The following is a 138,051-nucleotide window of genomic DNA, read 5'->3' on the forward strand; positions in this document are numbered from 1 at the left end:
GCGAGGCAGTGCTCAGGTGGCGTCCGTTTGGGCGATCCTCTGCGATCATGTCTGAGCTGTGTGCTGGAATCAGGGAAACCCGAATCCTCTTCTTTGATCGGGGTAAAAAACCTGCACTGGTTACCCGAGTTGTAACCCTGTGTGTGTCCTTCTGTGCGAGTGGACTAATGCAGCCTGATCACTCGTGTTTGTTCAGACGACTTCCTGAGAATCTGGTTGTGGAGTTCTCTGGAACAGATTTTATGAGACTGTTTGGGATCGTTTCCAAATTCCAAAGAAGACGTCAAAGAACCAGTTTCATAACTGAACATGAGATATTTGTCTGTTTATGTAACACGTCTTACTGTGGGACGTCTAAATTTAGACGTCTCGTGTAAACAAAACAGTTTGTCTGTATTCCAGGTGTGGCACAACAACAGCCTGAGACATGGGGTGGGGCAGAAAAGGAAAGCTTGACAGCCACAGTCACAACAGGATACATCAGCTTGTCCCGATTCTGAGGGAACAGAGAGGGAACAGAGGGAACGTCGGCTAACGTGGGAACGTCGGCCCACTTTAAAGATGGACGTGGTTTCCTGCAACGCTCCTCAGCATCTACAGACTTCAGAGAAGACTGACAGAAACGAGCCGTTCACTTTTCTGTTTATTGATCTTTGAAACATCACATAAGTACACATTTGTTTGGACTTTCTGTGTCCTCCAATCAGACACTGTCTGGAAAAAGGAAGCAGTGAATCACGCTGAAAGAGTCGGAGGGTTTGCTGCCATCAGGTGGCCACACTGAGGAACTACAGCTGCACATTCAAATCAAACTTTATACACAATTACACAAAAACATCACAGTCATCATAAAAGCATCTGTCAGAGCGTGCAACCACGGTCATCAGAGCGTCACAGCCAGAGCAACGACCCGCCTCCACAGTTACACACACAACAGGAAGTGTGTCGCACAGTCAGACATTTGTGTTTATAACATTTACAACATGCACAAAGTTTAAAAACACGTTCACGCTGCAGGCATGTGACTTTTGGAAGAAGGCGGAGCCAAACCAGCCCGGTCAGGTTCCAGTTAAAGTCTTTAACCAGTGAACAGCACCACCCTCAGGCAGGGAGGAGCACAGCGGGAACATCACTGATGCCTGGGTCAGAACTACAGCCAAACCTTTGACCCCGAGTGCAGCACATGCAGGATAAAGGAAAGAAATGTCACAACTCGAAGAGAAGCGAGAGAAAGCTCCCTCTACCATTACTCTGAAAACACATCCACTCTAGCCCACCCCACGAGTGGACGCTCTCCATGCCACTCAGCACAGACGCAATGAGGACTCAGTGAAGACTCTGAACCCGGCATACACGGGCTCAGTGAATTTGGTCTTGAAGGTGTGGAGGTGGGTCAGAGTGTCAGAGGAGACCTTGAGGAAGGACAGAGTGCCAGCATGACAGTCCACGTACACTGCTGCCCTACTAGAGTCGGACAGGGAGGATGAGGAGTAGGAGCGCGAGGAGAGTGCCGTTTCTTTGCCGTCGTGCCAGACGGCGTATGTATCGGAGCAGTACAGACTCCACGACTGGTTGTTCCACCCGAACAGGGTCTCGTTGCTGTCTCCTTTCCTTCTGATCCCTCTGTAACTCACCGCTATGTAAACCTCGCCGGTCCACTCCACCTCCCAGTACCCGCGACCCACCAGCCCATCTCTGCACAGCAGCTGAGCCCGGTCGAATCTGTCGGGATGATCGGGATACCGCTGAGGCTCCGACAGATACTCCACTTTCTTGGTATGGTGGGACAGTTTGAGTTTCCTGTTCACCGTGTTCATGTCGATGGTGAGCTGACAGCAATCTGATGAGAGAACAAACACAATCCAGCTACAGTCAGTCATCCAGGCCTCGGCGGTCTCAGGAGCCGAACCAAGACCACCGGACTTCTCCGAGTTTGTCCAGACGTTTCATCCGAGAGGCTGCTTCAGTTCTAAAGCCAGAAGGTGGACTACACTGACCTGGACCACTGCTCCAAAAGGTCAAAGGCCACTCCCTGAGGATGCCAGTGTTCACATTTCATCACATCTGTGTCCACTTTGGACAGAGGGCGTGGCTTACGACACAGACTGTGCACGACCTACAGTCCAGCCTGAGGTCAGGTGATCTCAGTATGGCAGGGTCACATTGCTTCGCCTTAGCTCATGAGATGAGTCACCATTGAGGGACACTCCCACCGGCGTTTAAATACCGTTTGGTCCAAGAACTGAAGCAGCTCCTCGGATGAGGCGTCTTCGAGAAACTTAAAGAAGTCCCGTCTGTCCAAGCTCGGCAGAATGAGTGATGGGACCGTGCGCTGTTTGAATCACATTAAAAACACACTTACACTTCTTCAGCTCTGACCTCACCCATCGGACTCCAGCAGGCTCCGCCCTGAAAGCAGGAGGGGGTCAGCATGCACACTTGGACATCACATGGCTGTCATACTGTTATAGACAGGCGTGATGGAGCGGGGCTCTCTGTGCTAGCTAGACTGATTCTTGGGTTTCCTACAGTGACAGGCTGTTCCTTCAACATGCAGAGATCTACAGCCATGGAGGGGAATGTGAGGCTTAAAATAAAGAAGCAGAGAGGAGAGGCTTTCCGCTCTCCTCTTTCAGTCCTCCTCCTCCTACCTGAGAGCGTCCGGTCTCCCGCGTGGATCCTCAGGTCGTGTAGGCACCTGCACGTTTCCTGTAAGTACATCCGGGGTCAAAATGATAGGTTTACACTTTTCACAGCACCTCAGAAAAAAATTCAATTCAATGTTATTTATATAGCGCCAAATCACAACAAAAGTCGCCTCAAGGCGCTTCATAGATACAGAGAAAAACCCAACAATCATATGACCCCCTATGAGCAGCACTTTGGCGACAGAGGGAAGGAAAAACTCCCTTTTAACAGGAAGAAACCTCCGGCAGAACCAGGTTCAGGGAGGGGCGGGGCCATCTGCTGTGATTGGTTGGGGTGAGAGAAGAAACAAACACGAGAAGGAACTCTGTGTCTGTCCTCATGCAGCACATCACAGACTGAAATCAGTCCGAGCGCTGAAGCTGCATTTATATGAACACAGGTTTATAATCCAGGTGTCACAGTCTCACACACAACCTCGTGTTTCTGCACTCACCTGGAAGCAGGTAGAAGGGCTTCGTCAGGGTGTGTAATTGCACGCTTGGCATCAGCTGCTGCATGCCTGGCACACGGAAGCACTGCATGACCTGTGGGTCAGAAATATCACACTGTGACCACGCATCAGCTCCACGAACAGGAGGACCAGAACGTGTCTCTGAGCCAGCACCATGACATCACAGGCCCAGGGAGGCCGAGGGAGGACGAGGGAGGGCGAGGGAGACCCAAGGAGGCCCAGGGAGGACAAGGGAGGACGAGGGAGGACGAGGGAGACCCAAGGAGGCCCAGGGAGGACGAGGGAGGACGAGGGAGGACGAGGGAGGGCGAGGGAGACCCAAGGAGGCCCAGGGAGGACGAGGGAGGGCGAGGGAGACCCAAGGAGGCCCAGGGAAGACAAGGGAGGACGAGGGAGGCCCAGGGAGGACGAGGGAGGACGAAGGAGGGAGAATGAGGGAGGACGAGGGAAGATGAGGGAGGGAGATCCAAGGAGGCCCAGGGAGGACGAGGGAGACCCAAGGAGGCCCAGGGAGGACAAGGGAGGACGAGGGAGAACGAGGGAGGACAAGGGGAGACCCAAGGAGGCCCAGGGAGGACGAGGGAGGGCGAGGGAGACCCAAGGAGGCCCACGGAAGACAAGGGAGGACGAGGGAGGCCCAGGGAGGACGAGGGAGGGAGATCCAAGGAGGCCCAGGGAGAACGAGGGAGAACGAGGGAGGGAGGACGAGAGAGGCCCAGGGAGGACGAGGGAGGATGAGGGAGGACGAGGGAGGGAGAACGAGGGAGGACGAGGGAGACCCAAGGAGGCCCACGGAGGACGAGGGAGGATGAGGGAGGACAAGGGAGACCCAAGGAGGCCCAGGGAGGACGAGGGAGGACGAGGGAGACCCAAGGAGGCCCAGGGAGGACGAGGGAGGACGAGGGAGGACGAGGGAGGGCGAGGGAGACCCAAGGAGGCCCAGGGAGGACGAGGGAGGACGAGGGAGGGCGAGGGAGACCCAAGGAGGCCCAGGGAAGACAAGGGAGGACGAGGGAGGCCCAGGGAGGACGAGGGAGGACGAAGGAGGGAGAATGAGGGAGGACGAGGGAAGATGAGGGAGGGAGATCCAAGGAGGCCCAGGGAGGACGAGGGAGACCCAAGGAGGCCCAGGGAGGACGAGGGAGGACGAGGGAGGACGAGGGAAGATGAGGGAGGGAGATCCAAGGAGGCCCAGGGAGGACAAGGGAGGACGAGGGAGGACGAGGGAGACCCAAGGAGGCCCAGGGAGGACGAGGGAGGACGAGGGAGGGCGAGGGAGGCTCAAGGAGGCCCAGGGAGGACGAGGGAGGACGAGGCAGGACGAGGGAAGATGAGGGAGGGAGATCCAAGGAGGCCCAGGGAGGACAAGGGAGGACAAGGGAGGACGAGGGAGGACGAGGGAGACCCAAGGAGGCCCAGGGAGGACGAGGGAGGACGAGGGAGGGCGAGGGAGACCCAAGGAGGCCCAGGGAGGACGAGGGAGGACGAGGGAGGGCGAGGGAGACCCAAGGAGGCCCAGGGAAGACAAGGGAGGACGAGGGAGGCCCAGGGAGGACGAGGGAGGACGAGGGAGGGAGAATGAGGGAGGACGAGGGAAGATGAGGGAGGGAGATCCAAGGAGGCCCAGGGAGGACGAGGGAGACCCAAGGAGGCCCAGGGAGGACAAGGGAGGACAAGGGAGAACGAGGGAGGACAAGGGGAGACCCAAGGAGGCCCAGGGAGGACGAGGGAGGGAGATCCAAGGAGGCCCAGGGAGAACGAGGGAGAACGAGGGAGGGAGGACGAGAGAGGCCCAGGGAGGACGAGGGAGGACGAGGGAGGGAGAACGAGGGAGGACGAGGGAGACCCAAGGAGGCCCAGGGAGGACGAGGGAGGATGAGAGAGGACAAGGGAGACCCAAGGAGGCCCAGGGAGGACGAGGGAGGACGAGGGAGACCCAAGGAGGCCCAGGGAGGACGAGGGAGGGAGAACGAGGGAGGACGAGGGAGACCCAAGGAGGCCGAGGGAGACCCAAGGAGGCCCAGGGAGAATGAGGGAGGGAGAACGAGGGAGGACGAGGGAAGATGAGGGAGGACGAGGGAGGACGATGGAAGATTAGGGAGGGAGATCCAAGGAGGCCCAGGGAGGACGAGGGAGGACGAGGGAGAACGAGGGAGGACGAGGGAGGGAGAACGAGGGAGGACGAGGGAGGGAGAACGAGGGAGGACGAGGGAAGATGAGGGAGGGAGATCCAAGGAGGCCCAGGGAGGACGAGGGAGGACGAGGGAGACCCAAGGAGGCCCAGGGAGGACGAGGGAGGACGAGGGAGGACGAGGGAAGATGAGGGAGGGAGATCCAAGGAGGCCCAGGGAGGACAAGGGAGGACGAGGGAGGACGAGGGAGGACGAGGGAGACCCAAGGAGGCCCAGGGAGGACGAGGGAGGACGAGGGAGGGCGAGGGAGACCCAAGGAGGCCCAGGGAGGACGAGGGAGGACGAGGGAGGGCGAGGGAGACCCAAGGAGGCCCAGGGAAGACAAGGGAGGACGAGGGAGGCCCAGGGAGGACGAGGGAGGACGAGGGAGGGAGAATGAGGGAGGATGAGGGAAGATGAGGGAGGGAGATCCAAGGAGGCCCAGGGAGGACGAGGGAGACCCAAGGAGGCCCAGGGAGGACAAGGGAGGACGAGGGAGAACGAGGGAGGACAAGGGGAGACCCAAGGAGGCCCAGGGAGGACGAGGGAGGACGAGGGAGGACGAGGGAGGGAGAACGAGGGAGGACGAGGGAGACCCAAGGAGGCCCAGGGAGGACGAGGGAGGATGAGGGAGGACAAGGGAGGCCCAGGGAGGACGAGGGAGGACGAGGGAGACCCAAGGAGGCCGAGGGAGACCCAAGGAGGCCCAGGGAGGATGAGGGAGGACAAGGGAGGACGAGGGAGGGAGGCTCAGGGAGGGAGACTGAGGGAGGCGTCACTCTTCAGTTTGAAAACGAGTATTTGTAGAAGCTTCAATGCTCCAGGTTCTGTAACAGGATGGGCTCTTTGGCTCTTTTTCCCCGACACGTTTCCTCCATTTATGGAGTAAAAGGCCAAATGGGCGGGGCTTTGAGCACCACCTGTGGTCACCTGTCTGGTTCTCAGACCTTCGTCGTGTTTTCAAAGAGTTCAGAATATTCTTAAACGTACTTTTTTGAAGAGTTCATCGATGGGATCCTGGACGCACCGACTGCTGAACACCTCAGCGATACTTTGGATGAAGAAGGAGCCGTACGCCGGGTGTTTGTATGCAGCTATGTCTGCAAACACAAACAGGTGTGAACAGCTGTGTGTGACAGTGATCAGTACTGGATGCTGCAGGACTCACGAGGCGCGCTGCAATGAAGAGTGATGAAATCCTTTTCTGTGTGCAGCCGAGCAGCTTCATTTACTGATCGAGCTTTCATGTTATCTGTGGGCACAGGCGGTCTTCCAGGTACGAGCACTGAAACAGACAACGCTTAGTGAAACGCCATGTTCACAGCAGCCGCCAGCAGCGCGCGAGCGGAGACTCACCTCCTCTGGACGCCTGAATGATGACGATCTTCGGTTTGTCCTTCAGCACGGGACAGTTTCTAGAGTTTAAGCGCTCATAAATTCGGTCAATTTCTATCCTGTGATTGCCCGTTCCACAGATAGTTCCCATGCCTCCGTGGGACATGACAACAACAAACACGCTGTCTGTGAGGGGCAGTGTCGGACGTCTGCTAAACCTTTTCAGAGCTTCGTCCATTTTCTGTAAGAGCAAAAAGTCAGACGTCAGTCGTTGGGTCGCTGTGGAAAAGCAGTGCAAGCCTCAGTGAAGGAAAGTTACCTGTGCAGGTAGGTTCCGATGTCTATCCACCTCGTATCCCAGAGTGTGGAGCAGGTTGACCACGGCCTGCTCATCTTTGTCAGCCCCGTGTCTGGTTAATGCCGGATTGTAAAAATGCATGTTGTTGATCAGCAGGGCGACACGCTTTGTCCGTCGGGGCACATTTGTAGCCTGGATGTTTCTGGTCATGTTGTCGGTGCTCATCGCCATCGCTGCCCTGCGAGAAGATCAGAGGGCAGAATCGGCTCAGTGGATCCGTCATGAACAGCTGCTGAATGAGCAGCGCTGCTCAACACGCTGCTCAACACGCTGCTCAACACGCTGCTCAACACGCTGCTCAACACGCTGCTCAACGCTGTCATCCATCACAGACGCCACAGTGATGCAGTGCACAACATTACCACATTATAAATAATATTATTGTTACTGTGTAAAGGAGGCAGAAGTAAAAACGTCCACATGTACACACGATCAGCACCGAGCTACAGGCTTTGTTCACTGCTCGCTTTCTTTGCTTGCATCAAACTTTGGATATTTTTTCTCTATGAAATAAACATGTTAGTGTAATGACAGCTGTAGTGTTGTAGGTTCAGCCTTGTTAGTCCTGTCTGTAAATGAAAGTTCTGCCACAGAGATGATCTCAGGTGAAAGTAGCTCCGCCTCCCGGGTCTGAACGGCAGGTTCATTCAGCCTGATGCGCTTTCAGCCTGCACGTGTGCGATTACACTGTAGAGTAATCACTTAAATCCTCATTCAGAGTGTGTTACTATAAAATGTGATTCACTGTGAGAGTAGTATGACATATAAACTACAATATACAGCATCATTTTTAACTTAAGGAGTAAGTTGCAGCCACAGTAAAATTTAATTCCTTGAACTGAATGGAACCTCATATATTAATAAATGTATTTGTTTATTCAAACAATGTGAAACATTATTACAGCCCACTTTGTATCAAACAGCCAGTCTCACTCTTACCAAAAAGAATATTCAAGTATACTTTAAAAACTAGAAAACAAGCAAGTATACCTTTAGTTTACTTTGTATGTATTTTCTTCCTTTTTTAGACCAAATTACATTTAAGCATCAGCATCTTTTACCTTTTGAACAGAGTAAGTGGGGCAAATCATTAATTTAAAAAATGAAATTGTGCAAACCGTGAGTGAAAAGGGTCAATAGTTAATAAACCTCAACTCTCAAAACACTTTCTCACCTGTTCACTATATGATTCTGGTGCTTGAACTATGGGAGCAGTTCTTTATAAATGAAGCCTTCTGATAGTTAGAACTGATATCTGATATCTGGGGAATGAAGAGATTTGTTACATGTGAAAAATATGTTTCAATTGCATTTTAATTACTGTTTTTCAATCAGAAGTAACTCCAGTGTAAACTAAAAAGTAAATTAATAGTATACTTGTAAGGTTAGTATTGTGATAGTCGAGTATATTTTAATTATACTCTTGTAGACATTATGACATTATGCTAGTACATTTATGGTGAGCAAAAAGTACATCTCAAAGTTAATTTCAAGAATACTGTTATGTACTAAAACGGGGGCCAATAAAGTCCCCAGAAGCATTATTAGTATATGTACTAGGTTGGGAAATATAATTGAAGTATACTTATTTTTGTATGGCCAGCAACAAAAACTAATGGCTACATTTAGAGTAATGTTTAAACATGACTTCATTTAGCAGGATGTTGCTTTTTTCTCTTCTTATTCTTTCTTATACTGACCTTCATTTGTTTTGTATAAGGTGGTAATTTTTAAGACACCTCTGCCTAACGAGTGAACTGACCTAATAATATGCTCTGGTCGTCATTTTACACAAGGTGTCACATCCATGAAACCTACACCACTAACCAGCATCAGTCCTACAACTTCACTCTCAGAATTAATAAATTCTGGGACATCAGAAACTGTATTTTTAGCGGTGCATTTTGCTGCAGGCCAGACTGCTATTAAATGCTCTCCTAAAGCAATAATTCCTTTGTAGCACCACTGCGTCTTGGTTCAGGAGAGATGTCCTGATATACGTGATAATGTAACACGGGTGTTTATGTTTGTTCGTGTTTAGCGCGTTGGGTTGTGTTTTTAAAGCTTTGTAACGCGACAGGTGCGATAGCCGACACCACACCTTCACCTGACGTACAACGTGACGTATGACGCACACGTCGGGTATTCACTTTCAAAACAACAATGAGGATAGAAAATATTGCTCGAGGTGGTTAATGCTCCTTTCGCTGGTTGCCAACCACCATTAAATAACAACAAGAAGAAAATATTGATCTGCTTCTCTTAGTTTTGCACGTTTAAGCTGCAATTCAGACTCAAACAAAGCTGCAAAGCAGGAGAACAACATGGCCATCAACTATTCTGTGCCACAGATTCAGTTCGCTGCAGCACAGAGTGATGATGAGACCGTTAACATGTGCAACTTAGAAGTAGTCAGAGATAACTGGATGTTCAATCGGGTTAAATGCAAGGTTGATCGGATTATATCTGAAGATCATATGCTATTCGTGATAACTCTGCTAGACTCCAAATTGCTGCTCGTCCATGCGGGAGTATCTCAAAATTAAATGAAACCACTTAACACTATTTCCCTAAAACGGACTGACATGGGACACATTAAAGTTGGATCGGAACCTGCTAATCAGTCTGAAGGTAAGTGTTTTTTTCACTTATTCGAGAGAAGTCCGAAATGCGCTCTTAGTACTGTTTGTTTTGACTTTTAAGCTACCAGGATATTTTCATTTAAAGACAAAATGTCAATATCTCTGAATGTGGAGACTCAAAAGACTGGTTAGGTAATAGTTGCCGATGGATTTATGAGACTTGATAGAAACTTGGACGTTTGCAACAGGTGAATCGGTGAACTACCGAGGTTGCGCCCAAATGCTTAAAGCTGTTAGCTGGTCAGTGTTTTCAGGTGTGCTTGTACTACCTGTACGGTGCGGAGTGCTGACTAAGTCATGTTAAACCCATTAAAGCGTCGAGCTCAAATATCTTTTCATTTTTGTGCACTGTTCTCTTGTTGGCACACATTTTCTCTTTATTGAAGCCTTTTGTGAATAATTTTGATCATGTAAAAACTGGGAATTGGTCCCTATTGACAATACTCTTATTTTTTGCATATGTCATTTAGGAAAGGTAATTGGTCACTGAACTTTCTGCAACTGTGTGTATTTCTAAATTTTGTGGCTTCAGTGCACACAAATTTATATTGTTCAGTTTGCATGTTAAAAGCCACAAACATTAGCTCACTATAGGCTTTCCTGTGGAACTGAGAACTGCCCTGCCACTTTCAGGACATTTTCTGCCTTCATTCACATGCCTAGGAACAAGAAGGGAGACCACTGAGGAGGAGTTTTATAAGTTCACTGGTGACCTCGGCTGTCAAGTTCGTGGATGTGGGTATGCTGCATAAAACACGGTGAGTTACTGGTTAATATATTGCAGTTTATTGCCTTGCAGCGGGCTTACAGTGACATACCGTGAATAAACGGTAGTATACCAATTTATTAATCACAGTATGACGTTACTTTGTTGACGTAATTTACAACATAACGTCACTGTCGCCAGTGAGATACCGTAAAAAAGGCTACGGTGCGTTACCATAGTGCTACCACACCAGCAAACACGGTGTCATCCTGCAGAACGGTGAGCTACCGTAACACAGCGACGCCAGTATGTTACCGTGAAGTGGCGATGAAAAGTCAGTGCTGCACACTCACACGCATGCGCTCTTTTTCATCGCAGGGTCAAACGCACACATGTGATCACGTGATCATGGCGCTGCATCCTTCAGAGGCATTTCCACATGTTACCCGAGCGATGTCCCCATGAACTAGGGTGACTGTTGTGATATTTTGATACCATGATAGCATTTACAGGATATTGTTTTATAGTGATATCATACATGAAACTGTTACTCAATAAGGCCCATTTACTAGTTGTTTTTCTCTTTCTCTGTGACCCAAGAATTAATGTGTAAGACTCACAGGCTGGTACCCCAAGGTCGAAAATACCACAGAGACGAGACCACTTCCTTACTCCCATCCTCCCTTTTTCTTTATCTCTTAGAAAAAGGCTCGTTAAAGGCCAGGTGGTTTGGTTCAGAATTCACTAATGAAAGAACTCTGTATTCTATGTCTAGGAGTGTATTTCGCTGGGATGATCATAAATTGTAGCTGAACTGATGAACTACACACAGGATACTTCTCTGCTCACAAGGCAGGAAGACGTTTCCTTATTTGGTCTGTACCGGTTTGAACTGGGAAAGCTGACACACGAACCTTTTTTTCCTCTATATAAGCTGTTATGTACTAAATAAACCTTTGAGTCGATTGGGAAGGCAACCTAAAGCAGTCTCTGTTTTCTTGTTCTCCCAAGCTGCTCCCGAGCTCGTACTAACACGCTGAATGGCATACCTGAGTGTTACTTTAAATAATTAGGAATCTTAGAAGGAAAGGACAGAACTCTGCTTATCGCTCGTGCCTTGGAGGGAAACCGGGATGGACATTTTTTTCCTTCAGTGACCAACCGTCCTCTTTTTTGCACTCGCTGACTATATGACACTTTTTATTTCGCCATTCATTAACCGCACAGAGAAGGAATGTTTCAATATGTTAAAGTTTTCTTTAAGCCAGCAGTATTATTAAAGTTCTTCAGGACTGGGCCAAGTGTTTTCTTTATTGGAAATCAATGGTCACCCTACCATAACCAGCTCCACGGCGCCGTCGCGGTACAGCAAGATGGCGCCACGAGACGACTCGCTTACGTTTCAGCTGCCGACGTGTTTGAAGCCAGCAGCACACACATGTGACCTGACATCTGCTTCTCACCTTGATATATGATCTTTACTGGAGAGGCCAAAGGAGCCCTCTCAGGCTGGGTGGGAGAAAACACGCCGGGGGTGGGCACCGCTGCCCGCCGCCTCCCAGCAGACACGCCAGTGGTATGAGTTCAAAACTCTACATGTTATCGAGCTATTGCATTCACAGGTTCCTTTTAGCTGACACACCCGTGCTGTTCTCGAAGCTGTCGTTCTCGACTGCGCCCGGTCTGTCCGCCCGCGGGGCACAGCGGTACCCCATCAGGTGTTGACGGCTGCTAACGGCGGCTGGAAGCTTTGTGACTCTGACGCTGGAACTTTTTTGCTGGTTGGACTTTTGTTGGATCACAGAAATAGTGGAAGAAGATGAAAGTTTCCAGAAATGAAGGTAAATGTTAGGAAAGAAACGACTGCAGTTTAAAGCTGAGAAAATACCAAATCTATCAAATCACGTCGCCTCGAGTCTTCAAGGAACCTTTCCAGGATTAACATTTGATAGGACGCTCCTGAAGCGTCGCTCAGCAGTCAGAGTCCGAGCTGAGGATCACTCAGAAACCTCGGACACGGCTGGAAGCTGTCAACGACACAAAGCAACACAAAGCAGAAGGGAGACTTACAGCAGGGAGTCCCGTCCTCCTCCGATGAACGCTTCAGTCTGCCGAGAGCTGCAAACAGCTCCTGCGTGGCGCCGTCGGCTTTTATATCCCCGCAGATTCTCCGTGCCAGGTTTTGTTCCAGATGACTTCCTTGGAAACTCGTTATTCAGTTCTCTGGAAGAGCTTTTGAAAGATTGTTTGGGACATTTCCAAATTCTCAAGAAAGCGGTCCAAGAGCCAGTTTCATATTTGAATATCTGATATTTCCCTGTTTTTCAGTGCAGGTCACTTTTCTGTGTGTGGTGTCCAATCACAGCTGAGGCTGCTCAGTGCTGGCTCACCTGGAACACAGGTACACTGTTGCAGCTGCATCTACACTTGATCATGCATCACGCAGTGCTGCTCCCTGAGGCCCTTTGATTGTGTGATAGAAACAGTTTACCTGTATTCCAGGTGTGCCACAACAAGCAGCCTGAGGCTCCGGGTGGGACAGAAAGTGAACGTTTCACAGCAACAGCCCGAGGCTGCGGACTCGCACCGACAACCTATTTCTGTCCTGTCTTTGCCTTCGTGTTGTCGGTGAGAGGCCGCATACAGCCCCACCTCTGCCCATGTGAACAAGCCTCGTCTGTAACTGTCGGCACGATGGAGCTTTGTGAAAAAGAGAAACTGTGAGCAGGGAGCTGTGCAGGAGCATGCCCACGCTGGCATCGACCACAGAAACGCCCACACCGAGCAGCGCCTGAAACAGCGAGGCCTCGGGTGCAGCAGCCTGTGCATGAACATCAACAATCACACACAGGCCTTAAATCACTTCACAGTCCGTCCCACAAGATCATAAAACACTTGATTTATAACACATCAAACAGGCTTTATCAGCTGCAGACAACATCCCATAACACAGCCCAGGATCACAGCAGGGTGGAACAGACACAAACAGCAGGCAGACATGATGCATGTAGAGCTGGAAGTCTCTTCTTGCTTAGCAGAAACGGTTACGTATGTACGATTATGGAACGATGTGAAATGCATTGCTGACTGCACGTGCAGTACAACCTTTACTGTAGCTGATACGTATGATAGATCATTACTCGAACATCAAGTTAGAAACTTAAAATGAAAAAGAATGAATTGCATGAATGAAACGTTCCTGTGAGCGAGTGGTCCCAGCCTTCATTCAGGTATGAAGCAGTCCAAACAGAAGTGTTCAAACCCTGTGGATGCTCTCCACTCGTCCCAGGTGTGCCCACTTGCTTTTGCACAGCCCTCTGTCTCTGTGTTTGCTGTGATTCGTCACAGTAACTGTCCCGGGTTTGTTTGTGTGAGCAGTCTGTCGCTGCTGTTTCTTTGTTACAGATTTGTTTATACTTTGTTCTTTCTTTCAGTCTTCATGAGGGTCAGGTGTGAGGAGAGGCCTCATTTCAAAGTGCTGCTGATGTCAGACGTGACATCAAGAGGAGGGGTTTCTTCTACCACAGACATCCTTCCTTTTGTTTGTTTCAAGGTCTCTTTTTTCATAAATAGAGCCGTTTGTGTAAATGTGTGAGGAGGTTTTTGCCATTTTCAGTCATCTGTGTAGAGGTTTAGGTCCCTCAGCTTGCCGGACTAATTGAAGTGAGATTAATTGGCCCTGTGTACAGTCAGTCTCTGCCAGAGTCAGGTGAGAGAGCAGAGGTGAGCTGTGTCACCAAATCCTTTTGAGTTTTGTTACCTTGGGTGGAAGTTTTGTTGAGTTTCACGTATGATAGGGTCCACTGTAAACCTGAAATGTCTGCTTCCCTACCGCCCTCCTGGACGCTGAGTCTGACCACTTCACACCCACACAGACGGTCGGCAGCCAGCGTAGCGGCTGATGACAGGAGTTACTGAGCTCCTCTGTTTGAGCGAGTCAGCGGTGTGACTGCAGAGTTTTGGACGCTCTGCAGACGAGCCGGCCGCCTGCTGTAGACATCGAACACAGACCAGAAGACAAAGGCACGCACTGATGATGCTCTTCATCTGAAACCCACAAACACACTCGCAGATAAGCTCTCATCCACGTCACAGCACCTCACCCACTGAGATAAATCCACAGTTTTGTCTCTGACGTTAAACACCACCACAGTCCGGTCACATTACATGTTTCAGCCAGGCCCTCGTAGCTGACTGAATCATATTCCTTTACTAAAAATGGCAGAAGATCATGTGACACATTACCTGTGTGACTCAGCGCTGCCACCATTAAAAGGATGAGTGCTGGTTTTCACTGGTCTCTAATAAAGCGTCTCTACTAGACTCCAAAAGCCAAACCACAGCCGAGGTGTCCGAGCACCACACCTGTATCGGTGCCTGTCTGAAAGTGGGCGGTGACTGGCTGCACAGGTGAAAGTGCTGAAATGCAGCTGAGGTTTCAGAGTGTGAGGGACCCGAGGAGGGAGCGCTGCCTCTCTCACGGCCGATCGCCACAAAAGCTGCTCGAAACTCATCCTTCGGTGTGTGGGCGGAGCCACTGAAGAAAAGCATCACTGTGCTCGTGTTCAGTGGAGACCGTCAGCACTGATGGATGACTGTTCGCTGCTCGCTGTGTCAGACCCGTCCTGCAGGTAAATGCTGCATCAGCTGGAAGGACCGATGAGTTCAAAGAGGCTCTGCGATCGATGACGGCGTGAGATCGTCACGATGACGCTGAAACTTAATCAGAGAGAACGCCGCGAAGCCGCCTGGAGCTGTCGTTAGGGCAGCAGCACTGAAGCAACATCGTTGATCAGAGATCATTGATCAGTGGCTGCTCATCAGTTTCCATGACAACTTGCACATAGGTGATAAAATTGATGGATGACAAAAATGTGAAAATATTCAGTCACTGGAAATCCTGTAACCCACCTGTCGCTGCTTCGTCCCTGCACATCGACAAAGTAAAACAACTTTGTTTTTCTGCTGTGTAGTTTTGTTTCTGAGGTTTGCCACACATGGCAAGCTCCACACCTCACCACCAGGCGATTCACTTTACTTTGCAGTCACTACTTTATTATACTCATTGTTCAATATTGTTTCTTTATTAAAGTTGTTTTTCCATCACACCTTCCAGTGTTTATATGGCGAGCACACATATTAACGAAGTCTACACCGCCACGTCCTTAAAATGCAGGGAGACGAAGGACGCGTTTGAGGGCCGCATTTCGAGCTTTGAATTGGGACAGCCTTCGTCGCGTCGCTGTGACGTAATCGGCCTTAAAATGCGGCCTTTAAGGCTGCAGACCCTGAATCGGGACACAGCCTCTGTTAGCAGCATAAACTCAGCCACTTACAACATTTCCAAACACCTTCCCACCATCCCAGCACCCACCGTGGGGAAAACACTGCATCAACTCCACCAACCTCACTGACAAGATCCAGATGAAACCATAGCGCTCTCTGATGTGGTCTCTCTCTTATAATAATAACAATTCAGATAAGAGGTAAACCAGGCGAGTGCTGTGACATTGATGCCAATAGATGCTGCTGCAAGGTCAAGGATGAGCATGGAGATGAGTCCAGAGTCAGCTGCAAGCAGAAGATCATTGGGGACTTTTACCTGAGCTGTTCCTGTGAGAAGAACGGGAGCCAGAGTGAAACTGTTCGTTAGTTATTTCCAGTGAGGTGTCCATGAACCTGTGCAGCCACCATCTTTTAAAGAATTTTGGCCATGAAGGCAGATTTGAAACTGGCCTGAAATGATTTAGATTGGAGGGTCTGAACCATTCTTTACCTGTACGGGAGTTATTGTTGAGTTTTAAGAGAAGATGGAACAGAACCAGAGATAAGAGACGAGTGTCCGATGTTAGCGATCAGCTCGCGTGATTAGGTAGAGGATCAACAGGGGGTCCACGACTCTCTTGGGGACCCTCCCACAGGGTTAAATCTGGGACTCTCTACCAGTCGCTCTTAGAACTGAAGAAGTTTCTCGGATGAAACGTCTTTAAGAAACTTAAAGAAGTCCAGACGCTTTTCTTTCTGAGCTCCTTAGACTATGACTAACATTCCTCTGTCGTTAAAATCCACAAAGACGCCGTCCACATCCACAAGACAACAGCGTGGACACTTTCCCCAAACTGAATGTCCACAGAAGCACGAGCGGCTCCACAGCAAGGCCTCATTAACCCTTCTCAGGTGAGACAGCATGGGCCACTGGTCGATCCAGCATGGAGGTCTGCTTACTGTCGCCTTCACCCAGAATGTACGATCAAAAGTTTAAGACCACCAAAAATCATATTTTGCATGTTTGGATCTTAACGAAGTTCCAAGTCGAGCTTCAACCTGCAACAAGAAGAAATGGGAGTGAGACAAAACACCTTTGAACCTTGTTTTTGGAACCTCGCAAAGATCCAACCATGCAAATATGGTTTTTGGTGATTTTTCAGGTGGTCGTGAACTTCTGATGGGGACTGTATTTGCAGACCCTTTGCAGTCTGTCCCAAGTCTGAATGAGCAAACATGCAGCCTGCTGTTGAAAGGGACTGTGCCGTGGGTACTGGCACGTCTCACCTGGACTCTCAGTGTCTCTGGTCCATGCAGCAAGCATCGCAGCACCACTGTTTCCTCCACCTCAGTCATTTTATCAGATGAGCTGCAGCAAAGACTGATTATTGAAGCTTGAGTTCACACACCAAAGAACAGACTGGACAGAGATGCAGGAGCTCATGTTGCAACCTGTTTTTGCTCTTTCACCTCAGTATTTTTAATTTCTCCCTCACAATTGAAATCACACATTTCTATCTTGTTCTTACACCAGTGCTGACGGAGCCCTACCGCACACCGCGGAGGTGGAGCACACTGGGTCCACCAAAATAAAGCTGCACCTCCAGGTGTAGGTGCTCTCTCTCCCTCTCTGCAGGGCTGACTGGAGGACAAGAGACGGTTGCCATGGTGAAGTGGGAAGAGTGGTCTTCATATGGCCACAGGGGGCGGAGATGAGCCGAGACCCAGTTTGACCCAGTTAACCAATCACATTAAGATTGCTTACAGCCTGGGGGTGGCGCTCTTCGTCCCTGCTGAGCTGAGGAACAGACACTCCAACCTTTAACAGCTTAATAGGTTTAACAGAAGATCGTGTCTTCTCTCATGAAAGAACCAACAAACTGGTGCCGACAAAGACCATCGACTGGATAAAGAGAACCAAGGCGGCCCAAATGGAAAGGCAGGAACCATTTGGTGTTGTTAACGCTTCAGTTTGGTTAAAAATCCCGTCACGAGCGACCGATCGGCGGCTGTCAGAGAATTGTTAACAGTCGGAGTAATTAAAAAAGGAAATAGTTGTTTTGTGACGTCACCTTTGTGTTGGTGTGAAAGTCCAATCGAGGAATTGATTTTCCCATTCAGACAGACTGGGATTACCCACAATGCACCTCTGTGATATTCTGCATATTCATAGTTGAGCTGTTGGTATATATTCGCACTGTGTGGCTGTTATTGCTGCCGTGGAGCGACGGCGAGCACACAGGGCTGTAAATGTGACTTCTGTTTGAACACATTCGGCTCGTCGCACTTCAGTGAACTACCGCCAGCTCGTGGTAGGCCTGAGCTAAAGGACGATCTGGCTCCATCCGGTGGAAGAAAGTGATACTGCACCCCGGGAGACGCAGGTACTCATAATAGATAACAGAAGGAATAAATAAAAAACAAGAATATAATTTGGGTATAGGATAAAAAAAGAACATCAATTAATTGATTAACATAAAGACTGAAGTAATAATAAAGTATAAACAAAGTATTGATCCGCTCTCGCCCAGCAGGCTTCAAGCTCGTGTCCTCTACCAGAGGCCTGGGAGCCTGAGGGTCCTGCAGTATCTCAGCTGTTCCTAGGACTGCGCTCTTCTGGACAGAGATCTCCGATGTTGTTCCTGCGATCTGCTGGAGCCACTCACCTGGCTCAGGAGTCACCACACTGGGACCATTGCTACCTTCACCCTCCAGCTCTTCTCTGAGCACTTGGTTCTTCTGCAGCTTCTCATATTCCTTCTTCCTGATGTTGGTATCACTACAGCCGTCTTCCTCTGCTTCTCCACCACCACTACGTCCGGCTGGTTAGCCATCACCAGCTTGTCTGTCTGTATCTGGAAGTCCCACAGGATCTTAGCTAACTACCACCCGGGGGGCGTCTCCATCCCTGCACCTGTGGTCTTGCCCGGTCTGACAGACCCCAGCTTCGTGGATCTTGAGCTCAGAGCTGCCATGATTACTGCCTCTGTCAGTGTTTCTCTTAAACAGCTCAGCTGTCTGATGGAGGTGCATGCTGTTACTGAAACAGTGAAGCCCTCTGTTTGTCACAGATCAAATTTCAATCAGATTATAATGCATTACCTTTACTGTTGTGATTTGGTAACATGACTGTTTATGTGCCGGAGGGTGGACAGCCTCACGCCAGCTCATTAGCGGCCGTGTCATTCAGCGTTCATGAACCACTTGCTTTTGAAAATGCGTGAAAATATGAAATGTGTAAGTCTGATAAAAATCTTTTTAAGCTCCGATGTTTCTGAAAAATGATGTCAAATGTTTTTTCATGATGTTGAAAGGCTGGAGTGGTATGTTAACGAGGTCATATTTTCCCTCGTGGATGTTCTTCCTGGCTGATTTGATTGGTAATCGTTCATGTTTGTTTACTCGGACACATGGGATCAAACTCTGTTAATGAATTTATGCTTTACGATGTATGGAGCGGTCCTTGGTGGCAGAACTTCCACCACCACCATCATCATCATCACCCGGTTGCAAAACAGACAGACGCACACATGGAGGTCAAAGTAGACGGGCAGCTGGAGCCAATCAGGAGCTTCACGCTCATCAGCATCAGCCTGGACCTCGACACAGGTGACGGCCCGACAGCGATGTGTGACCAGTAAAATGGTAAATGGCCTGTATTTGTATAGCGCTTTACTTACTTTACAGTACTAGTCACACACAGTGTGTGTGTGTGTGTGTGTGCACAGACGAACCTCTGCTGACAGGAAGTCATGGCTGCTATCAGGAAGCTGTCAGACTATAATCTCCATGACTGTGACAGCACGGTGGTGGAGTGGGCGGAGCTAGTGTCTGGATTCCTGCATCAGGATTGGTCTCTTTGGAAGCACCAACTATGGAACCTTCACGTCATCCAGCAGCAGCCCTGAAAAATGGCCACCATCTTGGATTTTCATGTGGCTAATCAGACAAAAGTAAAGCATGTCAAAGGTTCACGCCGCTGCTCGTGTCACGTGTCGCACGATTCTGTTTGACGCGATCTCCTCCAAGATCGCGCTGTGCGAGTGCGCCCCCTATTGGTCATGTCCCAGACCTCCTCACATCAGCTCTGGTCGTTGGGTCCAGCACAGAGAAGGTCGTGGCACTGACATCCGCCTACAACAAACAGCCAATGAGATGAGTCCAAAACCTGCAAGTCATAATGTTAGCGCTGCCGTAATCACCTGAACTCATCATCACACCTGCTCATACCAATGCCCTGTGTCCTTCAAAGCAGTGCATGCTGGGATGCAGAGAGACATTGAGACTAAACACTTGTGACATGTGACATCACTTCCTGCTGATTAATGCCTGCCCTTTCTAACAGGAAGTGTTCTGCTCCAGTCTGCAGCTGTACGTGCTGAATGAGACAGTCCTGGGCGTGGTCAGAGGCAGGAAGTGGACCGATGTGGTTCAGGAGGCTTACCAGGACTTCCTGGGTCACATGACGCACCTGTCCAACCTCAGGTGCAACCCCACCGACCCCGAGGACCACCTGGGTTCGGCCTGCTATTGTGAGGTGCTTCCTGCATCGCTGTGACTCCTCCCCTTCAGAGCTTTCAGCTCCACCTGGATCAGTTCCAGCTGCAGGTGTCTGACCTGGACTGGTGGCTGGTGTCTGTGCTTAGCCAGGCCCCGGAGGACTGCGGGGAGCCGCTGTCCGCGGTAAAGGACTGCTCCAGTCTGATCCAGTTCAGTCCAGTCTGATCTGGTTCAGTCAGATGATGCTGACTGCTGGTGACCTTTGGATGAACTCTGCATTTGTCCTGGCCGCTGGACTCGGCAGGTAACAGCTGTGTCCTGTTCAGGTGTGCTGACTCAGGTGAGTCCCGGCTGGTCCAGCAGAGGTCTGAGGAGCTCATGGACCTTCTGTAGGACTTCAGAGACACCGTGAGGTCAGAGTGGAGCTGTGAGCTGGATTCAGGTGCCAAATTCATCCTCGCTGAGCTCGAGCTCGGCTGCAGCCTCAAGGTGAGTCAGACACAGAGCACGCACACCTGTCTGCTGGCCTCTGACTGGCTGGTACTGAAGCTGGGGTCTGAGGTCAGGTGTACCGGGGGGACCTCTCACCTCACCTGTGTGTACATGTGCAGGCGGTGCTGAGGTAACTGAGATAAAAGAGCAGAGACAGACATCAAGCTCCGCCCGCTCAACTCACAGAGCTCCAAAGCTCTGAAGCTGCAGGTGTAGGGGGGAAGTTCAAGTGACATGTGACTTGGTCCAATTTCAGGTGGTGCTTGGCATTCTGCAGGCGGAGCTTCCTCTGATCCAGGACCAGCTGAACCGCCTGAACCCGACCCTGTCAGAGCTGGAGAGGAACACCTGGAGCATCACAGGTGACATATATCACATGATATCATAGGCACAAAAACATGGTGGAGCGGGTCCATTATTACACCTGTGTGTGTGTCCAGGTGTGCAGCTGCAGGTTGAGCTGGTGTTGGACCTCCACTCTAGTGTGATGGAGGCCAGAGACAACATGGAAGCCATCGCACACCTCACACAGGTAAGCTTCAACCCTCAGCCTAGACTCTGCCATCATTTCACCTGTACTCAGGTGTGTGTCTTTACAGGGGTGGGCGGAGCTTCACTTGCTGTAGCGCTCACGTGACTCACTGTTGGAGGGCAGAGCTTCAAAGGAGACCTGCAGACGCATCGAAGAGGAGGGACAAGAGCTGCTCAGGTTAACTCAGGTAACACAGCACCTGTAGGAGGTGCTTTAGGTCCAGCTTCTGAAGCACCTTTGTTACCTGTCCCCAGGTGAACAGGAGTCTGTACAGAGCAGACCAAGTGCTTGGACTATGTCAACGGCTGCGTGCAGGACGGGCTGTTCCAGCTGCTGCACTGAGCGCTGCGCTTCCTGTCTGACGGCACAAACCCACAGGTAGACTCACCTGGTGGCACTGGGGCTACATTGTTTGAAGTCAGTCTGCAGCTACAGGAAACAGGAAGTGTATTTGAAGGGTCAGGGGGCGGCGGCCTGTCACACCTCATGAGCACCATCATCAGCGATGTTTACGTCGCAGCAAGTCTGCCGCTCAGGATATCTGTGAGTTGCAATGGCAACTACCAGGTGACCTGATATCGCTCTTGCATGCACACCTGTTCTCTCACTCATCTCTCCCTTTCATCCGGCTCACCCGTACGTGCCTCTGCAGGTGTCTCTGCGGCAAAATCCAGAGTGTGTCTCTGTGCTGGAACAGGAGTTGATCGTGTGACACAGGTGAAAGAAGAGGCGGAGCTTCTGAGGGTGGGGCTCAACACATATTCTCAGCTATGGTGGAGCGACAGAAGGTTGGTGTTTCAGGAGTTCCTTACATACGGCTGACAGCTGTGACTCCGCCCACCCTGAAGGACTTCCAGAGAGAGGCAAAGGCTCACCTGTCCAGACCTGTTCATTGGCCAGCTGTACAGCCGTGCGTGTCTGTTTCAGGTCGAGGCACTGGACAGACTCAGCATACAGGTGAGTCACCTGGAGACTCTCTGCTGTCCTTCATCCGCTCACAGGAAGTGAACCCGATTCATTATGAAGCGCCACGTCACACTCGGCGTCCAGTGATGTCACTGACAAACACCTGTGGCAGGTGTGACTGAAGCAGAACACGCCCACTAACAGACTAGTCGGCCTGTCAAACCTTTCAAAGTAAAAGCCTGGTCTGTGTGTTTGGTGGCAGTCTGCAGCAGGCAGCTGAGCGAAGGTTCCTCGTCTTCCTCGCCCCTCCCCCACACAGAGACCGTCCTGCTACAGCCCAACATCTGGCTGCACAGCTGGAGGTGAGCTTGTTTGTATCCATCACGTAAACAATCTACAGAAAGTCATTCAGGAAAAGAAGAAAGAGCCTCCATCAGCTCGTATTGATCGGGTGACATCACTGTTATTGATATCTGATTAGTTATCCTGTAAACTGTAGAGGTCATGTGATCAGCTGTATCCATGGCGTGTTTGTGTGTTTCAGTGTTGATGCCCACACTTGGCCTTCCAGAACTCCACCTGCAGACCTCCTGCCTGCTTACCTGTGCAGGTGTTTGATGTCAAAATATCAAACAAATGATCAAAATAAAAGCCCCGTGATCATCTGTGTGCGGGTCGGTGACGAAGGTAAATGTTGAAGCTCGGGCTGAACAGGCGCTGGTCAGGTACGATCTCACCTGTGTGTGCAGTGCACAGGTGAGCGAGCGCAAGCATAGATTTGAACTCTGACCTCTGAAGCTGTGGCACCAGTGTCGGGGTCACAGCCGCAGCTGTTTCACAGATAGGAGAGTGTGATAAGGAGAAAGTTCAGGCCACTGAATAACTCGTTTGGACCAGAGTACCAGGATCATCATCTTTGATGTTTATTTTTGAGGTCCCGTTCAGGCTGTGGACGTCTGTGGCTTTCAAACCTCCATCTTTACCATCTTTGATCAAGCAGCCGTTTTTCATGCAATGAGGCTGAAGCGTTTGTCTGGAATGGCAGCATGTCAGGAAGATACATCTGGATAAACTTTCCATATTTGTTGGATAAATTCTGCCCACCATGGATCGATCTCTTTGAAGCCATGAGTTCAGTTTGTTCTCCACGTCAACGACTGATTTTGTTTTTGGTCCTTTGTGAGATTCCCAAATATCTCATTTTGGAGTTAACAGGAATGTTACAAACATCTGTTTCTGCTGCATCAGGTACAGCAAGGACTTCACATTCTCTAACGTTTAATGTTAAACCAGATGATATAATAGTAATGTTAATAGTACTAATGACAATAGTAGTAGTGCAGATGCCTGAGACAGCAATTTTTCAATAGTTAGTGGATCTTGGAGTTTATCTTTTAAAATATTGCTGTGTCATCCGTTGACTTATCATAATATCTGTGGCTAAAACATTAAATGTTTTTATGTCATTGAACTTTTGAAGATGAATCGCCAACATCTTGGTGACCAATATGAATCCATATGGAGAGATTCCAACATTAGCTTTAAAGCTAGGGTTGGTACCATCGGGTACAACGACACAACTGCTAATAATGTGGTACAAACACAAATCACGTTTCTGAATTTAACTCCAAAAGTGTTCAAGGACTTTATCAAGGCTGAGTCGAAGGCTTTGTAACAATCCATTGTCTTTATCAGCTTCCTGTATCCAGCACTGCTCTGTCACTGTGAACCGATCCTCCTGTGAAGAGACCTGACTGCGTTTCTGAAACGAGACATGACAGAGCTATCTAAAGACGAGCAGTGAAGACATTCGGAGTTTCTTAGTCTCCTCGTTGGGCTTTGGAATTGAGGCGATAAGTCCGGGTCTCATTGTGGGCAGCAGCGTGGAAGTCTGAAACATTCTTACCGATACTCGATGTAAAAGGCCGTCGATGTGTTCCCAGAAACGTTTGTAGAAATCTCCTGTGAGGCCGTCCAGCCTGGGCTCTGTTAGAAGGACGTCCAATCGCTGCATCAGCTTCTGTGGTGGTTATTTGATCTTCACACGTGTCTCTGAAGTCTACTGTAGGAACACGAAGGAATCAGTCGAGAATCTCGAGCTGCGCAGGTGGCGTTGCTACACCACCAACCATCAGCTGTTTGAACCTGTGCACAGGACCACATTGTTCTCCTCCTCTTAACTCCAGACCCGAGATCTGTAACTCATCTAGTTTCATACTGTCTGTCATTGTGAGTGGGCTCGGGTTTATTACAACAATCGTTTATATTTTAGAAACGTGCGTCTTCACTTCTGTTATTTCTTCACTTACTGATCTCTGATTGAAGTTTTTGACAGTAAATTCAAACTGGAGCTGAATTTCTAATATTTGCTTGTAGGTTTGATAATGACCTGATAACCTGATGGTCAGTCTTCCTGCTCCTAACTTTGGGCCACACTGTGCACCTCTCCGTCTTCTTCGACATGTTGTATTTGAGGAGTTCGTGCCGCTGATGTGACGTCGGCGACTTTGACAGTTTTGAGGTTTCGCCGTTGTCTCCTCGTGACTTTGGTTCAAGTCGTCAGGATCTGGATTTACAGAGCCGTGACCTGTGAACATGTCAAAGCAGCAGCTCCGACCAATCACATTATAGAAAAGGTCTGAGGTCGTCACATGACTTCTTTCATTCTGAGCATTTTGTATCCAACTTTATTTTGTAACATTACACACTTCCTGCTACACAGAGGGTCAAAGGTCAAACATAAGAGCCCATATAATAATCTTCACCCTGGAAATGGACTCCATTATCAGCTGATCCTGGATGGTTAGAGACTGCTTAGCAACCACCTGTCGCTAAGGAAAAATCTGTATTCCCCAACGCTGACCGCCCAGCCAATCAGGTGATGCCAACCAGCCATGTGACTGCAGCAGCTCCACCCTCAGAATCACCTGTATAGGTGTGACACACACACTCAGACACCACGGGATAAATTAAAGGTTTAATAGATTTTCTCCAAAAGCTGAAACTTTCTCTCTCTCACACACACACACACACACACACACACACACACACACACACACACACACACACACACACACACACACACACACACACACACACACACACACACACACACACACACACACACACACAGGTGTGTCTGTGCCTCCCACAGAAATCAAAGAGGCACACTGATGATGAAGATAAACGTGTGATCTAATGATAAGAGTCTCTGTCCTCACGACGTCTCCATGGCAACAGAAACAAACACTAACTGCAGGTAGCGTCTCATACCCCCAGCCGGCCCATGGGAGGCTAGCGACGGTAGACGCCAAAGGCCACCAGGCTGAGGAGGATGGTGACCCCGACCAGCGAGGCGGTGGCGGGGGCGGTGAAGAACTGGCGGTACTGGATCTGACAGTACCACAGCACGGACAGCATGAGCACGAGCAGTGGGACCATCAGGCTGCCCACGTTCAGCGCCACGCGCACCTGGTCTCCCGCCCGCTGGCCCCCCGCCGCCCCCCGCGCCGCGTGCTGCGAGATGTGGCAATGCAGCACGCAGTTATGAGCGAGGTTCAGCGAGGCGAGTGTCTGCGCGTCGTCTTGCAGCAGCTGGCCCTGATAGATGAGACGCACCTGATGCTCCTGCCCCGCAAAGTAGGTCCTGCAGGGTCAGAGGTCAGAGGTCAGCAAACGGGTCCAAAAGCACAGCCAGGAGGAGGAGCTTCAGGTTTACCGAAACTCCTCTACTATGCAGTATTACATGCAGTACTCGTACCTCTTGATGTACCCGACGGTGTCCTGCGGTTGGACCTGCGCCATCCTCTCCGTGTCGTTGAGGAACTTGAGTCTGACCACCATATTCCGCTGAGACGCTGCGCCCTCCCCGTCTCCTCCTCTGCGCCTCACCCCGTCCCCTCCCACCTGTCCATCCTCTAGTGTGGGGGGAGCCTCTGTCAGGAAGCTGTTGTTCACAGAGGAGGAAGGTGAGGACGAGGACATGGAGAACGTGGAGGTTGAGGATGGTGGGTAGGGGGACGAGGATGAGGAGGCGGCGGTGGATGAAAAGGGCGTGTCCTGCTGGGCTTGCCCAGGCCTCTGTAAAGGGGAGGAGCCTGTGAACAGGTGTTCAGGGGGCTCGGATGTGCGGGTGGAGATCCAGGCGAGCAGCAGCACCGTTAGCAGCAGCAGAGCGGCGAACAGCAGCGTCACCTCATCACCGACACCTTCGATCAGCGCCATCGCCGCCAAGGTCAGCACAGCTCACACACCTGTAGGGAGAGGGCGGAGCTTAGCTTCAGGTATATACACACACTTCTTGTTTACCTGAGAACCCCTCACTTGTCCTTTCACTCCAGCATGACTGAAGCTTTTTAAGAACTAGGGAAAGAAAGAAAAAAAAACCTTTAGGGGCAGGTGTCCCACAGCTCCAATGTCACACGACAGTATCGCAGTACTGTGTGGTGATACATACAATACTGTGAGAGTACTACGAGCAGGTGAGCTCCTCTCTCAGGTCGACAGAGTTACTTCCTAACTCAAAGCGAGCTGACGGCTCAGACACACGAGCGAAACCAACGTCTGAACATCTGCAGGACATCTGCAGGACACCTGCAGCTGATCACCTGTAACGTGATAAAATCCCAGCAAACGTCAAAGTTCCGCCTCTACATTACACCTGCGCCCAGTTTAGTCCAATCAGAGCAAGCATCCTGTCCCCCCACTACACATACCACAGGGTGACCTCTGGGACTTTATCTTGGGGAAACACACTCAGAGGAAAAGCTCCCCTGACGGTTCGCACGTCACTTCCTGCATGGCTGTCCAACCAGTGGAATGAAAAGCCATTACACAACGCTAACTTCCGGTTTCCTGTGTGCCGTCAGCAGGTATCGATCCATGATTGATCCGGTTGTTAATCAAGTGTATTTTTGACGCTCTCTGCTCAGGTATTTGCTCACCTATCTCCGCGGCCTTGTTACGGCACCAGTTGTTGGTTGCGTTTCACCGGAAGATCCGGGCATTTGAGCCACCCGGGCGCACCTGAATCAGCTCCGCTAAAGTCCGAGCTAACAGCTAACCGCTACGCTAAGATACGCGCTAACAACTCGCGCTCCCAGGGAGCCACTGACCCATAGTCTGAGTCTCCGCAGAGACGCGAGGAGTCGACGGTCACTCACGTTCAGTCCAGGAGCTTCATGTCCTCCCCGTTAGCCTGCAGGCTAACAGCCGCATCACTTCCTGCTGCCGCTTCTTCTTCTACTGCTGTGCTCCGCGGCGGACCCAGCGGATCCTTCTTCTTCTTTATATTGTTTATTGGCAGTTGGCAAATAGCAAAATGGTACATTACCGCCACCAACTGGTGTGGAGTGTGAACTGAATGTCAAAAATGAATCAAATCCTCCCAGACAAACGAGTCTGCCTTAAAAAACAAAATATGACCTGATAACTTCGCCAGTTCTTATATCAACCAAGTCCAGTTTCAATTTCATCTCACCGAGCATATTTCTGACAATGCACTAAAACATGTTCTATTGTTTCTTCTTCTCTGGTGCAGTCACGCTCCCCTGTGCAGTGTTTTCTCATTAAAAACAACGTGCTGTTCAAACCAGCATGCCCAAATCTAAGTCAGGATATAACCGTCTCCTCTCTCCTGTTTTCCTTTGGTTTTGTAAAACCATCACCCTCCAGTGGAGGCTGCGCATGCATATTTCTGTTGGTCGCGATTATCCTTATGACGTAACCAGAAGAAAGATAAGATAAGAGATAAGATAGAACTTTATTAATCCCTCGGGTGGGTTCCTCTGGGAAATTCGACTTCCAAAAAGCACAGCAACGACCGAAGTTACAGTTACAGAACTGTTATATATATATATATATATATATATATATATACACACACACACACACACACACACACACACACACACACACATATAAATACAGAGACAAATATAAATAAAATATACAAAGGGGATAAATAGAATAAATAGGAATAAAAATAAAAATACAAGTGAATTGCACATTTCAAGTATTGAGTCTATTGCACTGTTGACTATTTACAAAAAGTATTGCACAAGGTATTGTACAGTGAGGTGAAGAGGCACTACAGCTTAGTTGTTCCCTCCTTTGTCCTCCTGTTTCCCCTCCCTCTCCCCTCCAGAGAGGAGTTAAACAGTCTGATGGCGTGTGGGACAAAGGAGTTTTTAAGTCTGTTAGTTCTTGTCTTGGGGAGAAGCAACCTGTCACTGAACAGACTCTTCTGATTGTTTATGGCCGTGTGCAGAGGATGCCCAGCATTGTTCATAATGTCCATCAGTTTCTTTAGTGTCCTTTTCTCTGCCACTGTCACCAGAGTGTCCAGCTTCATGCCGACCACAGAGCTAGCCTTCCTGATCAGTTTCTCCAGCCTGGATGAGTCCCTCTTTGCTGTGCTGCTCCCCCAGCACACCACAGCATAGAAAAGTACTCCAGCAACCACCGACTGGTAAAACATCCTCAGGAGCTTCCTGCAGATGTTAAAAGACCTCAGCCTCCTGAGGAAGTACAGTCGGCTTTGGGCTTTTTTATACAGGTGCTCTGTGTTGCATGACCAGTCCAGTTTATTGTCCACCCACAGCCCGAGGTACTTGGTGGCAGGGTCCTCCGAGTTTACTCCAGAATTAAAGTCACAAGAACTCAAAATAAAGGCTGTTTTTATTCTAAATAAAAAAAGTTTATTAGGACAAACAGCAGAACCACCTCACCCCACCTGCGGCAGGTGCGGATTCAGATGATGACGTCACTGATCACGGGGACTCGGCTGCTCTTAGCGGGCTCCTCTGCCGCCTCTCAACCCGCGATCAGCACCGCGCCGGGCTGTGGAGGGAGCCCCGAGCTGCTGGCAGCACCGACGGTTTCCTCTCGGAGCATCCGCTGTGCTCCGCGGGCCCCCGGCCGCATCTCTGCCGGGGCCAGCCGGCGGTCCCCGGGCCTCCCACCGGTTCAGCATCTGGACCCGGAGAGGGTGGCGGAGAGGGCTCGGACCACGCAGTCGCAGTTGGGTTTGAGTGAAAACGGCGTAAATGTAAAATAGCGTCCGTTAAAGAGTGCGTGTGCTGCGGCTCCGCGGGGCTGGCTGCCGCTGTGGCCGCTGTCTCTGGTTTCATCCTCCGCCTTTGTCCTCATGTTTTCCCCCGGAGTTCCTCCCCCTGCGGCGCTGGGCGGAGTTTCATACCGGACTAGACGCTCCTTTTGTCGGATTCGTTTCGACCTGACTCCCCGGGGTTTACGGCTGAAAAAAACACACTTCCACGGTTCCGAAAGCAGCCGAACCGGCACGGTGCCGTGCAGAATCACCCCGGCTTTCTGTCCGAACCAGCAGGTAAGCGCCAGGTTCCGATTTTAAACGCATTTCTGGGTTTTTCTGCTCGCTCGTCCCCGAGTCGCCACAACATTCATGGCGGCTTTGCAGCGGAGGCTTGTGGGGCAGCTGCAGCCCGTCCCGCCCGCACAAAGCTCCGGTTCTGCGGGTAAAGGGTTCGGCGGTTCGGGGGTTCTGGTGCTCCTGCACCGCGGGTAGACTCGAGCTCGACCTTTTTACGTGTCATCATTTTGTCGGATTAAAGCCGTTAAACGCTCCACGTGTGCCGTCCGGAGACTTTAGCTCGGGTCTTTTATCCGGTTTCATCCGGTTTGTTCCGGTTTGGTCTCCGCGTCGCTCAGACAGGTTTCACCGGGAAACCTTCGCGCTCGGTTCGGCGGTTCGTGGCAGCGGAAGCTACGTGCTGACTCCTGCCGGAGGATGGACGCCATTACCGGGCAGCTAGACGCTGGCGGTCCGGAGAGCTTACCGGGCCGAGCCCAGCTCCCCGGCCGTCCGGACCCAGAACCCGGGGACCGTCTGCAGAATGGCACCGGTGTGTGTGAGAGATCAGCTCCTGTCTGAGAATCGATCATCAGCAATGTCACCAAACACACACTGTTTCCGGTTACCTCTGTGGTTACACTGGTGTGGTGATGTCACGTGAGTTTAATGCTCAGCCAGGTGAGGACAGTTGAGGTGCACGTCAGTCTGAGGTCATTCAAACGATGCCTGTGGTGCACACAGGTGGGCACCCTCACAGTGAAGCTGCTGCAGGTGAAACATTCTGATTGGCTATTCTGTGCCCTGTAGCTGGTGCTGTGACTGTGAGTGGGTGTGCACTCCGATCACACCTGTGCAGGCAGCTGCAGACCCCTCAGTCATCATTTTTTGTCCAGTGGCGAAGGATCAGAATCCGCCATGGCGCCACAGATGTGTGAACTCCGAAGAGCAGCTGCATCTTTGGAAGAATCAGACTACAGGTGATGGTGCCCAGGTGTGGGGGCGTGGCTTCATACACAGACCTTAAAGTGTGCATTGACGTTTTTATCACTCAGGGTGGCGCTCTGGAGCCTTTCTGCATGCCACACCTGGAGGACTCTTAAACACAGTGTCCTCACTGCGTGTGCAGAATCTCGTTTCTGGGCACGCTCAGATTGATTTCTGTAAATGAAAAGAAGCCTTCAGGAAGTTCGCATACTGTTGGGCCGCCATGGTGTGAGCTGCAAGCTGATTGGGCAGTGAGAAGATGAAGGTGTGAAAGTGTGGTGGCGGCCAGCTGTCATCCTCTATAAATACACCTGGTACATTCTATACAGTAACAGGTGATGTCACTGACCTTCAACGTGTTAGCCTACAGCGGGGCAGCAGGGATCAGGTGACGTGTCAGGTGATCAGGCGACATATTCTGCTCAGTGACTCACGCTCCACTTACTTCTAGCCGTGTCACAGGCGAGTGACTCCCCCCCCAAAAGCCCGCCTCCTCTGAGCTACAGAGAGCCAAACGTGTGAAAACGCTGCGCAGGTCAGCAGGGGGCGCCGTAAAAACACGGTCACATTAAATCCAGCCCCCTTTGCTCCTGCAGCCTTTCTCACCTGACACTGATTTAAAACACCCGCATTGGTCCTTTAGTGATTTAGGATTTAGGACAGGGCGTCCTCTGTCACGGCGCCCATTTCAGACGACGCCTCTTGCAGTCGGGCTGGTTTCGCTCGGCTAAAGGATGAGCTCGAGAGCGTCCCCTGTGGAGCCAGAACAGGGCATTGGATCAGGTGTTGTTGGCCTCGGCGCTGCCCCACACCGGCAGAAACAGGAAGTACACAAGCTGAGCCGTACTGATGGTCACGTGAGCACTTCCTGCCGCAGTAAACCTGTTTGATTTTGTGTTTCAGAGGGAGGGGCGGAGCCTCCTCCGTCGGTCACTGCAGGATGAACGGCAGCAGCAGCGTCTCCACGGCTCAGAGCGCCAGGGTCAAGACTGAACCAGGTAAGCCGACCTGCTGTTAGCGCTGTCAGGTGTTCAGGTACTCGCCTGTCAGTTCATGTAGGCCCGCGGGAACTCTGCTAAAGCAGCGTCCACACAGGAAGTTGATGACACTTGGAATGAGCGTGTAAGTGCTTCCAGTGAGCGTTCAGATGTGACGGGGGGCAGACTGTCGGTTTGCCTGAAGCTGCGTGTTTGCAGCGTTACACCCGTGTGCACCTTCGTCCTCACAGACGACCATTGTGGCGATTTTTGTGAAAACGTACGAACGTGTTTTTCTGTGACGTTCGGCCGTGGGGCACGCGCCCTCGCCGGCCCTGCCCTGACCGCTGTCTCCCTGCTCAGATGACTGGAGTAAGGAGGACTGTCTGACTCTGCTGGAGAGGATTCGCACCGTGTTGCCTGACGGAGACGCCATGAAGTACAAAACCACCGAGTCGCACTTTGATTGGGAGAAAGTTTGTTTTGGCGGCTTCACCGGCGAGATGTGTCGCCAGAAGTGGCAGAAAGTCTCGTCTGAGGTACGCTGGCCAAAGACCACGCCTCTGAGCCATCGCTGTGTTGATTTAAAGCTTTTCGGTTTTGACGGTTCAACTGACCTGAGTCTGTGTTTCAGGTCAGGAAGTACCGAACAATGACGGAGCTCATCGTGGACGCCATCGAGTTCGTGAAGAACCCGTATAAAGGCAAGAAACTGAAGGTGAGGCCTTCTGGAGCCAGAACCTGCTGGGACATGTGCTGGTTCACCTGTGACCTTTGACCTCTCTCGTGTGCAGACTCACCCAGATTTCCCAAAGAAGCCTCTGACGCCATACTTTCGCTTCTTTATGGAGAAACGAGCCAAATACGCCAAAATCCATCCAGAGATGAGCAACCTGGACCTCACCAAGATCCTGTCCAAGAAGTACAAGGAGCTGCCCGACAAGAAGAAGGTGCGCTCAGCAGCACAACCCGAGGTCGCAGTTGTGTCCGTGTTCGAGTCCCGAAAAACCAAACACATGTTTGTTTGTCCTTCCGCAGCAAAAGTACATCACAGAGTTCCAGCGTGAGAAAGAAGACTTCGAGAAGAACATGGCTCGATTCAAGTGAGTTCTACTTCCTGTTACATGTAGCAGTGTTGGTCACGGTGTTGGCGCACACATGGCTAATGTCAGCTGATCGCAGGGAGGAGCACCCCGAGCTGATCGAGGAGAGGAAGAAGTCGGACCTGCCGGAGAAACCCAAAACCCCCCAACAGCTGTGGTACAACCACGAGAAGAAGACCTACATGAAGCTGCACCCTGAGGTACGCGCTCAGCACACACATGCATGTCTTTGTGCCGCCGGTGCAGCCGCAGCAGCTCTGCACCGGTCCAATCGGAGGGCTCGACCGCTCCGCGCAAACCACCGCGCAGCAGGTAAAACAAGCAAACGTGTTCCTAAAGGAGATGTCGTTGGGCCGTATGTGAAACAGACCAAACGCACAGACTTTTAGATGGGCGGAGCGACAGAATTGTGCACGCGTTATGTTTGGAGGGAATATTCGACCTCCTTTAGTTCCAGTGTGAATATAGACACTGTTTGATCATCCTTGGGTCGAGTGTGCAAAGATAAACACCGAGTGGACAAAGCAGCCACTGAGACCAGCGTGGCCGTTTGAAATCACATGTTAGTCTTTTCTGAGCTCGGAGCAAACGAGTCGCCGCCGTTCAAACGGCGCTATGATTGTTTGCGTTGACTGCTTCTCTTAGCTTCACAGACCGGTGCACATAAACACATCGCTGTTGTAAAAACAACCGGTGAAAGGCTCCGCCCATCGGCGATGGTCGATATAGTCAACCTTAGGTAACACGTCCAACCCGCACGTCCATGAATGAAGTTTTGTGTGATGATGAGAAAAGGGCGCATGAAGCCAGGCAGGTGCAGAGACGTGCGGCGTCCTGCCGCTCCGCGCGCATCGGCTGGTTCGGTCCCAACAGGAAGGTGAGTCATCACCATGGAAACGTCTCATGACGGCTGAAACCATCACGTGCTCCTCTCAAGGGTTCAGACAGACGAGTTCTCCGAGAGTCTTCTAGAGGTGGTCCAGCCAATCAGCTGAGCCGAATCCACCTGAAACTATGGAAAGAAGAAAAGGTCAGAGTTCATAGACGGGCCAGAATCACGCCTGCCGTGTAGGCAGCTCCTTTGTCCCCGCAGGAGGCGTCCTGCTCGTGATCATACAAAACTTCATTTCGGCTCCTCGGTGCTCTGATTTCACGTGTTGTCATGGCGTCTGCGGAGAGTTTCACGGCGGTAGCTCGTAGACCTGCTGCCGGTTCGAGGCCCGGAGCGTTGTCAGGACCCGTCTCTGCATCCTCACGACTGTGTTTCTGTTTCAGGTGAGTCAAAAGGAGCTGAAGGATGCTCTGAGGAGACAGTGGTCCCAGCTGTCCGACAAGAGGAGACTGAAGTGGATCAGCAAGGCGCTGGAGCTCCAAAAAGATTACGAGGTACCAGAGAGACGGGAAGCAGGCGCTTCGGCCTCAGCGTTTCACCTGAACCATCATCACGACACGAGTCCTGGAAGCGAGCCGACACCAGCTCCGGTGTTTGTAACAGCTTCTGGGACGTGTGGGCGATGTGATGATGATCTGGGCTGAAACCGAAAGTCTCACCGCCGGGTCTCACGACTGCACTTCCTGTTTTAGGACAGCATGAGGGTGTACCTGGAAGCTCATCCAGACGTGAACTCGGACGATCACGTGCGCTCCGTCCTCACCAAAGCCGAGAGACAGCTGAAAGACAAGTTCGACGGGCGGCCGACCAAACCTCCCCCGTGAGTCTGCGCTGACATGTTCACGCTAACCCTGCCGCAGCTACGGCCGAGAGGTCGCGTCCCTCAGAAGTTCACATGTCCAACTTTCTCATTTTTAAAGCTTTGACAAAAGACGACATTTATTATTTTATTCAGATGATTCAGGCTGAGATCAAAGGTTTCATTACTGTAAGATAAGATAAGACTTTATTGATCCCACGACGGGGAAATTTTTGCGTCACCTCAGCTCAGGTACAGATACATGAAGGAAATACAACAATACAAATAAGTACAATCAATGAAAAAAGTAAGATAATACACTACATACAATGGTAGCACACACAGTATGTGATTATGGATATGGTTGGAAATATGGAAGACATAAACTATATAGATTGACATAACTATTGTACCACTACTATTCCTGTTTATAGACATGTACACACACACACATACATACATATATACCTGCACATGTCCATACACATGGAGGGTCCATTATGCATGAAGTGGTGACCGTGGATGTTCACAGTGTCCAGTGACTCATGACATCGTGATTGAGGAGTTATAGTCTAACTGCTGTTGGGATGAATGATCTGCGAAAGCGCTCCTTCCTGCAGCTTCCTGTGTTTCAGTCTCTGACTAAAGGAGCTGCTCAGCCCACTCACAGACTCATGCAGTGGGTGATGTGGGTTGTTCATGATGGATGTCAGCTTTACTAACATCCTCCCCTCACCAACCACCTCCACAGACTCCAGGGGGCATCCCAGCACGGAGCCAGACCTCCGCACCAGTTTGTCAATCCTGCTCCTGTCCCTGTCCGTGCATCCACTCCCCCAGCAGGCCACTGCATAGAAAAGGGCAGATGCTACCACAGTGTCGTCCTTAACAGAGTCCTGCAGACTGCGAAGGACCTCGGTCTCCTCAGCAGGTGGAGTCAACTCTGGCCCTTCTTATACAGGACGTCTGTATTTGTTGTCCAGTCCAGTTTCTTGTTGAGGTGAACACCCAGGTACTTATAAGAGTCCACTATCTCAGTGTCTTTCCCTCGGATGTTCACCGGTGTTGTAGGGGTGACTTCCTCCTGAAGTCTATGATCATCTCCTTTGTCTTGCCGGCGTTGATTTGGAGTACGTTGGTCTCACACCAGCCAACAAAGTCACTGATGACCCGCCTGTATTCCTGATCATTCCTGTCTGATATGCATCCAATGATGGCTGTATCATCTGAGAACTTCTGTAGATGGCAATCGTCCGAAGTCTGAAATGTGAAGGCTGAACAGGAAAGGTGAACCGTGCCCTGTGGCGCCCCCGTGATTACCACCTCGGACACACAGTCATGGAGCCTCACATACTGTGGTCTGTTGGTAAGGTAGTCGATGGTCCATGCAGGCAGCTGTTTGCCTACTCCGGCTCCCTCCAGCTTCCCTCTCAGTAGTAGAAGAAGAAAGCTCCTGTTTGCCGTTACAGTGAACAGCTGCAGCAAAGGAAGAGCGTTTGTTTGAATAAGTGAAATGTTCATCACAGCGTCCTCACAGGTGCGTCCTGTCCTCTCTCTTCTCTGATTGGTTCAGCTGTTATCTAGTCACAGTGCGCATCAGTCTCAGCTCACTTTCTGTGGCTCGCATCAAAAGCTGTGTAAACGCTACATGTTGGTCAGAGTGACGCCTTCTGTGTCTTATTATCTCACTCAGCACAATTTACAGTATAACCGATAAACCGGTTTTAGAAGTCAGGAGGTCAGGTGACATCAGGTAACGTCACCTGACCTCCTGACGGCAGAGCGTGAGTGTAACATGATGTCGGCCCGCTGCAGCTGTAACAGCTGCACCTCTGGAAGGATTTCCACAGGTTTAGGAGTGTTTGTGGGAATTTGTGACCGTTCTTCCAGAAGAGCATCGTGAGGTCAGATGTCCTGTGCTGGAGGTCAGGACTCCGTGCATGAAACATAAAAGTGTGTCCGTGTGCTGAAGCGTGAACAATTCCTTTGACTGGACCTAAGGGGTGGAGCCTGACTCCGTCATCCTGGCAACCACCAATCCCAGACTCACTGTACTGCGTGTTGTACCTGTGTTTCGCAGTAATGGGTACTCGCTGTACTGCGTGTTGTACCTGTGTTTCGCAGTAATGGGTACTCGCTGTACTGCGCTGAGCTGATGGTGAACATGAAGGACGTGCCGAGCACGGAGCGCATGGTGCTGTGCAGCAAACAGTGGAAGATGATGACGCAGAAGGAGAAGGACATGTTCCAGAAACGCTGCGAGCAGGTGAGCGACGGCACCGCTCTGACCTCCGACCTCTGACCTCTCTCTAACCTCAACTTTGTCTCCACAGAAAAAGAAGCAGTATGACATCGACCTGCAGCGCTTCCTGGAGGTAAGACCTCAGAGCGCCTTGAAGAGCGAGAGGAAACGCCCACAGACAGGACAGCGATGGGCGGGGCTGTATTTACACTTTCACCTTCATGGTTGGAATTAACGGGATGGGGCGGGGTCTAACTGTGACAGTGCAGGCTGATTGGCTAACTAGCTAGCTTTTAAAACTACTTGTTTCATACAACAGATGGTCCTCAATTCAATTCACTTTTATTTATACAGCAGTCGCCTCGAGGCGCTTTAATTTGTACAGTAGATCGTACAATAATAAGGCACGTTGTGATTGGCTGTCATGTTTGATCCTGTCCACTGAGGCTCCAGAGCTGCTGCTTAAACTACAGGAAACAGGAAGTAACCTCTGCTTCTTTCTCAGAGTCTTCCAGAGGAGGAACGTGACAGAGTCATGACTGAGGAGAAAATGGGTGGGGCCAAATTGGGTGCAGGCGTGGCCTCAAGCCCCCACAGAGCCAAGTCTCCATCAGTCAAGGTGCGCCTGGCTCTTCTTTTACTGCCTGTTTATTGGGCGCTCAGTCTGAACGGTGATGTAACCAACCTGCCGAGCCGGCGCCATCTGCAACATCACCAGAAACTGTCTGAACACATTTTTGTGTTCTTTAAATAGGAGCGGTGTCGGGAGGCGGAGTCTGAGCCATGGGTCCCTGCTGGACCGCCAAAAGAAAGACGGGACGGGAAAAAGACGGCAGCAGCAAAGCTTCCAGAGACACCAAAGACGGCAGCGGAGATGTGGCAGCATAGCGTGATTGGCGACTACCTGGCTAAATACAGAGTAAGGAGCGCGTGCAGTAAATGGCAGGTAAAAACTCTCCGTACCGTCACTGAGTGTCATGTGACACAACCCACAGAGTGACCGCAGGAAGGCCCAGGCAGCGATGGACATGGCGTGGAACTCGATGGAGAAGAAGGAGAAGATTCTGTGGATCAAGAAGGCGGCAGAAGACCAGAAACGTTACGAGGTTCGGCGCTGATATCCGCCGCCAAACGGGAAGTTTTTTCTCCCCCTTTCTTTAGAGGAAAATGTATCCGAAGAAGAAACAAAGTAACGCACTGCTAACGTACCGCGTTAGAGAGGGGGCCATTTTGGGTGGGAGCGCGGGGGGTTCATGCTACTTTAGCTGTTAGCTCACGGTGTCTTCAATTCAATTCAGTTTTATTTATACAGCACCAAATGACAACAACAGTCTCCTCAGGGCGCTTCGGATTGGGTTGGCCCTACAATCAAAACCCAACAATCAGATGTTTGGTGTAATTACCGTGGGTTCCTCGCCACGGTAATTACACCCTCCTCCTCTCGTTGCCACTGGGACTACTGTTCCTCCTCCTGTACCTTCTAGCTCCCTGTCACTGGTTTCCAGTTGCAGTCAGTGCAGCTGCTAGCATGTCAACAACAGCTGCTTTTACATTCACATGACTCCTGTTTGGTTATGGCTCCACCCTCTTTGCTCCCCTAGTTAGTGCCCTTCTTTGTGTCTAGCTCCTCCCCCTGCTGTGTTTTGTTGTACTGACTAGAGATGGCACGATACCACTTTTTTATGTCCGATACCGATATACTTAAATTTGGATATCGGCCGATACCGATATGAATCCGATATAGTGTTTTTTAATATCTTGCTGCATTTTGTATGAGTTCATACTCAAGTTAAAAACAAACAAACTAAACAACACTGAAGCTATTCTGTTACACTTGTATGCAAAAAATGCACTGCAGCCAAAACATTTCATAGTTCAGCAAAACTGATCAATCTAATAAACTTAAACCTGCAGCATCCTCCCTACTCTGGTGTTTTAAAGAGTAAGCAACTGCAGCAACAGTGCAAACTCCCAGAAAAAAATAAATAAAAAAAGGGAACCCCCACCCCACCCTCCACCTCATGATGCTTAATCGACGTAATCAACTTTAATTTGATGCAGTGTGAAAAAAAAAATGCACAGAATTAAATTATTTTTCAAGAGTAATTAAATAGATTCAACATCTTTCTTCTACAGGGTTAGGGTTACAGCTGCAGACTGCACAGATGGAAAAAGTACTATAGCTTACTAGGGTATATTAGACTTAACAGTTACTATATACAGTAATGGACTTCTATACATTTTACATCAGATTAAAACTTTGGGTGTCAGATAATTATTTATTAAAAGCTCGACATTTTAAATGAGAACAAGAAAGAAAAGTATGTCTTTGTGCCCCCTTTTCCCTGTTAATGCCCTATCGGCCCCCCTGGCTAAACTTTGCTAGATCCGCCCCTGCACAGTTACGTCAGCTGTAGAAAAAGATCCTCGAGTAGAAAGTAATAATAAATACATTCTAACAATAGCTGATCAAGCTTAAACCTGCTGCTGTTGTTCAGCCGCTGGTTTCCTCTTTCTGGCTCAAAGTGGGCCAAAAACAAACAAGAGGCAGTCGCTCCATATATCGGCTGTTAAACGTAACGCTGGAATGCTTTACAAACATTCAGAGATGAACTTGCACACTTGCTTTACTTCTCTCGGGATCACTTCCTCAGAGATGAAATGCTGGTTTGGTAGCGAGGCTACAAATACACACAGCCGCTCTATCATGTGATGCACACTGCTCTGACGTGCTACAGTTATGAGCCGAGTTACTCCGTGTCGCAAGTTTTGTGAGGTGCTTTTGTGATATTTAATGGGTCGATTACATTTTTTATTTCTCTCCGATATCCGATCCAGTAATTTACGTCAGTATCTAACCGATACCGATACGTAATATCGGATCGGTCCATCTCTAGTACTGACTGTGGGTGTCCTGCAGAGGGAGCTGTTGGAGATGAGGACTCCAGCGGGGGGTCAGCGGAAGCCCAAGTTTGACGGCGAGCCGAAGAAGCCTCCAGTGTGAGTCTGTGCCCCCGATTCAAAAACCTTTATTGAAACATTGGCGGTCAGCCGCGTTGTCACGGTCGCCTCGCTCTGTGCACTGCTGTCTCTGTCCAATAGGAGCGGCTACCAGATGTTCTCCCAGGAGCTGCTGACCAATGGCGAGCTGAACCACTTCAGCCTGAAGGAGCGGATGGTGGAGATCGGGAAACGCTGGCAGAAGCTGAGCCAGAGCCAGAAGGACAAGTACAAGAAGCTGGTAGAGGAGCAGCAGGTGGAGTACAAGGCAGAGCTGGAGGCCTGGGTCAAGGTGAGGCACGATGACTCCGCCTCCGCTGACAAATGAATGAAATATTAGTAAAAGGTTTGTCGCCCCCTGCTGGTCGTTAACATGCTGTTTCCCTTCTCAGTCTCTGTCTCCTCAGGACCGCGCCGTCTACAAGGAGATCTCGTCTTCGGTGAGTCTCTCACGCCGCCTCACCTGTCCGTGCGTTACAGCGCTAACCTTTGTTTGTTTGTTTAGAAACGTCGCAGCACCGCCAAAGTTCGCAGCAGCCCCGCAGCTAAAGTCCGCGTGACTGCGAAGGGGAAGGCGGGAAGCTCAAGAGCTGCGACACCCGGAGTGGCGGTGAGCAAGAGGGCGATGGCGTACCGAGCCAAGGTAATGACAGCTACTTAGTCAGAAAGGCTGGGGGCCGGGCTAAATTTCATGTGCCGTTTGTGGTGGTGAACAGGGTCTGTCCATATCCCAGCAGGACATGTCTGACTCGGATGAGGAAGAGGAGAAGAGCGAGTCATCGGACTCTGACGAAGACGACGAGACGTCAGGAAGCACAGACAGCGATGACGATGAGGTCAGTCACGTGTTCATGGAGACACGAGTGAAGGCTGACTGACCACGGTGTTCATCACCAGTCCAGCAGAGACAATATCCTGTTTTATTTGAAAGTACATTTTTATATAAATATTGATAAATGACCTTGTGGGCGGGGCCCTTTTCATCCGTCCGTCCCTTCATGTGTTGCAGGATATAGAACTTCCTGTTTTGTGACCACTTCCTGTTCTTTCTCAGAACGACGATGAGGAAGACGAGGACGATGAAGACCAGAGCTCCTCTGAGGAATCCAGTGACTCCGACACAGACTAGCTCCACCCTTTCCTCCTCATTGGAGAGGACAGGCTGTGCAGGCCACACCTCCTCACAGACCAATCATCCTGGCAGACCAATGAGAGGATGTTATGCGGCACCGGCCCCTCCCGCCTTCCTCTGAAGAGGGCGGAGCCTTTTGTTACTCGTGTTTGTTTTTTATCGAGTGTGTGTTGGTTTTTAGCAGATGGGCGGAGCAAAGCTCAGGTGGGCTCTCAAGTGTCCTTTTCACAAAATGGTGAAGGCAGGGCAGGGGGCGGGGTTTGTACAGTTTGGCAGGTGGGGGCGCAATGAGCAGCAGTTCAGGGTTCAGCCGCCCACCTCAAATTATTAATAAATGCACTTTTTTCTCATCTCTGGTGTCGTTTTGTCATGTGACCACATGATGACCTTTGACCCCGTCAGTCAGTGAGGACACAGTTTGCGTTCATCTCAGCTTTAATAGATTTATAGAATATAAACAAACATCTGTCAATCACCTCACACACAAATAAATAATCTGACCTTTGACCCAAACACTAAGCACTGTCCTTCAGACCTTTGGCACACTACAGTTCCCATCATCCCCTGCTCTGTGACCCCCACCCCCCACTTATAAAACAGTCCCACACATGCATCACTGTTGCCATAGTTGCCACACCTTATAAAAGGGACTGCCCTCCCCATCCAGGAAAAAAAACGAGTGAGATCATCCGCAGGGCGACCAATGAGGTCTCAGAACAACAGTCCCATTGTCCTCAGTGCTGATAGTCACATGATCACAGATGCCCCCCCCAGGTGAGACGCGCCTGTGTTAGAGACTGCCCAGAAAACAGCAGCATCCTGTCAGCTGATCAATAATCGATCTGATGGTGTTTGTATTGATTAACTGACCTGTTTATTGATAAGGAATCAGTTCTTAAACGCTATGAAAAATGAACAGTTTGGTTGGAACTCCTTCTTGTGCAGCTCCAACGGGACGTCACCAGGTAACCATGACCTCTGACATCAGACAGGACGCACGCTCTGTCAGGACGTCATAGCGTGACGTCCAGCAGCTTCTTGTGCAGGTACTGCTTCACCTCCTCGATGCCATTCAGCTTCTCCAGCTCGTGGTACGGCAGCTGAAGAGACAGGAAACAGCACATCACATGACCGTGATGGGAGGAGCTTACGGAACAAGCGTTAAACCCTATCACATTTACAAAAACAGACGTTTTATCTCAGAGGAAACCAGAAGTTTAAACCAACCAATCACAGCAGCTCAAACTATCTGGCCTGATGTTATTTGGCGGCAGTGGGCAGGGCCAAATGAAGCTTCTGAAGTTTAATGGCGTTAGCCAGCTAGATGAGCCCGCTTTGACTGAGGGATTGATGGCGTCCAAACGGTCAGCTGGTCTGTCTCTTTGGACACGAGTGAGCCGTGAGGTTTGCGTGGTTACTGAAGCTGGACCAGCTGCTACGTGCTGGTTAGCTGCAGAGCTATAGGTAACGCCCCCATCTAAACAAAACGACGACACAAAGGCCGAGCTGCAGCTTTATTTACATAAAGTCGTTCACAATGAATCCTTCAGTCATTTTTGTTTTAAACAGCTGTTTGTAACGTTTGTCACCGCGCTGCTTCACTCGTCTGCAGCACGTCTTCAAACGAGCAACAAGTTAAACAAACGTGAATTTGAAATCCAGAAACTTGTGAACAGAGATGGAAAATATATCATTTAGTTTAATACTGTTCAGTCTTATTGGCTGCGGCGGGGTGTGGTCAGCGGCGCGGCTGAGGCGGACACACCTGAGCAGCATCCCCACTCACGCTTCGCCGGCTTAAAACAGAATAAACTGGGTCCTGTGGTTGATGTGTTTAGGCTGTAGCTGAAACGCTGCAGCCGCGCGCAAATCGACAGCTGCAATAAAGAAGCGTACTGAAGACGTGGCAGGTCTGTCGTGCGTCGTTTACAGTGGTGCCCAAACGCACGACTGGGGCACAACAGACCCGCCCACATGTTTTCTTCTTTATTGCAGCAGTTGACTCACGCGGTTGTTTCAGTGTGAGCAGGTTCTTTATCAGGACTTTGGTTCGGGGAAGCCATGGGGGACTGTCATCAGGTAAAGTGGACAGAATCACAGCACACCGTGATACTGTGTGTGGTGACGTATCCACACTGAGTCACGGGCAAATGCAAACAGCCTGATGGCAGGCAGCCGCTCTGTGCACAGTCTCAGAGACTTATCGAACGTTTGCAGATCATTTCTGATTATAAACCATTGCAGCGCAAACTTGTCCGCGTTATTTCCCACAGAGCAGGAAGCCAACTAAGACAAGACACAGCTTCATTAGTCCCACACGTGAGAAACCTTTTGGTCAAGAGCAGCAAAAACTGGACTCCATATAATCAGACCCACGGCAGACCGATATCAGACTGACAGGCTAATCTCAGACAGACTGACAGCAGACCGGCGGCGGGCTTCAGTGACGGCGTTGGTATGTTTGATCGATCATTCTGGAGCCAAACACTGCTGTGACAGAACTTCGTGTGTCCGGATAAAACAGGCACTGATACTTCAGCTCTGATCTCCTTCAGTCAGCAGTTGAAAGGTGCTAAATGTGGCTAATCAACAGTCAGTGGACAATAGCATTAACGTCGTCAGGTGTTGGAGCCTATATCTTTTCTCTCTGTAATTGTTTCTTTAACATCACTGCTTGATGGCAAAACCGACTCACCTGCAGGATGACATATCCCAGCAACCTCAGGTGGCGGTCTCTCATGGCACGGGAGCCCACCAGGACCTCAGAGTTGTGGCAGTAGTGCCACTTATCATTGACGGACATGATGACCCTGCAGAGAGCACAGCAGGGTGGCGTTAGTGGCGGCAGGCGCTACTAATTCTGCACAGGCTCGGAGTTTGACTTACCTCCGGATCTGCCTCTGGTCTGCGGGGAGGCCGTCGGGGTCTGGCTGCTCAGGGGGGTGGAGCGGCGGTGGCGACAGGGGCGGTCTGTCAGCCCCCTCGGCGTACGTCACTCCTTTGTAGAATCCCCCAAGCTCGTGGTCCGGCCTCGGGGCTCCCGTGCCACCCTCGTCTTCCAGGATCTTCCCAATGGAAAACTGGAACAGAGAGTCCGGGGCACTGGCCCCCGCGGGCGGCTGGGTGGTGGGCGGAGCCAGGCCGTCCGAGGGCGGGCTGCTGAGGGTGGAGCTATCCTGACTCTCCAGCGAGTGCTCTTTGGCCAGGCTTGAGTAGTACTCCCCCGCCGGGACGTAGTACGGCCCGTAGTTCACCGTGCTGCCATTGGTCCCCGCCTGTGGGTGGCCCGGGTGGGGCACGGTGCCCGGCGTGCCGCGGATGTGATGGGGCAGGAAGGCCCGCGGCTCCATTGCCCCGACCATCCCCTCACCAACCTGACACGAGTGCTCGGCGCCCTCCTCCATCGCCACGAACGGAGAGAACTTCTGGAAGTCAGAGGTAACTGCGGCAACCGCTGCATCAGCAGGCTTAGACGCCACAACAACACAGGACGGAGGAACGACAGTCAGAGAGAGGCCGGCTCCAGTGCGGATGGGAAGAACCCGCCCGGAAGTGTCCATCCACAACAGGAAGTCTGGAGAGAAGAGTAATCACATTACAGGTAGCAACACAACAGTAACATGCAGGGGCAGCTGACGGCTCCGCCCCTCTGTGACCCAGCTCCTAACACACACACACACACACACACACACATGCGTTTGACCTTTGAACTACGTACGCATGTGAAGGCTGCTTGTCCAAAATGTAACTTTCTGTTTAAGCAACAGGAAGTAGACCACAGCTGAAGGTCAGCGGCGTCTAATGAAACATTTTAACTTTTGCCAACAGCATCAGAAATACGGGAGGAGCATCTCAGTTACTTTGAAAGGAAGTAGCTCTGTAATTGGCTGATCAAGCAGAACACATGTGGGTGGAGCATGAGTGAAGCCAGGCCGAACCAAACCAACCAGCCAAACACTGCACGATGATCGCCATGTTTTTCAGCTGAGCCAGCCCCCCCCATATGTTTTAAAATCGTTGGAGCTCCAAATATCCAGGTGAGAGGTTGTGTGCGCAGGTGTGTCCCACCTGTGTAGTATCCCGGGGGGAGGACCTCATCCTGTTTGTAGTTATGTTCTCCAACCAGCTGCCGCAGAGCCTCAGCCACCAGACCTTTATAACTGACAGAGAACAGACCAATCAGAGCTCAGCTGCTGTCTGGTATTCTGGTCGCTTTGGTGTTGAGCACACCTGTCGGTGCTTTCTAATCCTGATGATTTTGAGCTGAACTGACCTCGGCCTGGTGAGGTGGACGCTAACAGACTCTGTTTACACCAACCAAGAGGGTCAGTGTGCAGGTGTTACCTGTACTTGCGGTTGACCTCGTCAGCCGTGAGGGCGTGGTCAAACATCAGAACCTTGTGTGCGTCCTGCAGTCGCGGCCCTGTGTAGTCGCGGTACTCCAGCTCGACAGCGGCGTCCAACAGAGACAAGTATCGCCTGACGATGAGAGCATAGGGGCTGTCTGCGGGGAAAGCAGCACACTGGTCACACTGGCTAACCTGGTACTGGTAATCAGTCAATGGCTAGAACAGGATCAATATTATGAGTCGCAAACCAGTCACAGTGGACGGTGTAACCAGTCGATAGGGAATCGACCAGTAGTCCAGGTCCTTGGACTCATTAGTCCTCCTGCCTATTGGTTCTTGCACTCTCACTACAATCAGCTGATTTTAGATAGATATAATTTTTTATTTCGAACATGCAAATATAATTGAAATAACAACAGAAAAAACAAAACTTAAAAATCATCAAGTTTTCATGTATACAGCATGCTAACGCTAAGCTAGTCGGACAGCATGCTAACGCTAAGCTAGTCGGACAGCATGCTAACTCAGAGTGACGTTAAAGCTGAGTGTATGCAGACTCCATCCCAGCAGCCAGAGCCTGAACTTCAGCAGTCAGGCTGCAGCCTTTACCTGTTCATGTTTCTACAGTAGAATCACCATGACAACCGTTTTAAAGCCTCTTTTTGTGCGGGTGTCCTCAGCAGGATAGAGTTTGTGTTGTTTGTGTAGCCTCAGGTTTACGTTGTTAAATAAGGATGATGATGGTGTGTTTCAGATCATTTTACAGAGAAACATCAAAGTAACGTAACGAGTAGGATAACGAACGCCGTTATCCTGGAACTAACTAAGTAACATGCTGCATTACTTTTAGGAAAAGTGTTTTCTGAGTAATAACTTTTTAAATATTCCCATCCCGACCGGTCAGTTGGAAAGTTGGGTTCATGTTGGCCGTACTCACTGGTGACGTTGCTGATAAAGGCGGAGGAGAAGACCCGGTGGAGGACCAGGCCGGGGAAATGTCCGAGCTGGAACAGGGACATGAGGATGTTGACCGTGGCGAGCGGCGAGCTGAGCGCCTTCAGCTCCACCACCTCTTCCAGCCGGGAGAAGAACTGCTGCTCATTGGAAGGACGGTAGCTCATCCGGCTGAACGGGAACACGAGCTTCTGGATCACCTGAGGACACACACAAACACACCTGCAGTCCTGTGCGCCGCTCTCAAGGTCACGTGACCACCAGACCGGCCTCACCTTACTGTCCAGATATTCCGCCTTCTTCACCAGAAATTCGGCGATGGTGTCGAGCAGGCGGGTTTCTCTCAGCCGATGGCGGGCGATGTATTTGGCGATCAGCGCCATCGTGTAGGGCGTGATGCTGTCCACCTTCTTTGGTAACTCCTCTGTTGGAGAGAAACATGTTACTAGTTAAGGTGAGTCAGCAGAGGCGGAGTCACCTGAACAGCTGAGACAGCAATGGCCACGTGTTCGATGGCGAGGGATGAGGGTGAAGCGACCCACCTGCCAGGCTGCTGATGAACCTCTCCTGTCTGTTCTGGTAGAACAGGTGAGAGCTGAAGATCAGCTCCAGACTCTTGTTACTCGCCTCACGGGCGCACGCTGCCAGCATCTCGTCCAGCAGCGCCATCTCCTGGTCTCGAACGCCGCTCACACTCGCCAGCGTGTGTTTGACCAGACGCAGGATCTTCCTGAGGACAGACGCACACGTGCAGTTAACCGCTGCCACGGCGCCAACATCGCAAACCTCAGCACGGGTACCAGAAACAACAACCCAGGTAATGCGCGTTCTCACCTGTTGGCGACCAGCTGTTCAGGGTTAGGCGTGCCGTTGTTAGCGCCGGCGGCTTCCTGCGGTTGCATTGACCGCCATTTGAGCCTGTAGTAGGAGAGCAGCAGGAAGAGCGTCTGCGGGTGGCGCTCTCGCTCCAGGTTTTTCTCTAGGCCGGCCAGGCAGGCCTCCGTGAGCGGGTGCTGGCTGCCCGGGTGGAGCTTCATGCTGGAGCTGAACACCATCGACACGTCCTTCTGGTTGAACTGGTTCAGCCGGGCCTGAGACTCCACCTCCAGAACCTGCACCACCTCAGAGTCGCTGGGCAGACCTGTGAGGGGTCAGATAAAGGTGAGTGGCGTCGCTGCGGGTGATAGCGGGCGTGTGTCTGAGCGTCACGCAGCGACTCACCGAGCGCGGCGACGGCGTACAAGCAGTTCACGATGCTGAAGTTGTCGAACTTGGCGCAGTCGCTGACGATGGCGTTGCAGAGCGTCCGGAAGTCCTGATGCTCCAGGATCTGTCGGGCATCGCCCTCCACTCCGGAGGCCTCGCTGTCGGTCTCACTGCTGCTGGCGCGGACGGGGGGCGTGGCCTGCAGCAGCTGTCCGATCTTCTGCAGGGCGACGGGGTAGTGGTTGTGGGAGATCTTAGCGGGGTTCTGGGTGACCCAGCGCAGCACCTCGTCGGGCCGCCGTGAGCGCTCGATCAGCCGCTTCATGGTGAAGAACGTGTCGTAGCTCATCTTCTCGTGGATGAAGTTCCACGTCTTCTTCTTGCTATTGGCAGCGCCTCCTGCGGGCCCGCCACCCCCGTATGCGTGGAAGGCGCCGTGGTGCTGGAAATGGGGGGGCAGCGGGGGTGCAGCCAGGTGATGGGGCTGCGGGTGGTAGTGGAATTGTGCTCCTCGGTGGGCGTCGGGGCGACCCTGGTACAATGGGAAGGCAGGGGGAGGTGGGGCTGCATGGGGGTGAGGCACCTCGAGCACAGATAGTCCTGGCCTCCGCCCCTGTTTTACCCCGCCCCCTCCACCACCCCCTCCTCCTCCCCCCGCAGTGCCATACAGGCGGGCGGCATACATGGCGACAGACTGAGCAGCAGGGCGGGGGAGGCAGGGAGGGAGGTGGCGAGCTCGGCTCAGGAGGCGCCACCCAGTGGACAAACGCAGCATAGTCCAACAGCCAGACCGCCTGCAGACATCGGCGCAGCGCACCTGCAGAGACACACAGGTACAAATAAGCAGCAGGTCGCGCCTGATGGGCGGAGCAAATTCTGACAGATCCTAAAAATGCACATTCTGTCCTAACAAGGCCCCTCCCCGCATCAGGCAGGTCCAACCCTAAAGTTGCATCATAGGTGAAGCTGCATGAACAAAGAGAGTCTCTTCCTGTCTGACAACTGCTCTATGCCCCGCCCCACTGCACTGTACTCTTCCAGCTCACTTGTCACCCGAACGTTCAGCAGTCGTACATGCTATCCATTTCCAGCGTGTTAAAGCCAATAAACCACCCAGCTCTTGTCAGGAGACCCAGGGTTACCGGTGTGTGTGTGAGCATGACGGGGCACACCTGTCACGTGTGTGTGAACGTGCACAAACCGCCGGTTTGAAACCACATTTGGCGTCTTTCAGATCTAAGCTGAGGAAATGGTGAGCTTGTAGCTGCTGACTGTCACCACCAGGTGGCATCTTTTCACTCCCTCTCTCTCTCACACACACAGGACCACACAACCATTTAGTATATTGTGTATTTGTTGGCATGCAGACCTGATGTGAAAATCGTGTTACTGTCCTACAGTAACACTCACCTGTCCAGATAACGTCTGAGTGAACACGCTAACTGATTACCACTAGGTGCTCTCATCACACCCACACCTGCAGAACAAACACCAAAAATGAACTGAGCATGAGAGACCCTGAACCTGCCCAGCAGGGGCACCTAGTGAACCCTCCCCCGATCACCTGACAGTCAATGAGCTGCTCGCAGACCACGCCCCCTAGCTGTCCTCCTGTCACCTGAAGTCAGGCCCACTTGCTAACATTAGCATTTAACATCCAGCATTGTCCTTTAACCCCAAATCTGCTAAAGTGCCCATGGGGTCACAACAACGTCACTCGCTACGTCATAAAAATATGATGTCATGCTTTAAATAGCCTTCAGAGATGGAAAGTAGGCTCCTCGGGCTGTGCGCCAGCAGGCTGCCGGACAGCTGGCAAAGCTAGCCGGCTGACCCCGCTGAAAGCCGGAGCTAGCGGCGGATAGCATCAGTTCATCAAACCTGCAGCTGCTGCTTACCAATCCGGGGAGAGCAGGCTAGGTATAAACTAAGTTAAGCTAAGCTAAGCTAAGATACTGTGGCTTCCGTCTGCAGGGCTGTTAGCATGCTACCTTCTACTAGCCGCTGTTAGCCCGCCGGGAAGCGGGGGACTCGCCGGGTTGTACGCAGGTCACGGCGCGCGCTCCCCAACCGATGAGCGCGTGACAGAGCGGGAGAGTTTACCTCATGGCTCAGAAAGGCCGCAGCTACGCTCCTGAAGGTCCTGAGGCCACAGAGAGTGCGGGATCAGCGGGGAGACAGTCCGCGGTCAGCCGCTCCGATCCTCCTCACAGACGGGGACGCCATCCTGCTCTACCCGGCATGCACCTGGAGGAGAGGCCGACAGCGCCCCCAGGCGGCTGTAGCCGGGAGCGGCTCTGTGTGATTTTATTGTTTTTAAATATATTCATGTTGTAACCGCATCAGCTGAAGACGTTTATTGCATGTTAATAATCTATTTCTGTAGGGCGTAGTCCGTGTGCCCAGTAATAAGCGACCTTTAAAAGTGATCCCCCTTGTGTAGCCGGATCACTTAGAGGTCAGAGGTCAGCGCTCCTGCCTGGATTCATGTGTTTGAGTTTCAGTTCGGTGTCTTTTGATCTGCAGCCCTGAGCAGAAATGTGAGCATGAAGGGAGCAGCAGTTTATGATTAATGTTCAGTCACACTGGAAAGCTTGAAATAAAAGAGTTTCTGATTAGGAATCTGACACTAACTCATCAGCATGTTTAACAGGGTTTGACTCGTGTGTGAGTGTCTGTGTGTGTTCAGAATCAGAATACTTATTGATCCCTAGGGGAAATTATTTTTCGTTACAATGCTCCATTATAAACAAACATTAACAGAGACAGACAATACACTAACTACGAATAGCACAATATATAAAGGCATATATATATACATAAAAGTTACGTATTAATAAATAGCTGAAAAAAAATGTTGTGTTACAGTTTGTTTAACTGGGAGCTGTTTCATGATCTTTTTGTTTGTTTTTAAGCCATAAAAATATATTTGCGCACGGAAAAATGCAGAAAATATTGAACCCTGCATAGTTGTTGTGGAGATCCTTCTCTATGCTTCTTCTAAAAGGTTGTTTGCGGCTCCTTAGCGGCCGCAGGGGGCGCCAGAGGGCGGAGTCAGCAACAAGGTAGTAGACGAAGAAGAGCTGCAGGTAAACATGTCGGCGCGTTGCTGTCACGGAGCAACTGGGGTGAACTTGAAACGCGTTTAGCTCGGCTCGCATCAGCGTGAGAGAGCCGAAGGATGGCTCACCGCTACCTGCGGCTGTCGGCGGGCTGCCGCGGCCTTTTCCGCCTGCTGCCGCCCTCCGGAGCTCCGGCCAGGCTGGTAGGTGCACGACGGGGCTAACATGCTAAGAGGCTAATCCCGCAGTCCGGAGCCCAGAGCCAGCGGGAGGCCGAACTCTGGGCTGAGGCTGCGCGAAGGCCGCGGGACCCGCAGGGGCAGCTGGCTGCAAGCTTACCATAAACAAACAGGAAGTGCACTGATACCAGCTACAGACAGGTGTACAATGTACACCTGCGTTAAAGTGGCGGTTCACTTCTTATCTCTTCATCTCCATGGTAACTGATGCTGGAGAAGTTAGAGGATATGACATCAGTAACCCCTGACCAATGGGGAATAGTCCTGGATCCCTCGGATCTTTGTAAGCGGACAGTAGTCGAGGCAGAACACCTGCACAGGTACAACCGCCTGAGACATAGACTGAGAAAACGCCTACGGCAACTCAGACTCACACAACTAACCAATCAGGTGACTGTGTGAATATTCGCATAACAATGTAAGCGGTGACTACGAACACTCTGAGCTGAGGAGTATCAGCTGCCTCCAAAGAGCTTTGGGCTCCATCACAGTCACCATGGTTACTACACCTGTAGTGTCTCAGGAGACCTGATTATGATGGCGTTCATTAGGTGTTGGCTTTAACTTCCTGTGTTGTGTACAGGCAGCCAATGGAGCTGCTTGGCACTCCGATTCGTCGCTACAGAAGCTGCTGTTTATGGAGTCATACCTGGGAACAGCAGCCTGAAGCAGGATGAGTGTTTTTGATGTGTTTCAAAGTAATGTTCTCTGAACAGTCATTAAAATCAGCTGACAGGAAGTCTTCTCTTCCTCCATGCAAAGCTCTGCGTAGTCAAAGATGCTGCTCGCTGTGAGGTCATCACTCAGCAAAGAAGCAGCGGGAAATGTTTGTCAGGTTAGCCAACAGAATGTATTAACATCCTGGAGTCCACCAAAGAAACAAAGGTGAACTCAGGTGTGTCAGTTTGAGGCTGTTTTACCTGAAACTGGTGAAACGTGACGCAGGTTAGACCGCCACGCCGCCACATACAGAAGAGAAGGGGTTGCAAACTTCCTGTTAAACTTCAGGCAGACTGATCGAACCATGATGTCAGCGCCTTCAGCACTATGTACTCTGATCTGCTGACCTGTCTGTTCACTCAGGTAACATCTTCAACCACAGCACAGGTGCAGAGTGGGCGGAGCCTGTTGAGTGACCTGCTGGGAGCCTACAGGAGGCTGAGCTCTAAACCTCCAAAAGGTACCGGCTAATCAAATTTAGACCCGCCCTCGTGTGGCCTTCCTGTTCTACGGGGGTGTTGTGATCACTGAGCTGTTTCTATAGCGCCCCCTGCTGAGTTTAATAGGAAGTGGAATGGCTCTGGTAGATCAGCTGTGATGCCCTCATCTGTGTGTGATGTCACTTCCTGTACAATCTGCTTTCTTTCTTCAGGTTTCGAGAAATATTTTCCAGACAGTCAGAAAACGCAGAAACACTCCGAAGCTGAAGCTGCAGCCAAAGGTAGAAACCTGAAATCTACTGACCTTTAATGCTCTCTACTGACCTCTACTGCTCTTTACTGACCTCTACTGCTCTCTACTGACCTCTGCTCTCTACTGACCCCTGACCTCTACTGCTCTCTACTGACCTCTACTGCTCTCTACTGACCTCTGCTCTCTACTGACCCCTGACCTCTACTGAAATCTACTGACCTCTACTGCTCTCTACTGACCTCTGACCTCTACTGAAATCTACTGACCTCTCCTGCTCTCTACTGCTCTCTACTGACCTCTCCTGCTCTCTACTGACCTCTACTGCTCTTTACTGACCTCTCCTGCTCTTTACTGACCTCTGCTGCTCTCTACTGACCCCTGACCTCTACTGAAATCTACTGACCTCTACTGCTCTCTACTGCTCTTTACTGACCTCTACTGCTCTCTACTGACCTCTACTGCTCTCTACTGACCTCTGACCTCTCCTGCTCTTTACTGACCTCTGCTGCTCTCTACTGACCCCTGACCTCTACTGAAATCTACTGACCTCTACTGCTCTCTACTGCTCTTTACTGACCTCTACTGACCTCTACTGCTCTCTACTGACCTCTGACCTCTACTGCTCTCTACTGACCTCTACTGCTCTCTACTGACCCCTGACCTCTACTGAAATCTACTGACCTCTACGGCTCTCTACTGACCTCTGACCTCTACTGCTCTCTACTGCTCTCTACTGACCTCTACTGCTCTCTACTGACCTCTACTGCTCTTTACTGACCTCTCCTGCTCTTTACTGACCTCTGCTGCTCTCTACTGACCCCTGACTTCTACTGAAATCTACTGACCTCTACTGCTCTCTACTGACCTCTCCTGCTCTCTACTGACCTCTCCTGCTCTTTACTGACCTCTGCTGCTCTCTACTGACCCCTGACCTCTACTGAAATCTACTGACCTCTACTGAAATCTACTGACCTCTGACCTCTACTGAAATCTACTGACCTCTACTGCTCTTTACTGACCTCTACTGCTCTCTACTGACCTCTCCTGCTCTTTACTGACCTCTACTGAAATCTACTGACCTCTACTGCTCTCTGCTGACCTCGACTGACCTCTACTGCCCTTTACTGTAACCCTAACTATATGCTTTAGCAAAAAGGAAAGTTTGAATCTTAAAAGTAGAGATGGTGTCTGCCTGCTGAATGTCTCTCTGTTCTTGTTCACCCGACGCTCCGTCAGGTGGATGTTTTGATGTTTGTTGCTGTTTGAGTCCCAGATTTTTATTTTTATTTTTCTCAGAATCCAAACCCGCTAACTCACAGAGAGCATCGGGGAGGTCAACGGGAGGAGGGGGGGGAGCAGGTGGCAGCAGCGGCGGGGGAAAGCGAGGAGGTCGTAAGGATGAGTCACACTGGTACAGCCGTCTGCAGAAGGTCATTCTCTCCTCCTGTCACCTCTTACCTGTCCAGGTGTAAGTGAGCTCTGGTCTCAGCTGTTGTCTGTTTCAGGGGGAGGTGCCCTGGGACGATAGGGAATTCCGGATGTACTTCCTGAGCGGGGTGGCGTTCTGGACCACCGTCACTTACTACTTCTTCCTGAGGGACGGAGGACGCGAGGTCACCTGGAAAGACTTTGTCAACAACTACCTGTCCAAAGGCGTGGTGAGGACGGCCGCTGGGCCTCTTAGTTCACGATGATGTCGTCAGACGCTCTGAAAGTAAAGTGGTCGTGTCTCTGCGGCAGGTGAAATGCAGCCATTTTTTGAATAGTTGCACGTTCCCATGGAGTAATGGGGCAGGAACACCAGGGGGCGCTGGTGTGACTGTCCCGTAACTCCACTTCCTGAATGAACTCTGTCACGCAGACATGAAAAACCAATCAGGTCAAAGCTGGTTACAGTGGTTCCTCAAACCAAGTTTAAAACGTTTGGACCTGATGATGTACAAACAGGAAGCTGACCGCTGCTGTGCATCTTCGGCAGGTGGATCGGTTGGAGGTGGTGAACAAGCGCTACGTGAAGGTGGTTTTCTCTGCGGGGAAGACGCCGGCGGACGGGGTGAGTGTGTTTCTGTCTGCAGAGCAGCGTTCTAGGCGCCGCGCTCGGTTCTGAGCGGGTTCTCGTGTGTGTCTCGCAGCAGTACGTCTGGTTCAACATCGGCAGCGTGGACACGTTTGAGAGGAACCTGGAGACGGCGCAGTACGAGCTCGGCATCGAGGGCGAGAACAGGCTGCCCGTGGTCTACTCCACCGAGAGCGACGGGTACGAGCACGACCTCCGGCCTCAGCTCCACCTCAGGCCTACACCTCTAACCACGCCTGTCTCCCTCTTCCAGCACGTTCCTACTGAGCATGCTCCCCACCGTGCTCATCATTGGCTTCCTACTCTTCATGCTGCGGCGAGGACCGGCAGGGGCGGGACGTCCTGGCCGGGGGATGGGCGGGCTGTTCAGCGTCAGCGAGACAACGGCGAAGATTCTGAAAGACGAAATCGACGTGAAGTTCAAAGACGTGGCGGGCTGCGAGGAGGCCAAGCTGGAGATCATGGAGTTCGTGAACTTCCTGAAGAACCCCAAACAGTACCAGGACCTCGGCGCCAAGATCCCCAAGGTGAGAGTCGAAGGGGGCGGGGTTATGACACAGGTCAGATGGTCAGTGCCACCATTCAGCCAAAGATAAAACTGTGAGGTGTGGGCGGGGCCTGTAGGGTCACCACTGATGGCGTTTATGTTGATGTCTGTGAGCAGGGCGCCATCTTGACCGGTCCTCCTGGCACTGGAAAAACGCTTCTCGCCAAAGCAACGGCGGGCGAGGCAAACGTGCCCTTCATCACCGTCAACGGCTCCGAGTTCCTGGAGATGTTTGTGGGCGTCGGCCCCGCCAGGGTGAGTGTGTTTTACTAACTGTGGTTACCTCACTTCCTGTTTGCCAACGTGTTCAAAATCACGTGGCTCTGTTGGGGGAGGAGTCTGGCATTGGAGCTGATGTCATTTCCTTCCCAGGTGAGAGATCTCTTCGTCATGGCGAGGAAGAACGCCCCCTGCATCCTCTTCATTGACGAGATCGACGCTGTGGGGCGCAAAAGGGGGCGGGGCAACTTTGGCGGTCAGAGTGAGCAGGAGAACACGCTGAACCAGCTGCTGGTAGAGATGGACGGTGGGTGGAGCTAAACTCAGCTTTGTAATGATGAAGACATGGCGATAGCTCACTGCTTTCTGCGCCGCAGGCTTCAACACCGCCACCAACGTGGTCGTCCTGGCGGGAACCAACAGACCCGACATCCTGGACCCGGCGCTGATGAGACCCGGCCGCTTCGACAGGCAGATCTACATCGGTGAGTCAGAGCGCCAGGCGAGCCGTGTACATCTTCCATATGAGCTCGTGTGAGGTCACAATCAGGTGATATCCTTCTCCTCTAAGGCCCTCCTGACATCAAAGGTCGGGCGTCCATCTTTAAAGTCCACCTGCGGCCTCTGAAGCTCGAGCCTGACATGGACAAAGACTCTCTGGCCAGGAAGATGGCCGCCCTCACACCTGGATTTTCAGGTAAGCGCTGCTGAATGTCGTTTCAGACTTTGTGCACCTGCTTGGTCCAAGACACACCTTTGTCCTCCCCGCTCTCCTCCAATCAGGTGCCGACATCGCCAACGTTTGTAACGAGGCGGCTCTGATTGCCGCTCGCCACCTTTCAGACGCTATCAGCCAGAAGCACTTCGAGCAGGCCATCGAGAGGGTCATCGGAGGTGAGTGCGAGAGTTCGAATGTTGGAGCGTGGCGTTGGCTGCAGGGTGATTTCATACAGCGTCTCTTCCCGTCTGAAGGCCTGGAGAAAAAGACTCAGGTCCTGCAGCCCGAGGAGAAGAAGACGGTGGCGTATCATGAGGCCGGGCACGCCGTAGCCGGATGGTTCCTGGAGCATGCCGATCCGCTGCTGAAGGTGACTCGATCGCCGCGGTGCTGTAGCTGCACAATTGAGTGAAATTTGAATGGGGGCTGGTGCAGACTCATCAGTTTGTGTTGTGACCTGCACAGGTGTCCATCATCCCCAGAGGGAAGGGTCTGGGCTACGCGCAGTACCTGCCCAAAGAGCAGTACCTGTACACGAAGGAGCAGCTGCTGGACCGCATGTGCATGACTCTGGGGGGCCGAGTCTCGGAGGAGATCTTCTTCGGCCGGATCACCACGGGCGCTCAGGACGACCTGCGAAAGGTGACGCAAAGCGCCTACGCCCAGGTGAGCCGTCAATACGGGTGTTTTCTCTTTGCACACCGCCGACGCCATCATCGGAGTGATTAGTACCGTTCTTCTTCATCAGCTGTTTATTTTGAGGGGCTTCTCTGTTTGGGGCTTTCATGTTAAAAGCACAGCAGCAGAGAGCTCTGATCCACGGCAGCTCTGATCCACGGCAGCTCTGATCCACGGCAGCTCTGATCCACGGCGCCTCCAGAAGTCTTAAAGCTCTGTGTAGTTTGGGCCGAGTGCATGAATCAGAATGAGCCTCTCAGGTTTAACTTTAGAAACACCTGAGAAAGAGTCGCCAGCATTTGGATCCACAGTTTAGCCGTAAGCCAGAGTCTTGAAGCTCAATCATCTGGACGTTTCATCATCATCAGGTGACTCCGTCAGTCTCAGCTGAATGCAGGTTTCAACCTTATAAACAGGACATCTGCACAACGCCTGACTGCAGCACCACTGATGGAACAATGGGCATTTACATGACGTGTGAGGGGGCCTAACCTGTCACCATGCTACAATGCTGTGATTGCAGCCATTCCCCGGCTCTCTGTGGACGCCACTCATGGACATTGATCAGTGGCTGTTGATGAGTGGTCGTGACAGTTTGCATATTAATGATCATAAACTGACCTGACAGCCCATTGGTCGTCAGGTGTCGGTCTTTGTGCAGATGTCCAATAAGACTGCAACCTGCAGTCAGCTGAGACTGAAGGAGTCACCCGATGAAGACGATACCTTCAAATGAACAGAATCAACCTATTTCCAGAGGCTTAACAGCCTCAGGCTGTGTGAGGCAGGTGTGATACCTGAGAGGTGTTGCAGGTGTTAGCCTTCACTGTAAGTCTCAGGATGACGTTCGAACGAGAACCTTTAAAGCCGAGTTCGGGGGGAGACGTGAACCTCGAAGCTTTGGCTCTTTGATGAGCTCCAGTCGTGTTTTTGTTAGTGCAGGTTTTGGAAATGAAGTTGTTCCTGTGGGGGTTCTGCTCGGTCTGACCTCCTCCTTGTGTTCTCCTGCAGATCGTTCAGTTTGGGATGAACCCGAAGGTGGGCCAGGTGTCCTTCGACCTGCCGCGCCAGGGCGAGATGGTTCTGGAGAAGCCGTACAGCGAGGCCACGGCCCGCCTCATCGATACCGAGGTCAGAACCCTGATCAGCGAAGCGTACCAGAGAACACAGCAACTCCTCAACGACAAGAAGGCCGAGGTGGAGAAGGTAGGCTCAGCTGTGTTCTACGTGCCTCAGAAAGCCACTGAGTCACGAGGCTCTGGGCGGTTCTGGTTCAGTTCTGCGGAGCAGGGTCCTGCGTGCTTCTGCCCGTGATCATTCTGTGCTCACCTGTCCTCTGTGACGTTGGCAGGTGGCGCAGCGGCTACTGGAGAAGGAGGTTCTGGATAAGAACGACATGGTGGAGCTGCTCGGCAAACGGCCCTTCGCTGAGAAGTCGACTTATGAGGAGTTCGTGGAAGGAACCGGCGGCGAGGACGAAGACACGACGCTGCCCGAGGGTCTGAAGGACTGGAACCAGGAGAGGAGGCCGGAGCGGGAGGAGACCCCGGACGAGCAGGTGGCCCGGCAGATCTCCGGAGGAATGCCCTTCTAGAAGTTCCTCCGGGTTCTGTCCTCCTGCCGGAGAGCCTTCTGAGGCCTCCTGATGAACTTCAGCAGGGCCAGGGTGGAACCTGAAGACCTAAAGAACGTTTCCTGTGTAGAACATCGCGTATTTATTGATCCGAGACTATCGACGGCGTTCTGCTCCATCCATGAAATCACTCATCATCACCATGGTAACGTGCTGCTGGAGGCTGCTCAGAGATGAGATATTGATTAGTTGTTGCTAGCATGCTGTTTCATAATGGAATAAATGTGTAAATGTGTTTGACATGTTTAAATAAAGTCAGAGAAACTGATCGATCACCAATCGCCGCTCCGTGTGATCAATAACACACACACTTCCTGTAAACACACACAGAGGAGGTAAACGAGACTGAACTGTGTGTGCACAGAGGAACCAGGTGAGGATGGGAGCAGTGTTCTCCCCCTGGTGGGACGTGCTGTAAGAATATGAGAGTACAGTCTTCATGTAGGCCTGGCTGGTAATCTGGTGGATTATGCAGCGCGATGTCTGGAAGCAGTGCTGCTGCGCACCGTTTCACTAACTGAGAGGAGGGTCCAAGCCCCTCTAAACGCGAGGCTTGGTATGTCCTGGACCTGAGAGCAACGCTACACACTTCAGGCTCAAAGTTACTCGCCGAGTGGAAAAGAGCCTTCATGGTCAAACGGCGAGTTGGTGATGCTGAGTATGAGGTGGTGCGGACAGGACGTCTTTAACAAAGTAACAATGTGATCAAAGCTTTGATGGTAGAGCTAAATGTTTCCAAAGAAACGCGACATTTAAAGGATGGCTGGTTTGTACGAAGCACAGCGCATCCTGCCTTTTTATTACACAGTGTGTCCAACTTCTGTTTAGCAGTACTGGTTTTATTTAGCATAGCCCTATCCTTGTGCCCGAGGGTTTTTGGCTCAGACTCCAGTGTGGTGATATTTTCATTGCCTGTCTTCTTCTTAAAGGAAGCAAAGGAACTGATCCTCCCTCTCAAATACGCTTTCATAGCCAATGTAGTGTCCTCTCAACCTCTTGTCTCCTTAAAAATTAGATGTCATCCCTGATCATTTTAGTAATAACAGTAAGGACACATTCAAACGCCACCTACCACTTTTGAGAAATCCTGGTCTCAGTCTAGTATTTGGTTGAAGTCTGCGCCTACTATTGTTTGTGCACCGTGCGATTCCAAAAGAAGCTGTGATAAATGATGAAAAGCGTAGGCGTGTCTGAATTGGGAGCATAAATATTACATAAAATTACTGGTGTATCTAATAATTGTCCACGTACTAGTTTATATCTACCCTCCTTATCTACTTTTGCCTCAGTGAAGTTAAGACAAAGTTTTATGACTCAGAACCGACAGCCCTGCACTTTTGCCCGTTCCAGGGTTAGGGTGATGTTAAAACGGTCTTTTTCTTAATTACATTATTCAGTCCATTAACATTCCAGCTGGCTATTTTTAGATCCGTCTATCCATGTGGCAATGTGGGAATTACACTTAGTGCACCAACTCACATGTACAAACCTTTGAGAGAGTGGTGTAGAGATAAACAAACCTACACAATCCTGTTGGACTTCTTTATGTGGAGAATTTAAATGGAGCCAAATTCATGGAGGGAAATTCTGCTTAAGCAACAAAGTTAGTGGAGCTTCATTTAAAGTACTTCATCATACGGACACTGGAGAGGTTTAAGCTTGAGAACTATTCTTGTTGTTTGTGTCACTTCCACACTGAAGCTGTTTGTCACCTGTTGTATCCATGTGTATAAATGCCAGACTCTTTCAGAATGATGTTTATTATTACAGACAGACCAATAAACCAAAAACTCGAACTTAAAGTCTGTTTTGAAGGGAAAGATTTAATTCACTACCTACTTCCTCCGACCTCTGCTGCTCTTGGGGAAAATTCCTATTCATACAAAATGATGGACAGACTGCAAAGCCTATATTAAACACTTCTGCAACAAACACAGTGCCACAGTTAAAGACCTTGAAAACACAAAGGAAATTAAAATACATTACATTTTGGACTTCTAATATTTTAATTTTATTATTTTTATTGTTGTGTTCTTGTATTCCGCCATCATCATCACCCGTCATCCATCTCTGGCACTCTTCTGTAGTTAGATGTTGGTCTTTCAGCTCCCTAAATTACACTTTCAAAATAAATTGGATTAAAAAACATCTCAAAAACCCAAACTCCATCTGGAACTTAATTTCTCATCATATCTTTTCACATTTGGGTAGCTTGGACTTTATTCTTCTCTGTAACTACAATATTCAGAAAATCCCAATGAAACTCTCAAACGTTCATCAACAAGCTCTTTTGGCATAGTCCTTAATCTATAAACACAACTTTTCTCCACAAAGGTTTTATATTTGGAACAACTAACACTCTTTACAAGTCGCTGTTCTTTGAAAACTGGTTTAATAATGGTATTCTTCTGCTAAGTCAACTATTCAATAACGCAGGCTTATTATACAATTACTCAGAGTTCCTATCCGGATATAACATCCCAGTATCCCCAAGGGAGTTTTGTATTGGTTTTGATGCCATACCGTCTGCTCTGTCCATGTTGTTTAGAAATACCACTGCCTCCCCACTCCTGTTCTTGTCCCGCTCTGTCCTGAGAGACTCCTTTAGGTCAGATTTGTTTCTCCTCTTGTAAAGGTGTGAATGCCAAGATTAGGTCTCTTTTTCAAGAGCCACTTGTCTCCATTCCTCCTTCCATTTCTTTCTGGTCTAATTTTGTCAAGGACATTGACTGGGAAAAAAAGTTTGGTGTTTGCCACAAAAATTCCTCCTTACTAACAAAGGGAAGGAAATTTTATTTAAGCTAATTCATAGATTTTACCCTGTTAAATGCTTCCTTCAAAATATAAGAGGGATATAGATACTCTTTGCTCCTTCTGTAAGATCGCCCCAGAGACCTGCTCACATCTACTCTGGTCTCGTACCTCTACGCAGATTTTGTGGAAAGATATTGCTGTTTTCATCTCTAAGAACATCTTATCAAATTTTGTGCTTTTTTACCAAAATGTGTTATTTGGTTACACTGACTTTAGCAGGAAAGACTCGAATGCTTTTTACCTTATTAATCTGATTTTAATCCTCGCCAAATGCCATATCCATAAATGTAAGTTTTCAAGCAAGGAACCTCACTTTCTCACTTTTAGGAAAGAAATTGAACTCTATGTGAATACAATTTGCTCCTCTCACAACAAAAAAAGCTTTAAAAACTGTAAATGTTTGTACTATATTTAATGTCCTTGTTTAATTATTCAGTGTCACTGTATCTCTCGCTTTTTTCCTTTTCTTTTTTTCTTTAATTTATTTTTTATTTCCTTTTCTTCTCTCTCCTTTTAATGTTGATATGTATCTTAGTTGTTTAATTTGACACGCCGTTCCATTGTAATATAATTTTGTCTCCTCCATAAAGTTCTGAGAAAAAACTGGTCCTGCTTCCGGCTTCAGCTCCTGAAGTTGTCGTTTGTTCAAACACTCTTCTGTCAGAGGAAGTGACGTCAGCCGGAGCCGCGGTGCGGACTGCGGGGACTCCGAGCGCAGAACCATCCGAACCGAAGCGAGCGGAGAGCGGGGAGAGCAGCGCGGGAGCAGCTGTATGGCGGCGGCCGTTTCTGCGGTACGATCCGAAATGTGCCTGGATGGAAACACGAAGCTAAGCTAATGCTAACAGCAGGGACCCTCGGCGCGTGCTCCGTAACACAATCGGTTCGACACCACAGACTGACCGGAACCGACCGCAGAGGTCGATTAATCGATCAGCCGCTGATCGGTTCTCTGTGATCAACGGTGTGCGCGCGGCTCAGCTAGGCTAACTGTTAGCACGGAAGTTCTGGACGGTTCTGCTAGCTGCTGATGCTAAGCTAACAACCTAGGAGGGTTAAAGTGCCAACTTACCGTCCACGGTGGTAGTTTCGCTCACCTGTACTGAGAAGGTGGTTCACTTCTCACCTGAGTGTATCACTGTGGGAACTGATCATCACCTGTACGCAGGTGAAGTTCCACATTAGAAATGAACACATGAAGATACAGGTGTGTTATTCTAAAGATGCTGATGATCCTGGAGTAGCAGACCTGTTCGTACCTGCTCACCTGAGATCAGGTGAACTGAGTGTCCTAAAAAAATCAAAACCACAAACGAGGAAAATGCGGCACACGAACCTACACCGCGGTCCCCGAATTTGACAGAACGCCACAGACCGAGCAGCAGGTACACCGTTGCCTCGACGACCTCCTCCTCTGTTTCCACTGCTACTGTTTGATGTACACTACGCTGATCCAGGTCACCTGTTACAGCACTCTGAATAGAACATGATCATCAGTCAATCAGGTTGCTGGTGTGGTTGGAGCTGAGTGTGAGTCTCTGTGGCTGTTCAGCCTGACCTCACCTGCGCAGGTGAAGGTCTCACCTGTGTGGCTGCACTCGTACCGATGATGATAAAGTTTGTGTTCAGCATGAAGGAAACAATAAAAACCCACGCAGAAGAAGAGTCGTTAAGTGGAGGTTTGTTTAGCTCTGTGAGTGGAGGCGGGGCATCAGCTGTGTCTGAGGTGATGTCACAGACTGATGGGTATGGGTGAAGTTTAGGATGGGTGCAGCCTCTGACAGCGTGAAGAGAACAGCTGTGATTGATCATCTGTGCGATTGATCGCTAATCAGTCAGTATTGATCTCTGACAGGGAGGGCCGGCTCTCATCATGGAGAATGGACAGAGCACCACCACCAAGCTGGGGCTGCCACCGCTCACCCCCAACCAGGCGGAGGCGCTGCAGAAGGTCTATAAACACACACACACACACACACACACACACACACACACACACACACACACACACGTGCTGTTGTGACTGGCGAGCTGTGATTGGCTGTTTGTGTGCAGGCGAAGAAGTACGCAATGGAGCAGAGCATCAAGAGCGTCCTCGTCAAGCAGACTCTGGCTCAGCAGCAGCAGATCACCAACCTGCAGGTATCCTCACAAGTGTACTCAGGGGGCGGGGCGTCAGAGGGATCAGCATAGGTAACAGCAGTCACACGGTGGGAGTCAGACCCGCTCACCCAGGTGAGCTGAAGCATTAATCGGGCAGCCACTGAGGAGAGTCTGATATTGATTATTAGTTTTGGATTCACCACATCATGGAGCCGTCATGGTGTCAGAAAATATTTTATTGATACAAAACTTTCACAGAAAGGCAAAAAAAGACTCACAAAGATCAAACACACGCGAGGAACGTGATGCAAATGAAACCTTGATTTAAACTTTATTTAACCTCCTGAGACCTGAACTCTTCCACGGCAGCATTTTTAATTTCTCTTTGATATTCGGGCTGATTGGGGCCCAAATTACCAGATTTTTTTTTTTAACCTTATTTTGGTTTTTAAGAAAAATCAGAGCCACATATGAGGATCTTCATTTAAAATGTCGATAGAACAGTAGCAGCATAACGTCCTCGTAGGTGGAAATCAGGCCCATGTAGAGCAAAGTTGAGTATTTTGGTCTAAATAACCCAAAATGTGACGTCACATGTGGACGCAGGTCCGAGGAGGTTAAACGTGTAATCTGACAGTTGTGTTGCACTGAGTCAGCAAACACGCGCTTTCTCTCCATTGGTTTCACGCGTCGCTCAAACGTCACGTCATCAGCGCGTCTGTGACGTTTAAGTCAGCGCGACAAGTCTGGTGACGTGGTTACAGAACGATGGGCTGCTGCGATGGGTCAAAACTGAGCCCCGCCCACGGCCGCCCCCGGTTCTCACCTCCCTTGGCCTCACCGCTCTGACGAACACTTCTGCTGACTCGTGTTTTTCATCTGCAGTGGGTGCAGACTTGGCTCCGCCCCTGTGCTTCGTCACACTGAACCTTTTCTCTCATGTGTGTCTCAGATGGCGTCTCTGACGATGGGTTTGGGCGACGCTCTGTCTCCTCTGCAATCGGTGAGTAACAGCGTGCAGCGCCTCCTTGCTGAGCGGCGAGCTGCTGGCTGATTCTTCTTCTCTGCTTTCTGTGTGTCTGTTCAGGTGGCGGCTCAGCGGCAGAGAGCGCTCGCCATCATGTGTCGCGTGTACGTTGGATCCATTTACTACGAACTCGGAGAGGACACCATCAGGCAGGCCTTCGCCCCCTTTGGACCAATCAAAAGCATCGACATGTCCTGGGACTCTGTGACCATGAAGCACAAGGTCACACATACACACACACTCATATAAAACACACACACCACACTCTGAGGTGGGCGGGTCTAACCGTTGCCATGGCACCTGCAGGGCTTCGCCTTCGTGGAATACGAGATGCCTGAAGCAGCGCAGCTTGCACTGGAGCAGATGAACTCAGTTGTCCTCGGAGGACGGAACATCAAGGTGAGTCCAGCTGATGATGAAGCCCCGCCTCCTCTGACTCTGAGCCGGGTTTTGAGTTTCCCTTCTCGCTGTCTCGCAGGTCGGGAGGCCCAGCAACATCGGCCAGGCTCAGCCAATCATCGACCAGCTGGCGGAGGAAGCGCGTGCCTTCAACAGGATCTACGTGGCGTCAGTGCACCCCGACCTCTCCGACGATGACATCAAGAGTGTGTTCGAGGCCTTTGGAAAGATCAAGTCGTGCATGCTGGCCCGCGAGCCGACCACGGGCCGGCACAAAGGCTACGGCTTCATCGGTGAGCGGCCGATCGGCTCCGCCGCGGCGTGAAAGCTTTAACAGGGAAGACGCAGAGGGGTGTGGACCCTCTCAGGTGCACCCAGGGTCAGTGACCCACCCCCTTGCGGTTCTCATGTTTGGATTCACCAATCTGTTTCCATAGCAACTCAGCCTGACGGGTCGACTTCATTTTAAGGGTTTGTTAGGCTCAGTTAGCCCTGTCAGCTGACGGGGAGCCCAGGTGTGACACCTGAACACCTGGGCTCCCTGTCAGCTGACAGACAGCTCTGTTCAGGGTGGGGCTCTGTGTGATGTAGGCGGGACTTCTGACGGCGGTCTGCTCATTTCCTGCGTGCAGAGTATGAGAAGGCTCAGTCGGCCCAGGACGCCGTCGCCTCCATGAACCTGTTCGACCTGGGTGGTCAGTACCTGCGCGTGGGAAAAGCCGTGACGCCACCCATGCCCCTTCTCACACCAACAACGTCTGGTGGACTGCCCACTGCCGCCGCCATGGCTGCTGCCGTCGCCACCGCAAAGATCACAGCTCAGGTAACTCAGGGAGCTCCGCCCCCCCAGAGACAAGGCACAGGAACATGCTCTAAGAAGTGTAGTAGATGCAGTGCGGTAGTTTTTCTGCCTGTATGTGCACAGAAGCAGTGGTATGTAGTGTTTCCTGTAGTACAGGATTGTAGTGTTTGAGACAGCTGTACTGATTATGTTCTGTGGTGCGTTCAGGAGGCGGTGGGAGCATCGGTGCTCGGAGCGCTGGCCGGACCGGCGCTCCTGTCCCAGCAGCTCGGAGGCCTCCCTCAGGCTGTCATGGCCCACCAGGCTCCAGGTGTCATCACAGGTAGGAACACCTGAGCCCTGTCAACACACACACACAGGCTCCACCCACATGACATCACATCTTGAGTTTGGGGCAGTCTTCTCCGCCCACACGTCTCACCTCTCTTTATTTTGAAGCCAGGCTCATCCAAAGATGCTAACCAATAAAAGGTGCTCCAACAGGTAACACTTCCTGCTTCCTGTTTCAGGTGTGACCCCAGTGAGACCTGGTGTGCCTCAGGTGGGCTTGGTGAACCCTGTGCTGGCCACGCCCCCAACACAGACGGTTTCCTTTGGTGCTGATCCAAAGAAGAAAGAGGAGGAGGAGCGTCAGCAGGAGGTGCAGCAGGACGGCGCCATGGAGCCGCTGAGCGACCAGGAGCACATGAGCATCAGCGGCAGCAGCGCCCGACACATGGTGATGAGGAAGCTGCTGCGCAAGCAGGAGGTACGCTTCAGTCCCGCCCACCCCTAATGGCGAATCGTTGGTTCTGGTGGTCGTGACCTGTCGTATCTCCTTTCAGTCCACCGTCATGGTTTTGAGGAACATGGTCGGGCCCGATGACATCGACGACGACCTGGAGGGCGAGGTCACCGAGGAGTGCGGGAAGTTCGGCCAGGTGAAGCGAGTCATTATCTATCAGGAGCGTCAGGGAGAGGAGGACGACGCCGAAGTCATCGTCAAGATCTTTGTGGAGTTCTCAGAAGCTGCCGAGATGAACAGAGCCATCCAGGCGCTGAACCACCGCTGGTTCGGCGGCAGGAAGGTGGTCGCTGAGGTTTACGACCAGGAACGCTTCGACAACGGGGACCTGTCGGCGTAGAGCACGCTCGTCGGGGAGCGTAGCATAGCGGGCTCTTTCTAACTTGTCTGTTTTTCATCGGTGTTTGTCTCCAGGGAAACGTCTCCGCGTCCTCTGCTCCAGTGTTTCTGTGCAGGGTCAAAGGACGAAGCAGCTGCTTCTCATGTTTCAGCTGCTCGCCGCCTCGCCGTTTCTTACAGCCACTGCTTTCCTAACACGATGTCCTTCGTTTCCATGGTAACAGAAACGGGACACAGAGGGCGTCAGTTAAAAATGTACCATGAGCTCCGTGCTAACGTTAAGAGCTCAACTGATTTACATGGTCTGATATCAGTTTGTCAGCAGTTTCATTGAGTGATGTCACGCTCGACTCCACCCACTGTAGATGGTGCCAGTGGAGCCGCCCTGCTGGACAAACTGTGTATTGACGAGTTTCATTTACTGAATTTTTTTTTTTTAAAAACGGATTTTGGATTGGCGCGATTAGAAACGTTGTCGATCGCGTTCTACTAACTGCCACGCCCCTTCTCCTTAGAACACTGGGCAGGGCCGCGGCACCGACACCCTGAGAGTGAGGCGTAAAGATTTGGTTTGAAACACACAAAAACAATCACCAGCAGGAAGGAAAAACTGGACCTGACGTCCAGGAACCAGGACCCACAGATCAGTAAGTTGAACAGTAACTTCCTGTCTGGGTTCTGACCCAGTTACACGGCCGCGGTGCCTTCAGGGACCTTCTGTACAATGGTGAGCCGGCCGGAGCTGAAACATGAAGCAACTGTGGACCAGATGTGACGTCACCTGTGTTCTTCCAGATGTTCAGCCTTTTGTTCACAGCCTCACAAGAGAAACACCTGGAGTCTAACAAACTGACTAAACCTGAACGCACCACAGCATCATCCACTCTCAGGCCGTCTCCCGCTTGTCCCGAGGAGTCACATGATCCCAGTCTCTGAGCAACTTTGAGCCTCAGAGGCGGTGCTGCGTTCAGGTGCTCTTCGGGGTTTGAAGGTCAAACACCGAAACTTGTGAATAAAACTCTTTTTTTTTTTTTTCTGCTGTTTTGTTTGTGTGAAGCTGCTCTCTGATTGGTCGGCAGTTGAGTGCAAAAATCTGTTTGATAATAAAAGATAATAGAAAGCAGACGAGGTCTTTGAGTACAGGAAGTAATCAGCTGTCTGCTGAACGTTCAGGAAAGACCTGAGCTCACCTTCATCACTCTGGAGGAAGAAGCATGGGCACGGACAAAGCCTGCATTCTGTCTGAAGGCCACCAGGGGGCAGTAGCTTTGGTAAGGCAGCTTTCTGACCTTTGACCTATGTAAAAACATCCTGCTGAGGTTGTGGGCTCAGTTTTACGTAACACTGTGGCTGTATCCCAATTCAGGGTCTGCAGCCTTAAAGGCGCATTTTAAGGCCGATTACGTCACAGCGACGCGACGAAGGCTGTCCCAATTCAAAGGCTGCTCGAAATGCAGCCCTGAAGTGCGTCCTTCATTTCCCTGAATTTTAAGGATGTGGCGGTGTAGACTTCGTGGCCCAACATATCCCAGAATGCATAGCGCGGCGGTGGGTGTGGATAATTTTGCCGAAAAAAAAACGGCGGATGAGGGGCGGCCGAAGAGTAAACTTTAAGTACTGAATATTATGTCGCTTATTTATGTGCAAATGTTTAATAACGAAGAACATTAAACATTACTGTTGGCCACATGTCGGCAAAGTCATGTGACATCAGTGACGTTTGTACTAACTTGGTTTTAAAGCCTTTATTTTAAAATATACGCCGTTCAATAGCTGAGCTTAATCTTACAGAGAATGATCAAAGCTCATGTAGAAACAAACAAATGAACAAAAGATTTTCTCCTTCATTTCTGTCAAACACAGCTGTATGACACGTTTCCAGCTGTTAGTATCATGGTTGCTAGGCAACCTGGGCAGCGCAACGGAGGCTAGACCGTCCCATCTCACAAGCCTTGCAGTTCCGGCCTTGGCGGTCTTTAAGTACGCGGCCCTTGAGGATCGTTGAGGCTGCGTACTTTAAGGCTGCAGACCCTGAATTGGGACACAGCCTGTATTTCAAAGTGGTGAAGCTGCATACTCATTGGGTAATGGCCAGGAACCCACTCACTCCAAACCCTCGACAGGTGGCAGTCACAGGGCGTTAGCCAGTGAGCATGTGGGTTCACAATCAGGCCCGCCCCTCCTCGCCACCTTCAAGTTTTTTCAGCCAAATTGGCGACCTTGGAAGCACCCATAATCGGGTGACATCACTGAGGCCAGACTGTATAAAAGACTGTAACATTACCTGCTGCCATGTTTGTTTCCTGTGGTGACCATATTTGGAGGACTGGGTGGAGTTGTCAGCCAGTTGTCTGCTAGCTAGCTTAGCATACACATACACCTTATCAGTAACATCCAATCAGAATCCTTAGATGGTCACAGCAGCAATCTTATTGGTCAGATAATCTCATTAAACACAGTTCAGAGGTCTAGCTCAGAGTTTCCAGTTAGCTGAGGTGAAGTCTAGCAGACACGTAGCAGCTATAGTGAGTTTTGTCACCATCCACCTGTCAGGCCATGCACCTATCAATGCAAAGAGGTGAGTTAAAAATGTGTCCTCCCTTCTGCTGAATCCAGTCATTGTGCAGTTGTTATGAAGGGGAAATTATCTACAAAGGCCAAAACATTTGAATTTTAACACAGGAGTCTATGAGGACTGACTCAGTGCTCCCTCTGCTGAATGCTGGAGGAACTGCAGGCTCAAGATCGGTTTGTTAGTTTACTCTCTGATGTGTTCAGGCTGTTTATCTCTCAGCCAATCAGCTTTCACTAAATAATTACGATGTTGTGCTCCCATTCACAGCTGCATGTCACCAATCATAAAGTCATTCATGACATCATCTCTGATGTCACTGTAGTCACGTGAGCTGAGCTGATGCTCCTCAGGGCCAACACCTGATACATTCATTAAATCCTGACAAAAACAAACATTAAGGCCAAATAAATGAGTAATCACTCATCAATAACCACAAATGAAAGGCTTTAGAAGCGTTTATTTTGAAGTCTCATCTCAGCGGAAGTGATCCCTCTTATTGCGAAAGCAGCTTTGACGCTGGGTACGGCGGCTCGCAGGGTCCAGTCCGCGCGCTCCCGCTGACGATGGGCGACGTCCTGTGCGAAGAGCTCGAGGATTTGGTCCACTTCTCAGTGCACGACCTGCCGGCACGAGGTTATGTCGTCATGGAGGAGATCCGACGTCAGGGGAAACTCTGTGACGTCACGCTCAAGGTGAGCGAGGCGGCGTGCGAGGCTGACATTAGCCTCCAAGCTAACAGAGTGAGCTAAGGCATGCTAACAAGCTAACGCGGATTATCAGATAGTGACGTCATGGGCTGAGCTATGAACTGCCTGGGAGCCCCAGGGGCAAGGCGGCGAAGCGGCTTCCGGTCAGAGCGGTCAGTTCTTAACACCAGGGCTGGAGGTCAGGTGTGTAATCCACCTGGAGGAAGGTAGAAGTTGTGTGACGTACGCAGTTGAGCTCAGGCAGCACAGAAGGGGCGGAGCCTTTTAGCAGCGTTGTGGCGTAAGCAGGTGAGCAGATACGTGATTTCTCTTTGTTCCAAACATGTCCGCCAGGTGAGGGAGGGGCGGGACCTTAACCCTAACCCCTACAGCAGGAAGAAGCTCTCAGTGGCTCCACCCCTCCCCATCAGGGCCTGGTTCTATGGTAGCAGGTAATGGAGCGGGGTGCTCATTGTCAGCATCACATGATCCAGGTGTGCTTCTGAGGTGTTCAGGTGCAACCGAGAAACGTTTTCACCTGCGCTGCGTCCTGTGCCTGCAGCTCAGCATTGATCCTCTTAACGGCTCAGTAGGCAAGGTGCTGAGTCTCCCAGGACAAATGGTGTCCTGCAAGTAAAGCAGCACGTTCTCACCTGTCCACTCTCAGGTGACCTGCAGAAGTTTAAAAGGAAGTCAGACTGATTCAATGATGCAGGCAGACTTGGCTGGTTGGATGAAGGAATCTGATTGGCTGCGCGTTACGCTGAAGCTAGTGGAAACATCATCGATGGCGTCAGCTGACAGAGTTATGCTGAACCCTGAAATCTACTTCCTGTTGAAACGCGTGTGTTTCAGAGGGTGAAGGAACGCAATCACCTTGTTGTTTTACCTGATAAGTGGGGGGTGGGGCTTGCTGTGAAGCCAAAGTCTTATTGGCTGACTAGCGAGGAGTGGTTCTGTGAGTGTTTAAGGGCACATCCCTCAGATGTAGCTGTTTTCAGTTTTCTATTATCGTCATAGCGACAGGTGAGTAACAGGTGAGTGTGTTAATCAGTGTGTCTGTCCTCAGGTCGGGGATCACAAGTTCAGCGCTCACCGGATCGTGTTGGCGGCCTCCATCCCGTACTTCCACGCCATGTTCACCAACGACATGGTGGAGTGTAAACAGGATGAGATCCTGATGCAGGGCATGGACCCCAGGTACGCTCACACCTGTACAGATGTCTGAGAGCAGAATTATAACTGTCAGACTGTAACTCAGTTTAAGAATATAATCCACCCACTGTTATCATCTTCAGTGCCCTGTACCAACACAGAGCAGCTACCTGAACGCTGCTCCAACAGAGGTCGATCATCTTGTTAATAATTTCACCTCCTCACTACGTACAACTCTGGATACTGTAGCTCCTGTGAAAACTAAGGCCTCTAATCAGAAGTACCTGACTCCGTGGTAGGGCTGGGCCATATCATACCGTTCACAGTAACACCGGTGTAATGTTGGGCAACGATAGGAAAATGAAACATGGCGATAGAATATGGGTAAAATGCGCAGTGCCTTTGTTTTCATACGCACATGGAGGCGACGCAGAACGAGAAGAGCGAAAGCCGATCATTGAATGAAACGATGAACCAGAACTGGTTTGTAAAAACGCTGCAGCTTCACTGGTGTGGAACTGGTTTGGCTTTCGTCCGTCAGATACACAACAAAGCACTATTTTTGGTAGCGCATGCTAGCGGGCCGCCGTTATTACCGTGTTGTTTGGAAAATACGGCGCACTTAAAATCATCCTTTGATTTTTCTGAAAGTCGACAGAGCCCCTTATAATCCCGTGTGCCTTATGTATGAACTCTGGTTGTGTTTACTGACCTCGAAACGATTTTATGTGCACGGCGCTCAAAAATCTGTCAGATGTTTCAGTACGACTTTGCTAAGCTACGAAGCCGCAGCGCTTGATGGATTGTGGGAGCATTACGGCTATCGTAGGCGGAGCCTCGCGGAGTGATACGTACTGTGCTTCAACATAATGTTACCATATTGTGTGTGTTTAACCTCTTTTTAAGTTTTGTGGATGTTATACATGGTTATGCTGAGGATGTGTCGGCCAGTTTCCACTGGAAATGCCTTTTAGTTAAACTGTCAGCGAGGAGTTTGCACTGTTACATTTTATATAACTTTAATGCAGATAAAACAGCTGCTTGTTGAAGTGAAAATACATTGATGGGTTTTTGCACTAATAAAGTTGTGGAGTTGTAAAGCATTTTGTCTCGTGTCAATTATATCGTCAGTTATATCGTTATCGCAAATTTTCAAATGTATATCGTGATAAATATTTTTGGTCATGTCGCCCTGCTCTACTCCGTGGTATAATTCTCAAACACGTAGAGGGGTGGGCGGTATAAATGGTATACGGTGGAAACGATATAAATTTGGCCAATGGTAGAGATTTTTACTATACCGCACTACCATGATAGCGCATGCTGATGGTGTCATCGAGCTGCGCCTGTTTTGGTCGAAAGCATTGCAGCGACTGCAAACAACATCATCTGTAAATTATGCCTGGCAACAGTAATGGCAAAGAGACGAAGCACTTTTGGAATATGGGGAAAGCCAAAAACTGCGCTTCCTCCACTTCCCTACCATTGATTCATTAATGCTGAATTCCCTAACAACTGCTTTATTCCCATGCAGCAGTATATGAATGACTAACCTCGTATTGTGGATGGATTATCTCAGTTGTTCTCCTGGGGCCCGTTCTTCGTACGTCGCTTACTACATCCAAGATCAAATGACACATCCAAGATCAAATCATCGCGCTAACCGTGAGCTCGCTAATCCGGTTCCCCGAACACACCTGCTGTTGACGATTAGTACAGCTGGACGCAGTAATGTGACATCACTGGGTGTCATAAAAGGGGCTACGCATCGATAGTAGAAACATTGATCGGCAACCCTCTGATTGGTCGGCGAAAATGTCGAAGGAGCGCGCTCGGCTCGGTATTTTTCGGCAGCAGAGCAAGAACTCCTGAGTGAGGGATTTCAGGAGTTTCAGAGTTTAATCAGAACGCAAGGGAACACTGCAAAGGCTGCAAAAGCAAGGAGAGAGGGCTGGCAGAAAGTTGCTGACAAATTAAACTCGTAAGTAATTTAATAATAACAATAATAATGGAGTGGATTTATATAGCGCTTTTCAAGGCACCCAAAGCGCTGTACAATGCCACTATTCATTCACTCTCACATTCACACACTGGTGGAGGCAGCTACAGGTGTAGCCACAGCTGCCCTGGGGCAGACTGACAGAAGCGAGGCTGCCATATTGCGCCATCGGCCCCTCTGGCCAACACCAGTAGGCGGTAGGGTAGATTTATTATATTACACTATATTATCCAATATTATATTACATTATATTATATTGTTATATTATATCCTCTTTCACATTAGAGCCACAACAGGACCCACTAGAACATGGGAACAAGTAAAAGTGAAATATAAGAATATTCTACAGAATGGTAATATTTATCACTTATATTGCTTTTCGTCTCTTGGAAAGAGACCCTGGAATAATCTGTTTGTTCATAACAGCAACCAAGAAAAGGGCAGAGCAAAAAAAGACAGGTGGTGGTCCTGCACCCCCTCGTCAACAAGTTGGTTAAGTAAATAATACCCTCACGGGAAAATCGATATCTCTCTATGAGCACACTGTCGCGCTGAGCTAAAGGATCCTGTCTGTCCCGCAATATACGCTGAATTCTGAGGACTCTCCTTATCAATCTCGCACCTTCCGCAATGGGTGGCTCGCGTATACGGACAGGACATGGCTGCGACAGACTTCCCAAATCCACCTTCACTTTTATAGCCGTGGTCTCTCATCTTGATTACACGAAGTAATTTACAATTACTACTCTGAAATATGAATTACATCTGTAATAATCACATACATGTAATAGAATGTTAATAGTACATTTCCCTTTTTTAGGAAATGACCTGTATGTATCTGTGTGACATCAATAAAAGGATCAAGTGCTGCATTATCTTCAGTTACATTGATGTTATTTATTTATCGCTGTTGCTTTCGTATAAATGAAGCGGACATACCTGCGTGGCCGCGATCTAATCCTGTTTACATAAAGTAAACCTGCTCCCGAGCAGGTTTACGCTTACGGCTCTGTTGCTATGACAGCAAGTCCCGGATGAGCTTCGGGGAACCGACTGATCCAGGATCACGCGAAATCGTCAACAATCTAATCCGGCTAACCTACTTAGCGAGGTACGAAGAACGGGCCCCTGGCTGAAGTTTGGTCCGTTTACAGCATCCTGCCATGCGACTGCATTTGTCTCTAACCATCGGGAACCCTCACGTTAACTTTTATCGAGTAGAAAAAAGTTGGCGTTCATCCTCCAGCTTCACTGTGCTAATGTTATGCTAACATAGCTGTGTCGCTAGCGATCACGTAGCACATCATTATATACCAGCTAGCCCAACTTCAGTAACCCTACAAACGTCACTGCTGTTTAGTTTTCTGTCCTCATTTATGTTGGACGTGACAGCAGAGCTGTACGTTTGAATACTTCAGAAATCTCTCAGTCAGAACATGCTATATTAAATCAAATCACTTTTATTGTCACATCACATGTGCAGGTACATTGGTACAGCACATGTGAGTGAAATTCTTGTGTGCGAGCTTCACAAGCAGCAGAGTTGTGCAAAATACAAGAATGGCTACATCTGAAACTAATAAATATATGTACAATATATAATAGTATATGCATTTCTGGATGTGTATACTAAATATTTTTCTACGTGTGTGTGTGTGTGTGTGTGTGTACACATATTTTACAAATTAAATAGAGTAAACAATAAATAAAATATATAAAATATACAGAGTGAGACATGTGCAAAACAGTGGCGTTACTGTACAGTATGGAGTGCATAATGTTGAAGTTCCAGTAGTGAAGCTGAGGTGTCTATGACGTGTTCAGCAGTCTGATGGCCTGGTGGAAGAAGCTGTCTCTCAGTCTGCTGGTTCGGGACCGGATGCTGCAGAACCTCCTTCCTGATGGAAGCAGTCTGAACAGTTTATGGCTGGGGTGACTGGAGTCCTTGATGATCCTCCCCGCTTTCCTCAGGCAGCGCTTCCTGTAGATGTCTTGGAGGGAGGGAAGCTCACCTCCAATTATCCGTTCAGAGCACCGCACTACTCGCTGGAGAGCTTTGCAGTTGTAGGCGGTGCTGTTGCCATACCAGGTGGTGATGCATCCAGTGAGGATGCTCTCAATGGCACAGTGATAGAAGGTCCTGAGGATGCGGGGGCTCATGCCGAATCTTTTCAGTCTCCTGAGAAAGAAGAGGCGCTGCTGCGCCTCTTCTTTTTGTTTGTGTGTACTGACCACGTAAGATCCTCAGCCAGATGTACACCAAGGAACCGGAAGCTGCTCACTCTCTCCACAGCAGCGCCGTTGATGGTGATGGGGGTGTGTACTTCTCTGCACCTCCGGAAGTCCACTATCAACTCCTTTGTCTTTGCGACGTTGAGGGTGAGATGGTTGTCTTGACACCAGTGGGTCAGGGCGCTGACCTCCTTCCTGTAAGCCGTCTCATCACCGTTGGTGATAAGACCCACCACTGTAGTGTCGTCCGCAAACTTCACAATGATGTTGGGAGTTGTTAGTGGCCGTGCAGTCGTAGGTGTAGAGTGAGTACAGGAGAGGGCTCAGTACACACCCCTGTGGAGCACCAGTGTTCAGTGTGATGGGGGATGAGGTGATGCTGCCCAGTCTGACCACCTGGCGTCTGTCAGACAGGAAGCTAAGGATCCAGCTGCAGAGGGAGCTGCTCAGTCCTAGATCCTGCAGTTTCCTGTCCAGCTTCGAGGGAACGATGGTATTGAATGCTGAGCTGTAATCTACAAACAGCATCCTCACATACGTGTCTCTCTTCTCCAGGTGTGACAGGGCAGTGTGTAGTGTCAGGGCTATGGCATCATCAGTGGACCTGTTGTGGCGGTATGCAAACTGTAGAGGGTCCAGTGAGTCGGGTAGTGCAGAGCAGATGAAGTCCCTGACCAGCTTCTCGAAGCATTTGCTTACGATGGGGGTCAGGGCTACAGGTCGCCAGTCGTTCAATGAGGAGATGGTGGAGGATTTGGGTACAGGGACGATGGTGGCCATTTTGAAGCAGGCTGGGACTACAGACAGAGAGAGGGAAAGGTTGAAGATGTGCGTGAACACTCCAGCCAGCTGAGCCGCGCATGAGCTGAGCCGCGCATGACCTGAGGACGCGGCCGGGAATCCCGTCCGGACCAGTAGCTTTGCGTGCGTTCACCTTCCTGAAGCACCTCCGCACATCCTCCTCAGACACAGTGTGCGCACTGACGTCATCCGCGGTGCGCACACTGTCCGGTCTCATGGTGTTCGCTGTGTCGAATCTAGCGTAGAATACGTTTAGATCCTCACACAGAGAGGCCGTGGTCTGCGGTGTGCTGGTTTTCCCTCTAAAGTCTGTGATCGTGTTTAGTCCCTGCCACATACTCCGAGGGTTGTCAAACTGTTGCTCCACCCTGTCCCTGGCGGTGCTCCGTGCCGCCCGAACATCTCCGTTAATCCTATCATGTTTAGATGGAAGCTAGCGAGCTAACTTCTAATTCTATTAAATTTAATAAATTCTGTTTTCATGGATGCCTGGATGTTAAACTTAATTGTTACACCTGGTAAATCAGCAACGCAGATCATCTTATTAAAGATGAAAGACTGTAGACAGTTTAACTCTCAGTAATGCCACAGTGATCATGTGACTTTGGGACCTGAAACGGACGGAGTTTAGGACCCAGATTACTCCGCAAGGCTCCTGACTACAGCAGCCGTAATGCTCCGACAATCCATCAAGCGGCGCCGCAGCAACCAAAGTCGTACTAAAACATTTTTGACAGATTTTTGAGCTCCATGTATCATATAAAATCGGTTCAAGGTCAGTAAACACAACCAGAATTCATACATAAGGCACACTCTCGATTTTTAAGAAAATTTAATTATTTTAAGTGTGCCTTTATAGTGTGTCAAATATGTTATACAGAAGAAAAGAATATATCGCGATATATATATCGTTACCGCACATGCTTCAAATTGTACCGTGATATGGATTTTAGGCCATATCGCCCAGCTCTACACGTAGCCTAAAGCAGATGACTCGTAAGCTGGAGAGGAAATGGCGTGTCACAAATTTAGAGGATCATCATTTAGCCTGGAGAAATAGTTTGCTGCTTTATAAGAAAGCCCTCTGCAAAGCCAGAACATCTTACTATTCATCACTGATTGAAGTAAATAAGAACAACCCCAGGTTTCTCTTCAGCTCTGTAGCCAGGCTGACAAACAGTCAGAGCTCTGTTGAGCCAACCATCCCTTTAACGTTAACTAGTAATGACTTCATGAACTTCTTCACTAGGGATGGGTATTGATAAGATTTTAACGATTCGATTCCTTATCGATTCTCTTATCGATTCTTTTTTTTAAAAAAGGAGAACACTAAAGTCGATTAGCTTAGAACTTTGTTTTATATCTTCTCTTTGAACAAGATAGAAATTTAGGAGTAACATGGCCTTACAAACCCAACAGTGAGATCTTAAGAGATCCACAGCCTACGGCTCTTCAATGGGGCGTCACAGGGACCCCAGGAAAAAAAATTGTAAATGTAAAATAATAAAATAAATATTCTCCTGTAGCAAAAACAAAGTATAACATAAATTATTCTGTAGCAATTACACAAGAATATCCAGTAATGTCCCTGCGTACAATTAAACACATTCACTTACCAAAGTGAAATCGGGGGCATCTGCTGTGGCAAATGGGTGCAAGCCTTTGACCACAAACTGAGTCACTGCTCGGTGACATTCGTCTATCCTGCCTGAAAGGAGACGCTGCCGGTAGACTGCAGCGAGAACTGCCAGCATCTGAGCCAGACTCTGTGTCTCTCATCATGGTCACTAAATGCACAGTAATAGCAGGTTTTGTAATAAGGTAAATCGCGCTAACCTAATATGCAATGCTAATTGATTAGTTACCTGCAGTATTAACGGGAGAGGACGTGGAAACGCTACCGCTGCTGCTGGGTTGAGCTTCGCTAGTCCGGAGCGGATCAAAAACACGACATTCGTTGAAAGCAATCGCGTGTTTTTTGAGCAAATGCTTTTGCATATTCGTAGTGTTTCCTCCCTTTGATGAAATCTCTACTTTGCAAGTATTGCATGTTGCCCTGTTGTCATCCTTTCTCATAAAGTGTAACCAAACTTTTGAGCGTTTGTGCCGCTCAGGCGCCGTGTTTCCTACTGGGTAAAAGACGCTACTCAACGTGATGACGTCATTCGGGGCGACTGGAATCGATAAGGGAATCGTTTTTAAAAGTGGCAAACGATTCCAAGGAATTGAAACAGTGGGAACCGGTTCTCAACAAGAACCGGTTTTCGATACCCATCCCTATTCTTCACAAATAACATTTTAATCATTAGAGAAAAAATTACCAGTAATCATCCCACAGATGTAATATTATCTACAGCTACTCTTAGTACCATTGATGTTAAGTTAGACTCTTTTTCTCTAATTGATCTTTCTGAGTTAACTTCAATAATTACTTCCTCCAAACCATCAACGTGTCTTTTAGACCCCATTCCTACAAAACTGCTCAAAGAAGTCCTGCCATTAATTAATTCTTCGATCTTAAATATGATCAACCTATCTCTAATAATCAGCTATGTACCACAGGCCTTCAAGCTGGCTGTAGTTAAACCTTTACTCAAAAAGCATCTCTAGACCCAGCAGTCTTAGCTAATTATAGGCCAATCTCCAACCTTCCTTTATATCAAACATCCTTGAAAGAGTAGTTGTCAAACAGCTAACAGATCATCTGCAGAGGTTTATTTGAAGAGTTTCAGTCAGGTTTCAGAGCTCATCACAGCACAGAAACAGCTTTAGTGAAGGTTACAAATGATCTTCTTATGGCCTCTGACAGTGGACTCATCTCTGTGCTTGTCCTGCTAGACCTCAGTGCAGCGTTCGATACTGTCGACCATAATATCCTATTAGAGCGATTAGAACATGCTGTAGGTATTACAGGTACTGCACTGCAGTGGTTTGTATCATATCTATCTAATAGACTCCAGTTTGTGCATGTAAATGGAGAGTCCTCTTCACACACTGAGGTTAATTATGGAGTTCCACAGGGTTCAGTGCTAGGACCAATTCTGTTTACATTATACATGCTTCCCTTAGGCAGTATCATTAGAAGACATCCAGGGCTCTAGACTAACTTTTTGTCAGGGTTGCACTGGTGCACCCAAATTTTTCACCCAAATCGATGAACACCGCAGTTTTGCACTTTTAAAAAAAAATTGCTGTCCATACAGACAATATTGATTTGTAAATGATTAACTAACAATCTTGTGCTTATGCTTAAAGTGCGTTGGCACTCTTTGATAATATTGTAGACAATGTTAAACGTAATCATCACCTCGGCTCCTCTGACGACCTGTTTGCTGGGCCGTGGGCAGAGAGGACACTTGTTTTCTGGACACACTGCTGCTTTTTCAGCATTCAGAGATTGATGGCTCCGTGTCAGAGCTGGCTATGAATTTCAGACGGATCAGGCTTTCATGAAAAAGTTACCAGTTGTTCTTTTCATCTTTTCTCATTACTCACAGCTACATCCACTTCTGTCGGGCCTAGGCTGCCCTGGGCATCATCACTGATTCCTATAATCCATTCGATTTGATTCAATTTAGCCTCAGACAAATATTATCATTCTGATCATTTATCAGTTATATCCATGTATACAAACAAAGCTGTGAGACTTCATCAGAGGTGTGAGCATCACAGCTTTGTGTCAAAGTAACTGAGGATAAAACATGAAGCAGATGTTCCTGGCCTGGCTTTTTATAGCAGATGACCTTAAAATCTTCTGCAGCAGAACAAAAACTGAAGAAAACCATGAATCACCATGTGAACATGAACTGGTGCTGCTGAAGGGAAGCAAAGTTACAGAGGTTTGATCACAGACACAGCTCAGAGATTGTAATTTGGAATTTAAAAATGTTACATTTCTTCGTTATTAAACAGCAGAAACGAGACTTTCTTGTTGGAACGCAGTTAAATTAAAAAACAAACAGTTTATTTATGCAGTTTAAAAAAACGGTTGACTTTAAAAACGTCTTTTTTAAGAGTGATCTGGTCAAGAGGACGACAGAAACTGCAACAAATGCAACAATAGTTCTGTAAAAATCTTTCAAGTGGACAAAAGGGACCCGGTTGACTATAATGTAATTACAAGAACACCGTTATAAAGATACTTGAGAAGCAGGTAATTTTAAAATTTTATATATAACCCCTGTGTGATACCTGCTCACCGAAGTCTATTTAGCAACATACATGGAGATGTTACACATAAAAAACACACGGAAACACTGGAAATCGGTTTTTGGCACAACGCCAGCTCTCATTTACAAGCTGTTTGCTTGAAATAGTTTTGTGAGCTCTGACTTCAGATTCTGGTGTTTAAATACGAAATTCGATTCAGGATTTAATGAATCGATATCGCTTCATTCAAGCTACTCACCTCTTTCAATCCGCCTGCACTTTCAAACGTACACACGAAGGACTACAGGTCTGGACCACAGTCAATCAAAGAGGTCCCGCCCCGTAATGTGTGTCTGTTGTTGACCACACGGTGACTTTTAGAGTTGCAGAGACTTTTTTGTACTGAACGGCATTTTTTTAGTCGCACCATTGAGAAATTAAGTTGCACTCTGGAGCCCTGACAGAGCATACATTTACACTGCTATGCAGATGACACCCAGCTCTATCTGTCCATGAAGCCAGATAACACACACCAATGAGTTAAACTGCAGGAATGTCTTAAAGACATAAAGACCTGGATGGCCGCTAACTTTCTGCTTCTTAATTCAGATCAAACTGAGGTTATTGTACTCGGCCCTGAAAAGCCTAGAAATATGGTATCTAAGCAGATTCTTACTCTGGATGGCATTACCTTGGCCTCCAGTAACACTGTGAGGAACCTTGGAGTCATTTTTGACCAGGACATGTCCTTCAACGCACATATTAAACAAATATGTAAGACTGCTTTCTTCCATTTGCGCAACATCTCTAAAGTTAGAAATATCCTGTCTCAGAGTGACTCTGAAAAACTAGTTCATGCATTTATTACTTCCAGGCTGGACGACTGTAATTCATTATTATCAGGAAGTCCTAAAAACTCCCTGAAAGCCTTCAGCTAATCCAAAACGCTGCAGCAAGAGTCCTGACAGGGACTAGAAAGAGAGAGCAGATTTCTCCTGTTTTGGCTTCCTGTTAAATCCAGAATTCAAAATCCTGCTCCTCACATACAAGGTCTTAAATAATCAGGCCCCATCTTATCTTAATGACCTTGTAGTACCATATCACCCTATTAGAGCACTTCGCTCTCGCTCTGCAGGCCTACTTGTTGTTCCTAGAGTATTTAAAAGTAGAATGGGAGGCAGAGCCTTCAGTTTTCAGGCCCCTCTTCTGTGGAACCAGCTTCCAGTTTGGATTCAGGAGACAGACACTATCTCTACTTTCAAGATTAGGCTTAAAACTTTCCTTTTTGCTAAAGCATATAGTTAGGGCTGGACCAGGTGATCCTGAATCCTCCCTTAGTTATGCTGCAATAGACGTAGGCTGCCGGGGATTCCCATGATGCATTGAGTTTTTCCTTTCCAGTCACCTTTCTCACTCACTATGTGTTAACAGACCTCTCTGCATTGACTCATATCTGTTATTAACCTCTGTCTCTCTTCCACAGCATGTCTTTATCCTGTCTTCCTTCTCTCACCCCAGCCTGTCACAGCAGATGGCCCCGCCCCTCCCTGAGCCTGGTTCCTGCCTGCTCACTGGGGGTCATGTGATTGTTGGGTTTTTATCTGTATGTGTTATTGTAGGGTCGACCTTACAATATAAAGCGCCTTGAGGCGACTGCATAAATAAAAACAGAACATGAAGCACAGGCGTCACACACTGATCTGAGGTCAGTGTGTGACGCAGGCTCAACGCTGTGCTGCGTGTTTTTTCCGCTGAGCTGATGTAACGTACGTTTGTTCTGTCAGCGTCTCAGGATGGCGGTCCGTCGTGTTCGCTGCATTCCTGCAATATTTTAATTGATTTAACAAAATGTCAGTAACTGTGTGACCATAGTAACTATAGTAACCACTGTGGGTGTGTTGCAGCGCTCTGGAGGCTCTGATAAACTTCGCGTACAGCGGGCATGTCGCCATCGACCAGCAGAACGTGCAGTCTCTCCTGATTGGCTCGAGCTTCCTGCAGCTTCAGAATGTCAAAGACGCCTGCTGCTCTTTCCTGCAGGAGAGGTCAGTCCCACCCTGCTGCACACGCTCAGATCGCACGCTCCCTAGAGCTTACGTTTAGGCGAGCTAATGGCATGTTTGCTTGCAGGTTACACCCGAAGAACTGCCTCGGCGTGCGTCAGTTCGCCGAGACAATGATGTGCACGACGCTGTACGACTCGGCGAACAGCTTCCTGCACCAGCACTTTGTGGAGGTGTCACTGTCCGAGGAGTTCCTGGGCCTCAGGACGGAGGAGTTGCTGGAGCTCGTCGGCTGCGACGAACTCAACGTGAAGGCCGAAGAGCAGGTGAGTCGCCTCACCTGAGGGCGGTGGCGTGAAGCATCAGAGAACAGCTGTGACTTCATCATAGTCACTCACACAAGGTCACAGCACAGCTGTGCAGGTAGAGCACATCGGGGGAGACGGTGACCTTTGACCCGAGTGACAGGAAGAGAGCTGTCAGGAGAGAGGAAACCAAATTAAAGAACAGAAACCAAAAATAAAAGCAGGCTGCTAAGCCCCGCCCTCGCAGAGTGAAACTGTAGGGGCGAGCAGGTGATTGGGTCACACCTGTCAGGTGTCCTTCGTAAAGGTAAACCTCGGCCATGTTTCAGCAACTCGAGTGTGATGGACTCGACCGAGCCGTTGGCGAGCTTTAGCGGCTTACCTGTCACAGGTGTGCCACATACCAAGGCTCACCTCTTGAGTCACGGCGTGAAAAATGAGCTCTTGTATTAAACACGTTGTCTTCATGCTCTCACTGTGCTCCTCGTGTGGTACCTGTGCAGGTGTTTGAGGCGGTGCTGGCGTGGGTCCATCACGACCAGGACCGCAGGGAGACGCTGCTGCCCGAGCTGCTGTCAAAGGTGCGACTTCCTCTGTGTCGACCCGAGTTCCTGTCGGACCGCGTCCAGCAGGATGAGCTCATACGCTGCTGCCACAAGTGCAGGTGAGATGCAGCGAGGCCTCGGCTTCACATCTTACCTGTGTGATCGTTTCTGGGCGGGGTTAATGTCCAGCTGTATTTCTTGTCAGGGATTTAGTGGATGAAGCCAAGGATTTCCACCTGATGCCGGAGCGCCGCCCTCACCTGCCCACCTTTAAAACCAGGCAGAGGTGCTGCACGTCCATCACAGGGCTCATCTATGCGGTGGGAGGCCTCAACAGCTCAGGTACGCCGCTCACCTGAGGCAGCGTGTCTGCACGCTCCGTGCAGCTGACAGACTCTTCTTCTCCCGCAGGCGACTCCTTAAATGTCGTCGAGGTGTTCGATCCAATTGGAAACTTCTGGGAGCGCTGCCAGCCAATGAGGACAGCTCGCAGCAGGGTGGGTGTGGCCGTTGTTAATGGGCTGCTGTATGCCATTGGGGGATACGACGGCCAATCGCGGCTCAGCACGGTGGAAGTTTACAACCCCGAGACAGACAACTGGACGCGCGTGTCGAGCATGAACAGCCAGCGCAGGTTAGTACACTGATCGACTCGCTGATCAATACACTGATCGATACGCTGATCGACTCGCTGATCGATACACTGATCGACACGCTGATCGACTCGCTGATCAATACGCTGATCGACTCGCTGATCGATACACTGATCGATACGCTGATCGACTCGCTGATCAATACGCTGATCGACTCGCTGATCGATACACTGATCGACACGCTGATCGACTCGCTGATCGACTCACTGATCGATACACTGATCGACTCGCTGATCGACTTGCTGATCAATACACTGATCGATACGCTGATCGACACGCTGATCGACAAACTGATCGACAGACTGATCGATACGCTGATTGACACGCTGATCGATACGCTGATCGACTCGCTGATCGACACGCTGATCGACAAACTGATCGACAGACTGATCGATACGCTGATTGACACGCTGATCGACACGCTAATCGACAGACTGATCGACACGCTGATCGACACGCTGATCGACACGCTGATCGACAGACTGATCGATACGCTGATCGACACGCTGATCGACAGACTGATCGACACGCTGATCGACAGACTGATCGATACGCTGATCGACGCGCTGATCGACACGCTGATCGACAGACTGATCGATACGCTGATCGACAGACTGATCGACACGCTGATCGACAGACTGATCGATACGCTGATCGACGCGCTGATCGACACGCTGATCGACTCGTTGATCGACACGCTGATCGACAGACTGATCGACGCGCTGATCGACATGCTGATCGACTCGCTAATCGACGCCCTGATCGACTCGCTGATCGACAGACTGATCGACTCGCTAATCGACGCCCTGATCGACACGCTGATCGACAGACTGATCGATACGCTGATCGACGCGCTGATCGACACGCTGATCGACTCGTTGATCGACACGCTGATCGACAGACTGATCGACTCGCTAATCGACAGACTGATCGATACGCTGATCGACATGCTGATCGACTCGCTAATCGACAGACTGATCGATACGCTGATCGACACGCTGATCGACGCGCTGATCGACACGCTGATCGACTCGTTGATCGACACGCTGATCGACAGACTGATCGATACGCTGATCGACTCGCTGATCGACTCGCTGATCGACTCGTTGATCGACACGCTGATCGACAGACTGATCGACACGCTGATCGACTCGTTGATCGACAGACTGATCGACGCGCTGATCGACGCGCTGATCGACGCGCTGATCGACAGACTGATCGACTCGCTGATCGACAGACTGATCGACACGCTGATCGACTCGTTGATCGACACGCTGATCGACTCGTTGATCGACAGACTGATCGACGCGCTGATCGACGCGCTGATCGACAGACTGATCGACTCGCTGATCGACTCGCTGATCGATACACTGATCGACTCGCTGATCGACACACTGATTGACTCGTTGATCGACTCGCTGATCGACTCGCTGATCGACTCGCTGATCGATACGCTGATCGACAGACTGATCGACTCGCTGATCGACTCGCTGATCGACTCGCTGATCGATACGCTGATCGACTCGCTGATCGACAGACTGATCGACTCGCTGATCGACTCGCTGATTGACTCGTTGATCGACTCGCTGATCGACAGACTGATCGACAGGCTGATCGACAGGCTGATCGACTCGCTGATCGACAGACTGATCGACAGGCTGATCGACAGACTGATCGACAGACTGATCGACGCGCTGATCGACTCGCTGATCGATGCGCTGATCGACGCGCTGATCGACAGGCTGATCGACTCGCTGATCGACTCGCTGATCGACAGACTGATCGACAGACTGATCGACTCGCTGATCGACAGACTGATCGACTCGCTGATCGACTCGCTGATCGACAGGCTGATCGACAGGCTGATCGACAGACTGATCGACTCGCTGATCGATGCGCTGATCGACGCGCTGATCGACAGGCTGATCGACTCGCTGATCGACTCGCTGATCGACAGGCTGATCGACTCGCTGATCGACAGACTGATCGACAGACTGATCGACTCGCTGATCGATGCGCTGATCGACGCGCTGATCGACGCGCTGATCGACAGGCTGATCGACAGGCTGATCGACAGACTGATCGACTCGCTGATCGATGCGCTGATCGACGCGCTGATCGACAGGCTGATCGACTCGCTGATCGACTCGCTGATCGACAGACTGATCGACAGACTGATCGACTCGCTGATCGACAGACTGATCGACTCGCTGATCGACTCGCTGATCGACAGGCTGATCGACAGGCTGATCGACAGACTGATCGACTCGCTGATCGATGCGCTGATCGACGCGCTGATCGACAGGCTGATCGACTCGCTGATCGACTCGCTGATCGACAGGCTGATCGACTCGCTGATCGACAGACTGATCGACAGACTGATCGACTCGCTGATCGATGCGCTGATCGACGCGCTGATCGACGCGCTGATCGACAGGCTGATCGACTCGCTGATCGACTCGCTGATCGACAGGCTGATCGACTCGCTGATCGACAGACTGATCGACTCGCTGATCGATGCGCTGATCGACGCGCTGATCGACAGACTGATCGACGCGCTGATCGACGCGCTGATTGATGCGCTGATCGACTCGCTGATCGACAGACTGATCGACAGACTGATCGACGCGCTGATCGACGCGCTGATCGACGCGCTGATCGACAGGCTGATCGACTCGCTGATCGACAGACTGATCGACAGACTGATCGACTCGCTGATCGATGCGCTGATCGACGCGCTGATCGACAGACTGATCGACGCGCTGATCGACGCGCTGATTGATGCGCTGATCGACTCGCTGATCGACAGGCTGATCGACAGACTGATCGACGCGCTGATCGACGCGCTGATTGATGCGCTGATCGACTCGCTGATCGACAGACTGATCGACAGACTGATCGACGCGCTGATCGACTCGCTGATCGACAGACTGATCGACGCGCTGATCGACAGACTGATCGACGCGCTGATCGACTCGCTGATCGACAGACTGATCGACTCGCTGATCGACTCGCTGATCGACAGGCTGATCGACAGACTGATCGACTCGCTGATTGATGCGCTGATTGACGCGCTGATCGACAGGCTGATCGACTCGCTGATCGACAGACTGATTGACGCGCTGATCGACAGGCTGATCGACAGACTGATCGACTCGCTGATTGACGCGCTGATCGACTCGCTGATCGACAGACTGATCGACTCGCTGATCGACAGGCTGATCGACAGACTGATCGACTCGCTGATTGATGCGCTGATTGACGCGCTGATCGACAGGCTGATCGACTCGCTGATCGACTCGCTGATCGACAGACTGATTGACGCGCTGATCGACAGGCTGATCGACTCGCTGATCGACTCGCTGATCGACAGACTGATCGACGCGCTGATCGACTCGCTGATTGATGCGCTGATCGACAGACTGATCGACAGACTGATCGACTCGCTGATTGATGCGCTGATCGACAGACTGATCGACAGACTGATTGACGCGCTGATCGACAGGCTGATCGACTCGCTGATCGACTCGCTGATCGACAGACTGATTGACGCGCTGATCGACAGGCTGATCGACAGACTGATCGACTCGCTGATTGACGCGCTGATCGACTCGCTGATCGACAGACTGATCGACTCGCTGATCGACAGGCTGATCGACAGACTGATCGACTCGCTGATTGATGCGCTGATTGACGCGCTGATCGACAGGCTGATCGACTCGCTGATCGACTCGCTGATCGACAGACTGATTGACGCGCTGATCGACAGGCTGATCGACTCGCTGATCGACTCGCTGATCGACAGACTGATCGACGCGCTGATCGACGCGCTGATTGATGCGCTGATCGACGCGCTGATCGACAGACTGATCGACTCGCTGATCGACAGGCTGATCGACAGACTGATCGATACGCTGATCGACTCGCTGATCGACAGACTGATCGACGCGCTGATCGACTCGCTGATTGATGCGCTGATCGACGCGCTGATCGACTCGCTGATCGACAGGCTGATCGACAGACTGATCGACTCGCTGATCGACAGGCTGATCGACAGGCTGATCGACAGGCTGATCGACAGACTGATCGACAGACTGATCGACACTGTTGAGTCTGCGCTTACTAAGGCTATTTTAGAAACTTATTCTCGTGAAGGACGAAGACAAGACAGAACATCTTCGGTCTTTTACTCGCTAGCTTGGTCAGAAGCAGCTGTTGGAGCTCAACGCTCCTCACCTGCCTCCAACCAGCTCCTTCAAAGAGCAGCTTCCTCGTAGCCTTTTATTCCCATGACAGTTACAGTTTACACAACACAAGCACCTCCTCTCGTAAACCCCCCTATGGTGTGTGTGTGTGATCTGCTCGCCAAAAGGATCATAAAAGCAGGAAGCTTACAACACGATGGCGTGGGCCTAATCAAACCCCCCCCAGCACAGAGTGGCTGGAGACGTGCTCAGAGACAAAGGAGTGTCTTTGATCCGGCTGCTTGAACTAAGACTTTACGATTTTAAGTAACACAATGACAACATGTAGCAGTTTGACTCCAACAGACACTGTGATCAATAAACCCCGCTGATGTAACGAGCTGTGTTGTCATCCTCAGCGCCATGGGAACGGTTGTGATTGATGGGCGGATCTTTGTGTGCGGCGGCTACGATGGAAAGTCGTCTCTGAACTCGGTGGAGTGCTACTCCCCGGAATCAGACAGGTGAGGAGTCGTTCCACCTTTAATCCTTCGATTCTGTGTAACCCGAGCATTACGGCTAACAGCGCCGCGTGATCAGCGAGGGCTGTGTGGGTCATGTGACCCGCTGCTTCCTCAGTAGGAGTGGGTTTAAAAGTAATTCCACACAAAGACGTAAACACAGAGCGTGGATCGTTCACAGATTCTGCAGGTTTCCTCACGCTGAGCTAAACTGACTGAACCAGCAGCCAAAGAAGATCCAAAGTACGCTTCAAAGAAGAAAGCCGTCCTGGCTCACCTTGAGCATGCTCAGATCTCAGCTCAGGTCGGCGTCCTCGTTAACATGGCGGTGCTTATGTTACCGTTCTCTCCAGGTGGACTGTGGTGACAGAGATGAGTGCGAGCCGCAGCGCCGCGGGCGTGACGGTTTTTGATGGCCGGATCGTTGTCTCGGGCGGCCATGACGGTCTGCAGATCTTCAACACAGTGAGTTTTAGGGTGGAGCCTAAAACTGAGGGGTGGAAACGTTACCCGTAGTTTTACACAATTTATCTGTTTATCTCTGTTTTTGCTCCGCCCCTGCAGGTGGAGTACTACAACCACCACACTAACCGCTGGCACCCGGCGGCACCAATGCTGAATAAGCGATGCCGTCATGGGGCGGCGGCGCTCGGCAGCCACATGTACGTGGCGGGGGGGTATGATGGCTCAGGCTTCCTGAGCGGCGCCGAGGTGTTCAGCTCAGCATCTGGACAGTGGAGCCTCCTGGTGGCCATGAACACGCGGCGCAGCAGGGTGTCCCTGGTGTCCACGTCGGGGCGTCTGTACGCCGTAGGCGGGTACGACGGACAATCCAATCTCAGCTCCGTGGAGATGTACAACCCCGACACGAACCGCTGGTCCTTCATGGCACCCATGGTGTGCCACGAGGGGGGTGTAGGCGTGGGCTGCATCCCCTTGCAGCCCGCCTAAACCACCTATCACAGCCCGAGGACTCGTGATTTACTGACGGCAGCAGGCGGGAGCACACCCCGCGGCGGCGTCCCTGCAGCTTTATCGGTACGATGGCTGTGCTCAGGCTTGCAAAATGACGCCGCACCTGCGGAATCATGGGAAAAACTGTAGAGCTAGCAGCAGAGGCTAGCTGCTAACATTATTCTGTTAGCGTGTGTGGAACGATTGATTACTGATTATTGATTACTGATTTCTTACTGGATGGACACAAGCAACAGGAAGTGACTTCCTCCCAAACAAACCAAGCTGCTGATTCGGACAGGAAGTCCTTCCTTAACGGTTTCTCGAACTGTCATCGATCAGCTGTAATTGATGGGAGCGATCAATACAAAACGCCAGCAACACAGGAACCCCGCCCTCTGCAGGCTGCACAGGAAGCTCGTTTGAGGAACGTGTTGCGCCCCCAGAGATATTAATAAACTCATTCTCACGTGACAAAACATGGTTCTCCAGCTTTCCACAGGAAGTGATGTTATGTAGCGTGCAGTCTTTAACGTTGCTTTCGCTGCGATGCACAGGCGGGCTGCAGATACCTGCTGCTGCTCGGCTGATGCATCCGAAACGCTCGTCAAAGGGTCACCCATACTGCAGTAACCAATGAGGGTCCGTGTGGTGGTTGCGCCGCCCCTCCAGGGCGATTGGCTGGATGGGGTGTGGCATCATTTGCGCCAGCCGTGGTGGACACGCCCCCTTACTTATTGACATCTGCATTTGCGTCAGCGGATAAGCGATGGAGCACGCTCAGTAGACAGATGTATGTTGAACAGCTGGAGGCGGAGTTTAGCGCACTCTGGGGGCATCGCACTCTGATTGGTCGCAGCCTGCAGAGAGCGGTCCAGTCGATCGTGTCATTGATCTCCGTGCTTAGAATCCGTCAGTCACTGTTTACTTCCTGCTGATCTCTGATTGGACGCTCAGCCTCATCATCAGTGGGTTTTATTTGTATTGATTAACTTATGATTGATTTGTTTTGTTGTGGATCAATAAAGAGAAGTTTGGTTAATAAAGTTTATTTCTGTCTCTTTGTTTCTGACAATAATCCGTTATTGATTATGACATCTAAGCAAAAAATTAGCACAACTTTGTGTTTTTGGGCATGTTTGCTTTTGGACAGGAAGGGGCGGAGACCAGGAAATGACTCGGACCTGTTGCCCTCTCAGTGACCTGTGGCGACGCCATTGTCAGAACGCGTTGCGTTTTAAATAGTTTATTATTTTCTCTTTGAATCAGTTATTGATCCTCAACGAAGGTTTATTCTCAGGCGGGGGATGGGCGGAGTCATGTCCTCGCTATCAGGAACCTTCTACAGAAACTTTGTTTCCTCTCTGTTCTTACCGGGGGATTCGGCGAGGCCGTCAGCCATCACTGCACCCCTGTGAGGCACCACCCTCACACAAAATGACAAGCACCACCAGGACGAGCTGAGATGTGCTCACTCCTGCGCAAAGTTGGTGTTGATGCTTCGGAGCTGTGAGCGCCGGCTGGAGGGCGGGAGCTCTGCATATAGTCAAGGGCGTTCTGTGACACGCTGACGTCATTCTCACACCTTTATTTGAGTTTGAAAGAAACAAGGAGCTCCTGAATGCACCGTCACATTCACTTTTATTAACACAGAGCAACACGAGTCTCAGGTCCAGTCAGGCTCAGGCGGGTCCTCAGGTGTTCTCGGCAGGTTCACCTGAAGACCGTTACAACGCGTCACATCCACACCGAGCAGCTGAAACGCACACTGCACTTCCAGCATCCTCCACACCTGCACAGGTAGACCGGGTCAGCCTGCTCAGGCTTTCCTCTGGGGTCACTGTGCTGCAGGTCCTGGAGATCCTGGAGGGTTGCTCCTGGAGTCTGGAGCAGCAGCTCCCTCGGGCTCTGAGTGGAGATCTGAACACCTGGACAGGTAAGTGTTTGTGTTAGTTTTACCCAGAATCTCCTTTAACAGTCAGACTGAGTCTAATTCATATTTCGTGTTGCTCGCAGTGCCGACATCCTTCATCAGCTGATTCTGGAAACGTCTACATCAGTCCCAAAGTGCGGCCCCACCCCCTGCAGGTGGGCTGAAGTAATAACAGAAATTCCTGTGAGAATTTATGAACACTGACACAAATATATAAATGTGTGTTTTCTACAAACTGTAGCAGGAGGCTGTTATGCTGTGACATTACTGTGACATCATTGCTGTGACCTCTGACCTCTGCTCTGTGTTGAGGTATGAACCCTGATTTTAATCAAATTTAAGGGAAATCCATCACGCGCTCCCGTGAATGCTTGGTCACATGACCGAGTGTACGAGGCACTCTGTGACCTTTAGAGTAAGTCCCCCCCCCCGCACACACAAACGCATGCATGCAGACACGTGCACATGCGCACACCTCTTATACACACACACATAAAAACATCTTCGTATCTAAGAATGCTCCATGCTTTTTATTTGTTTTTGTTTCTAATGTCTCTGTAAAGCACTTTGAATCACTTTGTTGTTGAATTGTGCTATACAAATAAATTTGCCTTGCCATGCCTAAGAAGACAAAAAGATGTGACTGCTGAGAGGATTCTGATGGGATGTTACTGATTAGCAGGTGTGTGCGCTGACTAATGACCAGGCTTGCTCTGGTAACGTCTGTGTTCTGTGTCGACGACTCACAGCGTCTCGAAGCGGTTCTCCTCGCCGTCCAGGATGCCGTGGTACAAGTCGATCTCCTGCTCTAGCCGTTGCTTGTTGCTCAGCAACGTGTCGTAGTCGCGACGCTGCTGTTCGATTTCACTGCGTATGTCGGCTAGCTCCGCCTCCAGCTTGGCCACCACCGAGCCGAGATTCTGGAGCTCCATGTCGTGCCAGTGACGGGCGTCGCTCAGCGAGTTCTCCAGACCGCGTTTCTGCAGAGAGTGTATTTAACCAGTTAGTGGGAACTCGATCAGGTTATTGATCGCTTATTGATCTGTGCAGATCTTGCTTGCCATGTGGCTCACCAGGGCTCTGATAGACTCGGTCTCCGCCTGCAGACTCTGGATCTTACAGCCGGTGTCACTGCACTCAGCCTTCAGCGCCTCCACCTGTTCCTCCTCTGGACTCAGCTTGCTGCTCACGCACTGTGCCTCCTGCAGGACACACACCGCCACAGGTCAGACACGCCCACACACACACACCTTGGCACACCTGTGCAGGTGAGAGGACCTTACTTTACAGTCCAGGTAGGTGTCAGTCTCAGCCCTGCTCTTCTCCATCACTTTCTCCCAGTGGCTCCTGATATAGGCCAAGATCTGGTCCAGACTGGTTTCTATGGGCGCGTCGGGCTCGTCCACATCACGTCCCGCCATCTGACTGTACAGGATCCGCACATCCTGCTCAGAGAAGAAGTGGTCAGCTCACATGACCTTAGCCAGCTAAAGGAAGATCACACCTGCCACACGTGCTCTGAGTCTACTCTGACTTTACTGTGTCTCCGCTGTCACTCTTCTGGCTCTACTCTGACTCTACTGTGTCTCCGCTGTCACTCTTCTGACTCTACTCTGACTCTACTGTGTCTCTGCTGTCACTCTTCTGGCTCTACTGTGTCTCCGCTGTCACTCTTCTGACTCTACTCTGACTCTACTGTGTCTCCGCTGTCACTCTTCTGGCTCTACTCTGACTCTACTGTGTCTCCGCTGTCACACTTCTGACTCTACTGTGTCTCCGCTGTCACTCTTCTGACTCTACTCTGACTCTACTGTGTCTCCGCTGTCACTCTTCTGGCTCTACTCTGACTCTACTGTGTCTCCGCTGTCACTCTTCTGACTCTACTCTGACTCTACTGTGTCTCCGCTGTCACTCTTCTGACTCTACTCTGACTCTACTGTGTCTCCGCTGTCACTCTTCTGGCTCTACTCTGACTCTACTGTGTCTCCGCTGTCACTCTTCTGGCTCTACTCTGACTCTACTGTGTCTCCGCTGTCACTCTTCTGACTTTACTCTGACTCTACTGTGTGTCTGCTGTCAGTCTTCTGATTCTACTCTCACTCTACTGTGTCTCCGCTGTCACTCTTCTGACTACTGTGTCTCCGCTGTCACACTTCTGACTCTACTGTGTGGCTGCTGTCACTCTTCTGACTCTACTCTCACTCTACTGTGTCTCCGCTGTCACAGTTCTGACTCTAGCTCTACTGTGTGGCTGCTGTCACTCTTCTTATTCTACTTTTTTTTACTTAAAAAAGCTTAAATTCTAAGATTTAGTTTTTCAGCCTTTCTCTAAATGGTGACATCATCTGCTGCCGCAGCTTAAATTGGGAGATTTTTGAACAGAGTTTGGTGGGACCTGCTCATGGTTGTGCTCCAGACTGCGTAGCTCCGCCCTCATGTTCTCCATCTGCTCCTCAAGCTCCGCCTTCGTCAGGTTCGCCTCATCAATCACTTTGTACAGCGAGCTAATCTCCTCCTCCACTGCCCGACGGAACGGTTGCTCGTTCTCGAACCTGCAGGGGGAGCCACAGTCACTATGCCTGCAGCTGATGGTCCTGGTTCCTGAGCAGAACTAGGACCACCAGCCGCAGGACAACATGGAGGAGAGACTCACAGGGCAGGAGGCTGGTTATTGATCACCAGATGCTCCATGTTGGGGTTGTTTTTTAGATAAAGTCTATGATCAGTGCTTAAAAATAATGAATAATGTGGTTGATGATTGTGTCTGCTGTACCCTCCAGCAGCCACACAAGGGCACCATGTGATCACCTGAGACCAAAAGAAACCATCACTTCACATTCACGCTGCTGTTTACTGACAGAAGGTCTGTCACTGATCACTGCCACATTTCAGCTCACTGCTGATCACAGTGTGAGTTTGACCTCTGACCTGTCCTTGAAATCCTCAGCGTTGGCCTGCACGTTCTCTGTCTGCAGCATCAGCCGGGCGTTGTCCAGGATGGCTTCACTGACCTGCACAGAGTGTGGGAAAACAGAGCTGAGAGTGGCTGCAGCCAGCGGGGGGCATCGTTATCTCCACGCGTTACCTTTAGTGTAACGCCCCCGCAGCCTAACCTGATCTCAGGTGATCCAATAAAAACAGCAGCAAGACTCAAACACCGAATACTTAGTTTCTGTTCTCACACCTCAGAACATGTTTATCTGTGGAGGAATCAGCTGACGTAACGTGGCTGCTCGTGCACGGCTGCTCGTGCACACTTTTTAGGTTCACTTTTTTGCCTCAGGTGACTTTTGTATTTTAGGATTTTTTAGGCGAGGCACGTGGACCGTACGCGTCACTGTCACCACGATCTAAGAAAGGAGAGGCCTGAGTTGACCTTTGACCTCAGAGAGCAGCATGCCGATAGGATGAAGGATGGTGTGGAGATGGAGCCAGGTGTTTAGACCCTCCCCCTCACCTGTCTGTAAACCTCCTCCCACTCCCTCCTGAGGGGTCCCCAAGCTCCGGCGCTCGAGGCCTTGCGGTCCAGGCAGAGGCGGATCTGCTCCTCCAGCTGTTGGTTCAGCTGTTCCAGCGCTCTCACTTTGTCGCGGTATTCCATCAAACAGCTGTTCAGTCCCGCTGCCGCCGCACCGCTCCCCGCTGCTCGCTCGCTGCCTCGGGGCAGCACTGGTGTTGTGCTGCTCCTCATCCCCTGCAGGAACACGCTGCTGATGCCCAGAGCTCGCCGTGACACCCGCGTCCCCAGGCCAGAGGGGACACTCGCTGGTGGGGTGGAGCCTACAAAGACGCCGCGAGGGGCAGAGGTGCCTGCCGAGCCCATTCTCCCGCAGGAGGCAGAGGGTGGACGCTCGGCGGCCGTCTGTCCGAGGAAGGATGAGCGGCGTCGGGGCAGAGGCATGACGATCAGCACCTGCCAGTGTCAAACCGCTCAGACCCGCTCGCTACCGGGATTTATGCGAGGATGGCTGCTCTGGAAACATGGCTGCTTTTGTTCAGCCAGCGTTTGTGTTTGGAGCTTTTGTTGAAACAAAGAGTCTGAAAGAGCTGAGGCAGCAGAGCGAGCACGCGGGGGGGGGGCAGGAAGGGTCCTGAAGCCTGTCTGGGTCACATGACACACACACACACACACACACACACACACACACACACACACACACACACACACACACACACACACACTGTTTATAAACAGAGAGCAGATGAGGGTTAGATCATCACTGCTGTTTCAGATCAATAAAGAATATCTGCTGTTAAACAGGTAAAGAACTCTTTAAATAAAGTTTAGTAGAAACAGCTGCGATCAATAAACTTCCTGTTTTGATAAACAGACTTGTTCTTCATGTTTCCTGGGAAAACCCTCAAAACATGACACACGAGCACAAAAATGAAGGCAACGCCATTATTCATGAAGGTAATAAAGTTTAATCTACATGTTTAAATAAAGTTTCAGCAGCATGGTTTCTTGTTTGAAGCCAGATGTTGTCGTGGTGTCGTTGGGTTCCTAAAGCTCCAGGGGTTTTAGTGGGCGGAGCTCGGGCTGAACTGAGGCAGACGCATTCAGGTCTGAAAGGCAGCGGCTGCTCCTGAACCTGCAGGTGTGCTTCAGCATTAAGGCCTTCACAGGTGTTCCAGTTACACCTGCATGCGTGCTAATCCCCACGCCCCCCACACTGCTCCTGATTGGTCAAACTGCAGCTTCCTCCCAGCCTCATTCCACCGTAAGCTCAGAGAAGGTGGAGGAGTTCATGCAGTGGTTCGGCCTCTCTGCTGTGCTCCTGTAGAGGACGCAGTCACTGCTTCTTCGTCGCTGTTTTGCCCTCACAGTCTCTCACAGAGACCTGAACCCTTCGCATCGTCTCGCTAGCTGGCAGATGTTGGCCCAGCCGTTTTTAGCTTCGTGTAATCTTTGAGTGTTTGTCGCCGGGCCGTTACCATGGCAGCAAACACAGAGCTGTTTGTCTGCGTGGAAACACCTGGGCCGTCTGTTCAGGTTTTGTCAGATTGTTTGTGCTGAATCTCAGCAGGAAGTGCTTTGCGGTTGGCAGGAAGTGGTGAATGCCAACGCAGCAGTTGAAAGTTTCCCAGCTGCTAAAAGATGCGTTGGACTTCTGAGGGTAAAAGCCCGTCTCATCCACCCTGTAAAGCAGACCCAGTCATCACTTTCAGCTTCCAAACACCTTTAATCTGAACTCTGGTTTCTGGTGTCCAGATTCCAACCATGAATCCCTTTAGAAACCTGCTGCAGCGCCGTCCTCCAAACCTTTCAAGACAAATGTCTGCTCCCATCCTTTAGATCCACCTCGGACAGAAAGCTGCGTTTGTGGATCACGGTGTCGTACCTGGGAATATCACCTGAAGCTGGAGGAACACGTGTTTGCAGTGTGAGTGAAGATTCAGCTGCTCTGGATAGATTTGAGGAAGCTTTTGGAGATCAAACTCAGCCTCGACCTCCTAACTGTGCTTGACTTATTACGACAGCAGGGAGCTGCAGGAACACCTGCAATGGTCAGGTGGGACACGCCTTAAACCACAGTAAGTCATCATCAATCAGAGATCCAGTTCATAGGATAGTAGTTTCCAGCGTCGGACTCTTTCTGGTCCAGGTTCTGAGCACGCTCAGATCTGCATCTATAAACAACGTCAAAGATAAAAAGTCGGCGGTGGCGCCACTGAGCCAAGCACAGCAGAGCGTCGTCAGTCGTTAAAGGAAGCACCGCATGTAAGTGACGCTCGGGTGAACTGGTCCTCTCAGCTGTTTACAGCACCTGGCCGCTCAGAGCTCAGGTAACTGTGCCCCTCATGGCCCAGAGGTCATGTTTGCATGACCCAGATGTCACAAAGCACCTGACTCCTGGCCCACGTGAGGCACAGCTGCGACCGCAAGACGTCAGGCACACCCAACTGTGGCCCAGAGCTGCAGATGTGGGCCACATGTTGGCCAGATGTTCAGCAGGGGCAGTGCAGATGTATGTGCTCTGTGGTCACAGTGAGAACACACACACACTGACTGTGTTAGCGTGCACGTGTTGCGTGAGTGGGCAACGTGACTAATGAGTGATAAGAGGCGGCAGTTTCTTGGTTCAAAGCCCTCTGACCAGTGTGATGGGCGGGGCTTAGCACTTCCTCTGTGAGGGCGGCTGGCTGTTTTTCTTCTGGGATCAACACCTCAGCTCGCAGCAGGATCCTGGAACAGGCCTGACCTTTGCGTTTGAGCACTGTGGCGTGCCAGTCAGCGAGCTTTTCTGGTTTTCACTTCTCTGTCTGTCACATTTTGTTTTTGTCCCAGTGACCCATGAGAACATGACACCACACAGACCTGAGGTCAGCTTCCTTTTTCTCAGCCTCCCATCACTGAGCCTCAGAGAGGATGTGATGTAATGATTTTGAGGTTAGAGAAAGAGACATGTCGCAATCCCCGCTGTAAAAACAAGAGTAAAATAAGACGATGGCGTCTCACAGATGTCTCGTCTGTTCTCTCAGACTCATTCATCTGCAGAGCCCTGAAACAGAATTGGTCCTAGCACTGAACCCTGTGGAACTCCATAATTAACCTCAGTGTGTGAAGAGGACTCTCCATTTACATGCACAAACTGGAGTCTATTAGATAGATATGATACAAACCACTGCAGTGCAGTACCTGTAATACCTACAGCATGTTCTAATCGCTCTAATAGGATATTATGGTCGACAGTATCGAACGCTGCACTGAGGTCTAGCAGGACAAGCACAGAGATGAGTCCACTGTCAGAGGCCATAAGAAGATCATTTGTAACCTTCACTAAAGCTGTTTCTGTGCTGTGATGAGCTCTGAAACCTGACTGAAACTCTTCAAATAAACCTCTGCAGATGATCTGTTAGCTGTTTGACAACTACTCTTTCAAGGATGTTTGATATAAAGGAAGGTTGGAGATTGGCCTATAATTAGCTAAGACTGCTGGGTCTAGAGATGCTTTTTGAGTAAAGGTTTAACTACAGCCAGCTTGAAGGCCTGTGGTACATAGCTGATCATTAGAGATAGGTTGATCATATTTAAGATCGAAGCATTAATTAATGGCAGGACTTCTTTGAGCAGTTTTGTGGGAATGGGGTCTAAAAGACACGTTGATGGTTTGGAGGAAGTAATTATTGAAGTTAACTCAGAAAGATCAATTAGAGAAAAAGAGTCTAACTTAACATCAATGGTACTAAGAGTAGCTGTGTGTGTTGTACTTGTTCACTGCTGTGTGTGCAGTGAAGCTGCTGAGGTGTGTTTGCAGAACAAAGATCATAAACAGGATGAGAGAAGGAAGGATGTGAAGAAAAGAGTGCGACAGCGTTTCATCAACTTCCCCGTTTTTCTCTCACACTTTATTTTCATAACTCAGAAAACCAAAACATTTACATTGGTGTGACGCACACACACTCACACAAACACACAAACACACAAACAGGGTTATATACAGCATTAGTCACATTTCAGCTTTGGCTCAGTTTCTGTTCAAACGCAGCGAGGAGACCGGTCCCGTCTCTGATACAGCAGCTAAAACGTCACATTTAAAAACAGCTTCATGTTTACTGTACAAGCAAGCCCTGAAAAGTCCTGGAAACACCTGGAAAAGTCCTGGCTCAGAAAATGATGTGGAGGTTTTACATTCTCATTACAAAGGTTTCTTTTTGTTTTCCCCAAAACTGTAAAAGCTGTAACCAGCAGGCGCGCCCAGCCTCCACCTGTCCTGTGCTCTGAGGTGAAGGTGTTCTCAGGTGAGCGGGCTATGACTGTCTGTGGGTGGATGTTAGGGTGAAGCAGCACATGTGTTGAATCAAAGCTTCTTAAAAACTCTTCCTGCGATCGAGGCGTCTGCTGTACAGCTGCCCTGGCACAAACAGGAAGTTACGCGGTGACGGTTTCTACAGCGACAGCGCCTGCGAGGTTTCGCTGTCAGACATCACCGAGGCTCGGGTGGAGCTCAGTGGGCTCCTGCTGGACTTGGTGGACAGCTGAATCTTGGTGACGGGTGGCACGCAGCGGCAGCAGCGCAGCAGGTGCACCACGTCACGGCGGAACCGTGAGCCCACGAAGACGTAGAGGAAGGGGTTGAGGCAGGCGTGCATGTAGGCCAGACTCTTCAGCACCTGCCCCGCCTTATCAAAGGCCTTCAGGTGATCGCAGTTCGTGATGGTGATGTTGGAGGCCTGCACCGCCTCCATCACCAGCACGCTGTTGTAAGGCAGCTGCGACACAACGAACGCCACCACCACCGCCAGGATGACACGCATGGCCTTGTGCTTCTGGAAGCCCTGGGTCTTGAGCAGCGTGGCGACGATGACGCTGTAACAGAAGGCCATGACGATGAAGGGCAGGCAGAAGCCCATGCTCACCTGCAGGGACAGTACCAGGATCTTGGTGTTGTTCCCCAGGTGGGGCGGGAACACCATACGGCAGTAGTCCTGCGTCCTCCCTTCCACCTTTGCGGGGGCAGCAAATACCAGCTCGGGCGTGGCAAGGAGCAGTGCAAGCAGCCACACCCCCGCGCACACCAAACGGCTGCAGCGCAGGCGCTCCACCTGCGAGTTGTGCGCCTTTGTGGTCTGCACGATGGCAATGTAACGGTCCACGCTAATGCAGGTAAGCAGCAACATGCTGCTAAACAGGTTCACCTTGTAGAGGGCGGAGTTTATTTTGCAGAGGGAGGTGCCGAAGATCCAGCTGTGCGACGCCTCGGCCGCCCACAGCGGCAGCGTGACCAGGAACAGCAGGTCGGCCACGGCCAGGTTCAGCAGGTACACGTCGGTCATCGTCTTCAGCCGGCGCCGGAAGTTCAGGTAGATCCACACCACGGCCAGGTTCCCGGCTCCGCCCACCAGGGCGATCATCCAGAAGAGCGGTGGCTCATAGTGACTCCTGAACACCCGCACCGACTCCCGGTCGCACAGCAAGTCGTCTCCGTAGTCCTCTGAGTAGTCATAGTTGTCAGAGGTGGCCGAGGGATTGAAAGCAGACGGCTCCTGATGGACAGAGACAGCACACCTGAGCACACCTGAGCACACCTGAGCACTCTGCTGATACATACTTGGATAAATCAATAAATAATCAGGGTTCGTTACCTCTGTGATCATTGTTGTGATGATGTCATCCATGGAGGTCACATTCATGGTGAAAAGGTCATCCATCTACAAACACAGGTGTTCGGGTTAGAAAAGGTGCAGCGAGTTTCACACAAACAAAACCTCCAAAAAGAGGAAACAAAATAAAAGAACAAGCTAAAGCCGCCTGGCGCCGCTCCTCCTACGCTCGCTGGTCACATGCTTTTTGTAGTTTGTGACGTTGTTGCTGTTGACTCATGTCTGTGTTGCTTCACTTTCTGCACGTTGTTTTTAGTCAGTGTAGGACAAAGGACATATTTTTACTCTCTTTGAAGTACTTTTACTCTGTTACTCTGTTACAAACTGTATTGTACTTTTAAATAGTACTACTGAGCCCTGATCCTACACTATAAAAGTACCCCCGTACAATAGCTTTACCAAAATAAAAGCCTTGGGGTGAATATAAGTGCTGTGAAACGTGTAACCGTCAAACTCACAGACATTAAAGAACTCGTTTCTTTAAATGAAGCTGAGGATTAAAGCGGATCACGTGCTCAAACACTGAAAACTCGACTGTTTGAATGTTTCAGGCATAAAAATGAGTCCTCGGTTTGACCACTTTAAAGTTTAAGCTCTTCGTCTCACATAGGTCTGCACACAGAGTACCTAACTTTGAGTGTTTGGGTCATTTAAGACTGTGGTATTAATAATTTTACTGATCCCAGAGTACTTTAAATTCTCCAGACGTGTCTGTGAGTCACAAATATCCTGGTCCTCCTAGGACCTGCGTCCACATATGTGGACGTCACATTTTGGGTTATTTAGACCAAAATACTAAATTTTGCTCTACAGGAGCCTGATATCCACTTACAGGACATTATGCTGCTACTGTTCTATTGAAATGTAAAATGAAAGTCCTCATATGTGGATCTCATTTTTCCCAGAAACACAAATCTGGTAATTCTGTGTTTTACATTCATCGGGTCCCAAATAGCAAAGAGAAATTAAAAGTGCTGCAGTACAAGCAGTTATTTATCGTCGTGTGCCTGTTAGAACCACTAAAACCAGAAACATCATCTGAAATCTCAGAGTCTGTGGTGAGGCGATCTGAGATCTGCTCACAACTAGACTATTATGGGATGGTTAATGATGAAGTGAAAAACATCTTTACACTGCGCTCGGAAATCAAAGTCTGCAGCTCGCCGCTTTCCCCATGAAACAAAGACCAGACACAGACAGACAGGCGTGGACTCACCGTCAGGCGTCTCGTCGTCTCTGGTGTGTCTCGCTGTTTGGCGCTTTTTGCACTCTAAGTCCGTTAGACCACAAAAGTGACGTATGAAAGCAGAAGTTACATCAGCTGTCTAAGAGGAGTGGCTACGATTTCATAACGAGTAGACAGTGAGCACGAACGCATCAACATCCCTGAATGTTAGACCCCCAGAATCCAATGATCCTGAATCCGAACCCTTGAGAATAACAACAAATATTTACTTACAGCTGGTTAGAGTTGTACAAACTCTGCTATTGGCTGATATTTCCATGTATCACAGCAACATGTAAGGAGATGACTTCTGCACAGCACTGTGGTACAAAGGAGGCCTTTTGTAGGTGCTGAGCTGTTTTGAGGAGAGTTTAAAGGAAAATGAAAAGAGAAGCTCGGACACCACAAAGAGGAAGTCGGGGAAAATCAGCTGGCTGAACCCGGGAGCTCCTAAGAACTGAAAACAGAAGCAGCGTCACACACCGGGACTCGCCCGGGCTCACATGGTGAAGCCTGAGAGGTTACCCAGAATGCAGTTGGTGACATTTCCTCAGGTTTCTGCTGCTCTGTGTCACAGACACGAAGCTGCTGCAGGTTATACTCACAGATCCGCCTGGGTGTGAAACTGATCTGGGTGCAGTTTGACTTGTACAACTTTCTACCTGAGCAATCAAAGACGACATTCACAGGTGGCCGCATGGCTGAAAGCGGCCGGCCTGGGTTTGAATCCAACCCGCGGCCCTTTGCCGCATCTCGTCCCTCTGCTTTCCTGTCACTCTTCACTGTAGCCTTCAAAATAAAGCCGCCCAAACAAATATTTAAAAACAACAAAGTCACAAAGCTAAAGCTAAACACACTGAAGAAATGATGACATTCGGCCCTGGTCTGTGCACCTGGAGGAGGGCACACTTCTTCCCAGAATGAGTGTAAGTGTTGGGGGGGGGGGGGGTCAGATTTGTTGGGCTTTGTATGAATCATCCTGCCACGCTGAACCAAAACTACACACATTTAAATCGTTTCCTGTTTCAAACATCACTCTCACTGCCTGCCGACCACTGTATCCATGACAACAAACATTCCCTAATATCAGAGACAACCCACGACTGTCTCGCTCTGACCTCAACGCCCCCCTCCCCCCCTCGCTCCGGGCCGACACGGTGCCTCACGTCTGCAGTGAGAAGTGTTGTACCAGCTGGAGTGGTAGTAGTACTGAGGTATCTGTGGTCACACACACTGAACATGTTGTTCTTCTCTGCTTATCTCTACTTCCTGTTTAAGGTGACAAACACAGACTGGCAGCAGTTTCCGTGACTTGTGAGCACATTACCTTAAAGGGCTCCTGCACACCTTCAGCCTGTGAAAGCACAAAACCGGGACACAGTTCACGTCATGTCACCTGTGCACAACACGTGCTTCATACTGACAGGTAACAACCCCCAGTACAGAGAGATGACCCCAACATCCACACCACCCCCTCCGCAATCAGTGAGGCGGAAGAACTCCCTCTAAAACAGAACCAGGATTAGGGAGGGACTGAGCCTGATTCACTGGGAATCCCCGGCAGCCTACGTCTATTGCAGCATAACTAAGGGAGGATTCAGGGTCACCTGGTCCAGCCCTAACTATATGCTTTAGCAAAAAGGAAAGTTTGAAGCCTAATCTTGAAAGTAGAGATAGTGTCTGTCTCCTGAATCCAAACTGGAAGCTGGTTCCACAGAAGAGGGGCCTGAAAACTGAAGGCTCTGCCTCCCATTCTACTTTTAAATACTCTAGGAACAACAAGTAGGCCTGCAGAGCGAGAGCGAAGTGCTCTAATAGGGTGATATGGTACTACAAGGTCATTAAGATAAGATGGGGCCTGATTATTTAAGACCTTGTATGTGAGGAGCAGGATTTTGAATCCTGGATTTAACAGGAAGCCAAAACAGGAGAAATCTGCTCTCTTTCTAGTCCCTGTCAGGACTCTTGCTGCAGCATTTTGGATTAGCTGAAGGCTTTTCAGGGAGTTTTTAGGACTTCCTGATAATAATGAATTACAGTCGTCCAGCCTGGAAGTAATAAATGCAGGAACTAGTTTTTCAGCGTCACTCTGAGACAGGATATTTCTAACTTTAGAGATGTTGCACAAATGGAAGAACGCAGTCTTACATATTTGTTTAATATGTGTGTTGAAGGACATGTCCTGGTCCAAAATGACTCCAAGGTTCCTCACAGTGTTACTGGAGGCCAAGGTAATGCCATCCAGAGTAAGAATCTGCTTAGATACCATATTTCTAAGGTTTTCAGGGCCGAGTACAATAACCTCAGTTTGATCTGAATTAAGAAGCAGAAAGTTAGCAGCCATCCAGGTCTTTATGTCTTTAAGACATTCCTGCAGTTTATGGATAAACCTTCTTGATTATGTAACAGAGAGAAGCGCTCTGAGGACCACCAACGTGGGCAAACACGTGTGTATGTGTCTGTGAGTGTGCGGTCACAGCTTGTCATGCAACACTGCACAGTGTGAACTTGCTGTCACGCTATGCGGCTGATTCCTGTTTCACTGACGTCTGTCAAACACTTCCTGTTAGACAGGAAAAAACAGCCAGGTCACGTGACCTGATTTTCTCCTCATTTCTCTTCTGCTGTTAACGCATATGGTTACCATAGAGACATGTGACCCCCCCAGCATCATCTGACATAAAAACAAATAAATGTTATAAAGATAAGATAAGATAACCTTTATTAGTCCCACACGTGGGAAATTTGTTTTGTCACAGCAGGAGTGGACAGTGCAAAAGTTATGCTGGACTTAAAAGCCAGATTTAAACTAAAACAAACAAAACTTTTGGAGCTTTTATTGTGAAAGAGTGAACTGAAGTTAATCTCATGTAATCTGATAATCTGAACAGTGTGACGTCCGACAGATTTTGTGTAATCCTGAAAACAGGGAGCCGGTGTGGTTCGTGCTCTCGCCTGAGCTCTGTGCTGTCGGTTTTAAAGCCTCCTCTGGGGGCAGCAGAGCGGCCGGCGGGCTCCGAGGAGCCGTAGAAGAAGAAATAGGAGCGGATGTAAACAAAGAGGAGCAGGTGAGTTTTAGTGAGACGCTCCGCAGTCTCACCTGGGAGCTCATTTATTGATCTATTAGTGACGTATCGATTCGTTCCTGCTCTGAAACACCGTTAGCCTGCTAGCCTTCTCCGCGTCTTTGCATTTCCCGCGCGAGCCTAGCTAAAGCGGACGGCGAACGCGCTGCCCTAGATCAGCCAATCATTCCGCTTAACGTACGTTTCGTCATCAAGCAGAGGGGTTGGTACTCTAAGTACTCAGAGTAGTCAGAGTACTGGGACTGTGGAATAAAGTAGCATAACGAAGACTGCTGCTGATATCTGGACGGATGTTCGGTTCTGCTGCGCTCTGATTGGTCAGTGTTTGAATTCAGGCGGTTTTTTTTAGATAAATCCTATTTACACTGACTGTGTCCCAGCAGGGCCAAAGGACGGACCTCACACCGTGATGTCATGGTGATGTCATAGCGATGTCGTGGGTGAAGCAGCGGTACCGTGACATCAGCCCTGTGACCCTGCAGTTGGGGGGCGGAGCTGTGAGCTCCAGCCTGTACTGTGCTGAGGTGGAGGGCGTGGGGGCGGGGCTAGTGGAGTCCTTCCTGGTGGAGCTTTATCGCTGTAAGCTCTGTCAGTTCACCTGTGGCATCAAAGCCTCCATTAACAGCCACCTGCTGCTCACGCACCGCCCCAACGCCTATCTGGACGGGGCAGAGGCGGGGCTCCAGCAGGGAGCGTCACCCTATCAGCTAAAGGAGAGTGACGAAGATGAGGACTTCCTGCTCTACAACATGCTGGACAACCTGAGCCCGGCTACCTGTGACATCAGCAGTGAGGGCGGGCTGCAGGTGGCCCACACCTGTGAGGTGATAACCTCACACACACACACAGAGAACAGAATGATTTTGAGCTTTTATTTTAAAAGGTGAAACAATATGAAGTTCATAGTCAGACGGTTATTTATGATTTAGCTTTTCAAATTAAGTTGAAATGTATTTATTTTTTGATTTATTTATCTTATTTTATTCTGAAGGTGTCCTTACACCTGGTAGCCACACCTTAATCTTGTGGTTTGTATGCAGGTCACCACACTCTTTGAGGAAGAGGAAGAGGAGCAGGAGGAGGACTCCTCCATCTTCACTCTGAAGGGGAGCACTTTATCCTCTCTGGCCGACACCCCCGCCTCCCAGGAGGAGTTGGCGCAGTCCGCCCACCTGATGACCCTTGGGCTGTGTCGGATCTCTGCAGTCAGAGCTCCTCCTCTTCCTTCTTCCTCACCGTCCACACAGCTCACGCAACCACATGACAGCAGTGCCAACAACAAAGCGAAGGCTCCGCCCCCCAGCCTGCTGTGTCTGCTCTGCCCATTAAAACTGCCGTCGCGGCGGCTGCTTGATATCCATGTCAGGTCACACCGTGCCAGCGGCGGTTTCGGCTGCGTGCGCTGCAACTGGATGGCCGACAGTTGGGAGGAGGTGGAGCATCACTGGAGGAGCCGCTGTAGCCAGAGGAGGAAAAGGAGGAGGGAGCGGGAAGAGAAGAAGAAGAAAACCGCGGTGGCGGTCTGTCACAGGAAGTTCGAAAACAGCACGCTGAGAAGCGCTCCTGAAAAACCATGGAAACACAGTGAGTGCCCAGCTCTGTACCATCGATCAGTAATCAATAAGAACACTAACACTGATCAGTTTTCTGCAGATGGATGGAGGAGCCAGCTGATTGGACGTGCAAAGCGTAAGGAGGCGGAGCTTCTTGACAGGTAATAATAACAATAGTAATAATAATAATAATAATAATAATAATACATTTTATTTAAAAGGGACACTGTACAGCAAATAAAAGAGGCATAAAACCAGGAAATAAACGTGATAATAAAAGAAAGTTTAAGAGCATGGAGAGGTTCTCTACAGTAGGCTGTCTTGAACAGGTGGGTTTAGAAGGTGGACTTTAAAAAAAGGGAATGAGGTGATGTTTCTGAGGTCGGGGGGGGATTCCAAAGTGGAGGGGCAGAGCGACTAAAAGTCCCCCATAGAAACAAGACGAGAGGAAGGAACAGGAAGAGGAGGATCTGAGGCACCAGGATGGGATGGAGATCTGTACCGAACCAGAGAGGTATGGTGGGTGGAGAGAATGAATTGCCTTAAATGTACAGAGGAGTATTTTAAAATTAATGCGAAGTTTAACCGCCGGCCAGTGAAGCTGCTTCAGAATAGTGGTGAGTCCTAGTAATAATGCGGGCAGCAGCGTTCTGGACACGCTGAAGCTTGTTGATGGATTTTTGTGTAAGAGCGAGTTACAGTAGTCGATCCGACAGGTAACTGTGGACGAGGGTAGCAGGCGCATGTGGAGTGAAGAAGGGGCGGAGTTGGAAATATGCTGAGCGAGTGAGAGTTAAAGGATAGTGCACTGTCAAGAATGACAGCCAAACTTTTCACAGAGGGAGAGGTAGAAACTGATGAGTTCTTGATAGTAACAGAAAAACAGTTAGCTCTGGATAGCCATCATCTGGAGCCGACCGGGAGAAGCTCCGAGTTGTTGCTGTTGACTTTAAGAAAGTGGGAGGAAAACCATGAACTAAGAGAATCTGAAATGATTAAAAACCAGTTTGAATGTCTGTCAGCCAATCGGAACACAGCCTGTGTGCGTGTTTGTTTTCAGGCAGGCCAGCAGAGCTCGGGCCGCATCACGGCCGGTCACCATGGAGACCACGAGGAAAACCACAAGGAGGACGAACGGAGACGGCGAGCAGCTGACAGCAGAGAGCGGGAAGCAGACGGGCTTCAGCTGCTCACTGTGCCACAGGTAACCACGTTACCCATAATCCCTCACTGCACAGAGTCACGTGACCTGGTGATGTCATGGCATTTCTTCTCAGCAGGAAGTTCTCCTCTAAACTGACTCTGAGGCGTCACCTGGGCGTTCATGGGGGAGAGAAACCGTTCACCTGTCCTCACTGCTCCTACAGCAGCCGGCTGAAGGCCTCACTGCTGCAACACCTGAGGACTCACACAGGTAACACACACACACACACACACACCTGAAGACTCACACGGGTAACACACACACACACACACCTGAGGACTCACACGGGTAACACACACACACACACACCTGAAGACTCACACGGGTAACACACACACACACACACCTGAGGACTCACACAGGTAACACACACACACACACCTGAGGACTCACACAGGTAACACACAGAAAGCTGAGAGCCCTTGTCATGTGACTGTCAGGTGACGTTGTGCGTCCCGTGTGTGATCTCAGGTGAGAAGCCGTACAGGTGTGCAGAGTGTCCGTATGCGTCCATCGATCGCAGCTCTCTGCTCCGACACTACAGGACTCACAGCCAGGAGAAACCGTACAGGTGTCAGCACTGTGACTACAGCAGGTAACACACCTGACACGCACCTGACACACACCTGGTGCACACCTGTGCTCCCACAAACTGCTGCTCGAGTATTTCGAATAATAGAAAATTAAATTGAATGTGACTCATAAATCGAAGGGTTTATCTGTGTTTTCACGGATGTTGTTTGCAGTTTGGAAACCAATGAGCAGTTCGTCCTGAAACACCTGTGTCAGGATTCATTATTGATCAGTATTGATGTGTGATCTGATTAATCTGTGGAAAAACTGATAGATTACTAAAGCAATCGGTAGCCCTGTTTTTGTTTTTCTCAACAGCATCCAGAAGAAGAGTTTGGATCTCCATGCTCGCCGCCATCACACTGGTGAGGCGTTCCCATGTCAACAGTGCGACTACTCGAGCCCGGACCGCCAGCTGCTGCTGAGACATGTCCGCAGACACCACGCCCCCTCCCAGCAAGCTGCGTTCTGAACATGCGCTGGTGTGACGGGGCTCGGCACAAAGTTTTATTTGTGGACTTTTTTAATGAAAATAAAAGCTTAGAAAAAATAGTTTCTGTTCTTATTTATTCACTCTCAGACCTTTACTTTGAAAATATGAAGGCCTTAAACACTTTTTAACTTTGAAAAGGCCTCAATGAGCACATAAGGCTGTGACAGTCAGCTGATTATTAATCAGTGAATACTAGAATACTATTTTCATTGGAAATAACTGACCAACGTGAGTGAAGCAGCTGACATCTCACCTGCTGCTCACCTGGACTCAGTGCTCAAAATTAGCCAGAACTGAACAGGTTCTGATTAATCAGGAACCAAAAACGTAACTCTGAGCACACGTCAGGGGGACGGACAACGAGCATCAGACTTTGTGCTTCAGTAATGTGTGCAATAAAACATGTTTTAGCAAAATCTTTTTTCAAATACAATTTAAAAACAGATTCCTCTCCTCATCTGCATTTCCTGTTAGCTCACACATTAGCTTTGTTTCAAGTTTCACTTCCAGCAGCGACATTCTGCAGGTCAAAACTGCACATAAGATAAACGAAATCAATTCAATTCAGTTTTATTTATACAGCACCAAATCACAACAACAGTCGCCTCAAGGCGCTTTATATCGTAAGGTAGACCCTACAATAATACATAGAGAGAAAAACCTAACAATCATATGACCCCCATGAGCACTATGAGCAACAGTGGGAAGGAAAAACTCCCTTTTAACAGGAAGAAACCTCCAGCAGAACCAGGCTCAGGGAGGGGCGGGGCCATCTGCTGTGATTGGTTGGGGAGGGGGAAGGAAGACAGAGATTGAATAAAGAAAATATATTTTTATTAAAAAAGTAGAGTAAATAAATACAGATTACTGAAAATGCTGTGTGGCAGAGGTAATGGTATATACATGTACAGTAACTGTAAATGAACAGTCCCATATTTCAGCAGCTTGTAGCTAACTCTCGGATTAGCTAACACATATAGCATTTCTGTGAGTCTTCTGGTCCTTAAAAAAACTGCGAAGTATCCAGGTGGTCAGATGTAAGGGGCTCTGTGATTGGTTACAGAGAATTTGCACTGTCGTTTTTTTTCACCCGGGTTATATTTATTTATTCATTTATTTATTTTGTCAGGAAAAAAGAGAAGCTTTCTAAACATCCGGCTTTAAGTCTACATTTTAGAGACATAAATGAGGAGCTTTTCACAAATGTGTTTCTATCTATGGTGTCTTCTTGTTTTTCATTCAAACTGTTTCACTGACTTCTCTTATTAAAAAATGTTTTTAAAAAAATTTGTAATCATTTTTTTTATTTTTTTTGTATTATTTTTGGTCCCACGGTAATAGATGTTCCAGCCATGTATTCCAGCCTTAAACCTAACCTTATCCATAACCCTAACCAGCAGTTAAATGGCGTAAAATAATGTTTTCCAAAGCGATTTTAGGATAATGAACGAACATGTGTAGATTGAGTCCAGAGGGTTCTCATGTGTTCTCCTTTTTCCGATGTTGTCATTTAGGAACGTGTTGGGTAACTGAGAGCGTAAAATGTTGACGATTTGTCACCGAGTGTAAAATATTACGCTTAGGGAGTGAGAACGTGTTGGGTTTCTCAAATCTAAGGGGCGCCAACCAAAATTCCTCTTTAAGAAAGAAATGTTTAATAATCACATTCTGTTTCATAAGAACTGTGCTGCCTCGGCCAAATCTAAATACTATTGTGGTTTATTCTATTCTCGTGCATGTAACCCAAAGTTCCTTTGTTTAACAATATTCCTGCATCTCCACAATTTTTTCCTTCTCTAACCTAACCCTCTCTTGTATCCTTTGCAGCTCTGTATCCACCTGCAGCTTGAGATCTGTAGTCTTTGTTTACCATTTACTAATGTTCACGTTTCACTCTCCCCTCAGTATCAGATGTATCAGTAATGATTCAAGAGTCTAAATCATCTCCCCAGGGACCCTCTTCCCACTGTCCTAGTCTAAGCTTTTCTTGGTGGTGGACTTCCAGAGACGCAGACCCACCACACTGACACCGGTGAACATCCAGGGAGTGGACATTGAGATAGTGGACTCCTATAGGTACCTGGGTGTTCACCTGAATAATAAACTGGACTGGAGCCACAACACTGATGCTCTTTACAGGAAGGGTCAGAGCAGACTCTACCTGCTGAGGCGGCTGAGGTCATTTGGAGTCCAGGGAGCGCTTTTAAAGACCTTCTATGACTCTGTGGTGGCATCTGTCATTTTTTACAGTGTGGTGTGTTGGAGCAGCAGTTTATCAGCAGCTGAGAGGAAGAGGCTGGATAAACTCATCAGGAAGGCCAGCTCTGTTCTGGGATGCACCCTGGACCCAGTGCGGGTGGTGGGAGACAGAAGGACTGTGGCCAAAATAACATCTCTGATGGACAGAGTCTCCCAGTCCATGCATGTAGATGTTGCTGCAGAGCTGCTTCAGTGACAGACTGCTGCATCCTCGATGCATGAAGGAGCGTTTCCGCTTGTGTGAAATTAAAGGATTTTTCTATTCTTACCTCACTGGTCCCTCTTATTACCACCATTATTGACTCTTTTCTCGGTACTGGGACTGCTCCTCCATTATTGAAAGTTCACTTCCTGTGTCTGCCGGTTTTCCTCAGATGACACTCAGCTGTATATTTCCTCCAAACCCAGTTTCAGCCTTCCACCCATCCCCCTCTGTGACTGCCTCATGGAGGTTAAATCATGGCTCTCCTCCTATTTTCTCAAACTCTGTAGTAATAAAACTAAAGTTTGTCAGCACAGCTTCCACTCTAACCATATCCCACAGGTTTTCCATTGATAGTGGCAGCTCCTCCAACCTGCCCTCTCCTCAGGTGTCGTTCCACTTTCTGCTTCAGAATAATGCTGTCATACGTATCCCTAACCTGGGCAATCCCTGCTTGTGTGAGTCACTCCACGTTGCCGTTCCCTCTCATTCTCGTGGGTCTTCATCTGCCGTTCACCCGATTGTTCCCTCTGCCCGTCTCACCACTATGGGGAAGAGTCCCATCTGTTTAAACTGGCTCACCCTCTCTGACATTGACTCCAGTATTGTTGTCCAATGCTGGTTTTTACTACTTGTCTTTTATGCTTGGTATGGTTGGGTTTAGTAGGGCGCCAACAAATAAAATGTATTGAGATACTGAGATTATGACGTCTCGCTGTGACACTGCACAGATCTCTCCTCTTCATGGTTGTGTCTTTGAGCCATTTCAGTGGAAGAACAAACTGACCTCTGAGCTCTGAACGCTGAAAAACAAAACCATCCGTTTTCCCCTCTGTCCTTGACTAATGGCATGACTTAATGATTTAGCTCATTTCTAGGACTTGGACAGGAAACACTGTGACCTATAAACGAACATCTGACTGTGTTTTCACTAAAAGCTCATTAACCTCAGAAACGGCCCACATTAACCTGCAGCAATCAGGTCATATCTGATCCAGATGTTTACTTCTTCTCCGAGTGCAGAGAGTTAATGGATCGGTCAACTCGATAATGCGCCGCCATCCATCGATCAGGCCAACATAAAGAGCCGCAGCCTGACCGAGCCGGCACGCAGAGCCAACTAAGAGAGCTCGAGCCCACATCCAACCGATCCGGTTAGCGTTCAGCATCATCCGACGGAAATCCTGTTAACGCCACACGGACGTCCTGCCGGCATCCGGCTGCCATCGCAATGAGTCACATCCACTCGAGCAGGAAGTCAGCTCTGTGCCCTCTGGGTGGAAACTGCACTGAGCACCATCACCAGGTTAGGATGTCTAAACTGCTCCACCTGCCTGACCACGCCCCTACACAGAGTGCTCACGCCCAGTCTCACCTGTTTCCTACCGTGGATGTCCCGGACCACGCCCACTACATCATTGGCTCAGTCATCCTGTTGGTAGGGGTAACAGGCATGCTGGGAAACGCTCTGGTCATCTACGTGTTCTGTCGCAGTCGGACGCTGAGGTCGCCCAGCAACCTGCTAGTGGTTAACTTGGCGGCCGCCGACTTCCTGATGTCCTTGACACAGTCTCCAGTCTTCTTTGTGGCCAGCCTGCATCGCTGCTGGGTGTTTGGGGAGCTGGCCTGCGAGCTGTACGCCTTCTGCGGTGCTCTCTTTGGCATCACCTCCATGATAACGCTGACGGCAATTGCGGTGGACCGTTGCCTGGCTATCACGCGTCCTCTGGCGATGCTGGGTGGGGTGAGTCATCAGAGAGTGTTGGTGGTGGTGGCAGTTGTGTGGCTGTACTCTCTGGGCTGGAGTCTGCCGCCGTTCTTCGGGTGGAGCGCCTACGTCCCTGAAGGCCTGCAGACATCCTGCAGCTGGGACTACATGAGCTTTACAGCTGCTGTACGCACTTACACCCTCCTGCTGTTCTCCTTCGTCTTCTTCATCCCGCTCGCTGTCATTGCTGCGTGCTACTTTGCCATTTTCCGGGCAGTGCAGCAGGCGGGGCGGGAAATAGAGCAGCTGAACTGTGGCGAGGTCAACAAGGCATATGAGCGTCTGCGCAGCGAGTGGCGAATGGCTAAGGTGGCTCTGGGAGTAATCCTGCTCTTCATCGTTTCCTGGTCGCCATACTCTGTGGTTGCTCTCACCGCCACCGCTGGCTACGCACACCTGCTGACTCCATACATGAACTCGGTGCCAGCTGTCATCGCCAAGGCCTCTGCCATCCACAACCCCATTATCTATGCCATCACACACCCAAAGTACCGCGCTGCCATTGGTCACTATGTCCCTTTTCTTCGCAGCGTGCTACGGCTGCAGGAGAAGGACCTGCGCTCCTCTTTCAGCTCAAGCGCCACTTCGTCTCGCTGTACCACTTTTACCAGCTCGCCAAAAGGTCGACTTAATGCCGGCGTCAGGACCAATGGCCACCAGGCTCAGAACCGCCTATCCTCAGTGTCTGACAGCAAGTCGTGCTGGATGGAGAGCGATGCTGACGGCTCGAGCAGAAGATCAGAGAGGCAGGCGTTCTCAGAGGTCACCGCTAACCCCTTGGACTCCGTCACACCGAGGCAGCACGTGGGCCACACCGACGCCAGTTCATGTGACGGTGCCGTGCTCGAGGCCAAACTTCCTCTGTGATGCTGCTCTCGTGGTTCTGCTCTTACTGGTCAAAGGTTTTGATCAGATGGAGAGACGAAATGAGATCAGGGAGTGATGCAGGCCTTTGATGGTGATGACATCACTGTGTTACTCACGGTTACGCAGCTGATTGGAAACTTGAGCTTCATGTGAATATTGATTGATTTTCCTGTGATCGATTCGGTTTTCTGATTAATTTGTCAGTAAAGTTCAGTTCAAGCTAAATTTCTTCAGGTTTTTTTTTTTACCACAGAAACATGATGATGTGTGAGGCGTGATTGAAATTTGAAATCTGCAGCAGTGTTTGAGCATCAACATCTCCGAAACTTCTAAAGATCAAACCCTGAAATGTTAAAAAAGCCGGATTGTTGTTTTTTACCTTCAAATGAACCAGGATGTGTAATGCTCCAAATTATATGCAAAAATAAAAAATGAAAGCCGCCCTGTAAAGTCTCATTATTAAGCACACACTGGTAAAGAATCAACTAGTGACAATTTGTGGATGCTATATAAATTAATTTCACAGTACTGTAAAGCATGTAGAAACTCTTTAACATGGGATCTTGAGTCAGGACATTAAGAACATGCACCACTGGGTGCGATCTTTCGTAAACATAAAGTTTCATTTCATCTATATGCTGATGATTGCCAGCTTTATTTTCCTTTCAGTCGTTCTGATAGCTCCCAAATTAGACTCCTGCTTGATTGCCTTAGTGATGTTAAGTCATGGATGGCTCAAAGCTTTTTAAATTTTAATGAACGTAAAATGGAAGTAATTCTGTTCGGCCCGAATCGTTCCTCTGATATCCCTGATGTTGACCTTGCTGCTCTGACCCCTCACCTGAAGAGCTCGATTACCAATCTTGGGTTAAAAATCGACTCTGCACTTACTCTTGATGGCCACGTGAATGCGGTGGTGAAATCATCATTCTATCATCTCAGGCGTCTGTCGAAGGTTAAACCTTTTCTTTCAAGGCGTGACTTGGAGACTGGTATCCACGCTTTTATCACCTCACGCTTGGATTATTGCAACTCCCTTTTAATAGGGGTTGGACTGGGCACTCTGACACGCCTGCAACTAGTCCAGAATGCTGCGGCACGGTTTTTATCTGGTAGAAGGACATTTGAGCACATTACTCTGGTTCTGGCCTCCCTGCACTGGCTTCCAATTGAATTTAGGATTCATTTTAAAGTTCTTTTATTGGTTTTTAAATCTTTAAATGGTCTGGCACCTGCGTATCTGTCTGATTTGCTGAAGCCCTATGTCCCCACTCGTTCGCTCCGGTCAGCTGAGCAGCTGTTGCTCTCAGTCCCCAAATCAGAGTTGAAACTGAGAGGAGACCGAGCGTTCTCTATCATGGGTCCTGAGCTAATCTTCCTCTTCACATTAGGCGATCGACATCAGTGATGGTGTTTAAATCCAGATTGAAAACGCATTTTTATTCACTGGCTTTTGATTCAGTGGTTGACTGACTTGTATTTTATTGTTTTCACTATGTTTATTATTTTATCGTATTTATTATTCTTATGGTATCTATTATGTTTCTGTTGTTCAGCACTTTGGTCGGCCTTGTGTATTTTTAAAGTGCTATATAAATAAACGATGATGGTGATGATGTTATTTTCATTTGACGTTCATGCTGCACCACAAAAACAAAAATATCAGCAGATGGTTGCATTCAAATCACTGTAGTCCAATCATCTTCTTGCCCACCTTCTTTGAGCCAATTAGCCTCCACTCTGTGTGGTTTAAATCTGTGTGACTGTCATTAGTGCAGCCCACCTGCTCCCCACCTCACAGACGCCTCAGAGCTCTGTTTGAGCCTCGATCGATCGATCGATCTATCTATCTATCTATCTATCTATCTATCTATCTATCTATCTATCTATCTAGATCGATAGATAGATCGATAGATAGATAGATAGATAGATTCTTCTTCATCACTTCCTTTTCTCCAAATCTCTTTCCTCTTCTGTCCTTCTTTCCTGTCTCCCTCTGGTGCAGTGGTGCCCCCTGCTGGTCTCCCCTGGCCTCCTGCAGCTTTAATGTCAGCTGTGCATTTGTTGTTGATGTGAAGCAGCTGTGAATAAAGTTTGAGTGGATTGAATGCAGCCTGCTAATCTGTAAGATTAGCAGTGTGTTCTGTGTTAGCAGATTAGTTCTGTGCTGTTAATCCAGTTTCAGCCATTATGGCGGACAGGAGGACCACAGTCCTGCTCTCAGGTACGTCCAAACTTTCTTCCTCTTTATCGTAGCTTCAGAGTGTGAGGAAAGGGCAGCTCGAGACTCGAGAACCTACAGATGGATTACAGTCAGATTACTGAGCTGTTAATCTGAAAACAGTCTGAATCTGTTTCTGGTTTCAGCTGAAATCAATTCAATTTTATTGATCTATATAGCTCCAAATCATAACAGCAGTCGCCTCAAGGTGCTTTATATTGTAAGGTAGACCCTACAATAACACATACAGTCCATTTTTAAGAATCAGCTTCCCCCTGAGCCGGCCCCAAATCATCTGATCACAGATTGATGTTTGTGAGATTAAACTTTAATCTGAAAGTTTTAATTGGAGGTATTGATACTCCACGTCTGATGGAGTCATGTGACTCAATGTATCAGGTGAACGAAGGCCTGAAGTATCAGAGCATGATCAGTGGGATCGGGGTCAAATGGCCTGGAGACTAAGTTAATGGACCTTTGTGTGTGTGTGTGTGTGTGTGTGTGTGTGTGTGTGTGTGTGTGTGTGTGTGTGTGGTCAGTGCTGCTGTTTGCGTCTGCGGCGGCGTTCGTGGAGGAGCTCGATGATTCGTGAGTTCAAACTGAATGTTGAATTTAACTGACTTTAGGTTGATGATCAGTAATCACTAATCAGGCTGATTGATCGTCTTTTCAGCTTCATGGAGACAAAAGGAGACGATGAAATCTGGCTCATCAAGGTACAGATGAGTTTACTCTGTGTAATGTGTGTACTTATTTTTATTTGTACTTATTAATAATAATACTAAACACTACGTGTCTGCAGCAGCAACACAGAATGCAGCAGCGTTAAAACACAACCGAACAAGAAGAACCAAGAACACGAAAAGCACTGCATGGTCTCGGCGGGGTGGGGGGTGATCAATGATCACTGATTAAGAGGTTGTACAGATTGGTAATTGTTTGCCCAGGGTAAAAAAAAATATGATTAGGATCAAGAACAAAGACTTAATCCAAGTTCAGTTCAAAGACAGTAGAAATCTGAGGCCACCTGAGCATACCTGCAGATTAAGTAACTGAGGGGAAACAGATGCAAGCTGAACAAGTCTGAGGATGGAGCCGAGCGGTACTCCACGTGATAAAGAACACGTCCGCACTGACTCTGTTTGATAAAAGCACAAAAAACACAGGTGACGTTCCACCTGCATCACAGTCGGGTCCAATCAGAGCAGAGCGATTACCTGATCCTACAGTCGGGTCCAATCAGAGCAGAGCGATTTTGCTTTGAAAGCAGAGAGAAATCTGATATTGGACGTTAGTAACATCCTCTGAGACTGTATTGCGGTTCATTTCAGAGTACTTGTCATGCAATTGTGTATCTTCTGAGTACTTCTTGAGTGTTTCTGAGTGTCGTCTGCCCCTGTCGTGTCTCGCTGCAGTTTTACACCCCCTGGTGTACGTTCTGTAAACAACTGGATCCGGTTTGGCATCAGATTGGATCAGAATATAGGAGTCTCGGCTCTCCGGTCCACGTCGGCAAATCAGATGCAACTGCCAACACCGGTCAGTCACTGTAAAAATTAAAGCACTGATTTACCAGCAAATTGTTGTCTGTGACTGTCAAAATAAAAGCCCAGAGGTCAGATGTGTTCTCTCTGTCTGAAGGTTTGGCCAAAGAGTTTCGCGTCAGAACGTATCCAGCCATCCTTATGTAAGTCCTCACTGTGACGTCACACACACATCAGATCCACTGACTGAAACCGCAGCTCCAAACACCACAAGGTGTTTCATTTTACACCATCAGATGCACCTCAGTCAGGTGGTATAACAGGCAGAGATACACCATGGTCAGGTGTGACAGGTGTGACAGTGATGCAGGCATGCTGCAGATCTTTAACCAGCTGTTTCCTGTTTCCAGGTTAAAGAAGAATATAAAATATAATTATTCAGGCGTGAGAACCAAAGATGGAATAATGGACTTTGCTAATCGGATTGCTGGGTGAGTTTAGACAGCCGACACAAAATAAGGGAAAATGATGTTTAACATGACGGTGATGTCACAATGATATCACATTGGGAATCTGTCTTATTGCTCAGGCCGCTGGTTCGATCACTTAGTAGTGTGCAGCTCTTCCAGCACGCCATGAGCCGCCATGATGTCATGTTTGTTTATGTAGGAGCCACGTCACCGCTAAAGGTACACACACACACACACACACACACACACACACACACACACACACACACACACACACACACACACACACACACAACTGACCTGTGGTGTGTTTCAGGGAAACTACACGTCAGTCGCTGAGCAGCTGATTGTCCACACTTACTTCTTCTCAACCAGCAGAGACGTCCTACCGAAGGTCAGAAAACTCTTTCGTCTGTTGGTCAAACGTGTCCATCACCTGATCGAGCTGACCTTATCCACATGCTGAGACAAAACTTTTTAAAACACTTTAAAAATCCCCCCTATGTCCACAAGGTTTCAAAATGTGGTGGACATCCAGCAGCAGGTGTAATATTTTCCTGGAACGTCAGTGTGTTCCTTTAAAAAGACACGTTTATACTCATCATTCCCACCCTGGAGGAACATGTCTGCGTCCAAGTCTGTAGATAATCTGAGTCTGTAGATAATACGGAGCCCCGCAAGGGACATGGGAGAAAAAAAATTACAATGAACTTTTGCGAGAGCTCTCAAAACTAACTCTAATAATCTGAGTCCGTAGATAATCTGTGTCCGTAGATAATCTGTGTCCGTAGATAATCTGTGTCCGTAGATAATCTGTGTCTGTAGATAATCTGTGGATAATCTGCGTCTGTAGATAATCTGTGTCTGTAGATAATCTGTGTCTGTAGATAATCTGCGTCTGTAGATAATCTGTGTCTGTAGATAATACGGAGCCCCGCAAGGGACATGGGAGAAAAAAAAATTACAATGAACTTTTGCGAGAGCTCTCAAAACTAACTCTAATAATCTGAGTCCGTAGATAATCTGTGTCCGTAGATAATCTGTGTCCGTAGATAATCTGTGTCCGTAGATAATCTGCGTCTGTAGATAATCTGTGTCTGTAGATAATCTGCGTCTTTAGATAATCTGCGTCCGTAGATAATCTGTGTCTGTAGATAATCTGCGTCTGTAGATAATCTGCGTCCGTAGATAATCTGCGTCCGTAGATAATCTGTGTCCGTAGATAATCTGTGTCCGTAGATAATCTGTGTCTGTAGATAATCTGTGTCTTTATCTGTAGATAATCTGCGTCCGAGTCTGTAGATAATCTGTCTTTATTTCAGGCGGTGTCTCTGTCCACTCTGCCTGCTGTGGTGGTATTTAAAGATGGGACTTACTTCACCTACAGCGGTGAGTTAATTTTGATGAACGGGCCAACAGAACTCTTTCTCGTGGAATATTAAATAACAGCAAAAAAGCTACAGCTCTGCACAAATGTCTTCAGCCACCAAAACTTGTTTTTACAAAAAAAATTGAAAATCGTGTTGTACAGCTACAACACAGTAACTTCACACAATAAAGTCAAAGGAGCTTGCAAAGAAAAGCGTCTGGACTTCTTTAAGTTGCTTGAAGACGTTTCACCTCTCATCCGAGAAGCTTCTTCAGTTCTAAGGTCAAATGGTGGAGAGTCCCAGATTTAAACCCAGTGGGAGTTTCCCCCCAAAGAGGGACAAAAGGACCCCCTGATGATCCTCTACCTGATCACATGAGCCGGGGTGTGGGTCACAATCAGCCAGGGTGAGAGGTGAAACGTCTTCAAGCAACTCAAAGAAGTCCAGACGCTTTTCTTTCCAAGCTCCTTAGACTACGATGACCTGGATGACTGAGAACCTTCACAGACATACTTCACACATTAAAACATACATGGTCCTGCACACACTTTAGCTCTGAACTGTAAATATTAACTATAAAAACAATGCAATTTTAAAATGAAGACAGCAAAGGGAAACAAGAATTGTTTAGTCAGTCCTGCCTGCTGAGTTCTGGACCAGATAGATAAAATAACACCAATATTTAATATTGTTGATGAGGGAACCGATATAACCTCCTCAGAGAAGCTATCAGGACCACAAACAAGAAGCTCAGTTTACCAGGACTGAGAACGAAGAAGTCTGAAGATCCATTAAAGTGTTCACTCAGGTTTAACAGAAATACAGCTGAGCATCACCAGCGTAGCAGAGCTGTGTCAGTGCTGAATCTCACTGTGCACCCAGCTGAAGGACACTGACTGATAGTAGGGAGAATCTGTAGGAGGAGTAATGTCAGCAGGAAGAAGTGCAGGTGTGTGACAATGAGATCCATCATGGAAGTCAGGTTAAACTAGGCTAAAAGGATCCAGGCTTGAACTTTGAACTGATCACAGTCATTGGAAGTTGTGGCAGTAAAAGCAGACTGAGGAATCCTTTGAAATAAGATGTCTCACATCTTGTGTGGTTGATGTGGTTAGTAACTCCGTCATGTGCACATGGAGCTTTGTGGTTTGTATCTGCTGTCAGCTCTTCTGAGAAAACGCTTCTGTTACAAATCAGACTGACATGGGGAATTCATGCATTTGCTGTGTGCATTTCACCTGACTTAAACAAGCTGCTTACTGTCTTTCAGAGGAACGTGACGGGGACCTGAAGTTGTGGATTAACAGAGAACGATTCCCAAACTTCTCCCAGATCGACAGCTACACTCTGTATGCCATGGGAGAGACAGGTACCACAGAACACCTGAGTGCACTGTGATGTCATCAGGTACCTTTAGCCAAAGCACTGAACAACTTTGACTTTGGAAACAGACCCATCTGTTCATGGAGTTTCCTGTCAGGGAGACGTTCACCTGAACAATAATGAAACTGGAAGCAGGCGGGTCTGTTTGGGACAAAGCACTGAAATGCCTGGATTTCACTCACTGGTTGCTGATTGGCTCAGGTGCAGTGACTCCGCCTCTGTCCTGCAGGTAAGCTGGTGCTGTTGGCGTTGGTGGAGGAGAAGCACCTGTGTGAAGAAAGTCACAGGTAACCCCATCTGCTCTCTCTCTGTTCCCTCTGTGCAATATTCTGGTGGTTGTGCAGTTACTGTCCCATCCTTAGTGACCATAGCCCCTCCACCCTTATTTATTTATGATTTTATATTATTGTCCTTGTACACACCCCCTCAATGTTTCTGTAACTCATATACCATGAATATAGTGTACTTATATTACTTATATTGTTTTTTTCCTTTGTATGTTGTTTTCTTTACTTTTGCATCTTTGTGGTCTTGCATTCGAATTGTGCTGTGCAAGCAACTGCACAATGATAATAAAAAGTATCTAAGTACTCATCTTCAGGGTAAAATTTACCTGCAACTGTGCTCTGAAGCACTTCCTGTCACCTGTTCAGGTATAAGAGTCTGTTGGAAAGTGTGGCTGCAGAGCACAGAGAGATCTACAGCAGGTCAGACTTTTATTCTGAAAAGTACAGGAAACAGGGCGCGAACTCCGATCTCATTCCCTCTCTACCTTTCTCCGCCCACTCTTGTCTGACCCCGCCCCTTCAGGGAGATGTACTTCGGCTTCATGGCCGGCTCTGATTACATCAGCGGCCTGGTGATGGGGTGAGTTTTCACCTCTGACATCAGCTTCACTCCTCTGATTGGACGCCTCTGACTTGTCATTGTTTTCAACAGTGAGATCATTGTGCCCACATTCATCGTGGTGAATCTGTCCAATGATGGCTACTTCCTGCCCCCTGGCACTGTGCAAACGGAGCAGAACCTGCTGGACTTCCTGGACGGCGTGCTGAACGGCAGCATGCAGGTGAGTCAGGTGAGGCTCACCTCCAGACAGGAAGCAGCTGCTGGATTCTGAACATCTGTCTGCTCTTTGCCTTAGGGTCACGGAGGAAACGGCGCCCTTCAACGAGTCCGACGCCTCGTTTATGATACCAGAGTCACGCTGGCAGTAAGTCACATCATCATCATCATCATCATCATCATCATCATCCTGCTTCCTGTTTAATCAGTCTGACTGTATGTTTCTCGTACACAGCCCGTCTTCAGCCACGCGCCGCTGCTCGGCTGCTTTCTGGTCGCCTTTCCACTTACCATCGGCGCCTGCTTCTGCTACCTGTGCTTTAAGGCCCGCCCCACTGTGGTCGATGAAGATGGCACGCCACTGTTAGCGCCTCCGCTGGGAGGCCACAAAAAAAGCAAGAAGAAGTCAGACTGATGGCAAGGACTACCGAGAGGACCTGAGACCAATCCAGAATCACGGCCTAGCCGAGGACGTTTTCCTCTGATCTGTGACAACTCGGCCTGAATCCCACAGTCATCGATGGAAAAAGTTCTGTTAGAACAGCTGCAATAAAACAAAAGCAAAGAAAATGTGTTCTATGAAACTTTGTTTCATTCAGAGTGCAAACACAAACCAGCCTGTGTCCCGCTACAACACAGGTACGCACAGGAAGTACTCGGTGTTACAGGTTGGCGGTAAGATGGTGGGCACGTGTGTGTTTGTCGCCTCACCTTTACTCGCCCCGAATGTTGTTTTCTTTTGTTGAACACATCCCCAGAACCAGAAGTCTGACATGCCGACCGAGAAAAGAAGACAAACCTGGTATAGCCTCTTCCACATGTGAACACGACTACACGGAGGTTGCAGGCAGCAGTAGCATCCAGTCCACAGCTCCTGCCTTGAAGCTTAAGAACCATGACAAAGATCCGACTCTGCTCTTGTTGAGGCTATACAAAAGTTAACTACTAAGGTAGACCGTTTTGATGAACAGCTGAGAGGAACTCAGTTATCGCTAAGCTTTTTGAAATGAATGCTGCCGCAAAAGTAAAATTCAAGCACAGGAGAAAGAAGTATCCGGACTTATCAAGTAAAATGATTTGATGCTGAGGTCGGTTTTATCAGACTGCAGAACTCGAGAACACCAAACTGAGGTTTGTAGCATAAACCTATTCGCTGGAATGTTCAAGACTATTCAACTACACAGCAAAAAGCATTGAACACCGAGCAGGCGAAGTTTCGAGTTTCTCGTGCACGGGAGAGAACCGGACAAACGCCGTTCCTTCGCTTGACCCCAGTCGCTCTCGTCCGCTCCCTCGTAACACTGCTCTTTATTGAGGTCACATGAATATGCATAGGTTCATTAACATATGACGTCTACACACACACACAGAGTACCGTGTGTGTGTGTGTGTGTGTGTGTGTGTGTGTGTGTGTGTGACCCCATAAAGACTTCCCTAAACCTGCTGCTCATCTAAACAAAGGCACTTAGACTTAAACAGATATACGTGTGTTTGCTATACCATATATCAGAAGAGAAGATACGACCTTGCTCATGATCCAGAGGGGTGCGTGATCTATGCCAGAACACTCTGGAGAGGAGTGAACGCACCCCCCTCTTCATGCTACACAGTTGTTACAGACCTCCTAGGATGAGACAAACAATTATATACTTCTAAGCATATACAAATATATATTTCTAGGCATAAATGACAATCCAGCAATACAAATCTGACACAAACATTTCACTCTTCTGATCAGCCAAACGCTTCTCTACAGATAACTGCATGATGTTAAAGTTATTCCATGTCACTACGCTTCCTGTAAACTGTAATAACTTGTGTTTATTTAGCTTCATATCTAAGACAGAGACAGACTCCACCCTGGGCTGGGAAACCTTGAGCTCAGGTGTTAGATCCTCGGTGCTGCAGGTAAAAACATGAAGGAAACATGAGGCTGCCATGTTATATCAGGACGCCCCCTGTATGCAGAGGTGGGTAGTAACGAGTTACATTTACTCCGTTACATTTACTTGAGTAAGTTTTTGAAAAAAATGTACTTTTAAAGTACCTTTTTTGCACGATACTTTTTACTTTTACTTGAGTACATTTATGAAGAAGAAACGGTACTTTTACTCTGCTACATTTGCAAAATTCAACTCGTTACTTTTTTAAAAAAATAATTAGTTTAACACATGTGGCCAGTGACGTTTCTGGTAACTTTTTTACCAATCAGATGTGGCCATGCAGTCACATGACCAGTTTGAAACTGTGGCGGGCAGAGCGGCCCGAGCGTTTCAACGTAGCGGACACTAGTGATGGGATTTCCGGCTCTTTTTAGAGAACCGGCTCTTCAGGTTGTTTTGTTGCTTTAATTAATTAATTAATTATCAGCAACAATATAAAATTATGCACAAAAGGAATTAGTAATGTAAAAAAACATGGTTTTCTTTATGTATGTTTATGTATAAATATTTATGGGGGCCCCTACAGACGAAGCACGTACAAACTGGCTTGCCTCTAGGTAACAAAAGCTCAACACGGCCCCTGGCATCCTGGAGCACTTCCGTTGCGTTTTAGTTTGTATGTGCTTTGTCTCTAGGGGCCACTGTAAATATACTTTTATTTATTCACTCCACATAAAATACACATAAAAAGAATGTAGCCTCGTGGGCAGTGTAGTCCAGCTGTAAGTAAGCTGTTAAGACTCGACTGTACACTGTGTTCGTGTTTCCTCTGAAACAATAAGTTCTGTTGGAGCAGCCTTTCATCACCTCTCTCTGTCTCTCGCTAGCAAAGTGACCCAGACAACAAAGTAAAGCTAGTGTTTGGCTACGAGCCCGACACGAACCCGACGTATCAGCCAGAGGTCCCTTTACTACGGTTCGGCGCCGCGGACCTGATTTATATACGCGCGGAATAGTTTTCTATACGAGATCGCTGCAAAAAGTGCAGCCTTACCTAATGTCCACCTACTGTTACTCATTTATATTAAGGTTTAAACATGTAGTTGGTGTTGGTATGGAGAGTAACCTTCAGTAATAGTAATAAATCACACAGCAATAGTTCATTCATGTAGTTGTAAAAAGCTTGATAATATATGAAGTAATCCAAAGTATTCAGAATAGTTACTCTCATTGAGTAACGTAACAGAATACGTTACAAAATACATTTTGGTTCAAGGTTCAAGGTTCTTTATTTGTCACATGCATAGTTATACAAGTATAACACACAGTGAAATGTAGCCTGACACACTCCTCGACATGTGCAAAAAAATTGGGGGGGGGGGTGTAGAGGAAAAACATTATATATATATATATATATATATATATATATATATATATATATATATATATACATACATATAGTATATACACTGGGTGAATGTGCAGTAGTAGCAGCAAGCAGGTGAATTCTGTACATTAATATGAATAGACATCTGACTATTTTACAGGATAGACAATATAAACATATTTAAAATTAAAGGAATTGAAATGTACATTGTGCCTTGGTTTAGTGTCTGGAAGAGTCCTGTCTCAGTCAATTATAGATGATGTGAGAGGGCGGGTGTGTGTGTTTAGGGCACGGATGGCTTGGGGATAGAAGCTCCTCTTGAGTCTCTCTGTCCTTGCCCGGAAGATGCGGAACCTTCTACCAGATTGCAGAAGTTGGAACAGTTTGTTGCCAGGATGGGACGGGTCCTTCAGTATCTGCTCTAGTCCGGCATCTCCTGGTGTAGGTGTCCTGAAGCGGGGGGAGAGCAATCCTGCAGCAGCGTTCTGCTGTACGGATCACTCTCTGGAGAGCTTTTTGGTCCTTCACACAGCTGTTCCCAAACCACGATGTCATGTTCTGTGTGAGGATGCTCTCCACAGCGCCTGTATAGAAAATCCTGAGGATCTTTGGAGAGACCCTGAACTTCCTCAGTTGTCGTAGGTGATACAGGCGCTGCCTAGCCTTTTTGGTCTGGACCTGAATGTGGGCAGCCCATGTCAGGTCTGAGGAGATGTGGACACCAAGATACTTGAAGGACTGCACCCTCTCCACTGGAGCTCCATTGATGATGATGGGCTTGTAGTCTCTGTGCTGACCCCTTCTGAAGTCCACCACCAGCTCCTTGGTCTTGCTGACGTTCAGCTGGAGGTGGTTGTCCTGGCACCACGATGCCAGATTCTTCACTTCATCCATGTAGGCCGCCTCATCGTTGTTGGAGATGGCACCCAACACCACTGTGTCGTCAGCAAACTTCACAATGGTGTTGGAGCCGTGGGTGGCCACACAGTCTGAAGTGTAGAGGGAGTAGAGCAGCGGCGCATGTAATCTGTAATCTGTAGTGGAATACATTTTTTTTTTTTATATATTCTTTATTTCTACAATATTACCTCATAAAGATGATTACAGGCATTAATTAACACAGTTTACAAGAGAAAAACTAAACAAAACGAGAAGAAAGAAAGAGAAAGAAAAAAAAAAAAAAAAAGGAAAAAAAATTATATATATATAAAATAAAAGGAGAAAGCTCTGTCGGGAGTAAACAATTAACTAAATTGGTGGTTTCAAGCTTTAAAGAGAAAATTCGGTTTATAGGTATTAACGTATTGGACCCACTTATCCCAGCACAGATGGAACCAGGCCATCCTGTCATTAACATGAGCTGTTACTTCCTCCATCCTATATATCTCTAACGTAATTTCCCACCATAATGACAAAGTCGGTATGTCTTGCGAGGACCATTTCTTTGTTATACATTTCTTACTTGCAACCAATAAAGCTCTTAACAGACATATGTCATTTTTGGACCAGTTCTGCGGTATACAGCCAAAAAAAATTGTCTTCATATCCTGAGGGAATGTACAGTTAAAAATGCCTTGTAATATACCATGAATGTCTTTCCAGTAAGTCCGTAGCACAGGACAGTCCCACATAATATGGGTGTGATGGGCTCCTTGGTATCCACAGTTTCGCCAGCACACGGGAGGATTCCCATCATAGTGAGCCTTTTGACATGGAGTGATAAAGAACCTTATCAGAGTTTTCCATCCGAACTCCCTCCAGCTTTTGGAGGAAGTACTCCTCCATTGCCATTCCCACATCTGAGTCCATTCTTCCCTAGAAATACACATCCCTCCCTCCTTTTCCCGGAATACATTTTTAAAGTAACCTTCCCAACACTGGACATTACTAACGATCACTGATCATACAAGCACACTTTGATCAGTTCGTATAGATCATAATGTTGCGCTCATACAGCTTTCTGTGTTCTTCATGTGACGCTCAGGGTTCAGCTGTGAGTTTCACTGCTGCTGATAAAAGCTGTAAATAAATATATATACAGGTTCTGAATGAAAAGAAAAAACACTTAGAATGGACATTTACATGATCTGCTCCGCTTTGGCTACTGCGATTATGTTTTCATGAATGGTCGGATGGACAACGAATTATGGGACGCCATTTTCTCCTCCCTTTTCATAAAGATGGTCCAGTGTCTCCTCTGCTAAAGGAGGTCATAAAGGAAGCATTGAAGCTTCTTCCCCTAGTGTATGGACAACTGAAAACAGCTCTGACTATGGCTGCAAAACTAAGGAAAACTGACCTTTGGAATCCCAGAGTGGAAAAAAAAAACGTGAAACACACACAGGAAGTACCAAATACTGCACTTCCTCTAGGGTCAGCAGAGGCCCCAGCTGGTTAAATTTTATAGCAGAAATAAACATGTTTCCATTTTTAATTATTTAAATTAGAAACAAATAAAAAGAAAATTACACATCAGTGCATAAAACTGCAATACGTCACTTCCTGTCGTGGTGGGGCTTTTATTTTGAAGGTCATGGTCAGAGTCAGAGCGGAAGCTTGTGAGACGCCACCGTGCTAACAGCTAACACCGGGGTATAGTTACCTGAGCCAACAGGAGCACACACACCTGCAGCTCCGCGCGGATCGACACTCACACATACACACACACACCGTCCCTCATGTTGCTGCGCCCCTGAAGTAGCTTCTTGAAGCTGCCCGTGCACGCGGACATCTCCATGGCGACCGAGGAGCTCTACGAGGTAATGTGAGCTAATGCTAACATGCTAAGCGGCGGAGTTTATGAAGTTAGGAAAGTCGAACAAATTAGGCAGTTATCGACTGATCGAGTCCGAGGCAGACGGTTGGAGAGAAGTCCAGAGAAAAACTACAGCTAGTCGCTAGAGGGGCCGCACGTGAGCACAGTTAGCGCAATGGTAGCTGTCTGTTAGCCTTCCGGTCTCTCCCTGTAACTGTCCTCGCGAGCCTGCTGGGAGCTCACACTTGAAGTGGTCCGTGCCCTCCGGCGGAGGAAGTTTTGATCTGATTAGTGAACAATACCTGTAATACGTCACAATGTGACGTCACCAAAGTAGTGGCGTGATGCTTATTGTGGGCTCCGCCCTCTGTGTCCTCCAGGTGGAGCGGATTGTGGACCGGCGCAGGAACAGGAAAGGTCGGGTCGAGTACCTGGTCAGGTGGCGAGGGTACGGCGCTGAGGGCGACACCTGGGAGCCCGAGAGTCACCTGTCCACGTGCATGGCGTATGTCCACCAGTTCAACCGCCAGCACGCCGAGCGCCACAGAGACGGCGCCTTGCTGCGCTCCACACGCAGCACGCCTAACCTTCACTGGGGCCCCGTCCACAAAGCGCCCTGCAAGCCACATGCCTCTCGCGGCGACGTCGATGCGGACATCCGAAGCGGTTCGGGCGACCGTAACCAGGCGAGATCTACTCCGAGCCCAACTCAGTTGCTCCCTGCCAACCCGCCCCGCCCCCTACAGCAGCCGCTGCCGGCTGACAGCTTTGGGCTGATGTCGGCGTCTCCGGCCGGCCCCGCCCGCCGTAGTGTGGACTTGTCAAAAACAGGCATCAAGATCCTGGTCCCAAAGAGCCCAATGAATGGCCGCCCAGACGCCGAGGAGTCGCCCAGCGAGGCGGCACACAGCCTGGAGGCAGGCGAGGCTCAGCTGGTCCCACCAGAGGTCGCTCTGCTGGAGAAACCGCCGTCAGGGATCCAGCTGGGGCCTGGAGAGGAGCGAGCGCGCATGGGGACCCGACCCCGCAGTCAGAACCCACCGCCTCGAGCCCCCATCACGCCAGCTGCCATGCGCTCGCTCAGTGGCAGAGGTGAGTCCCGCCCAGGGGGGGGGGGAAGCATGCTACCGATCAATCAGCCATTACCAAATGGTGTAATCAGTCAGCCGGACCACCAGATCGATCCTTAGACTGATTGATCGGTTACGAGGCGGCGTCACGCTCAGGTGAGAGCAGCTGTGTTTCTAACAGCCAGTAGGAGAGCTCCTTACAGCCTCAGCCTGATAGTGATATATGAGAACCATATTCATTTTACAGTAAACTCCGCCTCCTCCTGGTGATTGGTCGTTGTCCCATGACCTGCTGTTTTGTCTGTGGACAGGAAGTGGGCGTTCTGATGTTCTGCATTCTCTCTAGGAAATTCGCCACTGATTGAGGGCGTCGCCGTTGGTGGGATGTCGGGTCTGCAGAGTGCTGTTGCCGGGGCGACCACGGTGACAGGGAAGCGGCGCCTGGAGGAGCGCTCAGCGTTCGATAAACGGCTTCGCTTCAGCGTGCGTCAGACGGAGAGTGCGTACCGTTACCGTGACATCGTGGTGAAGAAACAAGATGGCTTCACCCACATCTTGCTGTCCACCAAAAGCTCTGACAACAACACGCTCAACCCGGAGGTGAGGCCCCGCCCCTGCGGTCAGACTGCCCCCACATGCCCAGAAATTCACCTCTGTCTCGTCCCTGTCAGGTGATGAAGGAGATCCAGAGCGCCATGGCAACAGCGGCGTCGGACGACAGTAAGCTGGTGCTGCTCGGCGCCGTTGGCAGCGTTTTTTGCTGCGGACTGGACTTCCTGTACTTCATCAGACGCCTGACGGACGACAGGAAGAAGGAGAGCATCAAAATGGCCGAAACCATCAGGTAACACGCGGCAACGCTGAGCGGCGTCTAAGGCTGCAGCCGTTATACAGTAACTCAAACGTACGCCAACGTTTGCTTCGTTTAAACTCTGTAGCGCTCTGTCGTCGGCATGGAAACGTGGCCAAAACCAGACCTGCAGTAGAAACGTATCTGCGAGCAGCTTGAGGGTAAAAGCTATGACATCATTCAGTGGGCTGAATGATGTCATAGCTCGCGCCCGTGTTGTTGTCCAGTCCTCCTGGTTATATCGATTACAGAGCCGAGTGTTTGTGTGCGAGGCAGAAATGATCCGTCTGCAGGTTTCCTCTGACAACAGCCTCGTGTGTAAATACAGATGTTTTTACAGAAACGCAGTAGGCTGCCTTCCTTCATGGTCTCACGTAAAGCTGCAGCTCTTTAGGCCTTAACTGTGGCCCCACCCTCCTCTTCCCTCAGCCTGCCGGATATATTTGGACAACACTCTGTCCCAGTCATGGGTAGGGATGGGTACCGGTATCCGGTGCCATGATGGCACTGGTTCTGACATAAATGGTAGTGACCAGACCGAAAAGCAGCGCACATTTCGGTGCTTTATTTTCCTGAGATGTGACACACTTTAGATTCCAGCCAATCATTTTACGTTTCCGAGGATAGTAGGCGGGGCCAGGTACGTACGTTCTTTTATGCAGAGCTACAGATAAAAAGGCCCAAGGCGAAGCGGTCAAAAGTCTGGCTGTACTTCACAGCAAAAGATGCAAACTCAGCAGCAACAAGTGCTTTAAGCTGATACTGTGATACTGTCAAAGGAGGTAACACCTCAAATCTGATGAAACACCTGGCGACGCATAGCGTTTTGTTAAAAGCCGAGAAATGCGCCGTATTTGATAGCTTGCTGCGAGACCTCGCACCGAGTGCATCTACTGCGGGTGTGGTGCCTGTTATCAGACCCGGAGCAACATCCCCCACAAACCCGAAGAATAGAGTCCTGGCCCCTAGCCCTGCCAGTGTAGCAGGAATGATGAGGATGATGATGCAGCAGCAGCCGTTCTTCTCTGCGTGAGTAGCTTAATGTTGTTCCTGTGTAATTTACGTTGAGTAGGCTAACCACGTTATTACATTAATGCATGTAAGGTGAACTAGCAAACATCATCATAGCTACATGCTGCTGTCTTCTTGTTTGATGGCAGATGCTCCCTTCACCCTGGCCAAAAAGGCTAAAATGACCAAAGAAAAAGTGGGAAACAGCTGAACATGAGAGGTCTTTGGACAAAGTTTGTGTTTTTTCCATTGTTTAAGCTTCCAGCCAAGAGTGATACCATATATGCCCCATAGCTGCAGAAAAGGCTAACATTGTTATCTTTTTACAAAAAAACAGCTGAACATGAGAGGTTTTTGAACCAATTTTGTGTTCTCCATTCTTTAAGCACCGTTTGAGCACCGTTTAAGCACCGGCACCGTTTCAAAAGTACCGATTTGGCACCGGTATCAGATAAAACCTAAACGATACCCATCCCTAGTCGTGGGATTGTTTCCCACTCACTCCTGCCGCCGGGTTTGGAATAAATATAATAACTTGGGTGGTAGATTCATTCTGATGGATTGTTTGTGTGTTACTGTATCCTCTGTACTGGTGAATAATGGCACTCGAATAGTTCTGTAACTATTTCATCTTCTCTCCTGGTGTAATCGAGTACCTGTCTTATATTCATTTTGTAATTGACCAGAATAGCCAAACGCCTGCATCAGTACAGGCACTGAGTTAGCTGGTAGTCCCAAATAAATCAGAATGCCATCAGTATAGCAGGCTAATCAGTATTCCCCTGAATATTAATACTTTGTCTTAAATGTTGGGCCAATGGTTTGACTGAGAGCCTCCTTTATAACCGCTTTGCTTCACAAAAAATCGATTTTTCAGTATTTCCTGTTATTCAGGTTTTTTTTAAAACTAATATCCTCGACTGTTGTTTTCATTTTATGTTTTTTCTCCAATTGTTTGAAAACTAGGAGCTGGTTTCACAGAAGAGGGGCCTGTAAACTGAAGGCTCTGCCTCAGACTTGTAAATACTTAGATTTATATCTTCTAAAGCAGGGGTGGGGAACTCCAGGCCTCGAGGGCCGCTGTGCTGCACATTTAGATCTCACCCTGGGCCAACTCACCTGAACCACACGATGAGTTCGTTACCAGGCCTCTGGACAACTTTAGGACATGCTGAGGAGGTCATTTAAATCAGCTGTGTTGGATCAAGGACTAAAACCTGCAGGACACCGGCCCTCAGTTCAATTCAACTTTATTTACACAGCACCAAATCACAACAACAGTCGCCTCAAGGTGCTTTATATTGTAAGGCAGACCCTACAATAATACATAACCCTCGAGGAGTTGGACGCCTGTAATCCATCCATCGATGTTTGCTTAATTGAAGGATTGTTATAACAGAGTTATAACAGGATGAAGATGCGTTTGTCATGTTCCCTGTAGTTGAGCTGCTTTTCTTTCCTCATTTTACTTCATCGGGTTTGACAGACCATTAATGTGTGAATGGGTGAATGACTGAATGTAGTGTAAAGCGCTTTGGGGTCCTATGGACTAGAAAAGCGCTATACAAATGCAGGCCATTTACCATTAACATTAAAAGGAAGGACTGGTATCGTGCCAGTAGTAGACCCAGTATACACATGTAAACATTACAGCTGTATAAAACATGAACTCTTTAAATGATCAAGAAAAAGACATGTGCTGACCTCCAGCTGTGGGGCCTTCAGGGGCTCTCTCACCCTCCAATAGGAAGGGCCCTCTAATGGCGTCCAGCCAGTGGCCATTGTTCTAGCAGTGTTGGTGCTCAACTCTGTTTTACTGCCTTACTGCTCGGTCAGCTGCTAAACTCTGTGTCCAGCCGACATTCCTGCTGTTAGCGTTTAAAACTCAGGCTTTCCCCGAAAGGCTTGTTTTTCTGTCTGTGCGCCCTGGCAACTGCCGGCTACGCTCCAATCAAGTCTCCGAGCGTTTGAGCGTCGCTGGTTGAGTCATGGAGCACCATTCCCTCAAACCTCACCAAAACCTCATCTTTGCAAGCAGGGTTTGAAATCCTCTCTTTCCACCCTGCCTTTGCTCCAACATGTTCCCTTTGTCGCGTTGAAACCTCGGGTGCATAATCACGTGCAGGTGTTTCAAGCCCACGTTCCTGCCAGGCTGCCGTGGTCGTGGCGATGGGCTCTTCCCACCTGTAGCTCAGTTGAGTCCAGCTCCAGTCTTTGTGGTAGTAAGCGATCCACTGACTCCAGCGTCGACGGAGGTTCCTCCTCTCGTCCTTCTTTAACCACAGCAAGCCTCTGCCTCGGGCTGTGCCACATGACCACAGTCTCCTGACATAAGACATCCCGATAACCATCTCTGTCCCTAAATGTGCTTTTCCTGTGAACCCCGGGTAGCTCGACATGTGCGGTGTTTCCAGCTGGGTGTCGAGTGTTCTGACTGCGTGAAACGATACATTTTTGAGTCTTTATTCCACGGCGTGCTGCGGGGAGGAGCCTGCTCTGACGTTTGAGTCTGAGGTTTACTTGGAGCGCCTGACGGCTCGTTTTTGCTTCTCGTCCGTAAACTCTGCATCCTCCTGAGAAGAGCTTTGTGGTGTTTGAGTCTGAGGTGGGCACCGGCTTGTGCCATAATGTGCATAGTCCAATTTTCTGGTCCGTGTCAGGCGTTTCATAACCAAACGGTTTCCCTGCTGCAGAGGCGGCCCCCCGTTTAGGACTGAGGTCCTGGGTTTGTGTGGACTGGTCCTTCTGTTTGGAGCTGCCTGGTTCTGCCTCGTCTTCCCTGGTCATGCTGGATTCTCAGCTCCCATGAAAACATTTCGCTGTAAACGGTAGATTTTATGACACCATGAAACAAACGGTAGTGTATAATATGACAGACGTTTTCATTCGGTCATGTGGCACCGCCCTATTTCTCCACGCTTGTCGTTATCCTCTGCGGCCGAGATCTGGTCTCGTAGCTCGTGTTTTATTAGAATATCATCAAAAAGTTGATTTATTTCACCAATTCCATCCAAATTTTCATTTATAGCACGTTAAAAACAATACATGGCTGACAAAGCGCTGAACAACAGAAATATGGAAGGTACGATAAGAATAATAAACACGACAAATACCAATAATAATAACAAGCTGGGCTCTCGTCACACCTGCGCGGCGCCACAGACTGCTCGAGCCACGCCGCGTTGCTGCGTCATTCAGGCAAAAGGAGCCCAGCTATGTATCGAGAGCTGCTCATGCTCAGACTGTTCAGTTGGCCACGATTCCTGAAAACACTTTGTTTGTATTGGTCTTCAGTAATATTCACGATAAGATGCTGAATCTGGGGTTTTCATTGGCTGAGAGAAGGAAACACCTGAAATATGTCAGTCTGTGTGGACTGGACGTAAACATCTTTCACTTTTTCAATGGAGTTGGTGAAATCAACTTTTTGATGATATTCTAATGTTATGACCAGCACCTGTATTTCCTGCTGCTCGTTCCTCTTGAAGCCCTTTTACCTGGAACGCCGGGGATGCGCTCTGCTGTGCCGCCATCCCACGGCAGTGCTGACGTCAGCTGTTAACAGTAATTAACATCTACACTGTCAGAGCAAAGAGAGTCATTGATAAACTGGAACCTTTTATTGTGAAAAGCCCATGTTTTTGTGCTTGTTTGTTCTGATTCCTCGATGGAATAATCGCTGCATCGGTGAGCTGGGCGCTTTGACCTCTGACCCTTGTGCCCTCTTTCTCAGGACCTTCATCAACACCTTCATCCAGTTCAGGAAACCCATCGTGGCGGCAGTGAACGGGCCGGCCATTGGCCTCGGCGCCGCCATTCTGCCACTGTGTGATGTGGTGTGGGCCAATGAGAAGGCGTGGTTCCAAACACCGTACACAGCGTACGGCCAGACGCCCGACGCCTGCTCCTCCTTCTCCTTCCCTCGCATCATGGGGCTCGCTGCGGTCAGTCAGCTGCTTCCTGCACTGTTAAATGTCCTGCATGGTTTGCCTCGCAACTCCTCCTCACTTCCTGTGCTGTGTTTCAGGCAAACGAGCTGCTGCTCAGCGGTAGGAAGCTGACAGCTCAGGAGGCGTGTCTTAAAGGGCTGGTATCTCAGGTGCTGTGGCCGGGGACCTTCACACAGGAAGTGATGCTGCGGATTAAAGAGCTGGTCGCCGTTGACTCACTGGTCAGTTCCTATCTCTCTTTCTCACACACACACACATACACACACGTTTCCAAGGTTACTGTATTGATTCCTGATCAGATCTGGTCCTGATTATTTAAAGCCTCCAAACAGGTTATGTGGTGGGGCTAAGGTCAAAGGTCAGCACTGAAGCGTCTGCGGTGAAATGTCACAGTGATGCGTTTCACCCCGACGTCAGACGCTGACCCTCATCAGGTGGCCTAAAACTCAAGGTGGGCGGGGTCAGCCGTGGGCTTTTTAAAAAGGGGGCCAGGCTGGTGTGGTGGTGCACACCCACCCACAGGTGCTGTCCTCTGTGACTGATGTCACCTACACTCAGATCACAGATTAGTACACAAACTCATTGATCTACTTGCTCCAGTCACAGACTCTGTCCTTCGTGGTGTCACTTCCTGTCCTGCAGGTCCTGCGGGAGTCCAAGGCCCTAATGAGGAACACGAGTCGCAGTGCTCTGGAGCAAGCTAACGAGCGCGAGTGTGAAGCCCTGAAGAGGGTCTGGGGCTCCTCACAGGGAACTGACGCCATCTTGCAGTACCTGCAGAGGAGGACCGAGCTCTGCTAGGACCACAACTGGAACTGTGACCAGGACTTGGAGCGCTGACTGAAGCGTGGCGGATTCTGCGAAAGACGCCAACATGTCCGACTGAGGACGGTGCCTCCTCTGCTCTCTGTAAACTAGCCGCAGAAGGTTAGCTGGCTTGGATCCAACTCCGCTGACGGTCATCCTGTCATGGATCTCTATGCTCCTCCCACTGTACTGCGTGTTAAATGCTCTGTTTACCTCCTGTTTCTAAGCTCCGCCTCCTCATGACATCATGCCATCGGACTGGACAGAAAGATAATAAACATGGCAATCAGACTGTGAGGGCTATAGTTTGTGCATAATTACCCCCAACTTACCCCCGTGCCAGCTGTCAGCTCATGACGAAGGATTGGTTTTGTTTATTATGGTGCTAACCGATGTTAGCAGGCACTAAAAGAAGGTAAAGGTTGCAAATGGAAGCTAACAGGAGCACATGGATGCTAAAAAGTCCTAACAGGAGCTAACGTAGTCTAATAAAAGCTAATAGATGCTAACAGAAGCTAGCAGCATCTACAGAGCATGATAATGATCAGACATAGTTTATTTTCCAGTTAGCAGGAATCTGGCAAGGACAAAGTGATGCTTGTAGTTGGCCTCAGTTGGCTCCTTGTGGAAGCCAGCCTGTGACGGGTGGGGTTACCCAGTGATGGGGAGAGCACGGAGACAAACTGGGCGTTTTAGGAAATTTTAAACGTTTCAGTTCAAACTTAAATTTAGCCTGACAGACCAAACTGAGGGCTCTCCCGACCGCAGAAGCCTTACTGTCTTCCTCAGGGCTCAGCTTGGCTAACAGGTTCGCTGCTTCTAGCCTGTATGCTAATTAAAGCTAAGCTAACAGATTTCCTGCGGCCAGCTTTCATGCTAAGCTAAGCTAGGCTAACAGACTGATGGGACCTATATGTGGGACTGTCTCCTTACCTGAGGTTGTGTTTACCTGGGGTCATGCGGGGTCAGGGTTAACCCTAAATAAAGTGTTTCTGTCCCTGACTTTGACCCTGGGGTCAAGATGTTGTGTTGCAGCGCGCTCTTCTAGACTGTTTAGCCTGCAGGGGGCGCATATAGGTGCTACAGCGATGAATTGTGGGTAAATGGTGACCTCTGGCCGGTGGGCTGACTGTCTCAGGGTCTCCGTGTTTCTTTGCCAGAATAAACTCAGAATGTGTCACATGATGCTGTCTGGCTCTGTTTGTTACCTGAAATCAGCACAGACTGTAAACAGAGAGGGCCATGACCCTCAGCAGGGGTGCCTCTTCCATGAGAAAAGGACTTTTGACCTCAGTCAACTCACGGTGTGGTCCAAAAAGTCCATCCTTTTTTCTGTACTTATGGCATGTCTGAGCCTCCTTTCCTTGATCTAGGCAAAAATATCATTGAGGTCAAGGAAAGAAGGCTAGGAGAGTTGATAAGGAGTTAGGAAAGGATTGCTAAGAATCTGAACAACCTCCCAGCGTGGTGTTGGTCTGTTTCCTGAAGGCGCTTTAAAGAGAGCAGCCTCTGAGGAATACCAGTTACAAACAGCGTTAACGGTAAAAAGCTCAGAGACTTTCAGGAGAATAGTTATGTCACATTGTGTTTGTTCATAAACCTGCTGCTAATCAAACTGAGGCAGACTGACTGTGTCATTTAAAGGCTGCATGAGAATCCTCTGCAGGATGAACAGGTGAGTTTGCTGCACTGTGATGGGTTTACACACACACTCTTTGGCATCGAGCTAGCACTACAGAAGAGGAGCAACGCTGTCAGCTCATTTCTATTAGCTGACACTTATCAGCTCAACAAACATGCAGTTTGTCTCACAGTGTGTTGCAGCTAAAGGTCCAGCTGCTGTATTTGACAGGGAGAGAAAAGACAAAGCTACGTTCACTCAGAGGTGGAGACAGATTAGAAGGACAGGAGAGGAAGAAGGACGCTCATTTAAAGCTCACATGGAAGTCCTCGTGGTTTTAAATCTGTCACATTGGCTGTATCCCAATTCAGGGTCTGCAGCCTTATCAGTCCACAAGGGCCGCGTACTCAAAGACCGCTAAGGCCGGAAGTGCGAGGCTTGTGAAATGGGATGGTCTAGCCTCCGTCGCTGCCCAGGTTGCCTAGCAACCATGATACTAACAGCTGGAAACGTTTCATACAGCTGTGTTTAACAGAAATGAAGGAGAACATCTTTTGTTCATTTGTTTGGGCCAGGAGTACCAAAAACAATTAAATAGCCCATTAAATAATTAAATGTTTAAGTAATGAATTAAAAAGGAAAGAAATAATGTAATATTTTAAATGAAATGAATGGGCATTTAATTCATAATATATGTATTTAATGAAATATTTAATTTATTTTGGCACTCCTGGTCCTCCATACTGACGAAGCGATTCATTGACCACCAAATGTATACCGTCTGGGAAGAAGACAAAGAGTGTGCTATCAGTGTGGAGGATGGAAATCAGCCAGGACAACTACAACTTAGGCAACACAATATACATGATATACATATATGTACACACGGTTCAGGGGAGGCTGACACACCTGAGCTCTGTCACCTGGTCATGGCTCCCTGATAAAAGCTGTGCTAGGACCTGAGCTAGCCGGTGTGTGTGCTACAAGCAGTGAAACAGTGCAAATAAAAACACGTGCGACTGCAAACACTGTTGGTGTCGCTCCATCAGCTCCAACACGTATCAAGCACAGAATAAACAGACTGAAGTTTGTATTCCATCTGTCATCATTGTGTTAATGTAGCACAGGGTTCAGCTAGCTGCACAGAAACCTCCAAAGAACTACTTTGTTACTCTGAGTACATTTCAGAGCCAGTACTTTTATACTTTTGAGTAAAGAAGTTGAATCTGTACTTTTATTGGAGTAATTTTTAACAGCAGTATTTGTACTTCTACTAAAGTACACAATGTCTGTACTTTTACCAGCTCTGCATGGCTAATTACTAAAGATCAGCTGCCTGAAGGATGAACGAGACGTAGGACGTGCGATTCGTAGGACTGGGGTCTGAAAGGATCAAAGTTCCTTCAGGTACTGTCTGAATATCAGGCACACAGCAGGCTGGAGACTCACTGGCATCGCAGTCGACACTGCGCCGGTGTCATGGTACTTGGGTGATACTTGGGTTGCTGCCTTCTTATATATGTTCCCTGCTTGTAATGAAACATGCTGGTCGGTATTCTCTTCGTCCGCATGGTTACTTGTTGCTTTCTGTTCCATTTGCCCGAACTGAACTTGGTAAAAGAGCTTTTGTCCATTTAGCACCCTCGGCCTGGAACAAACTGCAGAAGGAAAATGACTGAATTCATTTCATTAAGTGATTTTAAATCTAAACTACGAATCCTTGAGGCCAAGTCCATAACATGCAACTGTTTCAATTAGATTGATTGTCATTTTAACTGACTTTTTATTTTATTTGAATTTTATTG

At 49.3% G+C, this 138,051-nt stretch overlaps 13 protein-coding genes and 1 long non-coding RNA gene across 26 annotated transcripts; 9 read left to right on the top strand and 5 right to left on the bottom strand.

The window, feature by feature from the left end:
• Positions 1-1,304: 1,304 nt before the first annotated feature.
• Positions 1,305-3,227, bottom strand: LOC308383613 (stonustoxin subunit alpha-like; the record flags this gene model as incomplete). The annotated part of the gene is made up of 4 exons (XM_080861655.1): positions 3,143-3,227; positions 2,652-2,709; positions 2,363-2,409; positions 1,305-1,840 (listed from the first exon to the last, which is right to left on the bottom strand). Exons 1-4 carry the CDS (start codon positions 3,204-3,206, stop codon positions 1,305-1,307), a joined length of 705 nt encoding a protein of 234 aa, XP_080717781.1. The 5' UTR covers positions 3,207-3,227.
• A 21,805-nt stretch (positions 3,228-25,032) lies between these two features.
• Positions 25,033-27,583, bottom strand: tmub1 (transmembrane and ubiquitin-like domain containing 1). 3 transcript variants are annotated; one of them, XM_080906743.1, is made up of 3 exons: positions 27,182-27,583; positions 25,828-26,320; positions 25,033-25,713 (listed from the first exon to the last, which is right to left on the bottom strand). In XM_080906743.1, the coding sequence occupies exons 2-3, from the start codon at positions 26,289-26,291 to the stop codon at positions 25,362-25,364; spliced, it is 816 nt and encodes a 271-aa protein (XP_080762869.1). In that variant the 5' UTR covers positions 26,292-26,320; positions 27,182-27,583; the 3' UTR covers positions 25,033-25,361. The 3 variants fall into 3 exon arrangements, with proteins under 3 accessions (XP_080762869.1, XP_080762867.1, XP_080762868.1); XM_080906741.1 differs by having other exon boundaries at positions 27,230-27,574; XM_080906742.1 differs by lacking the exon at positions 27,182-27,583 and adding an exon at positions 27,011-27,167.
• Positions 27,584-28,114: 531 nt separating this feature from the next.
• On the top strand, positions 28,115-40,821 carry ubtfl (upstream binding transcription factor, like). Its single transcript, XM_080906740.1, is given in 21 exon segments — positions 28,115-29,412; positions 31,285-31,379; positions 31,722-31,897; positions 31,993-32,076; positions 32,153-32,308; positions 32,397-32,461; positions 32,541-32,661; positions 33,737-33,847; positions 34,046-34,173; positions 36,233-36,266; positions 36,269-36,418; positions 36,486-36,527; positions 36,900-37,013; positions 37,149-37,313; positions 37,390-37,500; positions 39,315-39,394; positions 39,497-39,686; positions 39,787-39,834; positions 39,900-40,037; positions 40,129-40,230; positions 40,449-40,821. Coding segments are annotated over 20 exon segments (2,148 nt in total). The 5' UTR covers positions 28,115-29,412; positions 31,285-31,321; the 3' UTR covers positions 40,524-40,821.
• Positions 40,822-41,005: 184 nt separating this feature from the next.
• On the bottom strand, positions 41,006-49,901 carry fastk (Fas-activated serine/threonine kinase). The gene is made up of 11 exons (XM_080906737.1): positions 49,139-49,901; positions 47,051-47,852; positions 46,664-46,970; positions 46,372-46,559; positions 46,105-46,253; positions 45,813-46,029; positions 44,871-45,030; positions 44,595-44,686; positions 43,413-44,100; positions 43,222-43,336; positions 41,006-41,626 (listed from the first exon to the last, which is right to left on the bottom strand). Exons 2-11 carry the CDS (start codon positions 47,808-47,810, stop codon positions 41,540-41,542), a joined length of 2,763 nt encoding a protein of 920 aa, XP_080762863.1. The 5' UTR covers positions 47,811-47,852; positions 49,139-49,901; the 3' UTR covers positions 41,006-41,539.
• A 186-nt stretch (positions 49,902-50,087) lies between these two features.
• afg3l2 (AFG3-like AAA ATPase 2) lies at positions 50,088-57,900 on the top strand. Of its 2 annotated transcripts, none has more exons than XM_080906738.1 (17): positions 50,088-50,300; positions 51,420-51,516; positions 51,709-51,777; positions 53,046-53,179; positions 53,255-53,407; positions 53,728-53,802; positions 53,882-54,006; positions 54,080-54,353; positions 54,491-54,628; positions 54,746-54,899; positions 54,970-55,077; positions 55,164-55,289; positions 55,376-55,486; positions 55,565-55,680; positions 55,776-55,976; positions 57,000-57,194; positions 57,340-57,900. In XM_080906738.1, exons 1-17 carry the CDS (start codon positions 50,217-50,219, stop codon positions 57,580-57,582), a joined length of 2,403 nt encoding a protein of 800 aa, XP_080762864.1. In that variant the 5' UTR covers positions 50,088-50,216; the 3' UTR covers positions 57,583-57,900. The 2 variants fall into 2 exon arrangements, with proteins under 2 accessions (XP_080762864.1, XP_080762865.1); XM_080906739.1 differs by having other exon boundaries at positions 53,885-54,006.
• Positions 57,901-61,074: 3,174 nt separating this feature from the next.
• On the top strand, positions 61,075-66,952 carry puf60a (poly-U binding splicing factor a). 2 transcript variants are annotated; one of them, XM_080907315.1, is made up of 11 exons: positions 61,075-61,229; positions 62,291-62,386; positions 62,491-62,577; positions 63,491-63,541; positions 63,626-63,787; positions 63,872-63,964; positions 64,044-64,257; positions 64,597-64,787; positions 64,974-65,088; positions 65,276-65,514; positions 65,591-66,951. In XM_080907315.1, exons 1-11 carry the CDS (start codon positions 61,209-61,211, stop codon positions 65,888-65,890), a joined length of 1,569 nt encoding a protein of 522 aa, XP_080763441.1. In that variant the 5' UTR covers positions 61,075-61,208; the 3' UTR covers positions 65,891-66,951. The 2 variants fall into 2 exon arrangements, with proteins under 2 accessions (XP_080763441.1, XP_080763440.1); XM_080907314.1 differs by lacking the exon at positions 61,075-61,229 and adding an exon at positions 61,236-61,820 and having other exon boundaries at positions 65,591-66,952.
• A 70-nt stretch (positions 66,953-67,022) lies between these two features.
• On the top strand, positions 67,023-88,654 carry klhl18 (kelch-like family member 18). Of its 3 annotated transcripts, XM_080907311.1 has the most exons (12): positions 67,023-67,160; positions 67,256-67,503; positions 68,973-69,156; positions 70,220-70,350; positions 81,391-81,531; positions 81,617-81,815; positions 82,298-82,458; positions 82,545-82,681; positions 82,751-82,973; positions 87,596-87,700; positions 88,051-88,162; positions 88,262-88,654. In XM_080907311.1, exons 2-12 carry the CDS (start codon positions 67,475-67,477, stop codon positions 88,646-88,648), a joined length of 1,809 nt encoding a protein of 602 aa, XP_080763437.1. In that variant the 5' UTR covers positions 67,023-67,160; positions 67,256-67,474; the 3' UTR covers positions 88,649-88,654. The 3 variants fall into 3 exon arrangements, with proteins under 3 accessions (XP_080763437.1, XP_080763438.1, XP_080763439.1); XM_080907312.1 differs by lacking the exons at positions 67,023-67,160; positions 68,973-69,156 and having other exon boundaries at positions 67,376-67,503; XM_080907313.1 differs by lacking the exons at positions 67,023-67,160; positions 67,256-67,503; positions 68,973-69,156 and adding an exon at positions 69,182-69,459.
• LOC308412757 lies at positions 70,364-73,182 on the top strand. 2 transcript variants are annotated; one of them, XR_013974620.1, is made up of 4 exons: positions 70,364-72,286; positions 72,405-72,501; positions 72,590-72,657; positions 72,731-73,182. It is a non-coding gene; the product is annotated as an uncharacterized lncRNA (long non-coding RNA). The 2 variants fall into 2 exon arrangements; XR_013974621.1 differs by having other exon boundaries at positions 72,409-72,501; positions 72,731-73,177.
• Positions 88,655-89,814: 1,160 nt separating the features above from the next.
• On the bottom strand, positions 89,815-94,623 carry bfsp2 (beaded filament structural protein 2, phakinin). The gene is made up of 7 exons (XM_080907316.1): positions 94,042-94,623; positions 93,513-93,595; positions 92,980-93,136; positions 91,868-92,029; positions 91,658-91,786; positions 91,332-91,564; positions 89,815-90,579 (listed from the first exon to the last, which is right to left on the bottom strand). The coding sequence occupies exons 1-7, from the start codon at positions 94,483-94,485 to the stop codon at positions 90,489-90,491; spliced, it is 1,299 nt and encodes a 432-aa protein (XP_080763442.1). The 5' UTR covers positions 94,486-94,623; the 3' UTR covers positions 89,815-90,488.
• Positions 94,624-96,747: 2,124 nt separating this feature from the next.
• On the bottom strand, positions 96,748-100,935 carry ccr9a (chemokine (C-C motif) receptor 9a). The gene is made up of 3 exons (XM_080907630.1): positions 100,906-100,935; positions 99,672-99,737; positions 96,748-99,572 (listed from the first exon to the last, which is right to left on the bottom strand). Exons 2-3 carry the CDS (start codon positions 99,735-99,737, stop codon positions 98,475-98,477), a joined length of 1,164 nt encoding a protein of 387 aa, XP_080763756.1. The 5' UTR covers positions 100,906-100,935; the 3' UTR covers positions 96,748-98,474.
• A 2,897-nt stretch (positions 100,936-103,832) lies between these two features.
• On the top strand, positions 103,833-107,882 carry LOC308412925 (uncharacterized protein). Of its 6 annotated transcripts, none has more exons than XM_080907626.1 (8): positions 103,833-103,982; positions 104,384-104,824; positions 105,041-105,584; positions 105,654-105,714; positions 106,614-106,757; positions 106,831-106,967; positions 107,229-107,352; positions 107,625-107,882. In XM_080907626.1, exons 2-8 carry the CDS (start codon positions 104,432-104,434, stop codon positions 107,800-107,802), a joined length of 1,581 nt encoding a protein of 526 aa, XP_080763752.1. In that variant the 5' UTR covers positions 103,833-103,982; positions 104,384-104,431; the 3' UTR covers positions 107,803-107,882. The 6 variants fall into 6 exon arrangements, with proteins under 6 accessions (XP_080763752.1, XP_080763751.1, XP_080763750.1 ...); XM_080907625.1 differs by having other exon boundaries at positions 103,844-103,982; positions 104,381-104,824; XM_080907624.1 differs by lacking the exon at positions 103,833-103,982 and having other exon boundaries at positions 103,989-104,824.
• Positions 107,883-111,515: 3,633 nt separating this feature from the next.
• opn4.1 (opsin 4.1) lies at positions 111,516-112,919 on the top strand (the record flags this gene model as incomplete). Its single annotated transcript, XM_080862014.1, has 1 exon — positions 111,516-112,919. The coding sequence occupies one exon, from the start codon at positions 111,516-111,518 to the stop codon at positions 112,917-112,919; it is 1,404 nt and encodes a 467-aa protein (XP_080718140.1).
• A 2,190-nt stretch (positions 112,920-115,109) lies between these two features.
• Positions 115,110-121,462, top strand: LOC308383854 (protein disulfide-isomerase tmx3a-like; the record flags this gene model as incomplete). Its single annotated transcript, XM_080862015.1, has 16 exons — positions 115,110-115,143; positions 115,680-115,728; positions 115,814-115,856; positions 116,556-116,679; positions 116,782-116,827; positions 117,035-117,115; positions 117,214-117,313; positions 117,411-117,488; positions 118,417-118,483; positions 119,735-119,833; positions 120,077-120,134; positions 120,501-120,554; positions 120,658-120,714; positions 120,787-120,916; positions 120,992-121,060; positions 121,148-121,462. 16 exons carry the CDS (start codon positions 115,110-115,112, stop codon positions 121,325-121,327), a joined length of 1,269 nt encoding a protein of 422 aa, XP_080718141.1. The 3' UTR covers positions 121,328-121,462.
• A 5,271-nt stretch (positions 121,463-126,733) lies between these two features.
• Positions 126,734-135,805, top strand: cdyl (chromodomain protein, Y-like). The gene is made up of 7 exons (XM_080861103.1): positions 126,734-126,941; positions 127,318-128,029; positions 128,354-128,607; positions 128,679-128,851; positions 133,602-133,812; positions 133,896-134,039; positions 134,461-135,805. Exons 1-7 carry the CDS (start codon positions 126,918-126,920, stop codon positions 134,617-134,619), a joined length of 1,677 nt encoding a protein of 558 aa, XP_080717229.1. The 5' UTR covers positions 126,734-126,917; the 3' UTR covers positions 134,620-135,805.
• Positions 135,806-138,051: the final 2,246 nt, after the last annotated feature.

The sequence above is a fragment of the Rhamphochromis sp. 'chilingali' genome (assembly GCF_963969265.1).
Source record: "Rhamphochromis sp. 'chilingali' genome assembly, chromosome: 16".
NCBI lineage: Eukaryota > Metazoa > Chordata > Actinopteri > Cichliformes > Cichlidae > Rhamphochromis > Rhamphochromis sp. 'chilingali'.

Excerpts from the sequence above, each read along its gene's own strand:
- puf60a (XM_080907315.1), top strand. The coding sequence starts at position 61,209 with ATGGCGGCGGCCGTTTCTGCG. Across the intron at positions 62,578-63,490 it reads AGCAGATCACCAACCTGCAG|ATGGCGTCTCTGACGATGGG; the intron begins GTATCCTCACAA and ends TGTGTGTCTCAG. Across the intron at positions 63,965-64,043 it reads TCGGAGGACGGAACATCAAG|GTCGGGAGGCCCAGCAACAT; the intron begins GTGAGTCCAGCT and ends GCTGTCTCGCAG.
- klhl18 (XM_080907311.1), top strand. The coding sequence starts at position 67,475 with ATGAGGGGCGGCCGAAGAGTAAACTTTAA. Across the intron at positions 70,351-81,390 it reads ATGCAGGGCATGGACCCCAG|CGCTCTGGAGGCTCTGATAA; the intron begins GTACGCTCACAC and ends GGTGTGTTGCAG. Across the intron at positions 82,974-87,595 it reads AGCATGAACAGCCAGCGCAG|CGCCATGGGAACGGTTGTGA; the intron begins GTTAGTACACTG and ends TGTCATCCTCAG.
- ccr9a (XM_080907630.1), bottom strand. The coding sequence starts at position 99,737 with ATGGATGACCTTTTCACCATGAATGTGACCTCCATGGATGACATCATC. Across the intron at positions 99,573-99,671 it reads TCACAACAATGATCACAGAG|GAGCCGTCTGCTTTCAATCC; the intron begins GTAACGAACCCT and ends TCTGTCCATCAG.
- bfsp2 (XM_080907316.1), bottom strand. The coding sequence starts at position 94,485 with ATGCCTCTGCCCCGACGCCGCTCATCCTTCCTCGGACAGACGGCCGCC. Across the intron at positions 93,137-93,512 it reads GCTGAGGATTTCAAGGACAG|GTTCGAGAACGAGCAACCGT; the intron begins GTCAGAGGTCAA and ends CTCCCCCTGCAG. Across the intron at positions 90,580-91,331 it reads GAGAACCGCTTCGAGACGCT|GTGTTCAGATCTCCACTCAG; the intron begins GTGAGTCGTCGA and ends TTACCTGTCCAG.
- tmub1 (XM_080906743.1), bottom strand. The coding sequence starts at position 26,291 with ATGGCGCTGATCGAAGGTGTCGGTGATGAGGTGACGCTGCTGTTCGCC. Across the intron at positions 25,714-25,827 it reads ACCGTCGGGTACATCAAGAG|GACCTACTTTGCGGGGCAGG; the intron begins GTACGAGTACTG and ends CTGACCCTGCAG.
- afg3l2 (XM_080906738.1), top strand. The coding sequence starts at position 50,217 with ATGGCTCACCGCTACCTGCGGCTGTCGGCGGGCTGCCGCGGCCTTTTC. Across the intron at positions 55,681-55,775 it reads ATGCCGATCCGCTGCTGAAG|GTGTCCATCATCCCCAGAGG; the intron begins GTGACTCGATCG and ends TGACCTGCACAG. Across the intron at positions 55,977-56,999 it reads CGCAAAGCGCCTACGCCCAG|ATCGTTCAGTTTGGGATGAA; the intron begins GTGAGCCGTCAA and ends GTTCTCCTGCAG.
- cdyl (XM_080861103.1), top strand. The coding sequence starts at position 126,918 with ATGGCGACCGAGGAGCTCTACGAG. Across the intron at positions 128,030-128,353 it reads GCGCTCGCTCAGTGGCAGAG|GAAATTCGCCACTGATTGAG; the intron begins GTGAGTCCCGCC and ends CATTCTCTCTAG. Across the intron at positions 128,608-128,678 it reads ACAACACGCTCAACCCGGAG|GTGATGAAGGAGATCCAGAG; the intron begins GTGAGGCCCCGC and ends CGTCCCTGTCAG.
- fastk (XM_080906737.1), bottom strand. The coding sequence starts at position 47,810 with ATGCTGCGTTTGTCCACTGGGTGGCGCCTCCTGAGCCGAGCTCGCCAC. Across the intron at positions 44,687-44,870 it reads GAGGTCAACCGCAAGTACAG|TTATAAAGGTCTGGTGGCTG; the intron begins GTAACACCTGCA and ends GTTCTCTGTCAG. Across the intron at positions 43,337-43,412 it reads GACCAGAGGCAGATCCGGAG|GGTCATCATGTCCGTCAATG; the intron begins GTAAGTCAAACT and ends TGCTCTCTGCAG.
- LOC308412925 (XM_080907626.1), top strand. The coding sequence starts at position 104,432 with ATGTCGTGGGTGAAGCAGCGGTACCGTGACATCAGCCCTGTGACCCTG. Across the intron at positions 104,825-105,040 it reads AGGTGGCCCACACCTGTGAG|GTCACCACACTCTTTGAGGA; the intron begins GTGATAACCTCA and ends GTTTGTATGCAG. Across the intron at positions 107,353-107,624 it reads CAGCACTGTGACTACAGCAG|CCCTGTTTTTGTTTTTCTCA; the intron begins GTAACACACCTG and ends AGCAATCGGTAG.